Source organism: Phocoena phocoena, chromosome 8 (assembly GCF_963924675.1).
Source record: "Phocoena phocoena chromosome 8, mPhoPho1.1, whole genome shotgun sequence".
Classification (NCBI taxonomy): Eukaryota; Metazoa; Chordata; class Mammalia; order Artiodactyla; family Phocoenidae; genus Phocoena; species Phocoena phocoena.
In genome coordinates, this window is record NC_089226.1 from 24,739,841 (window position 1) to 24,855,250 (window position 115,410).

Below are 115,410 nucleotides of genomic sequence, written 5' to 3' on the forward strand. Positions count from 1 at the left end.
TCAGGCTCTATGATTAAGAGGGAAGGTCAGTCAGGTGAGTAGGGTATAGGTGAAGCAGGGTCTGGTTGAGGGATGTACAGAGAGCAAGAGAACAGCCATCTTGGGTGGCCTAATCATACAATTAGCCTACCCTACAAGCTCTTCTTTCAATATGACTCATGCTCACTCCTCCAACCAGAGGTGGGGTCGGTGTTCCCTCCCCTTGAATCTGGGGAGGGAATACTGACTGCCCTGACCATGGAGTATCACAGAAGTGAGGTATGTGACCTCCCAGGCTAGGCCTAGCCAGAAATATGGATTAAAAAAAGCTCTCTGATGATTTCCAGTCCCAGCCTTCAACCTTCCAGCTGAGACCCCAGACATCATGGAGCAGAGACCAGCCATCCCTTCCTGTGCCCTGTCTGAATTCATGATCCACAGAAACGAGAGAAAATAAGTGGCTATTGTTGTTTTAAGCCACTATGTTTTGGGGTCATTTTTACATAGCAATAGATAAATACAGCACCCCTAACTTTACTTTCCCAATCACCCTAGGTTGGTCCCTTAGAGTGGTGTGTAGTCCCTTCACCTACCAGCTCCTCTATAATCAATAGGTCACCAAGTCCTGCCTACTTCCTTTGAATGTCACACTCAAGCCTTCTCTCTTGCTGACCCTACTGTAGGCCAAGCACAAACTTTTTGTACCTACTGCTTTAATGGCTATGAAATCATTACAATGTGTACCAGTGCTGAAATTTTGTGTGTGTGTGTGTGTTTGTGCATGTGTGTGAAATGTACAAGATATATCACATCTTTATCTGAAAAAGTTGAATTTTAAAGAAATAACTGAGAAAATTAAGCAGCTAGTCTGGCCTAATAAACAGAGGCCAAGGCTAATAAATACACTAGGTGAACAAACAGCAAAAGATGACTGGTTATAATAATAGCTCCTTACATAGTTCTTAGTATGGGGCATTTCTTTCACTGTTTAATTCTTTAATCCTCACAAAAACCCAATGAATTAGGGAGCTTTGTTACTCATTTTACAGATGAGGAAACTTAGATTCCATAAATTGTCCAAGGTCACAGAGCAAGTAATTAGTGACAGAGCTACAATTTGACCCAGGCTGTCTGGTTGCCAGAACTAGGCTCTTAACCTCTACACTAGTTTTGCCTTATGAGAGACTTGCCTTAGAAGCACAGGGGTCAGCTGTGGACAATTCTGCTGTCAAAAGCACTATCAGGAAATATTGCCACTATGTTGGACAGGATGACTTCTAGAGAAGTTCAAAGAGACTTAGGGGCAGTTGGGAGAGAAGGAGAACAAATTTACTCCTGAGCTACAGCAGATAGCTTCCCTTCAAACTAAAATTCAGAAAAATAAGGCAGCCAAAATGTAGTTAATAATTTCATTTAAGAATCTAGGAATTTGGAAAGTCAAGTTTTTTTTTTAAAGAAAATAGGGAAATTCACTGCAACAAGAATAATTGTAGCACTTGAGTGGCTTACACTTAGACTCCTAAATAAATAAAATCTAATTCTGATCTTTATTTACATTTATCCAAAAAATTTAATTAGGAATCCATTCAAAGCATAGAATTGGGAGTTAGGGCAAAGAGGTAATTGTTGACGGTATTAAATAGATGAAATTACCCAAAGAGTCTACAGAGAAAGAAACTTGGGGAACACCTGCATTTAGGTGGAGGAAGAGGACTCACCAAAGTAGATGGAGCAAGAATTATAAAAAGAAAGGTAGCAGAGAATCAGATTATGCTGTGAGCTGTGTCACGCTGCACCCTCCACCTCCACTTCTTTATACATCTGTGATAATCCCCATTCACACCCCGGATGTGAAGCCACAACCACCTTGAGGGGAAGCAGAACCAAAGCAAACAGACAACAGGACACTAAACTTTTTATTACAGAATTCTAAAGTCACAGTTCAGGTAGAAGACAACAAGTATTTGAAATCCATTTTTCCTACCCCTATCCAATACTAGTTAAGTAGAACTCAGGGGAGAAAGGCTAGAGCTGGAGAGGAAGCCAGAGGATCAGCCTCTGAGGAGTGTCCCTGATCTCTGTGTCCTGCTGCAGCCCAGCCACAGGGGAATGTGACGTTAGAATCATCCCCTCTACACACACACACACACACACACACACACACAGAATAAATTCAGTGGTATGACGGAGAGTGGATCTCACTCAGTTCCCTGATTCAAACCAGCTTGTCTGAAAAGGGAGCCCACATGAGCACTCGAGGTTAAATGGAAGATTGCTTAGGGTGCTTGGATATGAGGAGCCTAAGGTAGCCTCACAGAAAGTCCCCATGACCCAAAGAGTCCCCCCATACAGCTAAATGGGTGATTTTCCTGTTATAGCTGTGAAGAGTACAGAAGTTAGCTGAACTGGAGCTGGTGATCCTCAAGAGGCTCCACTGTTGGGAAAGAGGGCCTCACCATACAAGTCATACAGGCGTTACCATGCTGGATATGAGGCAGACCAGGACGATATCATACCCAAGATAGAAGGGGTGAAGGGAACAATCCTGAAAGTGACAAACCTTTAACTTAAAATTTATGGAAAGATAACTGAATTTGACTGAGTTTAGGTGAAAATGACTAGATTAAAATTTCTTCCATGAGATAGAAATAAAGTGTTTGAATAAAAAAAAAATTAAGTCCAGTTTAGAGAGAATTTAAAGCTTTTTTTTTTTTTGCATATCTGAATTTGTAGCTTCAAGTTATCATTCCTATCACATTAGATAACACAGTGTCTGGACATAGAGTCGTTAATAAAGACTACCTCTTTCGAAATGTACCTAATCTTGGATTCTAAGTTAACTACATTTGTTAGAGATCTAGCCAATAAGTGTAAGTGGAGTCTTATGTTTTGGAAAGTATACTATCAGTATTGATAAAATAAACTTTTTGGCCTCTTCCTCTTTATAAATGTCCATAACTATAGTCATAAGCCCCAGAGTGCTTTTCTAAAAGTATAAGTTAGTTTTAGGAACATTAGAATAATATTTTCATAGCAGAGAACAAAGTGGAAAATAAACAATTTTCTTAAGAGTTTAGAAAAAATGCATGTATTCGATTCACAATACAAGGATATTTGTTATTCACTTCTAATTAAATTCTTCTGTAACAAGTAACTTCTATCATAGTTAGTCTGTTGGAATAACTCGTTGTACTAGCTTGACTAGTGTCCCCCACAAATACTGCCTGTGAATGACTTTATTTGTAAATAGGGTTTTTGCAGATGTAATCAAGTTAAGATGAGGTCATACTGAATTAGGGTGGGCCCTAAACTAAATACAATGACTGGTGTCCTTATAACAAGAAAGGACACACACAGTGAGAGGGCCATGTGGAGGAGGCAGAGACTGGAGTGATGCACCTACAAAAAATGAACCACCAAGGAATTCCAACAACCACCAGAAGCTAGGAGAGAAGCATGGAATAGATTCTCCCTTAGACCCTACAGAAGGTACCAACCCTGCCAACACCTGGATTTCAGACTTCTAGCCTCCAGAACTGTGAGAAAATAAATTTGTTTGTGGTATTTTGTTATGGCAGCCATAGGAAACTAATATACTCATCCTGAGTCAAATTACATGTCACTTCCTTATGTTTCCTAATTATATACCCCACAAAACATCTCCTTTCTTGAAATCCTGGGAAGGACAGTGTCAAGAGCTTCTTTAGCAGATATCTAGAAATGTTTGTACCCCATTGTTGAAATAATTTTCCAAGCCCAGGGTGAAGCTCCTCCTGCCTAGGGTGCCATGTCAGCAAACTGAAACTTATATAATTTTCATGTCCCTGTAAATGCTTCACTTGACCAGAAATAGAGTATATCAAACCAGCCAACCCCCAACTGCCAAGAATTTGTAATAACTTCTTTGTTCTAAGTAAGGTCAGATATGCAAACTCAGACAATTAACTAAGCCAAATACTCTTTCCTTATTCCTTGATTGACCTGCTAGTCTTATAAGGAAATCCATGACCTCCAAGCCAATCATGCTGTTTCCACTTCGCCACTTCTAAAGCTCTATAAAACTCGCTCTTGCCCCAAATCCCTCAGGAAGAGTACTCCGCTGCTTGTGAGGCACTGTACTCCCCCAAATCCATGGGGAGTATAAGTTTTCCCTTGAATAAAGGATATCAAACTCATTATTAAATTGTCCTATTTTTGTCATTTGACAACAGGTATTCAACAAGAAAATGATTACATTTTCATTGTAATGAAAGATGGCGCAACAGAAGAGAGTTCCTAAAAATAACTTTCATATGATTTATCTTGGGGTTTAGAACAAAAAGATACAAAAGAAGATATTTTAGGAAGTTCTTAGTAAGTGTAAGACAGAAGTCCTACTTGTCCCAAGAATGACTTTTGGGCTTGTTACATGTTCCTCCACCTTTAGGAGGTCTGCTCAACAGTGGCTCCCAAGCCTTTCAATTCAATTTTACAAGTAGTGGGGCCCCTAACTCAGCAAGGAACTGCACTAAAAAATGTGGGAAATTTTTTAAATGATGAAAGTCCTTTTCCTGCTTTTATGTTTTAGATTTGGAGTGGCTCCTCAGCCACAGGCTAAAAGGAATGACCCAATTTACATCTGCTGCTGTCTTAGGCCTCAGACATTGAGGTATGAGCTCAATTAAGAGAAAAATTAGAGCTAGGACAGTGGTCCAGAAATGCCACAGATTTAAAGCAAACATAATCTTACTGACCACTACTTATCACTCAGTACACTTAGTCTACTTCCAAACGTAGGCTAAGAAGCAACCCAACAGCTAGTCCCTACCTACTTCACCTAGTATAAGCATACTATGAAATGTTCTTATTCATTCAGTGAACACAGAAGTAAAGGCGAACAAAGGTCAGATTCTAGAGACAATACATAACTAGAATCAATAATGTGGTGTGGGGAGGGGGTCAATAGACAGTCAAATGAAGGTTGCTAACCTGGAAGATGGAGATAGTTATTAAGTGGAGCAAGTCTGTGATGGATGATGAGATGTTCAAGAAATACCTGGAAATACATGTTGATCTTGCAAGCAGTTGCAGACAGTCTGGAGCATCAACATGCAGACGGTGGTTGAAGCCACAGAGGTAGATAAAATTACCCAGGAAGAGTATGTAGCTCAGCAAGAGTAGAAATGGAGATGAAATTCTGGGATGTGCAGGCAGAGGAAGAGCCAGAGAATGAGACTGAGAAAACTGAGAGATAAATGTGGGACCAGGAAAGAATGGCATCTTTGAAGTCAAGAGACGAACAAAATTCAATAACCAGGAGTGTTCAAGGTGCAAATGCTGTAAGGAGGTCAAGTTAGAGGAAGATTGAAAATGAGCTTCTGATTAAGCAATAGGAGGTCACTGATGACCTTGGCAAGAGGACCAGTGGGGACATAAGCCAATGAGTACTAAGTAGAAGAAATAGAGACAGATTGTAGACTATTCTTTCAAGATGTTTAGCAGAAGATGGAGGAAGGAGGAAAACAAGGGTCATAACTTGACCAAGGTAGGGGAAGGCATTTTTTTTAAGGATGGCGGATACTTCAATGTTTGTAAGACAGTGGTTCTCAAACTTTAGTGCATCAGCATCACCTGGAAGGCTTATTAAAATTCAGATCGCTGAGACACTGCCCCCCGACAAAGACTTTCTGAATCAGTAGGTCTGGGGTGGAGCTCAAAAACTTGCATTTCCAACAAGTTCTTGATAATGATAATGCTGCTGGTCTGTGGACCAAAACTTTGAGAACCCCTGTTGGAGGCTAAGGAGGAAATAACTAATAAAAAGATGTTTGGAAGATACAGGAAATGTAGGTATTCTGGAGCAAAACACAGAAGCAGAAAGAATTCAGGAAAAGATAAAAAAACAGTTGGCCTCGAGTAAGAAGTGAGGCGTAGGCAGATGAAAATGGACACTGTTAAAGTTTAGAGGTAGAGAAAGCAAGTTATGAAAGTGCATGCCTGAAAGCCTTATTTTATTTTCTCTGCTTATATTCCCAAAGTAAGGTCATCTGCTGAGAATGGAAGAGGTAAGGTAGAGTAGGGGGCAAGAAAATTACACACTTAGCAGCCATAGGAAAAGGGCCTTGTAAAGGTAGTCCCAAGCCCCACCCTTTCTTAGAGGTATAATTGTGGTCTCTTAACAGGAGTGTTAATTTTCAAACCTGGCTTGCTGTAAAGTTGGCTCTTTCCTCTCTGCCTTCCTGGTTCCCACTGCTACCCTTCAACCATCAGCCAATGTCAAAGAAACATCTAAATAGTATCAGTCTGCTTCAGCAACCACAATAATAAAATACTGCATTTATCATTAATGAAAATAGCAAACCCCAATAACACCCAGGGAAGTCTCCTGTCATTCTTTAGATAAAAACAGACAAAAACTAGTATAGATCTAAGTTTGAATCAGCACTTGTGACATTAAGCTGTTACCAATTCAGAGAGCAGGCTGCTACTTACTCTCTTTACTCACTGTGGGATCTCATTATCAAAGATTTTTAATCTTGAGTGTTAGAATACTTAAAATTTATAAACAGAATTGTCCGTATCTTTATATGCATGTCTTTTTCTTTAATCAGACGCTCATAAAAGTCTGTAACTCCTCAACCGTCTAAGACCCGTTCCAGACTGTCCATTGGTTAAAATAGAAGTTTAGTGACATGGCAAAGTCCGTATTTGATTTTACAGTCTAGAATAGGCAATTAGAAAATAAACTCTTCCCATTTAAAACAAAGTATTAAACTCTACTCTGTTCTCAGGCACACACACCTCATTCATTCAATCCACACATGAATGCCTTCTGTGTGCCAGACACGTTTCTTTTTGCATTCAGTTTTAGCAGGACTGGATTCAACCTTGGATATTTAGGGGATTCTCTTTGAGAAAAATAATATAAATCACAAATACAAAACTCTTAGGGCCCCTCCCAGCGCCTTGGGAGACATGGGCAAGTAAGGGGCCCAGAAGCTTCTGCCTGTTTCTATGCCTAACCTGTTTCTACGTTCTGGGGAATCTTAAACTGAGGCCACGCTTTTCTCTGCCTTCATTTCCAAGTCAATTTCCCCCCACCTCCAAATCCCAGAAAGTCCAAGGTTGATTTTAGGGTCATTATGAAGTGCTAAAGACTGAATGTCTGTCTCTCTCCAAAAATCCTATGTTGAAACCTAATCCCCAATGTGATGTTATTGGTAGGTGGGGCATTTACTTTGGGAGGTAATTAGGTCATGAGAGTGGAGCCCTTGTGAATGGGATTAGTGCCTTTATAAAGGAGACCCAGAGCTCTCTAAACCCTCTTTCTGCCATGTGAGTACACAGTGAGAAGTCAGCAGCAACCTGAAAGAGGTTCCTCACCAGAACCAACCATGCTGGCATTCTGATCTCAGACTTTGGGCCTGCAGAACTATGAGAAATAAATTTCTGTTGGTTTATAAGTCATGCAGTCTATGGTACTTTGTTACAACCACCAAGACTACGACACAGTCCATCTTCGTAACCTTATTACAACTATCTCTAGCTTTGAAATTTAAATATTCACAAACTTCCAAAAATATACAAAACATGAAATAATTTGTGATATATTTTTTACTTTTGTCTGATATAAAATTTAAATTTTGGTTATGACATGACCTGTCTAAACGGATGAATGAATGCATTAATTACTTTCAGGTTTGAAAATTTTGACCTCTTCCAGGCATGATAGCCCTATGCCATCATCAATGGAAAAGCTACATTCCTGTTAGCTTTCATTTTGAACTAGATTTTGAAATTTAAAAGAAATAAGTGGGTTACTTTTCATATTTCTGATTCCTAAGGCTGGCTAAGATTTACTATTTCACAATTAAATATATAAATATACCTATTATAAAAATTTTAACTAAACTCTCAGAAACTATTTTACAGTAGAACATCAACATTTTCTTGATAGGTGAAAGCTTTTATATTACATTTTTATTTTGCAAGAAAATAAATTATACAACTTAAAAAATAAAATCCAAAAATTAAGCAGTTCATCAAAATATTTCAGCCTACTGCATACAGAAACTGCTACCATTTAAAATTGTACAGCATTATCATCTCAGTATGTAGTGGCACACATTCAAAATTGTATATACGAGGATAGATTACAACTTAGGAACTCAAATTTGTTCAACACTCCAGACAACATATATAGTGTAGATGACAGGAAAGCTCTCATTGTAATGTTTATTTCACAAACATGACATTGGAAGAGTTTATAAGATAGCATCCCAGTCATTTACATGAAAATAGAAAAAACAAGCTTGAGTTTAAGATAGCAAATCTTTCTGGAAAACTAGCAAAACTTTCACCCAAATTGAATTTTTAAAATTTGCCCTTTGAGCAGGGCCAATGACATCCTACTGCAAATAATACAAAATACTTTTAAACTACTCCGGTCATAGTTTGTACTAAATTTAATAAAAGGTAAAAATAAGAAAGCTAACATTTCATTTTTGGAAATTTTAACATTTATGCACAAAATAAGAGAAAGAGAAATAAAGTTTGCCAGAATGCAGGGACCCCTCCAATAAATGTAAAAATTGGAAGACTTCAGAATTTATTTCAAGATACTCATTAAATCATTAGAACAGTAATACTCTAAATATTTAACTCATTGCAAGCATTAAAATTGTTCTGTATTTTCACTTTGTAAGTTTTGTTTCATATCTACTTACTCTGGCAATGAGATGGCAATAAAGGTTAACATTTTCAAGATGGCTCCACCTTTATATTAGAAGATGAATGTTCAAATCTTAACCTCTGAAGTGTCCTATTGCCATACTGCTCATGAAAAAAATATATGCATATATATGTATATATTTTTCCCCTTAACTATGTCAGAGTTCATCCCTGCTCAGATAGCACTAATTTTAAGTGCACATTAGAGAAAAGGGACTTAGTAATAAAGGATACTAACTGTGATTCTGTATCTTTAGCAAATTGCTGGTAGTTTTTTTTCCAGATCCTTTTTTTTTTTTAAATTAGCAAATCTGTTGTCAAAATATACTTAAAGAAAATTCAACAATGGCATAGGCACCTTGTCAACTAAATGGTTTTCATAAACACCAAAAAGTAGTCAGATACACTTTTGTATACATAATGAACAAAATGATGAAAACTGTAAGTCTACAGTATTTGTTGCTGTTCTATTCCCCAAAATACAATTAGGACATAATTAGCAATTTAAAAATTTATAAAATTATTAGAAAACTTTGCTATGGATTTAGAGTTACCCACTTTTGCATTAAATTTGCCTTTGTAAATCAAAACATCATGGCTCTCATTCTTAAATGACTAAAAAAAGATTAGAAATTCCAAAAAAAGTTCTGAGAACTATTCTGGTTTAAAACAACAACAAATCTTAAACTTTAAGAAATGGCCTGTAATTTTCCTTTCCATTGCTTCCTCCTTTGGCGCCCCTTTATCAGATAAGCAAATATGCCAATACCAAACTATTTATTAACATAAGGGCCACAATTATTACCAAATTATCAGTTTTTAAAAATTTTGAATTTATCCATTGTTAACAGTCATCTAATTAGAGAAAACAGTGAGTGCTAATTTAGTTTAATCTTCACAATATGCTTGGTCTAATAACTGACATATGCTACCTTAGAGCTCAAATGTAAGATTTTAAATTAGAAACAAAATTTCAATTTCTTATGAGTTTCAGAATAGGCCTTTGACTATAGCCAGCAAAACCTTAAAAATGTTTTAAATTTGCTGTCCTTCCTTTCAGCAGGCAGCTCACAAAGTCTCTTGGGATTGGGGACAGATTCCATGAAATGCTCTTGAAAGCACTCTGTAATAATACTGTACGCCTTTCAACACTCTGGCACTCCATTTCCTACTATCATCAAAATAATTTAAAATATTACTTAATATCAAATAAAATATAAAATAATTTGCAAGAAAATTTGAAATGTGCACCACAATGAATAAAATCCATGTTGAGCCATTCTTTCCCAAAGGGGAGTAAGTTTTTCTCTTTTAAGTTGTTCATGTCCTCAAGTCCTAAAATCTCCATTACTCTGGGTATTCAGTTGCCAGCAACTAGTAAGTTGCTACTTTGGATTGACTAAAAGGAACAAGGTAAGTGTTGCCTTCTGAACATTTTTTAAATGCTTATTTTTAAAATATATAAATATATATGTACATATATTTGGCAAGTTTACTGCTCATATTAAGATTGCAACAATTTTGCTTATGCTTTTCAGGTCTATGTTGTGGTTTTTCTCTTCCTCCTAGGTGACTGATACCTAATTATTACTTTTTAAAACAGAATGTCTTCCTTTCCAGAAACCTGAGGTTATAAATCCCTAATCATGAGACTTTAAAATTTCAAAATATTTCTATGCTACAGATTAAGTGGTCAGTTATATAACTGTATTATATTAAAGCAGGAGATTTCTGTCTTGTTTTTAATAAATTTGAATATGGCATAATAAATATTAAGTATATAAATACTAAGTGTCTTAGTAAACACTTAATATGCTTATTTTGCTGTTGTGACTCTGCAATCGACCAACCTATCTCCATACATTTTTTTTAAACAATTAAAATAATAATTAATATGAGCTTCACTTTTTCAAAACAAGCTCTCTTAGCCATGTAAGATTTAAAAAACTCTTCATCATTTAACAATAAACAACTAAGACAGTAGTCTCCTGCTTAAAGAAAGCCAACATTTTTTAGTTGGAAAAATTTAATACCATTTTTAAGTCACCACTAAAATCCAGCTGCGATACTGAAGCGGTGTTTGAACATATAATTTGATACTATTATAAACTTATCTTTTCACCTATACCTGCCCTGTCCCAATGTTGTGTAGACCAGCTCACTCTTTTGATCAAAAGAAACCAAGAGTGCTATTTCTAGTTTTAATTGCATTTTTTAAAACAAAACGTAACAGCATTTTTCAGCACACAAACATCTGAAGATCCTTCCTTGTGCAAGTACATTTTTGTAAGAGAGGAAAAAAAGAAAAAAAAAAAAGAAAAAAGAAAAGCAACAAGAACCCCACTTTCACCCTTCCCAACTGTATTTCTTCCGGTGGGTATAAATCAGATTTTTAAAAGTTCATCATGGGCTCTTCATGAATGCAAGTTTCTCCACAAAACGGCATGCTGTTAAAACAGAGTGTGCAACATGAAGGGAATGCCACCATGCTAACTAATGTGATTGGCAAAATATAGTTGTTTTGTTAGGTAAGGCAGAGATTTTAATATTTATGTAATCGAAGTCCAAATAAACCTTCCTCTAGCACAAACTGCAAGAACTTTCTGCCCAAGCACTCCAAAATTTTGGTTCTTAATACTGTCCATGATATTCAAAATTATGCCATATATATGAAAGTGTTGATATCAGATTCATCTCTTCTGATGTATTTGTGCTCTATTAGCCATTCTATTTGCTCTTTTATCATTTTCTTTTGTGGCAAGAACATGTTTTTCAAAATTTCTACTAATTCAGTCTGCAGCTGAGCATTACTAATTTTCTTTCTCATCTTCATTATTTGTATGATAGCTTCCTAAAAGAAAAAATAAAATATTAAATTATTTTAAGTAAAACAAAACAAAAAATGACTTTTAATGTATTTTATCTTCTATCCAATACCTATCCAAATGATTAGCAATCACTAGATTAATCTTGAGACCAGTTATCTTTTTTTCACTCTGAAAAATAAAATCTGCATATTATGGAGATTTTAAAAAATGAGGAAAAACAAAATTACCCATAACTTCTCTGATGAAAAGAAAATCACACCTAAGGTTTTGGTGTATTTCCTTTCATTCCTTCATATCCACACTATGTACATTTAAAAAGTTTATTTTACCTGTGAACACAATATGTATATAACCTGATATTGTGTTAAGAATCAACTATCAACTAAGATACAACAAACCCCTTACACATACTTTTTCCCTTGTATTCACAGTTACTTCTTTGTATAGCAGTAGAGGCCAGTTGCTGTCTGTTTCAAAAATTAATAATTACTATTCTTTATAAATTTATCAGATTAATAAACTGTACTTGTTATAAGTATCTTCAGTTTGTACTGACTCAATTAAATGGTTTAACTTTCTGTAGGAGTAAGCACTTTTCATCTAAATCAATTTTATCAATAGCTTCCTTAATGATTTCTTTAATTATTATTATTCTTTTAATAAGGAAAATTAGAAAATTACTACATATTTTCTCTTTTGCCTTTTCCAGTACAAGGTGTCTGCTTAGTCAACAAAAGGTATTCATCTGCCTTAGTGGAGGTTAGAATTCATTATAAAAGAAATGTGAAAACAAAAAAAGGAATCAATATTTGCTTTTTAACATTGAAAATGGAGTTTGGCTACAAGGCAATAGGCTTGGGAGTCAGGCACTACTCAGTGTGAGAAAAGTATACCTTCAACTTCCCCTGTACAGATATGAGGATTCCTACACTGCCACTAGGAGGTCAGGTGAATTACTCCCAATGTCAGTATGTCCAGATCCAGGCTCTTGATCACAGGGGTTTATGTCAAGGGTCCAGAGAGAAAGAAGGAAGATGGAAAAAGTCTGTCCCCCTACAGGCACTTGTACATTACAGAAACCAGTAAGTAGGAGAGGAACAACTGTAAATATTCCAATTTCTCCTATTCTAGCTTGGGTAGAGGTGAAGATGGCTGTCTTAGAGATATTAAGAGAAAAACAGAGGGGTTCTGGCCCTGGTCCCATTTAATAGGTTGGAGGTCACTTGAAAAGTGGCATGATATGATGGAAGTAATTTGCACTCCTGAATTTCTCTCAGTTCCCATATGATTAGAGTTTAGAGCCAATGGACCTGCCACAGGGCCTTCAGTGTCAGGAGAGGGTGATCCTGTAACAGCAGATGATAACAGTGTGCCATGTAGGCCAAGGGCCACAAAGAAGATGTAGCAGAGGCTCAGAGGGCTCAAGAGCTCAGTAAGAGCAGAGGACAGGCAGCCAGAACAGGAAAGAGGCCACGTGGTCCTTACCAACTGGAAAAAGAATAAACCATAGTTCATCTGCTACAGACATCAGCAATAGATAGCAATAGAAAGTCAAATTCCCATAGGTGACAGATAAAGCACTCTAGAGCTGACAAGACCAAAAACCTAGAACACTGTTACAACTGTACAGATAGGACAATCCCTTCACTGTCACTATGAAGTCAAGTGAATTTCTCTCAACCTCAATACATGCAGATGCCATCTGTGAAAACAGCAAAGAACAAGGATGGGTGGAGTAGAATCAGGGAGAAATAAGTCTGAGCATTACCTAAAGGGATAGCTTGGATTAGCAGATTGAGCATTATTATGAATCAGTTTTAGACAAAACAAAAAAACTTCATTTTCTTTGCACATCTTATAGTATGACTATACCTGCCCATTCCACTTCACATCTCAACTCTAATCCATCTGTATTTATCCTGGTGTAGCCATAAACTAAGACTATATCATGCTTTTTCCTCCCAGAAGTAAAATTTTCCAAAATCTCTTATTGAATAATACATTCTCTTTTCATGGGCCACGGAAATGATTTCCTTTATTGCAAAGTTCATCTACACTTAAATAGGAGGTTTAATTCTGAGCTATTTTCTTCTATTAATCTGTATGTTATGCCATTTTATTTTTGTAGATATTTTAATAAGTTTTAATATTTGGCAAGGCAAGTTCCACTACCATTAACACCTTATTTTTTTAAGGTTCTCAATTACTCTCATCTATTTGTTCTTTCTGATAAAACTGAGAATCAATTTTTAAAATTGCAAAAATATTCCTAGTTGAATTTTTATATGAAATTCAGTAGACTTGTTACTAGTATGGGAAGTTATTCAGCCTTATCATTAAAAAATATGGTATTTCAGACTTCCCTGGTGGCACAGTGGTTAAGAATCCATCTGCCAATGCAGGGGACACAGGTTCGATCCCTGGTCCAGGAAGATCCCACATGCCACAGGGCAACTAAGACTGTGCACCACAACTACTGAGCCTGCGCTCTAGAGCCTGTGAGCCACAACTACTGAGCCCATGTGCCACAACTACTGAAGCCCGTGCGCTCTAGGACCCATGTGCCGCAACTACTGAGCCCGTGTGCTGCAGCTACTGAAGCCTGTGTGCCTAAAGCCTGTGCTCCACAACAAGAGAAGCCACCACAATGAGAAGCCCGCGCCCTGCAACAAAGAGTAGCTCCTGCTCTCCGCAACTAGAGAAAGCCCGCACGCAGCAATGAAGACCCAAAGCAGCCAAAAAAAAAACAACAACAACAAATGGTATTTCATGTTAAAAAGAAGCCAGATACAAAGAGTACACTGTCTGATTCCATGTATATGAAGACCAAGAACAGGCAAAACAAAGCAATGGTGACAGGAATCAGGTGGGTTGAAGGTGGAGATTGGCTGAATGGAGACATGGAGAAATTACTGGAGTGATAGAAATGTTCTGTATTTTAATTGAGGTGATGGTCACACAGGTATACACATTTAGCAAAACACACTGAAAACTATGAAATATGTATTCTATTATATGTAAGTTATACCTCAATTAAAAAATTTAGTAAGAAAGAAAGGAACATGATCTTTCTATTTATTCAAATCTCCTTTTGAATCTCTCAGGTGAAGGCCCCTCTCTTCATACAGGTCCAACACACTGCTTTTTAAAGAAATGCCTGTGAATTCTATGGTTTCTTCTTTTATTTTCTTAAATTTATTTATTTGTTTATTGCTAAATAGAAAAGCATTTGATTTTTATTTATCTTTTCTCTGTTCCTTTATCATATTATATGATCTACAAGAAGTGAAAAATTTTAATCTTTTCTTCTTTTTTGTTTCATGCTTGACTGCATTGGCCAATAGTTTCAAACAATATTAAATGAAAACAGTAAAAGTGGAACTACTTGGTTTTAATAAGACTATTTCTAAAGTTAAAACAGTCATACATTAGTTTGCAATAGGTATTCTTTATCATGTTCAGAAGGTATAATCCTAGTTTTAAAATACGTTTTTTAAAGTGTCCCTAATTTCCCATTACAATGGAATTAGAAGTGTTAAAATTAAATTTTAAATACTCAATCCTAGAATCGTACTTGTTGCTGATATACATTTATTCTCTTTGACATGCAGTCAGAGAAGCATAACCTAAAACCAAGGTTTCTGCCCAACCAACAGAACCTACCAGAGACCACCAAGTCATATAGACATCTCTTTGCGCAACTAAGAGAATGTTACTAATACAATTTTTATATTTCAGTAAATTGAAAATTAGCTCTTCTGCACGAAAAGTGTGAGTACCTACATTCCTTTAATTTTAAAAAAAGATTTGAAATTAAAAAAACAACATTTTTCAAAATTTAGACATTGTGTCTTAATATTACAAACCTGGGTTCTCAGTATTCTTAGTTGAACTATTCCTTCATTCTCTTCTTCTCTCATCCTTTCTGTAGTGAGCTGCAAGCGTCCAATCAAGTTGATTTTACCCCTTTTCTGAACTTTTGCATTTTTTCTATAAAAACATTAAATCAAATATTTTACAGTGAAAGGCTTTTTAAACATCATATTATAGCAACAATGTCTAAGAGAAAATATTTAGAAATAGTCTAAAAATTAATATCCAACACTGTTTAAGGGACAAATAACCACCATGTAGCTTTATTAAAATGAACCCTATGATTTCCCTCAAACATGATAAAAGCTCTGGTAATAAGTGTGACTATGCTCCCTGTAATAACAAAGTTAATATAATTTATATGCCATGAAAGTGATTAGATAATTGAAGATATGTAGGTTGTAATTCAACATTATCTTCTAATTGGATCTAAAGGAGACAGTACTCCGTGTGGATAAAGCTGCTTTAGAGTGCAAAAGGATGTTTACTTTAAAGATGAAAAGCAATATAGTATGTCAGACACCAAAATGTATCCATGAAAAATATGTAAAGAAATAATAAACATCTCTAGTTCATTAATATGTTTAATAAACAACTAAATGGCATAAATCTAAAGTGATGACAGCATACAGATGTTTTAAATATCATGTAAGGAAAATTATTTTGCTAAAAATAAAATATTAAAATTCAAACAAGGTATTTTTATTTTAGATCAATCAACATAAACCTTACATTAAACTGAACTCCTGGTTCACTGAGAAGAGGGTACCTTCTGTAAAGTCTTTGGGTGAGTTGACTTGAGGTTCATACAATAAAACTTGCCGTTTGAGCTTTGGGAAAGCTACTAAAGACTATGAAGAATAAAGAGAAAACAATTAGCTTCTATAAACACTATAGAATACCAAGATCAATTTTACAACACGACCAATATAGGTGATAAAAAATTATGAGCACAAATTCATAATTCAAAATTTTATTTGGTACTTCCATGAATATAACAATGTAAATGCATAATGAGGAAAGAGAATGAGGAGAAAAGAGTTGGTTATGAGGAAGCAATAAATGCTCTCTTTACAATAAGACAATGAAAAAAACACAACAACAACAAACTAGAGGGATTGGTCATATATGACCACAGCAAACATCATTGCCGGTTATAAACCAGCTGTTTCTCTCTAGGTAATAATTTATTTTGGAACTTTTAACAGGCATATGGAGTAGGGGGTAAAATGTAGTTTTGAAGAGAAGGCTAATAAGTACATTTTACAGGGCCTCAAAAGGACCAAAGTCTTCTTATTCTTAGAATTTTGGTTATCATAAAAAACTTTGAACGCATTTTCAATATGAAATCTTTAGTCATGCTCTTCACAGGCAAAATTTAAACACGAACTCAATCTCTTTCTTTCTCTCTCTCTTGCCATTCTCTTAGTAACTTGCTTATTTTCAATTTTTTTTCCATAAATACCTCACTAGTGTATTTTTCTTGCTTAAAAGTCATTTGAGTGTTATGAATTCATAAATTTATTATAACACAAGCCAACACATGTTTCCTGCTATGTGAGAGGATGCAATGTTAAAAACAAAAAACATAAAAACAAACCAACCCATAAAGTTCTTCTAAGCTCAGCATCAGGGAGTTCAGTTGCAAGTTTTAGATTTTCAAAGCTGATTTTCTCTCTGGGTCTTTGGTTCCATGCAAACAATACAGCCAGCTGAAATGTTGTTACCTCCAAATCATATTGACCTACTTCATTCTTAAATGTTATCTATAATAGATAAAATAGTTAAAAAAATAAGACTCTCTTCATGATGATTACCATCTACCTACTATAATATCTCTTATATGAGATTATATACAAAAAGACTGCGAGCTGTCTTTCAATATCCATTCTTCCTTTCTTACATGGTAATAAAAATTTTAGCAGACTTTAATGACTGTCCAGAATAAAGGCTCACCTCCCAGCTTTCCTGAGCAAAAATGTGGCCATGTAACTAAGTTCTGGCCAATGAGATTTGAGTGGAAATAATGGGAGAAACTTCTAGAAGTTGCCGTTCAAGGAAGCTATACCCTCACATCTTTCCCTTCCCGTTGGGCTGGAAGACAGACATCGTGAGAGGATCATACTGGATTCTGCAGGCAAGGGAATACCTTAAGGATGGTGCTGTAACCAGAAGTCTATGTCCCTAACAACTTCATGGAACAGATCTACTATACCTCCTCAAACTTTCACTTGTGAGAGAAGGAAAGATCTATCTTGTTTAAACAAATCTTATTTGGAGTCCTGCTACTTTCAGCCAAACCAATATCTGAACTAACACACCATCTACTTACAATTCCATTTGACATGAGATGATGCCAATGTAATTTTCTACCACTATGGTTTTTTTTGTAGAATTCTTCTACTTCGGGTATCAAATCCTCCAGTTCAGTAGGAAGTGAGACAAAGACTTTTTCAGAGCTTCTTGACCAGGCACCAGCATTCAGAATTTTTATATTAACTGAATCAGCTATAGGAAAGTATATCAGAAAATATAAAGCAAATAATCTTGACAATGGGTAAAATACATACACAGAGGATAAGCTTTGGTGAAAAATAAGACTCTAAAGATTTTGTTAAAAGTGTCTTTCTGTTTCAAAATAAGAGTTAGTAAATCTAAATTCTGCTTTGTAGGATATTTTCAAGGAATGTGGACTTTTTAACATCTTTGTCTCTATTACTGCTTAGTTTTATTTTTAATTTACTAGAAAACAAAGATATTCTTTTGTAAAATGTTTTTTAAAATGTATGTAATTATAAAATAATACCTGGTAAAGCCAATTTATTATTTTTGTGCATTTCCTTAAAAGCTTGGTTCAAATCTTCAGATACTTTAATGTCCTGAAACATTCTAGCAAGCTTGTTTACATAATCTGCTGGCATACCAACTTCCTATGAAAACGAAAGACAGAAGTAATAAATAATAAATAATCTGATATACTATTAGGAAAAATTTTAACGGAAAACTAAGTTTTAGATGATTTAATACAAAATTCTTCTTCTCTCTTATATTTATAGAATGTTTATAATCTAATACCTATTAAATTTGATTCTTAGAACCTAAACAGAATATACAGGCAATCCTGGCTTTCTGTGCATGATTCCAATATGCATGAATTTCAATTACCACAGTACAGTTAAAAGAACACCAGTACCCCAACAACACTGTTCAAATTTCAATTACCATTATATATTAAACGTGAGTTATGCATAAAGCACAAATTTCACTTCTAGCTCCTCAATCTACAAATCACTAACAAAGCACATCACATCATTGACCAATCACAATATTTCTTTCAAAATCTGTTAGTCATCTGTTTATTCAGTTCACCCACAGACAGCAAAGCATGTAGCTTTGTTGCATCCATGTCTTCCACTGATAAATCCACATGACATTTTATAAAAACGGATAACTGAAAGAGGTATTGGTCAAGAAAGATGATAAAAGTACACCAAAAAAAAAAAAGAAGAAGAAGAAGAAAAGGAAAGGAAAGAAAAGGAAGGGAGGGAGGGAGGCAGGAAGGAAGGGAATAATGTTGGAAATGAAAATAAAATAGAACATAAATGGAGTTTCTGAAGAAAGAGCTAACTGTGGTTGTAATGTTTGTTGATAATGCCAATGCTGAAGAGTCTAAACATGCAGGTACAAGGAACTTAATGAAGGCAAATTATCAACATAAATGAGAAAAGTGGTAGTGACAAAAAAATTAAGAAGAGGAAGTGATGCCAGCAAAAACTTTGACGACTTTGAAAGACCAAAAGACAAAAGTTTGGAAGCTGATCCAAACTTACAGAGCATGAGAACTCTTCAAAGTATACAAAAGGTGCTCACTAAGTAACTTGTAAGTTACATGACAAGAAGGCAAGTACTAGTCAAACTACTCTTCATTTTAGTAACAGTGTTGAGATATAAATCACGTACCTCAAAATTTGCCCTTTTAAAGTGTACAATTAAACAGGTTTCAGTATATTTACAGAGTTATGCAACCATCACCACTATCTAACTTTAGAACATTTTCATCAGCCCCAAAAGAAACTCCATACTTACTAGCAGTCACTCCCCATGTTCCCCCACTCCTCCATTCCTGAAAACCATTAATTTATTTTTTGTCTCTACAGATTTGGCTACTGTGGACACTTTGTATTAGGGAATCATATAGTATGTGGTCTAACCGGCTTCTTTGCTTATTAGCATAATATTTTCAAAGTACATCTATATGGTTGCATATATCAGCACTTCATTTATTTTTATTACCAAAAACATTCCATTATATGAATAAACCATATTTTATCTATCAGCTGACTGACCTGGGTTATTTTCACTATTAGGCTATTATGAATAATGCTGCTGTGAACATTCATGTACAATTTTTTGTGTGCTCATTATGTTTTCACTTCTCTTGAGTGGAATTACCTAGGAGTAGAACTGCTGGGTCAACTTTATGTTTAACTTTTTGAGGAACCGTCAGTTTTCCAAAGTGGCTGCACCATTTTATATTCCTACCAGCAATGCATGAGGGTTCCAATTTCTCCTCTTCCTCACCAACATGTTATTGTCTGAATTTTCAGCTATCCCAGTGGTTTTACTTTGCATTTCCCTAATAACTAATGATGTTGAGCATCTTTGCATACACTTATTGGACATTTATATATCTTTTGTGAAGAAATGTCTATTCGAATTCTTTGCCCTTTTTTTTTTTCGGGTACACGGGCCTCTCACTGCTGTGGCCTCTCCCGTTGCGGAGCACAGGCTCCGGACGCGCAGGCTCAGCGGCCATGGCTCACAGGCCCAGTCGCTCTGCGGCATGTGGGATTTTCCCGGACCGGGGCATGAATCCGTGTCCCCTGCATCGGCAGGCGGACTCTCAACCACTGCGCCACCAGGGAAGCCCCTCTTTGCCCATTTTTAACTGAGTTGTCTTTACTGTTGAGTTGTAAGAGTTCTTTATATATTCTAGATACAATATCAGACATGTGAATTGCAATAGCAGTTTTTTCAAAGAAATACACTTTAAATCTGAAAGTTTGTTTTAAATTACAGTGTACTAAATACATATTAATTTTACTAATTTTTTCTTTCTCCTATATACTTAGATAATAAGAGGTTTTTAATATTTTGACAAAAATTTCGAAGTCACAAAGCAGTAATTTTTCCCAGTGATTGTTAATATTAAGATCACCTGAACAATAATTTTTACTATCCCACACTACCAGGCAAAACAGGGCTATCTGCAAATCTTTAATTTGAAATACACATATAAATGAAAAAAAATATATAAAATACATATAATTATACACATTATAATAGATGTTTTATTATCATATATTTTTTTTTTTTTTTTGTGGTACGCGGGCCTCTCACTGTTGTGGCCTCTCCCATTGCGGAGCACAGGCTCTGGACGCGCAGGCTCCACAGCATGTGGGATCTTCCCCAACTGGGGCACGAACCCGTGTCCCCTGCATCGGCAGGCGGACTCTCAACCACTGCGCCACCAGGGAAGCCCTATTATCATATATTAATGTAATATTATATATAACACCATATGTATAAATGAAAGACATTCATTTATGCTATACTGATATAACTCAAATTCCATTAAAATGGACAGAAAGGAACAGATGTAAAATATTTTAACATAGGAATTTAGCCATAATTAGCATTGATTAACCTAAATAAGCCATCAACTTTTACCTATTTGTTCTTTTTCCTTAATAGATGTATTTATTTACAAACATCTCTATGGTTAAATATTTAGTACTAAAAACATCTTAAAAATGAAACGATTTGTCCGTTAGTTAAGGTCAGTTCAAATGAGAGCAGAGATACAAAAGAGTGAAACAACAGAAGCAAAGCAAGAGCAAAGGTGCTTCACCAGAAGTCTTAAGAAAATATACTTTATTTTATATAATTGATGCTATATTCTTCTAAAACATTCCATATTTCTTCAATATTAACAATATCAACAAAATGCATTACTTAAGCACACATATGAACCATGTGCTATTTTAAGAAAACCAAATATTTTTTAAAATTTTACTTACTCTTAGCCACTCTACCATATTCTCTTCAATTTCACTATCAGCAGAGATGTCTAATATAAGACGTCGTGTCAAATGAGCTTTGTGATATCTCATAAAAACATCTTTGTTTTGTACATATTTAAGTACCAAGAGCTGTACAGAAAAAAAAGTTACTTTCAATTTACATACATTCTTAGCCATCCCTCTCATTTAGACCTTTCTACATCCCCAATTGTCAAAATTCAGAAATTTATATAATCAAATACAGAGAGAGGTTTAGTAAATTGCCCATCTCTGAAAAATAACCAGTCCTGAAATACTACAGTACTTTAATACTTTAAAAGTTAGCAAATTTGAGACTGTAACCAAATAACCTTTTAGTTCTTAGAAACATTAAGTTTTGAGATTTAATATAAAATGTGATAAGACTTTACATGAAAATCAATGGTTCTTCCCCATTTTTTTCTTCTACATTTCTTCTTCACTTTATTCTAACACTAATCTTCTCTCTAACCACCCCCCACTCCACCCCCCTGCTTTGCTGGCTGCGCCATGCAGCTTATGGGATCTTAGTTCCCTGACCAGCGATTGAACCTGGGCCCAGCAGTGAAAGCAGTCTTAACTACTGGACTGCCATGGAACTCCCCCCTCTATCCCTCTTTGTCTATACTTTCTCTATATCTTTACTTACTAATTTTTTCCTCTTTGATATGATGTCCTTGGCTTATATCATATTACAATAACAAGCAGAGACAAATAAATATGAAAGCAACTAACTTTTTATCTACACTCATTTATCCCTGGCTATCTATTTTGGGCTCTCACAAAAAGGAAGAAGTGAAAAACTCCTGGTCTCTCAAATATCGTTCCAAATACCACCAGCTAGCTCCATTTTCCCTTTTTTTGTCCTTTAATACAAGCTAGAATTTAACTGACTTTTAAAAATAATCAAGAAAGGGGAAGAATTAAATACTATTTCCCTTTCTGGCAGCTACAGAATAAAAATTTTCAGTAAGAAAAATAACTGCTCTATAGAGATCTTGCACTGGTAAAATTTCATAATATTAGTTGCTTAGAGATATACATTAAAAAAAAAACTGAGGCTATCACAGAAAGCCTTATAAGCAAAACACAAATTCAAAGATAATTTAAAAATTTCAAGTTAAAAAAATTTTATGTACCACTTCTTTAAGCTTTGCTTCAATCTCTTCAGAGGTTAGTTTTTTGCTTAATGGCGTTTTTCTTAGCAACATGTCACAGTAATTGGCAAGCAGCTCAGGGCATTTTGATTCAGGCTGAGTTTTTAATCCCACCCTAAAAAACAAATTAAAAGCAGTTGATGAAAATGACTGAATCTGCAAATATTTTTTCTAAAGCCAATTTTTCACAGATTTCTTATGTTGTATAGATCCAGTGGGACTAGGGTAAGCAAGTCTACATCTAGGGTGCATAGTTTAAGGAGGCACTCACTCTTAGGTTCCCATAAGTGCACTTGGAGAACACTGAGAGTGAGACCTCCTTGTATTTTGTAACCTATGTGCCACCTTGCCTCACTCTAGTGGCAGCTTTGCCAATGATCTTTAAAAGATTTTATTAAGATGCTTCTAAAATAGTTTTGAAAAACTGTGTAAATCCTTGCATATTTATAAGTTAACATTTAAAACTTTTTTTTTTAAAGCACTCAGTGTTTATTTGCAAGATGTCACACAGGTAGCATTCTCCCCTGTTTTTCACGATCTGATTCAGAACATCAATCAATTTATGTTAAAACTGTTACTTCACTCTTTGAGACATATCCAATGTAACCTAAATTTCACAGTGATATGATATATATTATCCTTCATTAAAAACAACTGTAAACAAACTTTCCTTAAACAATGAACTTACATCTCTATTTCACTTTCCTAACAAAACTTTAAAACGAGTGTATCGTACTTTATGTTTGAAAGTCTTTCATTTATTCTTTATCACACTTCTCTAAACTATATATGTAAATAAATTTAAATTCAACATTTTAACACTTCTTATGTATAAAATTCAACTGTTATCAGAAATGAGTTGTCCAAATTATTATAAGTACACGACTTAACAAAACAACATAATTATATTGTGTGTGTATAAAACATATGCATATGCAAAATTTTGTCTATGAAGTGGATGAAACTTTTTTCCCCTCCCAATTATGAATGCAGGAAATCATCAATTTTACTTCTACTTTTTGTATTTATAAATTTATGGCTTTTACCTAAAAAATCTTATTCATATTTATAGATAGGACTAGAAGAAGTTTTTCTTATAATGTTACTCAATTCATTGAGCACCTCCTGAGTTATTTGCTAAAAAAACATATACTGATCTAACAAAAAAAGTTATTTTTTAATAATGGATCAAATTAGCCATCAATTGTGTTGAAAGCAAATAATTAGAAACCATTTTGCAAAAGGATATAACATCTAGTCATTAGAAATTCATTTTCTGTACAACAATACCAATATTTCAAAATATTCCTTTCTTAAACGACTTGGAGGCATTTTACAATTCAAGGCACATACCATAGTAAGAATGAAGAGAGATAGGCCTTTCTTTACAAAATAGGGAAGAGTAATTCTGGAAAGGAGAAGTGAAAGGAGAAACTGCAATACTTCCACCAGAGGGTTCAATTTCAGAAAAAAGTAGATGTGGAAATTGAGGATTTAGAAAGTGATTTCCTTAAAAGTATCTACACTGGCATACTCTTGGGAATTCTTTCTGTATCCCTCGAGGTAGATATAGCAAGTCTAAAGACCACTAACTTACTTCATAAGAATCTATCCATCTCCTCCAACCTATTCACATTGCCAATACCTAGCTTCTATATGAACTGCTGTAATAACTGCAGTGGTCTATCTCCCTTCCTCCAATTCAACAGGTTGAGAAGACAGTTTTCAGTCTTTTATTGTTGTTTCTTTGGTATTGTGTCATTCCCCCGATCTCTTTTTGTTTTGTTTTTTTCCAGTTTTTAGCTGTTTTACTATGATGTACCTAGGAATGGTTTAATTTGTAGCTATCACGCTTGAGATTCAAAGAGTTGCTTGAATACAGAAGTTGGCATCTTTTGGCAATTTGGAAAAATTTTGGTCAATAGCTCATGCCTCATTTTCCTTTCTCTATAATTCCAATTACATATCGCTATAGATATTTTACCTTTTCTCAGGTAACAATTTCCACCTATTTGTCTATTAATATGTATTACTTACTCATTATTATTCATGATCTATTTAAGATTACTGAGATATAATTCACATACCATACAATTTATCCATCTGAAGTGTGTAATTCAATGTTTCTTTAAAGTATATTCACAAGGTTGTACAACTATCATCAAAATAAAATTTTAAACATTTTCATTACCCCAAAAACAAACCCCATACTCATTAGTAGTCAAATCTCATTTTCCAGCTATCCCTCCCTCCCAGTCCCTAGTTATAACTAATCGACTTTCTGTCTCTATGGATTTCCTTATTCTGGACATCTCATATAAATGGAAGCATACAATATGTGACCTTTTGTGACTGGTATCTCTTACTTAGCATAATGTTTTTATGATTCATCCAGATCATAGCACATATCCATTCATTCCTTCAAAAAAATTATCTTTTTATCATGGTCAAAAGATTTAGCATATTAGCCATTTTAAGTGTACAATTCAGTGGCCTTAAGTACATTCACAATGGTCTGCAAATATCATCACTATCTATGTCCAGAACTTATTCATTATCCTAAACAGAAACCCTGTACTCATTAAACAATAACCTTCCATTCCCTCCTATCCCCAGTTCCTGGTAACGTCTATTCTACTTTGCTGTATCAATAAATTTGCGTATCCTAGATACTTCATATAAGTGTAATCATAAAAAAGTTGTCCTTTTGTGTCTGGCTTATTTCACAGCTCAAGGTTTCACTCAAGTTGTAGCATGTATCAGAATTTCTTTCCTTTTATGACTAAATAAAATTCCATCGCATAGATATACCGCATTTTGCTTATTCATCATCAGATAATGGACATTTGGGTTGTTTCCATTTTTTGGCTATTAAGAATAATGCTGCTATGAACATTTATGTACAAGTTTTTGAGTAGATATATGTTTTCATTTCTTTTGGGTATATACCCAGGAGTGGAGCTGATGGGTCACATGTTAACTTTATGTTAAACTTCTTGAGGAACTACAAAAGTGTTACCACAGTAGCTGTGTACCAACTATAATGATCCCAATCTCTCTCCGCATCTTTACCAACACTTGTTAATGTCTTTTTAATTTTAGCCATCCGAGTGGGCGTGAGTGATATATCACTGTGGTTAAGTTATTAATCTTAATTATTTTAAAGTCCTTATCTACTAACTCCAATAGTGGGATCACCTGAGAGTCTGCTTCTGAAATTATTTTTCTCTTAGTTGATCATAAATTTCTCTGCCATCACAGGACTAGTAATGTACTGAATACTACGCACTGCATATAAAAAAATCATGAAGGGGGAGAGGGATAAATTAGGAGTTTAGGATTAACATATACACATTATTATATATAAAACAGATAACCAACAAGGATCTACTGCATAGCACAGGGAACTATACTCAATATTTTGTAATAACCTACAGGAAAAAAGAATCTTAAAAAAATATAAATGTATAACTTAATCACTTTGCTGTACACCTGTAATTAACACAACATTGTAAATTAACTGTACTTCAATTAAAAAAAAAAAAAAAGAATCACAGAGGCACCAGACTAGTTTATCTTCCATTAAGAATGTGTGTTCACCCTTTGTTCTGCTATGGCAGAGGCTGATCACTTTAATCCAATCAAACTACTTTGGCTCAAGGATGGGTTGTAGTTTTGGTAAGAATCAGTCTACCTCTGGTTACCCACTGAATCTAAGGAATGTCCCTCCTGGGCTTTCACTTGAGAGCCTAGTTGAGTTTTGTCATTCCAGTCCTGTGTGACCACCAAAAGCTCTACTGTCCCCCAGCAGTACTGCTCAGCCTGAGTGAAACCTAGATTCTCAGTTACTTTTTTTCAGGGAAACACAGCTACAAAGCATCAGCTAACTTCTGAAGATTCTCTCTCATTTCTATGACTTTCATTATTTTGTTCTAGTTGCTTCTGTAGCTCTTTGATAATATTAAAGTGACTATTTCCTAAATTTACCTGATTTCCCTGATTGTTCTCAGTGGAAGCACTGGCTCACCATGAACTACTATATTCCTCCTCAGGAGTGACTCTCCCAAATAACCTGGATGATACTAGCAGCTTTATTCTTCTAGAACATTACCTCTACCACCTCCAAGAGCCACAACACTCATGTTCTGCTGCCTGAATCATCTAATAATACTCATTTTATTCCACAGAAATTTTCTACTTAATCTGGAGCTAAAGACAGGACCTGGTCACCTTAGAATAAAAAAAATAAAGAGAAAGTAATCCCCACTTCTGGGAATTTAGACTGTAGAAACATATAAAATGGCAAATGTACAATATTATTCACTGGAGCACTATTATTAGTAATAGCAAAGTATCAGAAAATACTTAGTGTAGAAATAAAGGATCAATTAAATAAACTATGCTATATGTACCAGACATAACACCATGCTGCTATTAAGAATAACAAAGTTATGAAAAAAACTACAGCTAACATACTAATCAGGAATAAGACAAAGATGTCAACATTCACCACTGCTGTTCATCACTGTGCTAGAAGTTCTACCTAGAGCTAGAAGTTCTAGTTAGAGCAATTAGGCAAGAAAAATAAAGACATCCAAATTGGAAAGAAAGAAGTAAAAGTATCTCTATTCACAGATGTCATGACCTTCTATATATAAAGTATTAAAGAATCCACAGAAAAGCTACTAGAGCCAATGACTAAATTTATTAGCAAAGTTGCAGGGTACAAGATCAACACACAAGAATCAGTTGTGTTTTCATACGCCAGCAATGAACAATCCAAAAGGAAATTATATAAACAATTTCATTTATAATAACATCCAAAAGAAAAACATACCTAGAAATAAACTTAACCAAGGACATGAAAGCCCAAGCAGAGTAAAAGAGCCATCCTTGCAGGGCTGCAACTTTGCATGAGGTGTCAGAGCCACTAGAAAGGCCTAGCATCCAGGCATCAAAGACCAAACAGTTAAGGGGTGTGTTGACATGAAGGAGTGGCCATGTATGGAGTATGAGAGAAGAGACCAAATAGGTAAGGAGGGTGTCCATGCAAGGAGAAGGTACAACGGGAGGCATTAAGGCTCCAGTTGGATGAGGAAGGCATTCATATAGGGGGTGGTCCAGTCTGGGGAGTCAGAGCCTCAGCAGGGTGAGGAATGCATCCACAAAGAAACAAGGCCAGGTATTGTAGTTGTAAATGCATATGTGTACCTTTAGCTTGTCCACTGAGAGGCTCTAAGAGCAGTGACACCACAATAGCAATGAATACACCTAGCAACAGATTTTGTCCACTAAATACCAACGTCCACTAAAAGCAACTAGAGCTCTGTGAAAAAATGGCTAACCCTGAGGCTAAGGCAAGGGAAAGTACAAAATGAATCTGGAAATCTTCACATCCCAAAAAGAAAGAAGAATTTACTTTAAAAGGACCCAGAAACCAGCTCCCATTAGTGAAATCTAGGATAATCTAAAAATCAAAACAAAGAATAAAAGTAAATTATGGGAGCTCCCTGGTGGTCTAGTGGTTAGGATTTGGTGCTTTCACTGCTGTGGCCTGGGTTCAATCCCTGGTCAGGGAACTGAGATCCTGTAATCCATGCAGCACAGCAACCCACCACCCCCACCAAAAAAAAAAGTAAATTATAACCCATTGAATAAAAATAGTAAACTATGAGTTCATACTGAGATGATAAATCAATGTACGAATTGAAAATTTAATGAGCAATGATGGGATCTTTACAGTTTTAAAGTACCTGTCAAAAAATACTTAATTACAAAAAGAAAAAGAATGAGTGGATAAGTCTGGCATACACCAACTTAATTAGGTAATCAAACTAAACTAAATCAGTACTGAGATAAATCAAAATCATGCACCCTCCCTCAGATAAGATGCAATGACAGAAGTCCCTGGTGGTCCAGGGGTTGACTCCATGCTTTCACTGCTGAGGGCCCAGGTTCAATCCCTGGTCGGAGAACTAGGATCCAGCAAGCCATGTGGCGTGGCCAAAAAAAAGATTCAATGAGAATAATAAACTTTCACTTCTGCCAAAGATGCAAACCTGAATCTAATCATAAAAAACATCAGATTAACTCACACTAAGGGACATCCTACAAAATAATTGGACTGTAATCTTCAAAATGTCAAGATAATGACAGTCAAAAGAGAGACAGTTCCACACCAAAGAAAAAGGAATTATAAGAACTAAATGCAACACATGATTCTGCGATGGATCCTTCTGCTATAAAAAATACAACATGGTCAATAAATTTAAAGGGATCTGAGGAGTAGATGGTTATTATGCATCAAAGACAATTTTCTGACTTTGATAGTTGTATTGTGATTATATTTGTAGAAAATATACACTAGTGTACTTGGAATAATGAGCAACTTACTCTCAAATGGTTCCAGAAAAAAAAGTTTTAATGTATTTCCAAAGAGAAAAGGATAATAAACTTACAACTATATGTACGTTATTTCGACAACTGAGAAGAAAAGATTCCTTGTAAAGCACCACTTCACCAAAACTACAACCAGATTAAATTTAAAATTTTGAAAAGCCTGTTATCTATTAAAGAAATCGAACTTGTGATCAGTACCTGCCCAAAGAGAAAACTCCCGACTCAAATGGTTTTACTAATGAATTCTACCAAACATTTAAGGAAGAAGTAATGTCAATTAAACTAATTCTTTTAAAACATACAAAAGGAGGGAATAACTCTCAATACTTTTTGAGGCCAGCATAATCCTGAAACCAGAAAAGGACAAATATCAAAAAAATGAAAATTGTACAAGGCACAAAGGCCAGAAAGAAAATGGTAAATCCACAAATATAGACAAAAAATATTTAACAAAACACTGGCAAATTAATCCAGGAATATATAAAAAGAATAATACAGCACGACCAAGTAGAATTTATCCCAAGAATTCAACCTTGGTTAAATGTTTTCTTAAAAAAAACAATGTATCCTGAAGAAGAAAAATGGAACTGAAGGAATCAGGCTCCCTGACTTCAGACTATATTACAAAGCTACAGTCATCAAAACAGTCTGGTACTGGCACGAAAACAGAAATATAAATCCACGGAGCAGGATAAAGCCCAGAAATAAACCCATGCACCTATGGTCAATTAATCTATGACAAAGGAGGCAAGAATATACAATGGAGGAAAGACAGTCTCTTCAATAAATGGTGCTGGGAAAACTGGACAGCTACATGTAAAAAAATGAAATTAGAACACTCTCTAACACCATACACAAAAATAAACTCCAAATGGATTAAAGACCTAAATGTAAGACTGGACACTATAAAACTCTTAGAGGAAAACACAGGCAGAACACTGTTTGACATAAATTGCAGCAATATCTTTTTTGGATCTACCTTCTAGAGTAATGAAAATAAAAACAAAAATAAACAAATGGGACCTAATTAAACTTTAAAACTTTTACATAGCAAAGGAAACCATAAACAAAATGAAAAGACAATCCACAGAATGGGAGAAAATATTTGCAAATGAAGTGACTTGACAAGGGATTAATCTCTAAAATATACAAACAGCTCATGAAGCTCAATATCAAAAAAAAACAAACAACCCAATCAAAAAATGGGCAGAAGATTTAAACAGATATTTCTCCAAAAAAGACATACAGATGGCCAAAAAACACATGAAAAAATGCTCAACATCGCTAATTATTAGAGAAATGCAAATCAAAAATACAATGTCACCAGTCAGAATGGCCATCATTAAAAAGTCTACAAACAATAAATACTGGAGAGGGTGTGAAGAAAAGGGAACCCTCTTGCACTGTTAGTGGGAATGTAAATTGATACAACCACTATGGAGAACAGTATGGAGGTTCCTTGAAAAACTAAAAATAGAGCTACCACATGACCCAGCAATCCCACTCTTGGGCATATGTCCAGAGAAAACCATAATTTGAAAAGACACATGCACCCCAATGTTCATTGCAGCACTATTTACAATAGCCAGGACATGGAAGAAACCTAAATGTCCATCAAAAGAGGAATGGATAAAGAAGATGTGGTACATATATACAATGGAATATTACTCAACCATAAAAAAGAATGAAATAATGCCATTTGCAGCAACATGGATGGACCTAGAAATTATCATGTTAAGTGAAGTAAGTCAGACAAATATTATATGATATCACTTATATGTGAAATCTAAAAAAAATTAATCAAACTTATTTATAAAACAAAGAGACTCACAGACTTCAAAAATAAACTTATGGTTATGAAAGGGGAAATGTGTGTGTGTGGGGGTATAAATCAGGTGTTTAGGAATAACATATACACACTACCATATATATATAATGTGTATATACATATATATATACACATATATATATAATGTGTATATACATATATATATATATATATATATATATACACACATATATATAAATAATCAACAGGACACACTGTATAGCACAGGGAACTCTACTCAATATTCTGTAATAACCTAAATGGGAAAAAAGTCTGAAGAAGAATGGATATATGTATATGTATAACTTAATCACTTTGCTGTACACCTGAAACTAACACAACATTGTAAATCAACTATACTCCAATATAAAATAAAAATTAAAAAGCAGAACTGAGGTTTCCCTCAGGTTTCTTTCTGAGAAGAAATTCTGCCCAAGATGTCTAATAATTCCTGCCCAAGAATTTCCAGCCTGCTAGCCTGCCCTACGAACTTTGGATTTGCCAGCCCCCACAATTACATAAGCCAATTCCTTTAAATAAATCTCTCTTCTATCTCCCCACACCCCTCCCCCAAATCAATGTATTTCACCACATCAAAAGAATAAGGAAGAAAAACCTTCTGGTCATTTTAACACATAAAAAGCATTTAATAAGTCAACACCAATTCATTATCAAACTTTCAGCAAATTAGGAATAAAAAAAACTCAATTAAAGGCATCTATGAAAAACCCTCACCTAACTTTGTACTTAATGACAAAATATTAAGACTTTTCCCCTAAGCTTGCCAAAAAAGGCAAGGATGCCCACTCTCACTACTTCTGTTCAATACTGTACTTATGATCCTAGCCAGTGCATCAATCCAGAAAAAGAAATAACTGGTATAAAGATGAGAAAGGAAGAAATAAAGCTGCCTTATTCAAAGATTACATGATTTTTTACATAGAAAATCTCAAGAAATCTAAAAAAGAACTACTAGAACTAATAACTTTAATAAGGTAACAGGAGGTAAGATCTATATACAAAAATCAACCATATTTTTATATACTAGCAAAATACCAGAATATCAAAAGCACTCAAGGAAAAAAAAGAACAAAGTTATACCAGCTGACTTAAAGACTTACTGCAGAACTATATTAATCATGGCTGTTTGTAATGGCCAAAGGATACCCATTTAATTCAATGGAATAGAACAGAAAGTCCAGAAAAACATATTTTTAAGTCACTTGATTTTTCACATAAGACACTAAAGCAACCCAGTAGGGAATGGGAAGTATTTCCAACAAATGGTGATGAAACCACTTGCTATCCATACAGAAAAGAAAAAAATGAAAGTTAATCCCTAACTTACACTATATGCAAATATCAATTTAAGGTGGCTCTTAAATGTAAATATGAAAGCTAAAACTTATAAAGCTTCTAGAAGAAAACAGAAGGTTATCTTCTTGTCCTAGTGTCAGAGGTAGACAAAGGTTTCCTAGACAAAACATAGAAAGCAAAATCCACAAAAGAAAAGCATATATCTTACAAAGGACCTACATACAGAATATATAAGAACTCACAGCTCACTAATAAAAAGGAACAACCCAATAGAAAAAAAAACAGAAAATAAGAGTACCAAAAATACCAAAAAAGTGTTCAATATCAATAGACATGAGGGAAATGGGAATCAAAACTATACTGAGATAATACTACATACATCCAGAATGACTAAAATTAAAATGACAACACTAAACACTGGCAAGAACACGGATTAAGTGGTATTCTTATACTTTGCTGGTGGGAGTGTAAAACAGTACAACCACTTTGGAAAGCAAACCACTGTGATACAAAAAACATGGATAAATCTTAAAAACACTATGCTGAGTTGAAAAAAGCTGCACACAAAAAGTACATATTGTATGAATTCCATTTATATGTAGTCCTAGATCAGGCAAAACTAACCTATGTTGAAATAATCAGAACAATAGTTGCCTTCTGGAAGGAGGTGGAACTGATTGGGAATGGACATAAGGTAATTCTCAAGGATGATGAAGATATTGTGTATCTTAATAGGGATATAGGCATTTGTCAAATCTGACAAAATTATACACCTAAGATTTGATTTATGGATATGACTGTAGGTAAATTTTATCTCAAAACAAACACAAAATTCAATTAATGACTGCATGCTAAAGTGTTTAGGGAGCAAAGTTTACTGATGCTTGCAACTTCTTTTGAAATGCATTTAAAAGTTGACTGATGGATGTATAGGGAGATACATATAAATAAATATACATATATATAAATATACATATAAAGATACATATACATATAAATAAAGCAACAGAGTGACTTTACTCTTCAGTTTGAATATTTTCATTAAAAAATGCTGGGAGTAGTGGAGAATAAGTAAGACCTTTATGTATTCACATGAAGAGATCTCCAAGATGTAGTGTTATATGTTTCATATTTATAAAGAGAACACAATAAATGCCCTTCTAAACAATGCCAATAAAACTGTATGACCCAGGTAGGTGTCTTCCACTGTGATGGCACTCAAATAACTTACACGGTTCAAAAAAATACAAAATGAAAATGATTTTTAAAAAAAAACAACAAAGCCCTGAACAATTACTTTTCCTTCTTGAGAAATGCTATTTTTGAATATTTTAGCATTGTGTATAAAATTTATTTAAGATTAAGAAAGAAGTTTTTCCAATTAACCTTTAGCACTACTTAGTACAACTCTGAAGATACTATAACTAGCTCAGATTAATTAATATTTCATTAACTTTTCATTTTCAGATTTTCTGTAATAGTAGCACAAATAAATCTATCTTACTTGAGATTGAGATCTTACCAATGAGAGATCAACTAAAAAAAAAACATAAAAATTTACATTAAAATTGATTTCCCTTAAAATCATTATGGTGAATAGAGTCATATTCTATGCTTTTGTAGGTTATAAAATAACTTTGGTGAAAAACGAGGAGGGAAAATCAAGAAGAGATTCAAAAAGATTAAGAACAAAACGTTTTTTACTTAAAAAAATAAGGTCAACATTCTTTGGTCATAGAGGAGATAATATAAATTTTAAAATCAAGACAGAATTTTTAATAATCAAAGGTGGCAAAAATCATAAAAGTTAAAAAAATGAAAAACAAACCTGACAGGATTAGGGAAACAGGGCACTTTGCATATCCAATAACATATAATACACTCCAAAAAATTTAAGAATTTTAATGTAAGAATTTTAAACATATGATTTAAAAGACTTACCCTTTCTGCTTCAAAGGTAATTCAAGTTTAAATATGGTAGCATCATTAACAACTGCTTTATATGCCTACAAATAATATAAAATAAGATACGAACATTATTTTTAATACTTAAAATAGATAATTATAATTCTAAAAATACATAAAATACAAATTAGTTTTTATTTTTAATGATGTATCTGGCCAAGTCAATGATTTCAACATGCTCTTTCTCATGTTATGATTATCATTATTCTCAAGTGAGGTATTAATGCTGCCTGACAACCATAACATTTTCTCTTGTCCACACATTCTCCTAGAAAACATTTTCATACCACCTCCTTTCTCTTCAAACCTCCAGTATTTCCTCTCCCATACATACTCTCAGCTGATGATGTGGCTTCCTAATTCACAGAGAAAACCAAAGTAATCAGAATTCCCTCCTTTTTCTCCTGTATCATCAATTTTTCCCCCCTCCATTATTTCTACAGCCTCAATATGCATACATATTATTCTTTAAATCTTAAAAACTCTCTCTTGGCTTTGTCCACCTTCAGCTACTGCCCCATATTTCTCTCTCTCTAAGCTAAACTCCTAGAAGAATTATCTAACTCACTGTCGCTAATTTCTCTACTACCATTCTTATCTGAAACTGTTCTAAACAGGCTTTCACACTACTACTCCAACTAATCATTCTTGTCAACCTCCATGTTGCTGAAGACAACGGTTAATCCCCATCTTATCTGACCTATCAGCAGCATTTTAAAACAGCAGATCCTGCCCTCCTCCTGGAAAGTGCTTTTTCCACTTGTTTTCTAGCACAGCACTCTCCTGGTCATTCCACTCATTCGCCTCTCTCCTCAGGAAAGATGGCTGGTTCCTTATCGTTATGATAACTAACTTTAAAATGCCCCAGACCAGTCCTTGGATCTCTTCTCTTTGCTATCTTCACTCTTACTTTGGAGATCATAGCCACTGTCAGTGCTTTAAAAACCATCTATATGCTGAAGCTCCCAGATTTATTTTTGCAGGCCCGTCCCCTCCCTTAAGCTCCAGATTTGATGTTGCCATATGGATGTTTAATAAGCATTTCAAAGTTAACTTGTCCAGAACTGAGTTCCTAATCTCTCTTCAACCATCTCCCCAAAACCTGCTTCTCACAAAGTCTTCATCTTCCCTCATCTCAGCAAGCATATACTTCTAAGTGATCAGAACAAAAATCTGTCATCCTTGACTGATATCTTTCTATCACATTCCACATCTGATTCCATTAGCAAGTCCTGTATAGCCTATTTTTACAATATAATCAAAATCCAACCACTTTTGACTACCTTCACCTACTATCGTTCTGGGCAGAGCTTCCATCATTACTTAACTGAATTACTTAAATCGATTCTTAACCCATTTCCTTGCTTCCTCTCTGGCCCCCTTCAGTCTATTCTTTCTGCAGCAGGCAGGTGATCCTGATAAAAAAGTAAGTCAGATCCTGTCATTTGGTTCAAGATATTTCTATGACTTTCTATCCTACTCAGAGTACAAATGAAACTCCTTACCATGGCTCAGTCTTACGTGATCTGGCCTCCTGTTATCTCTACTTATCTCTGATTTCCTACTATTCTCCCCCTCACTCAATCCACTATGGCCACAATGATCTCTTTCTTCTCTGGTTCTGGAACATGACAGGTATAATCCTGCCTTAGAGCCTTTGCATTTGCTCTCCCCTCAGGCTACAGTATTATTCCCTCAGAGAGCCACATGACATATTCCTTAATCAACTTCAATCTTGATTTGAATGTCACCTCATATAAAGCCCTTTGCAGGCCACTCAATTTAATATTTCAAATGATCTCATTACCTCCATACTCCCTTAACCCGTTTCCTACTTTATCTACCTAGGTACCTACCTATCTACCTTTCTTTCTACCCAAATATTTATCTAAAGGTAGACAGTAATTTTTTAAAAATGCTACTGGAGAAAGTTGATTGTGTTTTTAGAGTCTAGAAAATAATTTCACTTGGGAAGTAAGGAAAGGTAGTTGAAGAGGGGGAAAAACTAATGGTAATTCTAGTGATAGGTTTATGATATTTAAAAAGATACGGGGCTTCCCTGGTGGTGCAGTGGTTAAGAATCCACCTGCCAATGCAGGGAACACGGGTTCGAGCCCTGCTCTGGGAAGATCTCACATGCCGCGGAGCAACTAAGCCCGTGCACCACAACTACTGAGCCTGTGCCCTATAGCCCGTGAGCCACAACTACTGAGCCCTCGCGCCACAACTACTGAAGCCCACACGCCTAGAGCCCATGCTCCGCAACAAGAGAAGCCACCTCAAGGAGAAGCCGGTGCACCACAATGAAGAGTAGCCCCCGCTCACTGCAACTAGAGAAAGCCCACGTGCAGCAATGAAGACCCAACGCAGCCAAAATTAAATAAATAAATAATATAATAAAATAATATAATAAAAAAATAAATATTTTAAAATAATAAAAATTAAAAGATAATGACTCTAAGGATAATACTGTTTCATTACCATTATCCTAGACTATAATGGGAAAGAAGATATGGAAAGCAAGAATAAATGTGATACAACTCTCACAAGAGCCCTATGAAAGGAAACAGGACAGAGAAATCAATTCTGCTTGGGATAGGATGTGGGGGGAGGCAGAGTATCAAGGAAATTCCAGAAGTATACTTTGAGCTGAGTCTTAAAGGAAGGATGAATAAGAATTCAATAATCAATAATATTCAAAAACAGGAAGACATTCTTGAAAAATTAAGAAAGCAACTTTCTAGCTAAATTCTGGTTCACAAGCATACCCAATGCTTACAAAAGCATATAAGAAACCAAATATAATATGGTTGCCCTCCACTGATGAAAAATCAGAGTTGCTAGGTTTTTTAGTTTGTAATTTAATAGCATCATGATGCAAGTTTCTTATTAAAATTAAATTATGACAAGTGTTAACATACAGGAATATATACCTTGTCTCTTGCAGTAAGAAATCGTGGATCATCTTGAAAAGCTTCTTTGACAAGTCTACTAAATCTATTAAACAGTGTAAGTAACTGCTCAACATATTTCTCAGAGTCCTAAAAATAAAGTGCTGTATATTAAGTTGAGTTTAAAACAAAAATACAAAAAATGAGAAAATATAAACATAATTTTCATAACACTATAGCTTTAAAATTTGGTAACTTTTCTGAAATATTTTTTTCTTATTAAGAAAGGTGTTCCAGCGTTACTGTTTTGCCATCAATTTAAAATACCCGATTTTAAATACCTTATCCTGCATTTACAAAATAACTTTGATATATGTCTATCATTGTCATTGAGGAGAACTTACAGTAGTAATAGTTTCAGCAGCTGCTACCATATCTGCCAGGCCTGCACTGATGATATGTTCCTCCAAGTCTTTCAACATTGGCTCTATCCCATTAGGAACTTTGTCCATTAATGAAAACATCAAATGTAATTCTGAAACGATAGAACACACCCATGTAATCATTTCATCCATCAGAACAGACTTTCTCTTTGATTTGTATCATGGATCTAGAATGCCTATGATAATAAGAGTGTGGGGAAATATTAGCTGGAAGTTGATAGCTTTAATAGTATTCTGTGGGTGCAATTAGTTTAGGACTTGTTATCGTTAAGTACTATAACTTCCTGATCTACCATATCAGTCTGACAAAAATTATTTTTAAAAGAAACTCTAATTAAAGTGATCACACACTGCAAAACCCAACTCCTCTTAAAAGGTGAGTCATTTAACCTTCAATGCAATGGAATATATTTATTCTAAGAAATACAAAAGTTTACACAGAAAATTAGTTACATTTCATAAAGTAGATGCAATGTTAAATACACAATACACAGTCACATCACTAAGGGGTAAAATACTGTCCTCAGATTGTTCAGAGTAACAAGGTAATATAAAACTGTATTCATAAAGAATTTTTCAGTTTGCAAAAAGCACTTTCTCCTATTATCCCATTTAATTGACCTTCACAATAATCTTACCTCACAGAATGGTTACCACTAAATAAATCCTTCTGAAGTGAGTCCACCTTGGATCAGACATAACTCTACTTAGTTTGGCATACAGAACTTCAAATATTTCATTTATGCCAAATGAGAAACTTGCTTTTACTCCAAAATACTTCTGAAGAGTGTAAGACTTAAGTGAACTGAAAAACGTACTTGAAAGACAACTAGAGATTAAATAGGACCTTGCAATTTTATGCAATGAAATCTAGAGAGTAATACATCAAAATGTTAAAAGTGGTTGTCTCTGAGTGGTAAGTATATGGGTAATTTTTACTGTATGCTTTTTAGTATTAATGTACTTGTTACCTCCCAAAACAGAACTTTATCATATTTAAGTAATAAAAAAATAACATTTAAGTAATAAAAAATACACTTCAGAAATCTTGTAAGATATTTTGGGGGAGAGGGATGAAGATTACCAACATAGAGTGTTTTATTACTTTTTAAAAATATTTGCCACAAGGTTCCACACAAAAGTCAAAATACCTAGTTCTATCCTATACCATACGTTTACCATTTAAATTAGCCTTTAAAAGTAGTGTCCTACTTTTGGGAACAAATTGAAATTCGCATGTGAGCGCACACAAATATACTGATACCTAAGGGGGAGAAATGCTTAAAATATAAGTTTATAAAGGAGATTTTCTTTACAGTGTTTCTAACTATGCTAAATATTTTTATCATTTTCTTTACGCAGTTTGCCATAACAAAAACATCTATGTATAAAAGAATGATCTAACAGCAATTTACTAAAAGTGATGTGCTTCAAAGATATCCTCTTAAAAGAGTATGAGAACTTTATGTGATGTTTTACCTACTTTCAGTTTCATTTCTCTTGATCATGCCTTGGCACTCTGCTAAGATAGTCTCTTTAAAGGATGTCACCAGGGCATTTACACAGCATTCCATGAGCTGAAATACATCAAAAATTGGTCAAGGCTATTATAAGCAACAATAAGGACCAGATCTATTCCACTCCATTTTGCTTCATAGTCCCACAAAACCACAATGTTCAACAACAGCAAAAAACTAAGAATACTGAAAGTAGATTTTACTTACCTTTACTAGAGGATTGTTGAAGATGGATACTCTATTTTAGTTTACCAAAGCATACTTCCCCCTAAGGAAAAGGCTATAGAACTTAGGTTCTCTTTAGAAATTTTAATGAAAGTCCCCAACAAGGGGAGGAAAAAAACTTTTTAATCTACAAAACAAACTGAAAAACTAAACTTTAATGAACTCTCATCTGGAGAGAACCTGTGTTGGAATTAGATTCTAAAATGCTAGAAGTATGAACATCCATTCAACACATAGTAGGTTTCATTGCTGTGAGCACCAAAGAAGTGTTAGGATACAAAGGATAAGCTATAACCTCTGCTTTGGAGAAGATCACTGTCTTATTGAGGGTGGGGAGGGAAGCAAACTTTAATAAATACAACTCAGTTAAGTGGCAAAACACACACACACACAAACAGAAACAAACAAAGGAACTACTATTTTTTTCTGGGTAGTTAAAAAGGTCTCATCCACAAGATGAAATCTAAATTGGATATTGAAAAGTACAAATCTTAAAATGGATTGGGTAGTCTAAGAAAAAAAAGCTGAATATGAAGAGAGTGGGAGAGAAAGGTAGACTGGAGCCAGATTATGAATGAAAATCTATGGTTTGGGATTTTACTCTATAGGTAGGGAAGGTTTTAAACAGAAGATAAATGTAATGAGCTTCTATTCCCCCACCAAGTCATTTTTAAAAGGTCAGTCTAATAATGTCAGCAAGGTAGGTGGTACTGAGTGGTGGTGGGGAGACTGGCAAACATGGCTGTTGAAAGATTGCAAGTAAGATGGTCAGGGTCTAATGTTCTGGCTGGCTCCACTCCATCACTGCTCCTTCGTGTCATATATTTACTCTTCTTGCAGGTATCAAAATGAACAGGTTGTGATTACTAATACAAGGTACACTAAGGCTGATACCTCTCTTCTGAAAAACAGATCATCTGTCTGTATTAAGGAAGGGAATTGTGTGTGCCTTAAAAGTTCTTTGCTAAAAATTCCTCTTGGAATTGACATAATGTTGTTATATTACTGAAGTTAAATTTATGTAATGGAGATTCATTATATCATTGTTTCCACTTTTTAAAATGTTAAAAAAATTTCCATAATAAAAGGAATTTTTTCAGATCCCTCCCTCTATGAGAATTACACTAATGACTTTAAAGTCCATGTATGTAAATTTCTGTCCTAAGAACAACAACATACATATGAAATGGTTGAGAAATTTCTGCCAAGGTGGGAAGCTCTGCCCCAATTACTGAGTAATCTCATTCTATACCAGCCCTGGAATATGCACAATGGAACAGGCCCACCTTTGACAGAGAATAGGTAAATCTAACTATATACAACTAATGAAGAAGAAACAAAGTGCAATCAGATTAAGCTCTGTTTTCTAAAATAAGCTCTATTTTCTGTTTTCTAAAATAATCTCTGTTTTCTGTTTCACTGAAAATTTACACTTGAACATAATCTAGTTCAGGAGTAGTCCAAATTTTGCAGACTCCAAAAATCATGTGTCATGTGTTTCACACTGTTGTGAAACAGCTTGTTTTTTTTTTAATATAGAACAGAACAAAAAAAAAAATCAGAGTGCATCACATATAAAAACAACGAATATTATTTCATAACATTGTTTCAGATATGAGCAAATAAACAAAGCATATACTAAGTCACAATAAAAAATGTATTTCTTATTGTGGGTTACAATGAGGATTTAAAGGAGAGACTAGGGAGGCTAGGTGTCCAGTGGTTAGGACTCGGACTCTCACTGCCATGGGTCTCGGTTCAATCCCTGGTCAGAGAACCAAGATCCTGCAAGCCACGTGGTGCGATCAAAAAAATAACATAACATAACATAACATAAATGAGAGGCTAAATTGACAAGATAGTTGAAGTAAACTGAGCAGAATTTGGTAACTGCTTAGATGAAAGGAGTTAGGGATATAAAGGTTACTGAAACACTTTCTAGCTTGAAAGGTTAAACAAGTTATTATAATAACAAACATCTTTTAATGAGCACCTACTCTGTAAATGCTTTACATACATTATCTGATTAACCCATATGTCATTTAACTCATGAAAACCTTATGAAGCAGATATTTAACATATGAGGAAACAAGCTTACAGAGGCTAAGTAACTTACAAATGTTACACAATTAGTTCATAAGGTCTTGAGCTGTAATATGAGGCCAGGTATGTGACTCCAAGCCTACAACTTTTGATACTACATTAAGAGAGCAAGTATATATTTAGTAATGGCTATGTGCTCAGAAATGAGTTAAGTGTTGTAAGGAATAGAGAAGATAAAACATGGTTTATACACTCAATGCTCTTACAATCCAGTTTGGGATATGTAACTATAGTGTATCTAAAATGTGTGCATACTTCATACATAACAGAGGTATATGAAAAGTTCAATTTCACCAATAAAGCAAAGAGATGGAAATAAACACATTATTACTACACTATAAATAAACTTCACAAGGACAGAGACTGTGTTCCATCCAGCTATATATTCATGGACTCAACACATTTGGTGCTTGATAAATAACACAACAATGTAGCCTATAATTTGCTACTAAATCAAGTTGTAGAAACAATTGGTACAGTGGGAATTCAAATAACAGGAAATGGATGAAGGCTAGAGTATTTGGGGAGACTCGCAAGATGGGCTTTAAGAATTCTGAAGGATTTGAATAGGCAGAAAAGAAATGTAAAACATTACTTAAAAAGAATGAATCCAAGAAAAAAACGAATAGAATGAGGTATATGAATAAGAAAATATTCCTTATTGGGTAGAATGACTCTTACTGGACAGTATTAAGTTAGAAAAATAAGTTATGGCCAAATTATGAAGGGCCTTGAAAATCAGAGATAGGAAATCAAGATACTATGGTTTTTTGAATAAAGAAGTAAAATAATGAAAGAGTAGCCTCAACTCACAAAAGAAGAAATACAAATGGTCCATAATAAGAATAAAGTAGTGGAAAATCCAATGTTCTTAATGATAGGAACTAGCAGATGGATATTCCCTTGAATTAAACAATTAATGTCAATCCTAAAAAAATAAAGATACCCAGCCTCATTAGCATTTTTTTTTTTTTTTTGGGCTGCACCATGCAGCATGTGGGATCTTAGTTCCCCAACCAGTGATCGAACCCGCGCCCTGTGCATTGGAAGCGCAGAGTCTTAACCACTGGACTGCCAGGGAAGTCCCCTAGTAATTTTTAAATGCACATTAAAAAATATTTTAAAATCTATGATACTGGGAAATTGGCAAAATTAATAGACTGAAAAAACCCAGATCAGCAAAGATAAACAGGTATATTGTTAATGGGAATCAGAATTACAACATTTCTGAAAATCAGTTTGGTCTTATATAGCAATCTGTAAAAGGTGCATACCCTTTGCTTCAGCAATCTCATTTCCAGGAAACTCCATTCTAATAGAATGCCACATGTAAGAAAGATGTATACATAAAGATTTTAAAAATATATCAGGATATAAGATATAAACATGTAAATACATTCCAGGAAGTACTATTTATTAAAAAAAACCATAATAATAACAAATAATAATGAAAATTCCCATCATTAGAGAAGTAGTTAGGTATATTATAGTACATATATATGATGAAATATATACAGGCAATAAAAGTAATGTTATAATATAGAAGTGTTTAGAGTAAAAATGTACATCATAACATCTTTAAATGCTAGAGGAAAGGAAGAAAGAGAGAAAAGAAAGAAAAGATGGAATTCCCTGGCAGTCCAGTGGTTAGGACTTGACATTTTCACTGCCAGGGCCCAGGTTCAATCCCTAATCAGGGAACTAAGATCCTGCAAGCTGCACAGCCCGGCCAAAAAAAAAAATTTTTTTTTAATTTAAAAAAAATAAAGAAAAGAAGGAAAGGGAAGGGAAGGAAATGAAAGGATAGGAGAGGAGGAAAGGGGAAAAAGGAAAGAAAAGAAAAAAGGATCAACCAAGCAAGTATGACAAAATGATGATCATTGTTGCTGGCTAGGTTTGGAGGGTGGGGTTCATTATAATATTTTCTCTACTTCTGAAAATATTTGAAAAGTTTCATAACAAATATTTTTTAAAAAAATAAAGAGAAGGGCTTCCCTGTTGGCACAGTGGTTGAGAGTCCGCCTGCCGATGCAGGGGACACGGGTTCGTGCCCAGGTCTGGGAAGATCCCACATGCCGCGGAGTGGCTGGGCCCGTGAGCCATGGCCGCTGAGCCTGTGTGTCCGGAGCCTGTGCTCCGCAACGGGAGAGGCCACAACAGTGAGAGGCCCGCATACCGCAAAAAATAAATAAATAAATAAATAAAAATAAAGAGAAGAATCATGGTATAGATCCCTGTGTATTGAAAATCCTTTAGAAAACTATTTTATGTAGGCAAAAACAAGAAAGGGAGGTTGCTTGATAGAGTTCTCTCCTTATCTCCAAAGAGTCTTGTCTTAACAAGAGGGTCAGTTTCTTGAGGGCAGGGACCATTTTATTCCTCTTTTGTATTTTTCTCCCCATCATTTACCAAAGTTCTACATACAGAGTCAACCCTGAGTATATACTTGTTATTTGAAAAATACGTCTTGAATGGAAAGGATAGTGATAAACCATCTCTCTCACCTTGTATTCCCTTTCTGTCTCCTTTTGCTAGCTTCCGTGAAGAAAAAAACTTTTTGCCATATGTCATCAACTCCTGTATTTTGCCTTCTAAATCCATAGCAATCTCCCCAGAGGTCTGCAAGGTGAAACACTTTAACTATCAATGTGCTTGATGTTTTACCTTCCTTTATAGCAAAACTCTTCAAAGATGATGCCTGCCATAAAACACAGCAGGCACTCAGTATTTGTTGAATGAATGAATGCATAGCTCTGTGAAGATGAGAAAGGTGGGATACGTAGGCTAACTGATGTACTAGAGTCTTTTTTTAGTGATATTCAATTTGCACAATGCTACTTCACTGAAGTTTAATAAAAACAATAGGAACAGTTCTGATTTTTGTTAGTTATGTAATTCCCTATAAGTTATAATTTGCTTTTGCCTTAGCCATAAAATAGAGGAGTTGAATTAAAAATCATCCTAGATTACTCCACCTTAAGATTCTACTTTATCATTATCAGGTCTCTAACCATATAAGGATATGGTTATGTATTCAAGAATTCATTTATTCCATGTGTGGTAGGCTATTCTCAAAATTAACTTCTCTTTTTTTTTAAAGGTTTTTTTAAACCTTTATAACCAGTGTTTCTTGCTTCACTTCTCAACTAGTTATACAAGTAACTCTCTACATAGACCAATGGAGTCAGACTCACCCTGACTTTTTAAATACCACCCTTAATATACTTAAATACTGAAGGTTAACAAGTACTTTACTTACTTTAATGTTAACAACTTATGACTTGTGACCTTGTTGCTAATTCCATTTTTTATCAATATTTTGCACAGGTAGCAAAATAGTGTCTATCTGTCTGAGAATCAGTAAGCAACATCTGTAAACCACAGCCCTAAACAATAAAAACTACCATGCCAGGCACAGCACTTAATGTTTTGATATAGTAGTTCATTAAACACAAGTGGGTATTACCCCACTTTACAGTTAGGAAAACAAGGATTACAAAGGTTGAAGAAATTGACAAAGGGCACACAGCTGGTAAAATGACAATGGAATTCAAATCCTCATCTTCCAACATGTATGTCCCTAACCAGTGTAATACACTGCTTCCCTATCAGAGCTCTGGTCAATGAGAAGAAATGAAGACCTGCCATCACCATTTCACTCTCTATTCCATTATTCCACTGTATAAACAATCCATTTTATTCTAGTGTTACTTTGAAGATAGGAACCCGTTCTACCTTCTTATCCCCACTAGCACAAGGCCTGACATAGTTTAGGTGCACAATAAATGACTGCCTTCAGGTAAAACCAAGCTATACAGGACTATCACCTAAAATACTAATAGCCACAGAAAAAAATTTTTAAGTAATTTTTAAAAATATTTTTTCTCATTCTTACTGTTACGTGTCACTTTTCTGTCAATAATGCCTCTTCAAGCAGCACAGCTCTGAAGCCTCTTACCTGGTTTTACTAATATACGGTGCTCATTTGCTAGAGGCCCATCCAGTGATAATCAAGCTCATTAGAATTGTGTTGGGGCTAAGCTGGATCTGGGTGGGGCTAAGTTGTTCTCCTATAAGCAAAGGTTGAAGACTGGGCCTGTCAGACACCTAATGCAATGCAGCTGCTCAGAACTCTTGGCCTAACTTACTGTTTAAGTTCTCCACTGAACTGCAGGTAGCTAAAGTTGCTAAAAGGGTTATCTTCTGGATGAGTCAAGTATTACTATATCATACCTACTACAAACACATTGACAACTCAAGCATGCTTGCACATGTGTACAAAGACACACACACAAAGCATTTGATCCAAGTTTGGGCACTCAACCCAAGCTAGGCCAATTAGAGCTAGGCTAATTAACACTGGTGGAACAAGACTCCTCTCAGGTCACAAACTGGAGGGACAAACTGGCAGCATTCATGGTCCTGACTTCAATTTAACACAGGTTCATTGGTGACACAGATACCATGAGCAGTATCACTATAGATGATATAAATTTCCAACAGTGAAAAAAATTTAAGATTCCAAACAAAAAATATATTTTCATTGCTCAATTTACACAACAACATACCTAGAAAATGAAGTGTATTACTAATATCATGCAAAAATGCTCTGGTTTAAAAGTAAAATGAAATTAAATTCTAGACTCAGATATCTAAGTGTAAACAAGATTTTCATTTACATGAGTGGCTACGGGAGCACTGAATATTATTTTTGGGATATGGGCTAATTCTTATTTATGTGGGACAGTCTGAGCACTGTGAGACATGTAGCATTCCTGGACTCCATTCACTAAAAATCAATCATTGTGACAACCAAAAAAAAAAAAAGCCTCCACAAATTTCAAAAACACTCTCTGGAGATAGATACTATCTTCATTGAAAATCTCTGGCCTAGAGATTTCAGTTCAAAATATCAATATATTAGCCTATCCAAACAGCATAACTCACTTTTCTTCGATTCATCTCTATTAGAATCTGCTGTACTGACAACAAGCAAATCCAAATGAAAGTTGAATTAGGATAAATCTATAAAAGGATCCTAAAAATATTGTTATTACATGCTAAACCAAACATTTAAACATTTTATGTATAAAAAACAGAAATATCTTGAGAGTAACTTTTATTGGCTATATAGTATATGTCAAAATCCCTTTGGGGTATAAATTTTTATCCATTAAAAATGGGACTTTGGGACTTCCCTGGAGGTCCAGTTGTTAAGACTCCACACTTCCATTGCAGGGGGCACGGGTTCAATCCCTGGTTGGGGAACTAGGATCCCACATGCTGCACAGTGTGGCCAAAAAAAAAAGGCAGGGGGACTTTCTGTTCTATCCTAAAATGAAAGAATGCTATTATGTTAGGAACTCTGTTAATGTGATTTCCTGAATTAGTTCAACGGAGGAAAATGCCACATGATCATCTCCATTAATGCTTCCCAAATAATAAGGGCATTCTTCACAATATTCTTTATTTTTTTACATTTTATTTTGATTTTAGCCTTACATAAAAGTTGTAAAAATAGCAGAGAGTACCTATACATCCATCACCCTATTTCCCATAATGGTAACTTTTTACATAACTACAGCACAACTATCAAAACCAGGAAAATAATATTAGTACAATATTAATTAACTACAGACCTTATTAGAAATTCACCAGTCTTTCCTATTCCAGGATGCTATCTACAAACCCAGATTACATTTTGTTGTTAGTTTTACTAGTCTCCTCCAATCTGTGACAATTTCTTGGTCCGTGTGTGTGTGCTATGATCTGGACACATTTAATTTTTATTGGCATATAGTTGCTTTACAATGTTCTGTTAGTTTCTACTATACAGCAAAATGAACCAGCTATACATATACATATATTCCCTCTTTTTTTTGGATTTCCTTCCCATTTAGGTCACCACAGTGCATTAAATAGAGTTCCCTGTGCTATACAATATGTTCTCATTAGTTATTTATTTTATACACAGTATCAATAGGGTATATGTCAAACCCAATCTCCCAGTTCCTCCCATCTTCCTCTTTCCCTCTTGGTATCCATACATTTGTTCTCTACCTCTGTGCCTCTATTTCTGCTTTGCAAACAGATTTCATCTACACCATTTTTCTCGATTCCACATATGTACGTTAATATACGATATTTGTTTTTCTGACTTCACCTCTGTATGACAGTCTCTAGGTCCATTCACATCTCTACAAATGACCCAATTTCATTCCTTTTTACAGCTGAGTAATATTCCATTGTATACACGTACCATATCTTCTTTACCCGTTCCTCTGTTGATGGACATTTAGGTTTGCTTCCATGTCCTGGCTATTGTAAATAGTGCTGCTGAGAACATAGGGGTGCATGTGTCTTTTTGAATTATGGTTTTCCCTGTGTATATGCCCAGTAGCAGGATTGCTGGGTCATATGTTAGTTTTATTTTTAGTTTTTTAAGGAAACTCCATACTGTTTTCCATTTACATGGCTGTATCAATTTACATTCCTACCAACAGTGCATGAGGGGTCCCTTTTCTCCACACGCTCTCCAGCATTTGTTTGTAGGTTTTTTGATGATGGCCATTCTGACCCGTATGAAGTGATACCTCATTGTAGCTTTGATTTGCATTTCCTCTACTAATTCATGATGTTGAGCATCTTTCCACATGCCATCTGTATGTTTTTTGGAGAAATTTCTATTTAGGTCTTCCACCCATTTTTTGATTAGGTCGTTTTTTTCTATATTGAGATTCATGAGCTGCTTGTATATTTTGGAGATTAATCCTTTGTAAGCTGCTTTGTTTGCAAATATTTTCTCCCATTCTGAGGGTTGTCTCTTTGTCTTGTTTATGGTTTCCTTTGTTGTGCAAAAGCTTTTAATTAGGTCCCATTTGTTTATTTTTGTTTTTATTTCCATTACTCTAGGAGGTGGGTCAAAAAAGATCTCACTTCAATTTATGTCAGAGTGTTCTGCCTATGTTTTCCTTTTTAAGAGTTTTATAGTGTCTGGCTTTACATTTAGGTCTTTAATCAATTTTGAGTTTATTTTTGTGTGTGGTGTTAGGGAATGTTCTAATTTCATTCCTTTACATGTCCAGTTTTCCCAGCACCACTTATTGAAGAGGCTGTCTTTTCTCCATTGTATTATATATTTTTGCCTCCTTTGTCATAGATTAGGTGACCATAGGTACGTGGGTTTATATCTGGGCTTTATATCCTGCTCCACGGATCTATATTTCTGTTTTTGGGCCAGTAACATACTGTCTTGATCACTGTAGCTTTGTAGTATAGTCTGAAGTCAGGGAGCCTGATTCCTCCAGCTCCGTTTTTCTTTCTCAAGACTGCTTTGGCTATTCAGGGTCTTTTGTGTTTCCACACAAATTGTAAAATTTTTTGTTCTAGTTCTGTGAAAAATGCCATTGGTAATTTGATAGGGATTGCACTGAATCTGTAGATTGCTTTGGGTAGTATAATCATTTTCACAGTATTAATTCTTCCAATCCAAGAACTTGGTGTATCTCGCCATCTGTTTGTGTCATTTTGGTTTCTTTCATCAGTACCCTACAGTTTTCTGCATACAGGTCTTTTGCCTCCTTAGGTAGGATCTTGACACTTTTAAAGAATAGTAGCCAGTTATTTTGTACACTGCCCCAAAAGTAGGGATTGTCTAAAATTTTCTCATTAGAATAAGAGTACTAATTTTTGACAAGAATACAACAGAAATGATTTTGTACTCTTTTTAGTGTATCATATGAAGGGGTACATAATATCAATATGTCCTATTACAGGTTATGTTAACCTTGATCACTTGATTAAGATAAGTGTTTTTTGGGTTTCTCCATCGTAGTAACTATTTTTCCCTTACCAAATATCTTGAGGAAGATACTCTGAAACTGTCAATTCTACCTCAAACCTTTGGCCACTGATTTTAGTATCCATTAGTGGAGCTTGTCTGCAACAACTATTAGTGTGATCGTACCTAATAGTGATCGTCAATTTCCCTCCACATTTTTAGAGAATTCTTCTCTAAAACTCTGAACATTTTTCATGTATGATGGCCAGTATTAAGTACATATCTGCATCTTTTTTCCAACATTTTTCTACCAGATATTTATCATTTTTTGTTCCCCAATTTTTAAAAGTTCTTTATATAGTAGAACTTTATATAGTAGGGATATTGGGCTTTTGTCTGTGACATATATTTCAAATACTTTTTCCCAGGTTGTGAGCTGATTTTTAACTTTGCTGATTGTGCTTTTTGCAATTACATACTTTTTAATTTTTAAAATTATTTTAATTTATTTTTATTGAGGTATAATTGCCATATAACATTAGTTTAAGGTGTGCAACATAATAGATAATTGTATACACTGTGAATTAAGTCACCACAATTAAGTCCAGTTAACATACATACATAACTACATAGTTAAAAATTTTATTTTCTTATGAGAACTTTAAGATTGCAAATTTTTTAGTGTATAGTCACATTTGTCAGTCTTTTCTTTTACTGACTCTGAACTCTGAGTCATAAAAAAAACCCTCTCTCTACGCCAAAGTTAAAGAGGTATTCTTCTAGTACTTGTATGATTCCATTTTTAACACATAGATCCCTGATCTATTTGGGGTTTATTTTTCTGAATGGTGTAAAATACAGATCTAAAGATCTTTTTCCAAGTATCTGCTGAGTCATCCCATCACCATTTTTTAAAAAGTCCATCTTTACCGCCACTGATTTGACATGCAACCTTTGTCATATATAATTCTGCACTTTCTATTCCATTCCACAAGTCCACTATCTATTCATGGGTCAATATCACACTATTTTTTTAAATTTATGTATTTTTATTGAAATCAATTCATAGTTGATTTAAAATATTGTACTACTTTCAGATAGGTGAACAGTTAGTTAGGTATACAGCATAGTGATTCAGTACTTTTGCAGACTATACTCCATTATAGTTATTATAAGGTAATAGATAAAATTTCCTGCATTATACAGTATATCCTTGCTTTTTTTTTTTTTTTTTTTTGCGGTACACAGGCCTCTCACAGTTGTGGCCTCTCCCATTGCGGAGCACAGGCTCTGGACGTGCAGGCTCAGCGGCCATGGCTCACAGGCTCAGCCGCTCCACGGCACGTGGGATCTTCCCGGACCGGGGCACGAACCCACATCCCCTGCATCTGCAGGCGGACTCTCAACCACTGCGCCGCCAGGGAAGCCCGCTTATCTATTTTATATACAGTAGTTTGTATCTGTTAATCCCATACCCCTAATTTATCTCTCCCCTCTTCCCTTGCCCCTTTGGTAACCACAAGTTTGCTTTCTATATCTGTGACTCTGTTTCTGTTTTGCATATTTGTATCATTTAGATTCCATATGTGATGCCATACTGTGCACGTCTTTCTCTGTCTGATTTATTTCATTAAGCATAATGATCTCTAGGTCCATCCATGTTGCTGCAAATGGCAATATTTCATTCTTTTTTATGGCTAATATTCCATTGTGTGTGTGTTTGTGTGTGTGTGTACACATACACCCCACATCTTAATCCAATCATCTGTTGATGGGTACCTGGGTGGCTTCCATGTCTTGGCTATTACAAATAGCACTGCTATGAACACTGGGGTGCATGTAACCTTTCGAATTAAGAGTTTTCGTCTTTTCTGGATACATAACCAGGAGTGGGATTGCTGGATAGTATAGTAACTCTATTTTCAGTTTTTTAAGGAACCTCCATACTGTTCTCCATAGTGGCTGCACTAACTTGCATTCCCAACAACAGTGTACATGAGTACCCTTTTCTCCACATCCTCTCCAACAGTTGTTATTTGTGAACTTTTTGATGATAGCCATTCTGATAGGTGTGAGGTGGTACATCAGTGTAATTTTGATTTGCATTTCTCTAATAATTAGCAATGTTGAACACCTTTTCATATGCCTTTTAGCCATCTCTATGCCTTCTTTGGAGAAATATCTATTCAGGTCTTCTGCTCATTTTTTGACTGGGTTGTTTCTTTTTCTGATATTGAGTTTTATGAACTGTTCCTACATTTTGGATATTAACAAATCCTTGTTCATCCCTGTCGGCTGCATCATTTGTAAATATTTTCTCCCAGATTGCTTTCATTTTCTTGATAGTTTCCTTTGCTGTGCAAAAGCTTTTAAGTTTAATTAGGCCCCATTTGTTTATTTTTGCTTTCATTTCTTCTGCCTTGGGAGACTCATCCAAGAAAATATTGTTACGATTTATGACAAAGTGTCCTGAATATATTCTCTTCTAGGAGTTTTATGGTTTCAGGTCTTACATTTATGTTTTTAAATTACTTTGAACTTATTTTTGTATGTGTGTGAGGGAATGTTCTAATCTTATTGTTTTACACATAGCTATATAGTTTCCCCAGACACCACTTGTTGAAGACAGTGTCGGATTGCTTTGGCAATTCGGGGTCTTTTTTGGTTCCATGTAAATTTTAGGATTATTTGTACTAGTTCTGTGAAAAATGTCACGGGTATTTTGAATAGGGATTGCAGTAAATCGGTAGATTGCTTTGGGTAGTATGGCCATTTTCAAAATATTAATTCTTCCAATCCAAGCAAGCATGGGATATCATTCCACTTCTTCAAATCATCTTCAATTTCCTTCATCAATGGTTTATAGTTCTCAGAGTATATGCCTTTAATCTCCTTGGTTAAGTTTATTCCTAGGTATTTACATTTTTTGATGTAATTTTAAATGAGATTGGTTTTTAAATTCTCTGATATTTCATTATTAGTGTATAGAAATTCAACAGAAATAGAAATACATTAATCTTGTATTCTGCAACCTTGCTGAATTCATTTCTTAGTTCTAACAGTTCTGGGGCGGAGACATTATGGTTCTCTATACAGAGTATCATGTCATCTGCAAACAGTGACAACTTTACCTCTTCCCTTTAAATTTGGATATCTTTTCTTTTTCTTGTCTTACTGCTGTGGCTAGGACTTCCAACTAGGTTAAATAGAAGCAGTTAGAATGGGCATCCTTATCTTGTTCCTGAATTTAGTGGGTAACCTTGCAGCTTTTCACCATGGAGTACTATGCTGACTGAGGGTTTGCTGTAAATGGCCTTTGTTATGTTCCCTCTATACCCACTTTGATAAGAGTTTTTACTATGAACAGATGTTGAATTTTTTCAAATGTTTTTTCTGCATCTACTGAGATGATACTGTGATTTTTATCTTTCCTTTCTTTAATGTGGTGTATCACACTGATTTGCATATGCCGAATCATCCTTGTGACATGGAAATGAATCCAATTTGATCATGGTGTATGATCCTTTATACATATCGTTGTATTCGATTTGCTAATATTTTGTTGAGGATTTTTGCATTTGTATTCATGAAAGATATTGGTCTCTAATTTTCTATTCTTGTAGTGTCTTTGTTTGCTATTGGTATTAGGCCTCATAGAATCAATCTGAGAGTGTTCCCTCCTCTTCAATTGATTTATTTTTTTATCTCTGTGGTATCAGTTGTTCTTTCTCCTTTTTCACTCCTTATTTTGTTTATTCGGATCCTATTGGTTTCTTCTTTGTGAGCCTGGATGAAGATTTATCAATTTTGTTTATCTTTTCAAAAAAACAGCTCTTGGTTTTAATAATCTTTTCTTTTGGTTTTTTTAATCTTTATTTTTTTTCTCTATGATCTTTACTATTTCTTTCCTTCTCCTGACTTTAGGCTTTGTTTGCTCTTCTTTTTCTATTTCTTTTAGGTGTTAGGTTACGTTCTTTGAGATTTTTTCTTGTTTCTTGAAGAAGGCCTGAAGTTGCTATGAATGTCCCTCTTAGAACTGCTTTGCTGCATCAGATAGATTTTGGAAAGCAGTGTTTCCATTTTCATTTGTCCAGATGTATTTTCTGATTTCCTCTTTGAGTTTCATCATTGACTCACTGGATTTTTAGCAGCATGTTGTTTAGTCTCCACATGTTTGTTATTTTCCCACTTTTCTTTCTATGGTTGATTTCTAGTTTCACACTGTAGTGATTAGAAAAAACTCTTGATATAATTTCTATCCTCTTAAATTTGTTAAGTCTTGTTTTGTGACCTAGTATGTGACCTATCCTGGCAAGTGTTCCATGTGCACTTGAAAAGAATGTTTATTCTGCCCTTTTTTTTTTGATGGAATGTCCTGTTGACAACAATTAAATCCAACTCATCTATTCTGTCATTCAGGATCTTTGCTGCCTTATTGTTTGGATGACGTGTCCACTGATGTCAGTGGGGTTCTACTATTACTGTATTAACTGTCAATTTCTCCCTTTATATGTTAGTATTTACTTTATACTTAGGTGTTCCTGGATTGGGTGCACATATGTTAACAAGTATAATATCCTCTTCTTGTATCAATTCCTTTATCATTATACACTGCCCTTCTTTGTGATTCATCACGACCTTTGTTTTAATTTTTTCTGAAATGAGTATTGCTACCCCTGCTTTCTTATCGTTTCTGTTTGCATGAAATAACTTATACTATACCTACTTTCAGTCTGTGTGCCCTTCATCCTAAAGGGAGTCTCTTGAAGCCAGCATACTGAAGGGTCTTGTTTTGTAATCCAATTAGCCTATGTTTTTTTTTTTTTTTAATTTATTTATGGCTGTGTTGGGTCTTAGTTGCCGCACACGGGCTTTCTCTAGTTGCAGTGAGCAGGGACTACTCTTCGTTGCAGTGTGCAGGCTTCTCATTGCAGTGGCTTCTCTCGTTGCAGAGCATGGGCTCTAGGCATACAGGTTTCAGTAGTTGTGGCAGGTGGGCTCAATTGTTGTGGCTCACAGGCTCAGTAGATGTGGCACATGGGCTTAGTTGCTCCATAGCATGTGGGATCCTACTGGACCAGAGCTCAAATCCTTGTCCCCTGCACCAGCAGGCTGATTATTAACCACTACGCCACCAGGGAAATCCCATCCCTCCCTATGTCTTTTGATCAGTGCATTTAGTCCACTGACATATAAAGTAATTATTGGTATGTGTTTACTTAGGCCCTTTTATTACCTGTTTTCCAGTTGTTTTTGTAGTTCTTCTCTGTTCATTTCATCTTCTTTTTGTTTCTTCTATTGTTATACCACACCACTTAATTACAGAGAATTTATATAGTATGTTTTATGTCTGGTAGGGCTAGTTCTCTTTAAAGTTTTTATTTTCCAGTGTTTTCCTGGCCATTCTTACATGTTTATTTTTCCACATGAACTTTTTTTCAACTTGTCTAATTTCAATAAATAGTTTTGGTATTTTTATTGGAATTACAGGAAATATATAAATTAATTTAGAGAAGAACTGATATCTGTACCATTTCAAGTCACAGAATTTAAGAATAAGAGATATCTCTCCATTTTTTCAAGTCTACATCTGTCTCTTTGGAGTGTCTAAAACTTTTCCTCTTACAGGTTTCACACATTTCTTACTAGATTTTTCCCAAGTATTTAATTTTCTTTGTTGCTACTATAAGTAAGGTTTGCCCTAACCTTATATCTTCTGTTTATTATTTGTGTATATGAAGACTGATATTTGTATGTTAATTTTATATCCTGCCACTTTCCTGAATTACTTTACTGTTTGAGTTTTATCATCAACTGTGGAGTTTTCCAGAGAAGTACTATCATATCATCTCTAAAATGAGACAGTTTTCCTTTTGGCTTACCCATTCTATGCCTCTAAATGATTTCTGTAGTTTAACTGCATGGACTAATACTTCTAATGTGCTGTTCAATACAAGTAGAAATAGTGGGTGTCCTTGCCTTGTTTATGATCTTCATGGAAATGCCTCTAATGATTCTCCATAAAATAAGATGGCTTTAGGGCTAAGGTAGATAATTCCTGATAATATTCTTAATAAAAAAAAATAAGTACTTTCTTAGCATCATAAAATGCATACATCATGCCAGAAAGAAGCATCATGCTTAATGGTGCTTTAGAAGCACCATTTAGAAGCACTCCTATCAAACATTGAAAGAAGACAAGGATCCCCAATATTATTAACATTTTCCTAAAATAAACCATTAACAGATTTAATCAACTGAAGGAAATAAGAGATATTAATGTTACAGAGATATAATCAGATGTTTAGAATACCCAAAAGAACAAAATAAAACTCTTATAAACAAGGAAGGAATTCAGTAAGCTGCTAAGCACTAGATGAACATTACTTGAAATGTATATTTGGCCTTTATTAGGCCTGGCCTCACAACTGGGTACTACTTAGGTGAGACTTGCTCTATTATACAGAACACTGGTCCAGGAATTTGTTTTCCTAGGATATTGAAAAGTAATCAGGTTTAGAAGATTAAGATCAAGACTTACAACATTCAAAAAAGGTAAGTGATAAATCATAATAATTTCCTAATTTTCAGAGAAAACACAAATGTCAAAAATGTACATACTTTAATATTAAATTCTGGTGTGCAACATTGTGTAGCCCCATATGAGCTGATAGGTAATTGTCTTCCACTAGTAATAGCCTAATAGGTAAGGAGAGATGAAAACTATTATCAATAAAGCATTAAGATATAGCATAGCATGTTCTAATGGCTGATAATTCCTGTAAGACAGAATTTAGGGCAGTAAGTCTGCTCCGAATAATTTTCAATTATGGAAGTGACTTTTCTTAGTAACTATTCAAATAATACTGTTCATACTTTATGCATATTAAATTAGAACCCCGGACTTGGTGATTTTTTGGTTTACTGTTCCTTCCATTACAACATACTTCACTTTAACACACCATTTCTCTTTGGAAACAGAAACTGTAAATTAACAAATATATAACAAATATTATGTATATAGTATAATGGCCTTAGCTCAGTAAGGTATATAATACAGTAGTGTATCTGCATTAAGCCTTAAATTCCCAATGTTACAATTAATTCTATAGTTTTCATGCTTAATGTCTTCTCTGCACCAAATTTTCCTGTACAGACTATATAGTGGTCACTGATTAATATTAATCTATGTTCTTAAGAGATAGGAAAGTGATAACCTTTGGGAAAAAAAGATGGTAATAATACTGTGGAGGGAGCATGATGGAATGTTTCTTACTTGCTGATAATTCTTTTTCTGGTAATTTCACAGGTATGTTCACTTTGTGATAACTCACACTTGAGATTTTTGTAACTTTTCTGTATATATGTTATACTTCAATCAAAATAGTTGATTTAAGAAAAATAAGCAGAAAATCAAAACAAACCATACAAACAGACCTCTTACTTCCCCAATAAGGCACAATTTCTTTGCAAGCACATTATATTGCACTTAGGGTCTTTGTTGAAACAAAACAAAAACTTATCTTTAAACTCTACAATCATTCAGCTTGGTAAGATGTTCACACTTGGTATCCATGGAAGCACAAATTCACATCTTCTATTTCAAATTTTTCCCAAAATGTGTGTGTGTATTTTAAAGTAGAAAGGGAGACTTAACTGTTTTTTACAAGTTTTCATGTGTATTTGTTTATCTCTACCTTTCTCATTCTCTTTTTCTTGCTCTCTCTTATTCACTGTATTAGTTGGACCTCTATAGTTGAACTTATTTAAGTTTACTATAAATATGATACAACTAAGATATTTAAAATAGAGTATAAGAATAGAAGAACAACTCTATCTTACAAACTTACAACATCCCCATCCAGGAGGTATAGGCCCACCAATCAATTGAAAATATTCAAATCCCTCTAACTAAACTCATCTTTTTTCCCTCACAACGAAGATTTATTCTTATACCTGATCTTCCCGCAGCAGTACAATTCTCCCAAGCCAAAACCTTAGAAACACTGTTAACTCAGTTCTCTCCAACATCAGCCCCATTCATATTACAATGTTCCACCTCTGGGAAGTCTGTCTCTACCCTCTTTCTTTCCATTCCCATTGCTATAACCCTACCTGGCACTCCTAATACCTTGCTTGAATTATCGCAAAAGCCTCCCACTTCCTATTCCAAGCTATTCTCCACTCCAATTTTAAAAAATTTATTTATTTGGCTGTGCTGGTCTTAGCTGCAGCACACAGGATCTTCAGTTGTGGCATGAGTGACCTAGTTCCCTGACCAGGGATCGAACCCAGGCCCCATGCACTGCAAGCACAGAGTCTTAGCCACTGGACCACCAGGGAAGTCCCCCCCACTCCAATTAATCTTTCATACTGACACTAGATTAATTTTTCTGACGGATTAAGTTTGAGCATAGCATTATTTGTTTAAAAAATATTCAATGGCCTCCCTACCTTCTGAATGAAGTTCAAGCCTGGCTTTAAATCTCTATAGAGAACTTCTATAAGCAACCACTAAATCTGCCCCCATCTCTGGCCAATATCAGTTATATGAAAGAGGATATATACTGTATACAATAAAAAGCAAAACAAACAAAAAAGGGAAAAACAATCCAACTCAGTCCAATTTCTGAACAAATAAACATGACTATCACTCAAGATGGAAGAAGCCAAAGAAAAATCAGAAGAAAGAAAAAAAGAAATCCCATCCATAGTTGAAACATGTCTGGTTGTAAGCAAACTGGAATGTTACTTCTTTGAATGCGAATCTAAATCTAGTTTGTAGGCTCCAAAGACTAAAAGGAACTGGAAGAAATATTATTGCTATATTTGAGCAATTTCTAAGACTATCCAAACTTGATTCTTAAATTCCTTAACAAAGCACACTAAGGTCATCATCCATGTAAAAGAAAACACCAGAATAGACACTGTAGCATGGCTACTACCTCTGATCATTTCTTTCTTTTAATGAGGAACTTACAACATAAAATAAATAAAAACTATTTAAAAGACTGATGTTCTCTTATCAAGTAATTAATATTTTATCTCATGACAAGAAAAGTTTGAAAACACCCTCACATAAAAAGAAGAAATATCCCCTAGTAGTAACGGTTTGGTGCTCATTCATTCAGTATTCGCAGCCACTATTTTACAGAATGTAATTACCATCAATACTGAGAATCAACTGTATCTCTCAGGAGCATACTTTACTTGATACCTGAAAATCCCTAATATGGTTAACTTTAGGTAGGCACAAAACATAATAGAAGGAGATTGATTAAAAATTAAGTACATTAAATTTAGAAAAGTCTAGAGCAGGGATGGCAAACAGATTTTATCTTGCACATTAGCTCTGAAGAACAATGAGTTCTGAGTAACGTGCCTTCTGAAGTTGTACACTAGGAACGAGTACTAAAATAAATTAGTAATATTGGTCACAGAAGTGAGAAAGGATAAATAATGTTACTTGCTTCATGTATATACCACCCCTGGGCTACTGTACTTCAAATAATCTCAAAGAATAAACAATTACAAAATTACTTACTGCTTCAACAGAGTTACATTCTCGCCTTGTTTCTAAATAACGTAGGGCTCGTTTTTCTTCTTCTTTTAATTTAGCATCTGCCTGTCCAGAAGCAAAATAGCAATCATTTTAAGAAAATCAAGAAAATAGCTCAAATTACCACATATACTAAGTTCTCACTTACATATTTCATATAATTCTGTACACCATTTTGTTGTAAATACGAAGGTGCCTGTGTTCTATAAAATCTCTCTGTTGAATCCAAGTATGCCTTCTCAAAATTGTCCCTATAAATTTGAAGCTTATCCTCTGGATTAGAACAAAGGTTAACTGAAAAACAGAAAATAAAATTTTACTCTAATTATGATTCAAATCAGTATTTTGAGTACAATAAATGAAATAACAAATATTGAGGAGTCATGTTCAAGGAACTGTGACAATGCTCAAGAGAACATAAAGCCATGAAAGACAAAATCCTTCTTTATAAGAAACTTAAAAAGATAATAGTACAGAGTAGTAAAGTGACAAATAGTATAGATAACATGAACTATTTTATTTTTGAATAGGAAAGAGACTGACTTCAAACTGGATGATCAAGAAACCATTCACAGAAAAGATGGGATTTGAATTGAGTCTTTAGGAACAAAGTAGGATTTACACTGATTAGTAAAGGAAGTAAATATTCAGAAGTAGAACAACACAAGATCAAATTGAGGTATAACAACGAGGTTGTCTGCGTGGATTATAAGGTTAATAGAAGGTAAGGTAGAATAGTAAGTTAGGAATGGTTATGGAGAACCTCAAATCTCTGGCTAAGTAACCTGAATTTAGCATGGCCTACCACTAAATGGGTAAGAAAAACACCAATAAAATTATACTTAAAAATTAATCTTGTGAAAGTATAAGGGCTAAATGATAGCAATAACATCACTATAAGAAGACTGTTTGAAAAGTCTAGAAGTAGAATTCAAAGAAGTCTTAACTGGTGGCAGTTGAAATAAAAAGAAATAAATTTCAGGGACATGGCTAATGAAAATCTAGACTTGATACCTAAAGAAACACAATGGCAATGGAGAAAGCAAGTCAAAGATAAATAAAGGTTCATTTATATAAAACTTTCTTATCGGCAACTATTTTGCATCAGGCATTCTATGTTCAGTAAAGATATAGTGTCAAGAACACAGTTAAATACACTGAAGTATTACGACAGAGAAGCACAGGTACTATGAAGCACCTAACCTACTCTGGGAATTAGGAAAGGCCTCCACGAGGAAACAGAGAATGAGGATGAGTTAGCAAATAAAAGAGGAAGAAAAGTATTCTGGTCAGAGGAAACAGCACATTTGATTGAATGAAAAATGAGAGTATCACTATCAGACACTGAAAAGTTTAGAAACTCCAGAATGTACACATGGAATAAACTGATGTCCTAAAAATATAAGTGTAAAACCAGTTACCTTTCATAAGCTAGAGACTCGAATCTACATTTCTCTAATATAGGTTGCTAAAGATTTACTAGCCAAGAAATGAGTGAAATGGAGAAAATAAATATTAACCACACGAATATAAACTTTTGTAGCTTTCATTAAAACAGAATATCTTTTATGTACTCTTAATTTCATGTGACACTAAAAGTAGATGTGACTATATTCTAATAAACATAACTTTGAGACTACTATTCTATAATTGTCTTAATTTCCATGAAAAGGCAATTTGATCATAAAGGTTCAGAACATACCATAGGATTCTCTTACTCCAATGACAAGCTGAGAATCAAAAGCTTCTCCTAATCTTTCAGCATGTACCAGCTTCATTGCACTATCTTGAAGTCTGTTTTTTATATTTGAAAAGATTGACTCATTCCATGTATCAAGCATGAGCTAGGAAAAAAAGAAGAAAATATGCCATCATTTCAATTATTAATATACCAAGTACCATAAATACACACAAAAAATTTTAAGTACAAATGCTAAAAAAGGAAATAAAATTCTTAGACCTACATTCACTTGAATACTACAGGAAAGCAACATATTTATTTATTTATTTTTATTTTTGGCTGCTTTGGGCCTTCGTTGCCACGCGCAGGCTTTCTCTAGTTGTGGTGAGCGGGTGTTACTCTTCATTGTGGTGTGTGGGTTTCTCATTGCGGTGGCTTCTCTTGTTGCGGAGCACAGGCTGGGCACACTGGGCTTCAGTAGTTGCAGCATGTGGGCTCAGTAGTTGCGGCACTCAGGCCCTAGAGCACAAGGGCTTCAGTAGTTGCGGTGCATGGGCTCAGCAGTTGCGGCACGTGAGTTCTAGGGTGTGCGGGCTTCAGTAGTTGTGGGACACAGACTCAGTAGTTATGGCTTGTGGGCTCTAGAGTGCAGTCTCAGTAGTCGTGGTGCAAGGGCTTAGCTGCTCTGTGGCAGGTGGGATTTTCCCGGACCAGGGATCAACCAATGTCCCCTGCGCTGGCAGGTGGATTTGTAAGCACCGCGCCACCAATGAAGTCCCAGGAAAGCAGTATATTTAAATTTGGTAACTATCACGTGGTAAATACTGACAAAAGAACAAGTGTTTCAGAATCAAACACAACTGGATTTGAATTCCAGCTGTTACTTATTTGCCTGCTTTCTCTTCTGTAAAATAGTGAAAATAACAGTACAAATTTCAAGTGGTTGTTGTAAAATTTAATATGGTAATACATGGAAAATGTCACTTTCCCTACAGTTCCAAGGCTGTATTTCAGAGATACTGATATGTGTTTGGGATGGTCATATGAATGTTTGTACAAATATATGATAAATGTGAAAAGGACCAAATGAAAATGTTTGATAATGAATCTCAAAAAGAAAAGAATATACAAATCCACACTATGGATGTTGTTTAAATGATGAAAATGGCATATACGTATTCATGAGTATGCTGTCAGCATTAGTACAAATTTTAAGGCTGGGAAGGGGCAACAAGGTCCAAGACACTATTGAAATGCCTGAGCTGATTGCTAGAACCATCACAGCAAGCAGTGAGTTGTTCAAAGTTCAAATGGCATTTTTTACTTTTCAAATCTGTGGTTCCATTTGATTCTCACAAGTAGAAATATATGTGTGTGTATATGTGTGTGTGTGTGTGTGTGTGTGTGTGTGTGTGTATTTATGAATATGAAAAATGAGGACAGCAAGCTTAGGTCATTATTGACTGAAGAATTGAAAGGGAAACCTGGGACTCTTCAATTTCAGAGCTGAGTTCTTTCCATTAATTCATGAGTTGTTACTGGGCACAGAGCTTTTAACTAGAAACTAGGCAAAATATGAAAATAAACATGGTACATTCTGAGTTTATAATAACTAGAATTAAGTAAAAAAATGATAAAGATGACAGCAGTTTAGCCACAATTAAACACAAAGATACCAGAAGGTAACCTAATAAGGAAAGACTTTTTGAACAGAAAAAAAGTAACTGAATTTATAGAAAGGTAAAAGTACAGAGAAAGAATAATGAAATAAAATTATGAAGATAAAACTAGGAAAAGGAGAAAGTGAAAAGGAAAAGCAAATGAGGTAATGTTTGAAGACACAGATTTACAGCTTAAGACCACATAAAAGATGAAGAGAACTGAAGCTAAAAAAAGACGAAAGAAAACTAATATTATTCAATAAAACCTGGCAAAAGCTGAAAAGGAATTTATATGTGAAGTAGAAAAACTCATTTCAGTGTAAATTTCTTTCAAAAGTCTTCAACTCACCCTATTTCTGAAGAACATTAGGGAACAATGGGAAAACTAACTTACCTTTCGAACAATACTGTCTTCTACATTTGATTTTTTATTGCTGCCCTGTTTACCCATTAAAGTAATCTCTAGTTGACAGAAAGGCTTCGGTAAAATATCACACTGTGTGAAGAATTTTCGCCATTCAACAATATAAGCTTTTAGCAAAGCTGTATCATCTTGATGGCTCAGTACTCGCTGAAAACAAAGAATCATACCAATTTTAAATAAATACAGGTGCTTTAAAGAATAATGGAACATATTCATGCCATAAATTTAAAATATTTTATTTACTGTATAACCTATATTATACCCAAAAGAAAACATATATATATATATCAAAGAGAAATTAAAACTTGTTCACATAGCCTTACTGTAATGAACATTTCACAATATATCAAATCATGTTGTACACCTGAAACCAATAAAATGTTATATGTCGATTATACTTCAATTAAAAAACCCCCTATATCCTTTAGCTATTACCTTCCTTACCTTCCTCCCTTCCTAGTTCCCCCCCTCCCCGCCCAGCCCTAAGCAACCACTAATCTGTTTTCTGTGTCTATGTATTTGCCTATTCTGGACTTTCATATGAATGAGATTATATAATATGTAGACTTTTATGACTGACTCCTTTTATATGGCATAGTTTTTCAGGGCTTGTCCAAGTTGTAGTATATGTCAGTACTTTATTCTGTTTTACTGCTAAATACTATTCCATTTTATGGACATACCACACTTTTTTTATCTGTTTGTCCACTGATAAACATTTGGGTCATTTCCACCTTTGGCTATAATGAATAATGCTGCTATAAACATCTGTGTACAAAAACAAAACAAACAAAAAAAACCCACAAAAAACTTGTGCACACTCACCAAGAAGGGGACACAAATAACTAAAATCAAAGATGAAAGAGGAGACGTTACAACTGATACCACAGATATACAAAGGATCATGAGAGACTACTACAAACAATTAAACACCAACAAATCTGACAACCTATAAGAAATGGATAAATTCCTGGAAACATATAATCAAAAAAGCTCAATGGTGAGGGAAAAAAAATCTGATAGATTACTGGTAAGTTATAAAGACTGAATTCATAATCAAAAAATTCCCAACAAATGAAAGTCCAGGATCAGATGGCTTCACTGGTGAATCTTACCAAACATTTAAACCAGAACTAATACCAATCCTTCTTAAGCTCTTCCAAAACACAGGGAACACTTCCAAACTCATTTTATAAGGTTAGTATTACCCTGATACCAAAATCAGACAAAGATGCCACAAAAAAAGAAAATTACAAGCCAGAATCCCTAATGAATGCAGATGCAAAAATTCTGAAAAAAAATACTAGCAAGCCAAATTCTACAGCACATTAAAAGGATCATACACCACGATCAAGTGGGATTTACTCCAGGGATGCAAGGATGGGTCAACATTCACTAATTAATCAGTGTGATACACCACATTAACAGAATGACTAAAACTCATACGATCATCTCAATAGATGCAGAAAAAGGATTTGACAAAATGCAGTATCTATTTATGATTAAGAACTCTCAAAAACGTAGGTATAGAGGGAATGCACCCCAATGTAATAATGGCCATATATGACAAGCTCACAGCTAACATGATATTCAATGGTGAAAAGCTGAAATCTTTTCTTCTAAGATCTGGAATAAGACAAGGATGCCTACTCTCACCACTCCTTTTCAAAGCAGTACTTGAAATCTTGTCCAGAGCAATTAGGCAAGAAAAAGAAATAAAATGCACCCAAATTGGAAAGAAAGGAATAAAACTGTCACTATTTGCAGATGACATGATATTATATACAGAAAAACACTAAAGACCCCACCAAAAAATAACAAATGAATTAAGTGAAGTTGCAGGATAGAAAAATCAACATACAAAAATCTGTTGAGTTTCTATACACTAATAACAAACTACCAAAAAGAGAAATTAGGGGGAAAGAATCCTGTTTAAAATCACATCAAAAAGAATAAAATACCTAAGAATAAATTTAACTATAGAGGTGAAAGACCTACACTGAAACACTGATGAAAGAAACTGAATAAGACACAAATAAATGAAAAGATATTCTGTGCTCACAGACTGTTACAATGCTATTGTTAAAATGTCCACACTGAGACTTCCCTGGTGGTCCAGTGAGTAAGACTCCACACTCCCAATGCAGGGGGCCCAGGTACGATCCCTGGTCAGGGAATTAGATCCCACATGTATGCCACAACTAAGAGTTTGCATGCCGCAACTAAGAAGTCCACACGTCACAATGAAGATCCCGCATGCCAAAACTAAGATGCAGGGCAGCCAAAATAAATATAAATAAATAAATAAATAAATAAATAAAATGTCCACACTACTCAAAGTAGTACAGATTCGGTGCAATCCCTATCAAAATTCCAATGACATTTTTCACAGAAATAGAGCCAAGAATCCTAAAATTTGTATGGAACCATAAAAGACCCCATATAGCCAAAGCAGTCTTGAGAAATAAGAACAAAGCTGGAGGCATCATGCTTTCTGATTTCAAATTACATTACAAAGCTAGTAATCAAAACAGTATGGTATTGGCATAAAAACAGACCACACAGATCAACAGAACAAAACAGAAAGCTCAGAAATAAGCCCACGCATAGTTGGTCAATTAGTTTATGACAGAGGAGTCAAAATATATGTGGGGAAAGAACAGTCTCTTCAATAATTGGTGTTAGGAAAACTGGACAGCCACATGCAAAAGAATGAAACTAGACAACTATCTTACAAAAATTAACTCAAAATGAGTTAAAGACTTGAACATAAGACCTGAAACCATAAAACTTCTAAAAGAAAACATAGGTAGCAAATTCCTTGACACCAGTCTTGGTGATGATCTTTTGGATTTGACACCAAAAGCAAAGGTACAAAAGCAAAAATAAACAAATGGGACTACATCAAACTAAAAAGCTTCTGTATATCAAACGAAACCATTAACAAAACAAAAGGCAATCTATGGGAGAAAATATTTGCAAATCATATATCTGATGTGGGGTTAATATGCAAAGTATATATAAAGAACTCACACAACTCAATAGCAAAAAAAAAAAAAAAAATTCTGATTAAAAATGAACAGAGGGACTTCCCTGGTGGCACAGTGGTTAAGAATCCACCTGCCAATGCAGGGGACATGGGTTTGATCCTTGGTCTGGGAAGAACCTACATGCCATGGAGCAACTAAGCCCCTGTGCCACAACGACTGAGCCTGCACTCTAGAGCCCGTAAGCCACAACTGAGCCGATGCTCCACAACAAGAGAAGCCACTGCAATGAGAAGCCCGAGCACCACAGCGAAAAGTAGCCCCTGCTCACCACATCTAGAGAAAGCCTGCGTTCAGCAACGAAGACACAATGCAGCCAAAATAAATAAATTAATAAACTAATTTTAAAAAAATGAGCAGAGGATCTGAATAGACAGTTTCCCAAAGACACAGAGATGGCCAACAGGTACATGAAAAGATGCTCAACATCACTAATCACTAGAAAAATGCAAGTCAAAACCACAATAAGATATCACCCCATCCCTGTTAGAATGGTTATTATCAAAAAGACAACAAATAAGTGTTGTTGAGGATGTGGAGAAAGGAAACCCTTGTACATTGTTGGTGGGAATGTAAATTGGTGCAGCCACTAGGGAAAACAGCATGGGATTCCTCAAAAAATTAAAAATAGAATTATCATATTTTCCAGCAATTCCACTTCTTGGTATCTATCCAAAGAAAACAAAAACACTAATTCAAAATGATATATGTACCCCCATGTTCACTTCAGCATTATCTACAACAGCCAAGACATGGAAACAATCTAAATGTCCAACAATGGATGAACTGATAAAGAAAATGTGGTATATAGACACAAGAGAATATCATTTAGCCATACAAGAGAATGAAATCTTGCCATCTGTGACAACATGGATACCTTGAGAGCATTACGCTTAATGAAATAAGTCAGACAAAGACAAATAAATACCTTATGATCTCACTTACATGTGGAATCAAAAAACAAACCCCCAAAAACCCAAAAAACCCAACAAAAAAACCCCCCAAGCTCACAGATACAGAGAACAGATTGGTGATTGCCAGGCAGAGGGATGGGGAGGAGAGGGATCAAAATGGGTGAAGGGGGTCAAAAGGTACAAACTTCCAGTTATAAAAAAAAATTAGGGGGACTTCCCTGGTGGCACAGTGGTTAAGAATCCATCCGCCAAAGCAGGAGACACAGGTTCGAGCCCTGGTCCAGGAAGATCCCACATGCCGCGGAGTAACTAAGCCCATGCGCCACAACTACTGAGCCTGTGCTCTAGAGCCCACAAGCCACAACTACTGAGCCTGCATGCCACAATTACTGAAGCCCGCGTGCCTAGAGTCTGTGCTCTATAACAAGAGAAGCTACCGCAATGAGAAGCCCATGCACCACAACAAAGAGTAGCCCCTGCTCTCCGCAACTAGAGAAAAGCCCACGTGCAGCAATGAAGACCCAATGCAGCCAAAAATAAATAAATTTTAAAAATTAAAAAGTCACAGAGGTGTAATGTACAGCATGGTGACTACAGTTAATACTATCGTAGTATGGGCTTCCCTGATGGCACAGCGGTTGAGAGTCCACCTGCCGATGCGGGGGAAGCGGTTTCGTGCCCCAGTCAGGGAGGATCCCACATGCCGCGGAGCGGCTGGGCCCGTGAGCCGTGGCCACTGGGCCTGCGTGTCCGGAGCCTGTGCATCGCAACGGGAGAGGCCACAGCGGTGAGAGGCCCGCGTATCGAAAAAAAAAAAAAATTGTAGTATACATTTGAAAGTTGCTAAGAAGAGTAAATCTTAGAAGTTCTCATCACAAGAAAAAAATTTGTAACTACATATGGTGACGGATGTGAAAGTAGACTTACTGTGGTGATCATTTTGCAATATATACAAATATTGAATCATTATGTCGTGCACCTGAAACTAGTATCATGTTATGTGTCAATTATACCTAAAACAACACTTGTGCACAAATGTTCACAGCAGCATTATTCAAAACAGACAAAAAATAGTGAGAACCCAATGTCTATCAATGACAAACAGGTAAACAAAATACAGCACAGTCATACAACAGAATATTATTCTGCCATAAGAAGGAATGAAATAGTGCTAAATGCTACAATATAGATGAACCTTGAAAACATTATCCCAAGTGAAAGAAGTCAGTCATAAAAGGCCACAAATTGTAGGATTCCATTTATAGGAAATGTCCAGAATAAACAAATCCATAGGGACAGAAAGTAGACTAGTGTTTGCCAAAGTGTGTGTGTGTGGGGCGGGGGGGTCATGCGGAAGTAACTGCTAATGGGTACAGAGTTTCTATATGGGCTGATGAAAATGTTCTAAAATTAGTGGGTGATGGTTGTACAACTTTATGAATATACTAAAACACACACAATTATACACTTATTAAAAGCATGAATTTTGGTATGTAAATTATATCTCAATTTTTTTCTTTTTTTTTAAAGATCCTAGTCTATTTCTCCACCACTGGACTTTAGCTGGTCCTGTGACTAACTGGAACCAACAAAATGCTGTAGATGTGACATTGTGAGACTTCTGAGCCAAGACCTGAAGAGATTTGCAAGATTACACTATCACACCTCAAAGACTGTTTCCTTGAGAACAAGAAACCATGTGAGGGGGAAAAAGCCCCAGAGGGAAGCCAGGATAGTACCAAACACCAGGAATATGAGAAAAGCTCTCTTAGACCATCCAGTCCCTGAAGAGCCTTACTGCTGCCATATTAATAAGCTCAGGCAAAATCAGGTAAGCCTAGCCCAAATTGCTAAGCCACAGAATTATGTATTGGGTTGGCCAAAAAGCTTGTTCAGGTTTTTCCATATGTCGTTACAGGAAACCCGAACGAACTTTTTGGCCAACCCAATACAAATAGAAGGGTTACGTTAATCTTAAAAACAAAACAAACAAAACAAGAAAAAATTCAATATCCTAATAACTTTCCAAGCATTGCATATTTATTTTTATTTCTTTTCATCATTTTCAATAATGCTATAATAAACATTTTAATGCTTACTGTCCTATTTGGGAGATTTGGTCCTTCCTAACAGGATAAACTCAATTAGTCTAGTAACTGACTAGTAAACTCACAAAGCTAGATCTTCTTAAAAGTTTTTAAATGTTTTAAAATTATACACCCATGTCTGGTACTGCCAGTCCTGCAATTTAACTGCTCTGAATTAGTGGCACTAAATCCCAACCTCGAGTTCTTGCTAAGGTCTACATTCCAAACCTTCCTGGATCGTTCCAAACATCATTCCAAACCCTGAACATACTTTGTTTTCTAGTGTGAAGTATATTTCTAAGATGATTCTTTGTGAGCCCATTTCCAGAAACTAAGAAATAATGCTCTATCAATTTGAAATAAACATAATTTATCTTCACCAAAAGTCATAAACAGATAAGCTGATATGCTTTCCAATGCAAGCAGAAACTGTTTTCCTAAATCAGTTCTAGAAAAATGTATGTTTTGATTAAACTGTGACATTGAAACATTTAATTTTTCTAAGCAAACCTGATGATTTATTTTCATTAAAAGATAATTTCCTAAAAAAAAAATTTCCTTATAAAACTCTAATTTTTAAACAATCATTGATCAAGACAGCAGAATTAATGGTGTCATCAATAAAACATTTCATTTTGTAAGTAACATCCAATGTGACATCATTCTTATTTTCTCATGGTAGTGGCTACTAACAGAATTAAATATATACCAATCATATATTCAATTTCAGTATCTTCCTTTAAGTTATATATTCATTTTTAATTTCCAACTGCTAATACTTATTAATATTCAACAAGATTTCTAACAGACTTTTACTAATGTTGTACAAGACAATGATGTAAAATTTCAAATAAAGAATAACAAATTCTAGCTCTCTAGTTTTCAAACTTCATTTTATAGAAAGGAAAATAATCTCATGTCTTTAGGCCCTTCTCCAAAGTGGTAAAGGATGCATTAGTGATGCCAGAGTTGATCTGAAATAATACTTTACCTCTGCATTAGTTTTTCCCAAAAAACAAAGGTGTTAATAAAGACAAAAACAAACTAGCTCTTGCGTAACTGACCTAATACCTAAATGAGCTGTATCTTCATTTCAATAATATTAAACACTTATACATATCATCAACTCAAGAGTGCTGAATTTCAGCTCAGCAGCAGCAATGCAAAGGACAGTCCAAGAATTACAGTCGGAGAAGTATTTAGAATTGAAGAAAACTGCTGTCAGCTTGAAAAGAGTAAGTATTAATTGTGAGGAAAAAAATGATTTATGTGAACTGATGTGTGGCCAAAAAATAATGGTGGTGGGGATTTCTAAAGAATGTATTAAAAATGAAATTCTTTTTATAGCATATTTTAATTGAGGATAATATATTCTTTTGAAAGAAATGTCAGTGAGGGAGGGGGGTAAAAACAACAAATGACAATCATTTCATTAAAAAATTTATTTAGCCAAGTGTGTCAAAAGTTAATGTGAAAAAAAAAATTAATGTGATATTTTAAAATTACTTCAGGAAGCCCTACATTCAAAACCAGAAAATATGATATTCTCTGAGTAAAGTCTTAAATAATATATAGATGCAAAACTTACTGCCTGTGCTTGCTTAATAAACTCAAGAATATCTTCTTTTAAAGCCTGATGAATTTTTGCTGGGCCTTTATCATCCCAGAGACAGACTGCATGTACATCCCTGTAAAAATAAAGCAGGTAAACAAACATTAACACTGGAAAAAGAACAAAGAACTCTGTTCTGTTTCAATACAGTTTCCATGGACCATGGACACCCTTCCATGGACCATTCAAGGGTGCTTGAATCCATTCACATGAACCAAGCATTCTTTGTAAGCCACTTCATATATAAACATTTGCTTCTATTTTCTTTGTCATTGCTTTCCTTAAATCTTTGCCACTTACTGATTAAATTTTTAAATTATAAAAGGATCTCCCAATCAGACTCCCAAAGTTAAATACTATCAATATTTTCTTGTGCAAAGACAAGTATAAATCCTTTAATATATAACACAATATATATAAACTATCCTTTTTTAGAAAATTTGTAATTTAAATACCATTACAGCAAAATTCCTAGTTTCCCCCATACATTCATCACATTTACACATCAATTACCACTGTGCCTCCTTTAAAATAAACAGAAACAAAAGTTCTTTAAACTATAAATCTGACATATTTTACCCAAAGATCATTCATTATAGAAATATATTTAATATTAATACATGTTCACAGAGATAATTTTTTAATTACTATATTGTAGAGCAGGGAAACATAACAAAAGGATAGAGTCTTATACTGGGGATTCTTTTATTCAAAAAATGTTCCCCAGTACTTTATAGAGCCCCCACCATAAAAAATGTCAAAAAAACCGAAAAATATCTCTAGAATTGTAACATTATAACAATGGCCAAATAGTCTGTTTTACATTCAGATTCTTAGGGACATAATTATAATCTAAAGTTCTGTCTGCATATTAATTTGAACTTGCTTTCATCATTTGTTAAATTCGGCTTAATAGTGGTATCTGGCCCAGAGCAGATGTAGTAAGCACACAAATATCTGTTAAATAACAAGATAATAGGTAACAGCTAACTGCTTACTATATGCCAAATACTATTCTAAGCTGTTTTAACTCACTTAACCTTCACAGCAACCCTGAAGTAGTACTATTTTATTGTCATTTTACAGATGTGGAAGCTGAGGCAAAGAAAGGTTAAGTAACATTCCCAAGATTACCCAGCTAGTATATGGCAATTACACGGGCAATTGGGCTCTAGAGCCCACATCAAACCATTTCCCTTAATTTACTCTTGCACCCCTCTAATCCATCCAACAGTAGCTAAAGTGATCATCATAACACTCAAATTACATCTTACTGCCTCTATATTTCAAGTCCTCCAACCGTTTCCCATTGCTCTTTGAATAAAGTACAAAATGGGGCTTCCCTGGTGGCGCAGTGGTTGGGAGTCTGCCTGCCGATGCAGGGGATACCAGTTCGTGCCCCGGTCCGGGAGGATCCCACGTGCCGCGGAGCGGCTGGGCCCGTGAACCATGGCCGCTGGGCCTGCGCGTCCGGAGCCTGTGCTCCGCAACGGGAGAGGCCACAACAGTGAGAGGCCCGCATATCGCAAAAAAATAAATAAATAAATAAAGTACAAAATGGTTAATTGACCCCTGTAATACCTCTGCAATCTCACCTCATGGCTAAAGAAATCTAGAGTCTAAAAGAAGAAACTGATACAAAAATAGATTGATTATATTTCAATGTTTATGACTACTAAGCCTATAAACATAAGATGGTTTAGGAACCCAAGGAGAAGGAAAGGATGGAAGTGACTGGTAAAAAGAAAAAGGGAAGACTCCCTGGAAGAGTTGATTCCTAAGCTTATCTCAATGAACAAGTAGGATTTTGCCAGGCAAAAGAGGGTGGGGGAAGGATATTTTATGAAGTCACAATGTGAGTAAAGAACTATAGATCACTAGGGTGTATGCAGTGAACTATTAACAAATCAATGTGGCTTGGCTGTCAAGTGTGAAGTGGGGAGTGATAAGCAAGAAACTGGGCAAACTAACCCTTTTATAATTCAATCACAGTCCTATTGTATCCATCAGCTAAATGTCTCTCCAATTTGGACATTTCCATCCATCACCACTACCACAGTCAAAATTACCATCATCTCTTACTTAATTTACTATAACACAAACTAGCATGTATTGACTGCTTACGATGTACCAAGCACTTCACACATATTGACCCATGCAGTGGTTTAGGTTTTCCAAAAAAGAGATGGGATCAGAAATGCAAGAGAGATTGATTGAGGGTAATGCCTGTGAGGGACAATGGGAAGTGAGCTACAGGAAGCTGGGCAAAACATAAGCTCACAATGCTGGTCTGATCCCTGTAGGGAAGAGTAGGAAGGATGAAGGTTGGGTAGCAAGAGTCTTAGACTACACAGCAGTTCGAAGAAAGTTTGGTAAAGCTATTTAAGAGTTTTAGAGCAAAAGTCACCCATCAAAGGAGTTCCATACCTCCCCAAAATAGGATTACCTTAGTATCCCTGCCTACTCATACCCACTGCAGGTACATGTCAGAAGGGCTCAAACGTGACTTGAGTCTCATAAGGCAAGAGGGAATGGTGTTGAGTTGGGTACCCAGGAAAGAGTCCAACTTGTGATCAATACATCTTCTCCAGCTCCCTTTCCTCAACCTCCAGGTGCTCCTATATGTTGTTACATCATGGAAGAATATCTTCAATACATTCTTATTTGAAACACAATACTTCTCACCACCACACAATAGAACATGTCAAGTCTCCTGGTCAATTTTCATACACATTTTGAGGAATGTATTATAATACACTTGAGGACTGTATGATGATAATACCCTTAAAGACCTCTATGTTCCTCTCCCTAATCCTACTCTCTCATCCATCCCCAGAAGTAACTAAGCCTGAATCTGTCATTTTATTTTCAAGTTTTACAACATACTATGAGGGTTTCTGAACGTTATAGAAATTATATCAAATAATTTTTTCAAATAATTTTTTTACTCAACACGTTTCTACTATTTACTCATATAGTTGGATGTACTTCTCGTTGATGCACTTTATCTTTTTTTTTTTTTTTTAAGATTTATTTATTTTGGGCTGTGTGGGCTCTTCGTTGCTGTGCACGGGCCTTCTCTAGTTGCGGTGAGTGGGGGCTACTCTTTGTTGCAGTGCGCGGGCTTCTCATTGCGGTGGCTTCTCTTTGTTGCTGAGCACGGGGTCTAGGTGCGTGGGCTTCAGTAGTTGTGGTTCACGGGCTCTAGAGCACAGGCTCAGTAGTTATGGCACACGGTCTCAGTTGTTCCGCGGCATGTGGGATCTTCCCAGACCAGGGCTCGAACCCGTGTCCCTTGCATTGGCAGGCGGATTCTTAACCACTGCGCCACCAGGGAAGCCCATAACTAAGTGTTTTTAAAAAGAGACATGCTGTTAAGAGAAATTCTTTTTATTTATTTTTTAATATTTATTTATGTATTTATTTATTTGGCTGCACCAGGTCTTAGTTGCAGCATACTGGATCGTCGTTGCCATGTGCAGGATATTCGATGTGGCATGCGGGATCTAGTTCCCTGACCAGGGTTCAAACCCACTGCACAGGAGCATGGAATCTTAACCACTGGACCACCAGGGAAGTCCCAGGGAATTCTTTTTATTTTATTTATTTATTTTTAAAATATTTTGTTTATTTGTTTATTTATTTATTTATTTTGGCTGCATTGGATCTTCGTTGCTGCACACAGGCTTCTCATTGCAGTGGCTTCTCCTGTTGTGGAACACAGGCTCTAGGCACACAGCTTCAGTAGTTGTGGCACACAGGCTCTAGAGTGCATGCTCAGTAGTTGTGGCACACAGGTGGCACACAGGCTCAGTTGCTCCGCAGCACGTGGGATCTTCCCGGACCAGGGCTCAAATCCGTGTACCCTGCATTGGCAGGCAGATTCTTAACAACTGCGCCAGCAGGGAAGTCCCCCAGGGAATTCTTTTTAAATACTTAACTATATTAGAAAAATCAAGGGGTTGAGGAGTGGGAGAATGATGAAGTAAAAACTTTTTAAAGGTTTCAAGAGGACAGACAGAAGGGATGAGAGAAGAAGAGGTAAGAAATATTCCAAAGTATTTCAACTTCCTCAAGTTAAACAGGGAGTAAAAGAGAAATAGTGTGACGCTGGTGCAAAAAATAGGTATTCTGGGGACTTCCCTGGTGGTCCAGTGGTAAAGAATCTGCCTTCCAGCACAGGAGACGCAGGTTCAATCCCTGGTCGGGAAACTTAGATCCCACAAGCCGTATGGCACAGCCAAAAAAAATACAATTAATGGCTATGATTTATTAGGTAGAGATTCTTGCAACTCACAAAAATATAATTTTTTCCTAAGAGCACATGCATACATACAAAATTTTAAGAAGATAATTTTATAGGCTATTTCTCTGATTATAATCCATAAATAAATAATTTAAAATTTCACTATCTAGAAATTTAAGCTCCTAGATAATGCATGGATTAAAGGAAAACGAAAAACAAAAAGAAAAATTACTAACAAGAAAGAAATAAAGGGACTTCCCTAGTGGCACAGTGGTTAAGAATCCTCCTGCCAATGCAGGGGACACGAGTTCGAGCCCTGGTCCGGGAAGATCCCACATGCCATGGAGTAACTAAGCCCGTGCACCACAACTACTGAGCCTGTGCTCTAAAGAGCAAGAGCCATAACTACTGAGCCCGCGTGATACAACTACTGAAGCCTGCGCACCCTAGAGCCCATGTGCCACAACTATGGAAGCCTGCACGCTGTGGGGCCCACGTGCTGCAACTACTGAGTCTGCATGCCTAGAGCTATGCTCCACAACAAGAGATGCCACTGTAACAAGAGACATCATGCCAATGAGAAGCCCACGCACCACAACGAAGAGTAGCCCATGCTCGCCACAACTAGAGATAACCCATGCACAGCAACAAAGACCCAACGCAGCCAAAAACTAAAGTAAAATTTTTTTAAAAATAGAATCTGTAAGAAAGAAAAAAAAAGAAAACCCTGAATACCACAGAAACTATGGTGACAATAAAAGCAATATTAAGGAAAAAATGTGTAGCTTGAAAGCTTTCATTGTAAAGAAAAATATTAAAAAGAATTTTAAAATTAAGAATTCAATAAAAGAACTAAGAAATCAAAGGACAAAATAAATCGAAGAAACCAGGAAGAAAACACTAATAAGGAAGCAAATTATAAACATAATAATAAACAAAAATGGAACAAATATTACTCTTTCCAAATAACAAATTTTTACCTTTTTTCTTTTCTCTATTCACAATTATTTTGTATTTCATTAATTTTGTCTTTCCTTTTTTGTCTTTCCTTTTACTTTCTTCAGGTTTACTTAGACCATGCACTTTTAGCTTTTTTTGTCTAATATACGCATCAAAGGCTATGAACTCCTTAGCATTTAAGCACTGCACAGTTGGAGCCAATACGTTTTGATGTATCATATCAAAGTAATTTTTATAGCTTGATTATGTGAAAAGACCTATAAAGTGGATCAACTCCTTAATATGGATATTAAAGAAAATATGTAGGATTAAGGATTTAAAAAATGAGATATGACCACATATAAAATATAAGCATACTACTTACAATTCTATGGCAACAAATTTCTAAACCTAGAGGAAATTAAAATGAAGTGTGCAGATACTTTGTCTTATTCATTTTATTTTTATTTCTTTTACTGTTTTACATCAGTTTTAATGGGAATAAGAGAGAGTAAAAACAGTATTATTTATTAGTGGTTTACACGCCTGCCAGGATGGCAAAAGTGATTGTAACCTGCATAAATAATACACTCAAGAACATTTCCACACTCCTTTGTGGTTAGAGCAATGCAGTTTATAAAACAAAAATGTGACTATTCCCATTGAAGTAGGCATCAAAAATTCGTTTTGAGAAAGAAGATGAAAGGAGCATTCTCTAACTACTGGATGCCAGGAAGCAGAGTTTTTCAGAATCAAAAACAAAGAGAGCCCTAATTAAGAGAAAGGCCCCACCCCTCAGGGGTCACAGAGTTGGTTCTTTTGCTTTAAACTAATTCATCATTTTCACGTATCAAAGGATTTTTCTTTACCCAAAATTAAAACTAAAAGAGACATCACAACACTTTTCAGAAATGCAAACATCCTGAGATAGATCAATACCAGGATCTACTCAAGGATTTGCTATTTAGGTATAGTTAGTAGAATTCATATTTAAAGTCACTTCATAAAAATAACTGTCCCAATCTTCCAAGTTCCATTTTCTCCTATCATGATCACCAAAGCAATCTCTATTGTTAAGATTCTTCTTCATTGCCTGAATGTAGAAACTGCTTAGTAAAATTCTCCTGCTTGTTTTCAAGTTAAACAGCTTTATTTCTTAAGCACTTCGAATTGTTTTATATTTTCTCCAATTGATCTATTTCTTTGGAAAATCTAGCAATTTCCTCTTCTAGATGTCTTTGTGTAGTATCAACTTGTTGGCACAGGCGAGCAAAAGTGGTCGCCATTTCCTGTTGTACTTGATGGCTGCAGTTGGCACTTGTGAAGTTAACAATCGTTTGCAGTTTTTCAGTTTCATAATTCAGAAATTGCTGTTTAAAGGCTCTCTCCTTGGCACGGGTGGTCCAAGTCAGCCTTTCATAAAGATACAAAGCTCCATACATACTTAATGAAACAGATATGAGTTTCCAGCCTACAGTTTTCCAAGTCACTCCTCCAACAATGCCCATAGAAGTTCTAGACGTAAGAGAAGCTAATGCTGTTATTAAGGTAACCATGAGTTCTTCCTGTGACGCTGGATTGGTAGGAGCAGTGGGAGTAGAAGCTAAAGATCTGGGAAGCTGAAAGATAGGCTCTGATAATCCTAGAAGCACCTGCTGAGCATTTGTAGGGCCCAAGAAACAATGGACAAGGGAAGACCAGCCCAAGGAAAAATGAAATACAATATCCTCTTGAAAATCTGACCATAACTTGTGGCAATTTAGGTCACAGCTGAGTTCAAATTTCTTGCAAGGAATCAGTGTATGTAGTTTATTCTGCATACCAGCTGGAAGTAATGGCTTCAGATTTCCAATAATTTCTTGCTGGGATTGAAGCATTGAAGCATTGACTTCTTTGGTGCACTGATCAGCCAAATTTCTTCCCATTCCATCTTCTATGTGCTTATTTAACTCATTTTTATATACTTTCAATACACTTGGAGTAGGATGAAACTCAGAACAAAATTCATCAACAAAAACAGAGTCAACAAATTTCATCTGTCATTGCACATGAAACCTTATTTGAAACCTCCTCTGAAACCTCCCTGATTATTTTCTTAACATCCAATGTTAAAAGGTTCATCTGGTTTCGGAGAAACTCCAGTCTACCAATTTGGTCTTCCCTCTCTTCTACTGAATAAACCCTTTTCTCTGCTGCTGCCACGTTTATTGAATCCATTATGTTTTTCACAGTTTCTAGTATCTGTTTAGCTCTGATAGTGTGCTGTTCAAACTTTGTTTTCACTGCTGACTGCAAGATACACTCCTCAAAGATTTGTTCAAAATTCTGAAACTCCTGTAATTTTGCCTGAAATCCTTCTGCAAGTGCCCCACCACCTTCTGGCATCCCCTGGGCTTTGTGCTTTCTAGCACTACGAACTTGCTCTGCAGAAACAAAAAAGTTACGATTCCATGATTCTAAAGGATCCACAACTTTGAGCTCTTCCACCAAGAAATGTAGGCATCTTTCCATGAGCTGTCTGCATACACCTTCCATATATTCTGGCTCTGATGCAGAGGCATCCCAACGATTATTCAGAATAAAAATATTAGGCTTGGAAAGTCGTTCATTTACCTTGTGAAAAAACTGTTTTTAAGTGTTCATTAGAGTTGATTTGGAGTTTACAACCAAAATGAAGACATCAGCATCTAAGCAAAACTTACCAATCCAGCTATCCAGCTCTGTAGTGACATCTGTACCTGGACTATCCACTAAAACCAGGTCATCTCTCAAGAGGGCACATTTTGCCTTTGGCCAAAACACATGTACAAGACAGCCAGCTTTCAAGTCTTTGTTCATATGAAGGGCATGGGCCAGCTGATTAACTGTCTTCACATTCTTTTTTTCATGTGACCCTTCTGTCATGAGACAGGCTTTATCTCCATCCGTCTCTTCAACACTCAGGAAGCAATTGGTTGTATGTCCAATTCCACTAGGGAGGACTTTATCCCACAACATGGCAATGATAATAGAGCTCTTCCCACTGCTTGTCCTGCCAAAAAATGCCACTTTCGGGGCTTCCCTGGTGGCGCAGTGGTTGAGAGTCTGCCTGCTGATGCAGGGGACACGGGTTTGTGCCCCGGTCCAGGAGGATCCCACATGCCGCGGAGCGGCTAGGCCCATGGGCCATGGCCACTGAGCTTGCGCGTCCAGAGCCTGTGCTCCACAACGGGAGAGGCTACAACAGTGAGAAGCCAGCGTACCGCAAAAAAAAAAAAAAAAAGCCACTTTCATGTCTCCTCACCAATGATGGAAAGCTTATTTTTATACCTTTGTATTTCTATCAGATCATCCTCAGTAGCTACTCGGTCAAGTTCTGGATTCTTGTACGTTGCTTCAACAAAATGTGATCCTTCTGTAACAAACTCCAGTAACTGGTCAAAGACTGCTGTAATTGCCTTCTTAGCCAGCACGAAGTGCTTCAGTGGAGAAGCAGTTTCTGCCATTATGCCTGTCCCGGCTCCGACTTGTCACCCAGCAACTGCAACTCAGCCACAGCCCTCAAGCTGCCTCATTCTCCCAAGAAAGGCTGGGAGACTGGGCTCTTATTCCCAATTTAAATGGAATGCTTCCAACATACTATTACTGGGATATTGCTGCTAGATTACTTACAGGTGATCTTTATCAGTTTAAAGAATAATATTTTCATTTTTCTGTTTTATTTTGGAAAGATAATCTCTGTTTTTTCTTCATCTACTGAGATGATCGATTTCTGATAAGATTTTGTCTTGTTCTATTTGTTTTCTGAGTTCAATTTTCATTTCATTATTTCCTCCACTTTTGCTGATTTCTCTCCTTAGCTTTTGAATTTTCAGTTCAAGTTTGTTTTATAACCCCACATGGTTGTGTGAGGAGTACTGAACTCAGTTCATAGTTGGTTTCTGTGGGACAATTTTTATAAGCTAAAATGTTTCAATTTGTACATTTTAATGGTTTTGGATAGATGGTGTCTGCTTTTTTCTATTCATATTCATTTCATGGTCAGGATTCCCAGTTCAAGAGTACCTCCTTCAGTTTAGTTCAGTAAAGTTCAATTTCTTTAATGGTCAGTGTTGGTAATAGTGGAGGAAAGGGTATCTGTTTCATTTCTGCAGGATCCTTAAATCTTCTAAATACTTACTTGTCTGAAAACATGTTCATCTCGCCTTAAACATGATTGAAAACTTGACTAGGTACAGCATACTAAGTTCAAAATAATTTCCCTTTAAATATTTAAAGAAAACTGCGTCAGCCTCCTGCATTCAATTTGGCCAATGAAAAGAGTGTGGCCAGTCTGTTTCGCTTGAAAAGTAACTTTCCCTCCAACAATTAGATTTTCTTTATCCTTGGAATTCTGAAATTAAGGACATGGGTAGGCATGGTTTTTAGCACTTTCAGTATGAAGATCTGGAGGGTTGGGGGGAGAGATACAAGATTTCAGCCCTGGGAAATTTTCTTCTTATCCTTTGGGGCTATATTCTCTCCTCTACTTTCTGTCCTCTCCTTCTGGAACCCCTTTTAAGTATAAGTTAGCCCAATTCTAAAGCTGTCCTAAATATGTCTTCATTTTTATTTAATTTTCCATATTTTGCTCTACATTCAGGGAGGACTCTTTGGTTTTATTTTTTGTATTACTAATTCAATCTTTTTTTATTTAGCTCTTTTATTTCAAAGGTCCTTATTTTGACTATTTCATTTTCAAAGTAGTCTCTTTCATTTTGTTCCTCTCTAATGATATAACTGGAATGCTTTTTGAGCTATCTTCTAAACCTTGCATCATCTATTTCCTCTGAAGGTACAGTCTCTAGGATGGCCCCTAATGATCCCCGTCTCCTGGATGGCATTCATACCCATGTATAGTTCCCTCCTACGGTGTACAAAGCATTTGTCTGTGTGATCAACAGCATACAGAAGAAATGAAGGTCTATATATAAGATAGATAACTAATAAGAACCTGCTGTATAGTACAGGGAACTCTACTCAATACTCTAAAATGGTCTATATGGGAAAAGAATCTTAAAAAAAATGGATATATGTATAACTGATTCACTTTGCTGTACACCTGAAACTAATACAACATTGTAAATCAACTATACTCCAATTAAAAAAAAAAAAGAAATAATGGTTTGTAACTTCCAAAATTATAAAACACCATGACTTCTGTCTTGGGAACACTCTCTCTTGCTCTGGGGAAAGCAAGCTGCCACACAGTAAACAGCTTTATGGCGAGTTCTACACAGTGAGGAACTGAGCAGCTAGTGAAGAACTGAGGCCTGCCAACAATCACATGAGTAAGCTTTGAAGATCATTCACTCCTAGTTGAATATAGGCCTAGTTCTTTTGCCTAGAGCTTGACTGCAACTTCTTAAGAGATACTGAGCTAGAAAGACCCAATTAAGCTGCAACCAGATTCTGGACCTTCAGAAACTGTAAGATAATAAATGTTTGTTGTTTTAAGCTAGTAATCTTCAGGGTAATTTGTTGTGTGGCAATAGATAACTAGAAATACAACAAAGAAAGTACGGGACTACTGTAATCATTCAGGCAAGAGAGTGGGGGGAAAAGACAGATGGGATGGAAAGAAATTCAAGAGGTACTTAAAAGTCTATGAAATCTAGTAATCAAGCGGATATGAAGGAGTAAAAAAACAGGAGGTTGATGGTAGCTTCCAGATTTTTGGTTTGAGACTATAAATAACAGATTTTCATCACTCTAAATATGGAGTACTTATGGAACTTAAGTATGCAGGAAACAATAGGTCACATGGGTATGGAAGTTTGGAGAATAATCTGGATTGCTTAAATAGATGAGAGCTCAGGTAAAAGAATAAGAAAAAAACAGAACTCTGAAGGAAACCAACACTTAACGGGCACAAAAGGGATAGATCAGCTTAGATGACTGAGATAAGGTAGACAAGAGATAGGAGAAAAAACAGGAGAAAGTGGTATCCTAAAAACCAGCTTAAGAACAAGAAAAACATTAAAAAAATTATTTGTAGTAAAGATGAATTTTCTTAAAAATAAAGTCTCACAAGTTGAAAATAATTTATTTTTAAATTTTAGCCTCAATTTCACAAACCAGAGTCAAACCAAACAACATGTATCTAAAGCAGCAGTTCTCAACTGAGGGAGGTACTGCCTCAGACATTTGGAAGTGAGAGCTTTTTTTCTTTCAGTAATGAGGGGTAGGGAGAGGAGTACACAGAAAGTATCCACTACTAGAGTTTATGAGGGTAAAGGCCAGAGGTGATAAACATGCCACAGTATGCAGAACAATCTTATAACCACCTAAAACACCAACAGTACCCCCGCTGGAAAATAATGATACAGGTTATGAGAAAAGGGCAACAAATAGTAAATGTAGTTTAATACCATAACATTACTTTAGTACCTTAGATTTAGAAAGATATAACTAACCTAAAGGTTATTAATTAATATGGCTAAATAGGCTAAAGTTTGGAAAGATTTTAATTAATGTAGGTCTTATAATTTTGGTGTGGCATGATAAGACATAAGGAATCCTTTAACTTAAAAGGATTACATATTGAGCAGCCTTGGGTAACTCCAAGGAGATCAAGGATTTTTAAAAACGATGTGCTGAGGCCACTAACTGTAGAAAGTACTATTTCTGCTTAGAAGTATACTTTAAGCAGGAAACACCATCACACTATGCTCCTTTTTCCAATCAGGAATGCACAGAGAATAAGCATTACTCTACATGATAAACCATATTATTAACACAAACTGGCAAAAACAAAACAAAAAAACCCACCACATTCAATACGTTGTTCATAAAATACATTTAATCAAATAATTTAAGAAATATATACATATACATGAATGCTATGAAATGTTTAAAAGGTCTCAGCTGCTTCTTATTGAATTCTAATTTCTCAAAAGGCAGAATTATGGATATAAGTTAATATTATGCAACAAGTTCTATGTTATTTAGGATTAGACTATTTTCTTCCGTGATAAAGAGAAAAAATGAGCACAGCAGCCTAATGTGTATAGATTATTCAGTCATACATCTTCAACTCATTGATATAGTATTTTACTAGTGCACACACACACACAGAAATTATACTAAGTCTGAAACTACTATCCTTAGGAAGACATGGTTGCAAGGCTGGCCCTTGGCTGACATATAGGAACTTGGGTTTTGTTGAGAGTTCTCACCATTTCCTGATAAGAATGGCTCACTGTGCCTAAACTGTTATGTAAAAAATCTGATTTATGTTCAACACTTGCTTTTTGTCTAGGATGTGGAATTTTGGTTCATGTCAGGCAGAAGCTGCCTTTGTGACCAGCTCTCTCAGTAAAAACCCTGGGTACTGAGTCTTTAAGAAGCTTCCCTGGGGACTTCCCTGGTGGGGCAGTGAATAAGACTCCACGCTCCCAAGGCAGGGGGCCCAGGTTCGATCCCTGATCAGGGAGCTAGATCCCACATGCATGCCGCAACTAAGAGTTGCATGCCAAAACTAAGGAGCCAGCGTGCCACAACCAAGGAGCCTGCCTGCCACAACTAAGGAGGCTGCGAGCTGCAACTAAGACCGGGTGTAACCAAATAAATAAATATTAACAACAACAAAAAAAGAAGCTTCCCTGGTAGACAGCATTTCACATGTGTTGTCCCAATTAGTTGTTGGAGGAATTAAGTGGATATGTTCCACTGGGAGAAGATGCTTGGAAACTTGTACCTGGTTTCCCCTGGACTTTACCACATGCACCTTTGTTGCATTTTGCTTTGTATCCTTCACTGTAATAAATAATAGTCATGAATACAACTATATGCTGAGTCCTATGAGTCTTCCTAACAATCACTGAACCTGGGGGTGGTCTTAAGACCACTGACATGGTTGGTGTCAGACGTGGGATTCATTAAACATGGTGAAAGCACTGTTTGAGAAAAGGAAGGATTAAGTGGTAGTATGATGAACCTCTGCTACTTGCATGGCTATGAAATCAACCGTGGTATGAATCAGCAGCTGAGTTGCTATCTGCTGTGAGAAAGGTAAAAGTTACCTATGAAATTTGAAAATGACAGATCTAACCCCAAGAGAGTTGGCTCATTAAATCTTCTAGCTGTTTTGGCCATGCTGACCCAAGTGAGGAGAGAAAATGCCCAGTACGGATGAAGACTTTGGTTTTTGTTCTTGCCTCCAAATAAGAGGAGAAAAGGCCCAAAAGTTCTCAAACATAAGCTTTCGGGTGGACCAAAAATGTTAAATGTTTCTGCTGGTCTCTCCTCCAAGCAGGAGGAATTAATAGTTACATTAGGTCGCAGGGCTGGAGAAAGTTTTAGATAACCAAGGGAGAAGAAACTATTCCAGCTGTTTCTTCAGCCTAACTACTGCTGCTTCAGCAACCTCTCCATGCCTCCTACGTTCCGGTCAGGATCTCCCAGCAACTGTAATGTTAATATTGTAAATGCTAAATTTATTGCTAGGAGTTTGAATAAATCTGTAATAAGAAAAAAGAGGCAGGGAAAGTTTTAAAGATGGCTTTGTATTCTTTGGCTATTGTACCTGGATGTATGATAAATAAAGATATAAAATATTATATGCTTGTACTTTCATAAATGCTAGAGGGATCACATCAATCAGGAAAAGTTGCAAAATAGAAAGTTAGTGACAGACTTCCCTGGTGGCGCAGTGGTTAAGAATCCACCTGCCAATGCAGGGGACACGGGTTTCAGCCCTGATTCGGGAAGATCCCACATGCTGCAGAGCAACTAAGCCCATGCGCCACAACTACTGAGCCTGCGCTCTAGAGCCTGAGAGCCACAACTACTGAGGCCTGCACGCCTAGAGCCCAAGCTCCGCAACAAGAGAAGCCACTACAAGGAGAAGCCTGCACACCACAATGAAGAGTAGCCCCCGCTCGCCTCAATGAAGACCCAACGCAGCCAAAAATAAAATGTAAATAAATAAATTTTTTTAAAAAGTTACTGAGACACAATTTCCTTGCTTTTTACTGCTGGTGAAAGGATTAGAATTTGAACTGTTTGAGTATTGGAAACAGAATAAATAAATCTCCATAATGGATACTATTATTTCTACTTATTACCATCTCAGAGAAAAGGGAGACAACATGAAAACGTAAGAAATTTCCAAATAGATATACACTTCTGGAGTTTTAAAAAGCAGTTTTTAGTTGCTACTGAGCTCTTGTGAAATCAGATGTCTGACCCTGAAAGGCTGATGATTTTCCAGCATGATGTGCATATTACTGAGTGGATTAATCTAAACTCTCTAAGACTGACAAAATAAAAGGGGATTAGAAAAGTCTTGTCACTTGGACTTAGAACACGACTGGTCTGCAGCATCTTGGCTTTGCCACTGCTCGAGAAAAGTCACTGGCTTTTTTGGAATCCTGAATTCACAAATCCTAATTGCTTGGATCTAACTCTAAGCTGAAACCTGATATCGTCTGACATTGGGCTATTTAAACCCCAACACAAGCTGTGCTGAACTAAAGCAGGCATATGCTCAGTGAACAGGACATTGACTTGTGGACTGTTGAAGATTTAAGACACCCTCTGTGAAGCCATAAACTGAAAACGTCATGGATTCTGGCTGGAAGATCTAAATCACTTGCAGATGCCCACAGAAAAGGACTCATTCTCTGACGGGGCCATCTGAAATCAAGCTGCTGATAGCCTCTGTATCAGATATACAGACCTAAAGTGCATTCCTAACTTGTGGTTACTGCTAAAAGCTGCAAGTTGGGAGAAAGCATACTTGCTCCTTACAGACTGGATTCATGATCCCCTCTCAGGGATATTTCACTGCTATGGACTTGTGACCAGCTTTCCGGATTAGTTGCAGTTTTCAACAATGAATTAATAACCTGATTTTTCTTCCCTCACCTTAGCATCACCCTTCCTTGCACACACCTTAGTAAGGCAACTTCATTATTAAACACAGCTATCTCCAGTAAGGAACTGATCTTTTCCAGGCTGCTCACTAGGTAAATGGTCAGGACAAAAGGGGTGGGGGTGTGATGTAAACTTATTATGAAAATTTTTGAAAATTTGGGATTTCATCCAGACCAATTCCTAAACATATGTCTTTCTAGTTAAGTTGTATAAAAATGTTTTTCTGTAAAAATGTTTTTGTTCCTCCTCCAGGTCTGGGTGATTGGGAAAAAAATGAAAAGCTTTCATTACTGAATGAGACACACTGATTTTATAAGGGAGAAAAAATAAAACTCAGCACCTGGTGAGGCACCAGGGAGAAGGACATGAATGATTTTTGTTTTTCATAAGTATCCTTGAAAGCTTTCCCAGCTCCTGGTGTTGGCTTTCCATGCTGTTGTGAGTGCTTTGAATTCAAACTGAATGCTGAACTTCAATCACACCTAGCAGTACTCTGAGATGGCTGCGAGCAGCCCCAATTCCTACACCTTCCACAAAGAACACCTCTAAATGTCATCCACACTATGAAGCAAATGAAATGGTGTCGTGGATAAACAAACTGTTCGGAACTAATTGCCTTCAGGTAGTCTGTCTGAAAACAAGGCATGAACTGAATTAAATGAACTAGATTGAGAACTCTAAAGTGAAAGGCCTTCAGGTAGTCCGTCTGAAAACAAGGCCTGAACTGAATTAAATGAACTAGACTGAGAACTCTAAAGTGAAAGGCCCCATGGGAGGACACATTGAGGGCCCTGTTAACCCATACTATCTAATTTATGCCTTGCTTGGAGTACCCTAAAAAAGTGCAAACTCTTTGTTTCCAGGGGTACCATGTGGGTCCTCTGAAATTATACCTCTTTTTGTATGTACCCTATCATGACACTGCTTCAACCCTGGAAAATTTTCAGGTCGAATTCAACTGTATGGCCATAGTTGTGCTTTGCCTGAATTGATGCCTCAGGCCATGTAAAAGGTCCATACAGAAACTGAAGGAGAAAGCCACCTGCTTTTCTAAGATAAACCTCATGGTTGGCGGGATTTATTTTAACTAACTAAATTTAGGCCCTCTAAAATGCATAACTCAGATCAATACTACAAGTTGGTCTTACCTTGCTGCACATGGGGGTGGGGATGGGGGCAGGGGTGGTGTCCTACTGGTAATAGTTTTGCTGTAAAGATATTCTGGCCAAAGGCTAAGAGTTAACATAACAGATCTGAGACTGTATTCCTTAGAAAAGCCTGTTTGGCTGGGATCTGAGAACTTGAATGTTTGACAGTTTCCTACATTGATAAAAAATTTTCCTGAAATGATGAGAATGGCTCACTGTGCCTAACCTGTTTGTACAAACAATATGGTTTACACTGAACACCGCTCTTTCTGAGAGTCTAGAATTTTGGTACATGCCAGGCAGAGGCTGCCTATGTGAGCAGCCCCCAATAAAAACCCTGGGTACTGAGTCTCCAAAGAGCTTCTTGGTGACAGCATATCACATATGTTGTCAATCTTGTTGCTGGGGAAATTAAATGCGTCCTGTGTGACTCGACTGGGAGAATACTCTTGGAAGTTTGTGCCTGTTCCCCAGACTTGACCCCATATACCTCTCTCTTTGCTAATTTTGCTTTGTATCCCTTAGCTGTAATAAATCATAGCTGTGAGTATGACTTTATGTTCAGTCCTACGAGTCCTCCGAGCAAACCACTGAACCTAGGGGTGGTCTTGGGGACCCCCAACACAATCAGTAATAATTTCAAACAGGTAAACAGTCCAATCTGGAGCCAATATTCTATTTGAATATAGCCACCAAATTTTCCTTTATGTTATCAAAAAGGTAGAATGAATGGATTACTTACGAAAACAGATCAAACCACTGCTGTTTTGTAACAGATTCCTGGCGTAAAAGCTTCAAAACAATTGGACGCATGAAGTCCCATTTGTCTTCAAACTGAAGAGAACCTTTATTCTTTAAAAAAAAAAAAAAAAGTAATTTAAGTGCAGTTAAATAAGTGTCTGTTATTTTTATCTCATAAGAGACAACTAAAGAAATTCAAAAGAACCAGTTTTCCATAAAGGAATCCCTATAACTTAATCTGGTATCAAAGAATCACAGGAAGACAACCATAAAAGAAAAAAGACAGTTATGTGAAAGTGTGTAGCAAAGAATTTGGTCTTGTCCAAAGAGCCGGTCTGCCCTTTGCCCTTGGCTTCTAGTAGGTAATATCCTTGGGCCCTAAGAATGTTATATCTGATAAGAGAGTCTTTGTTAGCCTGGGGCCTTGGGTCATACTGGATAACCTAACAATGTGATTCAGGGAGGGGACTGGCAAACTCATATAGTCTTAGGGAGCAGGTCAATACAGAAATAGCAACAGTATGACTTAGGGTAAGGGGTTTGGGTCAATCAACCTGGAGATTGAGATTATCCACATGAGCAATGCCTACATGATGAAGCCTTAATAAAAATTCTGGACACCAAAGGTTGTGTGAGCTTCCCTGGCTGGCAGTACTTATGTGCCCTGTCATTTAATGAGGGAAGGAGAGAAATGTGACCTGACAACACCAGAGAGGACAAGGGAAGCTCTGTGTTTGACCCTCCTGGACACTGTTTCTTCCTTTAGCTGATCTTAATCTGCATCCTTTCCCTTAATAAACCATAACCATGGGCAAAGCAGTTTTCAGTTAAGATCTATGAATATTTCTAACAAATTATTGAACCTCAGGGTTTTGGGAACCTCCCAAATTTGCAGCTGATGTCAGAAGTGAGGGTGGTCTTGTGTGTAGAGACTGTGCCCTAAACTCCTCACAAAAGTATATCAAAAATCCATATAAACTCTGAAAGTTGAGGAAGAAAAAAAACCATAAAGATACTCATCTCATTTTATAATGCTAACAAAACCCTGATACCAAACTGGTGAGGAGAGAACAAGAAATGGTAACTGTAGACCAATCTAATTAGAACATATAGATGCAAAAGTCTTACAAAATATTAGTATATTAAACAATTAAATAATACCTCATAATCATGCATGTTTATTTCAATGATGTGAAAGTGATTCGATATTAAGGGGAAAAAATCAATTCATTACTAAAAAGAGAAGGGGGGGCACCCCACATGTGTTACTCATGAGTACTGTTCCTTTTCAAGTTAGGTGTGGCCATGTGACTTGCTTTGATCAATAAATTTCAACAAAAATCGTTAATTTTCTAATACAGCAGCACCAAACACCCCTATGAATCACATTATTGTTTTCAGCATACAATTGTTGAGAATGTTGTTCACTCGTATGAGATAAGATCCATGTACTGATGTAATGTTCGAACTCCTGAAATTATATTCCAGAAGCAGTTTCTAAACATATGGTCTAACAAGAACCTATGTCAGGATCACCTAGGATGGTGCTTACACATACCTTTATAAAACCTACCACACACTGGCTGGATCAGAATCTCTTGAGATGAGTCCTGAATTTATATGTTTAGCAAATTCACAATAAAACTACATAAAAATGTTACAGGGTCTATGACCCCAAAAAGGTTAAGAACCACTGACTAACATTAAACTCTTGTGAAAGCAAATGATACTTCTTACATCTACAAACACAGCTGATCCTAAAAGTTACTGTACTTTCTTGCCCCAGGTACCTACTTCTATCACAAAGTATTCTTATTATAGGGACCCATGGGAGATACTCAAAATTTAGTACTGGGATTAACTGTGCTTCTCCCTTGAAAAACTAGTTTGTTTTTACCTTATGAACTTAAGTGAATCATGTAGGTAACTTTGCTTTCCTTAGTGTTGGCTAAAGAGAAATTCAGTCAGATTTGAGATCCCATGGTATATATTTCGTGTACTAATCGTGGCTGGCTACACTTTTTCTGTTAATATCTTCCTATAACCATCATTTCTTCATTTACTCTTCCCTCTGAGAAAAGGGTGTACAAATAAACAAATATGGAAGAACCACAGAAAGGACATGCAAATCTTTTCTTGACTATGACATGGAGAAACATAATACCCTCTTAATAAGAGAATATTTTATAATGTTAAATAGGTCTACTTACATAAGCGATTCTGGCAACTTACAAAATTAAACTTAGTGTAAATCCTGCAATTAAAAATAAAAAAACGGGGCTTCCCTGGTGGCACAGTGGTTAAGAATCCGCCTGCCAATGCAAGGGACACAGGTTCAAGCCCTGGTCCAGGAAGATCCCACATGCCGCAGAGCAACTAAGCCCGTGCGCCACAACTACTGAGCCTGCGTTCTAAAGCCTGTGAGCCACGACTACTGAAGCAAGCCCACATGCCTAGACCCCGTCCTCCGCAGCAAGAGAGGTCACCACAGTGAGAAGCCCGCATGCCACAACGAAGAGTAGCCCCCACTTGCTGCAACTAGAGAAAGCCCTCGCGCAGCAACAAAGACCCAGCACAGCCAAAAATAAGTAAATAAATTTATTTTAAAAAAAATTAAAAATAGGGGCTTCCCTGGTGGCGCAGTGGTTGAGAGTCTGCCTGCTAATGCAGGGGACACGGGTTCATGCCCCGGTCCGGGAAGATCCCAAATGCCGCGGAGCGGCTAGGCCCATGAGCCATGGCCGCTGAGCCTACGCGTCCGGAGCCTGTGCTCTGCAACGGGAGAAGCCACACAGTGAGAGGCCCACGTACCGCAAAAGAAAAATAAATAAATAAATAAATAATCAATCAAAAAGGTACAGAAGACTAAACAGGTATGAGATAAATACTGGTTAGGCTCTGAAATCTATCAGCTATGGTAAAATGACAGGAAACACTGTCTCTTATTTGATGAAACATACAAGATTAACTACAGAAACATTTTCCTCTAATACTCAGTTAAAGGAGAAATTAAATAATTGAATTTTCCTATTAAGCTTTTATAATAGATTCCAGAAACGATGTTCAAGCAGTTCTTTGACCTATTCTCTGTTAAAATGAAAAGCATATAATTAAATCAAAACTAAGCAGCAGGACACCAAACCTACTATCTACAAAAGAAATTAATAGGCGAAGACACCTTCAAATTACGAACCCTGATTTATGAATTTTTCCAATGGCTAACTAAAGGCTGCCTCATCTTTACTGATGTGCTACAAGTCTCTTCTGCTTAAGTCTTTCATTACCACTCAGAATAGCTAATAAGTCTAAGATTATCTCACCCACTGGCTCTCTTTCACCAACAGGATTTCAACATTTGCCATATCCTTGTCCCTCTATCCTTCACTTTTTACAGCACAACTAATTCCCTCAGAGACACTCTTCTTCTCAAACACACAGATGGGCCATGGGGAAGCTGATGGGAGATTGACCATGGGGGATAACTGGGAGAAGAATATTCCAGGCAGAGGAAGCAGCCATTGCAAAGACCCTACGGTAGAAGCATGCCTGATGTATTCAAAGTAGGGCAAAATAAGGACAGAGGAGAGAGTGGATGAGGTCAGGGAAGCAACGTAGGGCCGGATCTTGTAGGGCCTTGCCATTGTAAAAAGTTTGGCTTCTACTATAAGTGAGATAGGGAACCATTAAAAAATTCTGAGCAAGAAGTGACACGATCTGACTTATATTTTTAAATCTTCCTGATTGCTATGCTGAGAATACATTAAAGGGGCAAGTGTTAAACCTGAGTGTAGGAGGCAAGGTTAGAAATAATAGTGACATGGACCAGGGTGGTAGTGAGTAGTAATTAGATTTTATATGTTTTAAAGGTAGTGCCAACAAGATTTCCTGACAGCAGGCATCTGGGATGAGAGAAAGGAATAAAGCCTGACTCTAAGGTTTTTGTCTAGTAAAGTTAATTTGTATATTAGAACAGCAAAACAGAGGCCACCCCATTGGCTCAGCCCACATCAAAAATCTAAACTTAAATCAGCCTGCACATATGGGAAACACCTCACTGTCAAGGAAACCTAACACCAATCACAATCCTCTAACTCAGTTTTAGCTAGCTAACCTTACCTAAAAAATAGGACCTGCTTACCTTATAAGGAAATCCCTGACCTCCTAGCCAATCATGCCTTATTTCTGTATTGCCTCTTCTAACATTCTATAAAACTCGCTCGGACTTCCCTGGCGGCGCAGTGGTTAAGAATCCGCTTGCCAATGCAGGGGACACGTGTCTGAGCCCTGGTCCGGGAAGATCCCACATGCCACGGAGCAATTAAGCCCATGTGCCACAACTACTGAGCCCGCGTGCCTAGAGCCTGTGCTCCGCAATAAAAGAAGCCACCGCAATGAGAAGCCCACGCACCGCAATGAAGAGTAGCCCCCTGGGCTTCCCTGGTGGCGCAGTGGTTGGGAGTCCGCCTGCCGATGCAGGGGACACGGGTTCGTGCCCCGGTCTGGGAGGATCCCACGTGCCCCAGAGCGGCTGGGCCCGTGAGCCATGGCCGCTGGGCCTGTGCATCCGGAGCCTGTGCTCCGCAACGGAAGAGGCCACAACAGTGAGAGGCCCGCGTACTGCAAAAAAAAAAAAAAGGGAGCACAGAAACAGTATGATAACTGATAGGGTGAGAGGGAATCAAAAAAAAATTTTTTTTATTGGAGTATAATTGCTTTACAATGTTGTGTTATTTTCTGCTGTACAGTGAAGTGAATCAGCTATATGTATACATATATCCCCTCCCTCTTGGACCTCCCTCCCCCCTATCCCACCCATCTAGATGGAATACAGTATGTTTGTATACTGATAAGTATGTTCCAAGATATAATACTGATGATGTAGGAGAAAAGAAGGAAATTGTTGGAGAATTTTAAATGCCCTGGACAGGCAAAAGGGAATGGAATCTAATGCACAGATGGAGGAACTGACTATATGCTAAGAGGAGAAGGCAAAGTACATGGTACGTGCAGATGTGGGTAGGAGGGTAGATGTGGCACCACACCACTGTGAGAAGTTCCTTTTTGATTGCTTCAGCTTCTCAGTGATATGGGAATAAGGAAAATGCCGTGGAAGATGGGGGAGGACGTGCCAAAATTTTGAGAGAAAAGATGTGAAACAGACATCTAGAAAAGTGGAAGAATAAATGACTATGGAAGTACAGTGTGACTGGGCTCAATTATAGTTTGTGGTCATGAATTTAAAGTGAAAATAGCATGTGTGTATCTTTTCCTCCTGCAACATTCAACTGCATAGATGGCACTAAAAGGTGAAGAGGTGGATCCAGGGTTGTGGTTTTCCCCAGTGAAACAAGAGAGGAGCAAAGGAGTCAAAAGTGTATTCCAGGAAGAGATTATAATGATTGAACAGAGAATTTATGCTGGGTAAGGGGAAGAGAAAGGACAACAGGATGATGAAAGACAGAGACCTCTGCTTCCAACCAGGATAGAATAACAGGTGCCAGATTTCTCCTCCTGCTTGAACAACTGGAAAACCAAAGGGGAGTACAGGACAGTGTTTCCTGAGAAAAGATAAACAAATGAGGTGAGCCCTACAAATGCCCAAGCATACTGCCTAGAGTTTCCAGGACTGAGCATAAGCAGAAGGACCCCAAACAGCCTGGTGGTTTCACTAAGTTTAGGAGACAAGAGTTCAGAGTTTGGGGAGGCCAAGGTGATGAAAATGCGTGGCACAGAGTATCAGAAAAAAGGGAATTGCACACACAGGGAGCTCTGGAGATATGTAGAGGACTCCACTCAAGCCTCTGACTATTAAATATTGACCTATACATGTGAGTGAGAAAACTATCAGAGACTGGGGAAATAATCATTTGAAAGGAGTAGACAAAACAATCACCAGAGTCCACACAGGGCTAGTAATAGTTCACATTCTGCCAGCCAGAGTGGAAACACTCCTTAATATGCTAGGCATCTGGCAGTCTTCAGAAAGGTATTGCATCTATAATGACACCAAAGTAGCCGTACCTTCGGTGCTGTTTGGACCGACTCTAACTTTAAAAGCAAGCTTCAGAAGGATCAAACTGATTCCAAGTAACTTAACTGTGTCACAGCCAAAATATTTAAATATTTAAAGGAAATTTTAAAAATCCAGCCCCTAAAACATAAAACACACGTCTGGCATCCAATCAAAAATTATCAAGCAGGCAAAGAAGCAGGAAAATATAAACTCACCATCAAGAGAAAAACCAAACAAAGGAAACTGACCCAGAAATGACGTGGATGATAGTTTTAGTAGACAATGATGTTAAACTAGCTATTATGAATACACTCCACACATTTAAGAAAATAGCAGAAAGCATGAACATCACAGAAACAAAAGTTGTTTAAAAACAAGTATCAGGGAGGGATAAATTAGGAGTTCGGGATTAACACATACACACTACTATAAATAAAACAGATAACCAACAAAGACCTACTTTATAGTACAGGTAACTATACTCCATATTTTGTAATAACCTATAAGGGAAAAGAATCTGGAAAAGAATATATATAACTGAATCACTGTGCTGTACACCTGAAACTAAAGCAACATTACAAATCAACTATATGTCAATAAATAAATAAATAAAATTAAAAATAAAAAGAATATCAGTGAGCTGTGAGACAACATCAAATGACCTCATCTACATATAACCGGAATCTTGGGATTCAGAGAATATTTGAAGAAATAAAGGCTAAAATGTTTCCTAATTTGATGAAAACTATAAACCCAGAGATTTCAGACATTAAACAATGAGGCAGAATCAATGAGTTGGAGACCATAGTGGAGCTGGATGATCAGAATAGAAGCACTAGAATGAGTTAGAAAAACAGGAGAGGGTAATCAGAGTAGGATGCTTGAAACTGGAATGATAAAAAATTTCTGATTATATTTTTGCTTAATTATTCCACTGCAAGACTTTCTACTATTTCTTTCATTACAAATATATGGCATTTGGCTAATTCGGGGTTACAGAAACCAATAAATTTTGTACATGTGATAAATGTGGTACAAAAGAGCATTTCCTTTTATCTTTAAATAGTCTCCTTTACATTTCCAAGGGTAGTTCAAACATTTGAGATCTGTGATAAAATGAGTTCAGCTATTTATACCCTCTATTATTTAACTTCAGTATAGATCACTCCATCACTTTTATCATTTTACCTTATAACATCTGATTGCCAATTATGTGTCAGGTTCTATTCTAAATATATACCCACAAATATTAATTTATTTAATCTTTACAGCTACCCTATGTGTTAGGAGACATTATTATCATTTTAGAGGTGAAAAAACTGTACACTGTAATTAGGTTAGGTTACTTCCCTAAGGTTACAAGCAGTAAGTGGCAGGGCAAGGGGTCAAATCCAAGCAGTTTAGTTCTGTTACAGACACATTCTTAAATACTCCCTGGACCTTTCCTGGAAGAGGAATGGTAGGACTTCTAACCTATGGGCCAGATCCAGCACTTGGCTTCACCTCATCAGGCTTATAAACTGAAGGAAAAAAAAAATCTATGATTATAAAAATTTAGTGGCAATTATCTAGAAGCCATAAGGTGGAAGCATCACTACATAAAAGACATATTTCTCTTTAAACATAGTGGGGGAGTGGGAGGACACATTTTTCCACTGAAATGAAAAATTTCACATTCCACTTCCCTTTAAAACTTTTAGGTTTCTTTTGACCCATAAATGAGTCAAAAAAAAAAAGCTTTTAGGATTCTTTTATAGAGGTAAAAAAACAATTTTTTTTAAATTCTGACAATGCTTGTACTTTTAAAAACCCAAACAACTAATTTTAAGGACAAAAAATAATTACTAATGAAAGAGTTTGAACTAATTTTGGGGGTGGGATTCTTAATCATTCATTACTACACTTATTCATTCAACAAACATCTGACTACCCGCTGTACATGAAGAATTATGCTAGTCACTGGGACACATAAATGAAAGGTCCTCAAGTAATTCACTTTCCAGTACAGTACTTCTTAAATTGTGGATAATGGACATGTGCTTGCTCTGCCTGTTGGATAATACAACATGGCTCTCAGATTTCTGACTTGAATGAATGGCTGGTGGAATCACTGACCATAGAAAAAAAATGCCAGGGGAATAATGCATTTGAGTTGGATGGTTTATAAGAGGTGATGCATTTTGGATGTATTGTCCAATAAAAGCAAATGTTGAAGTTGTAACTCTTGGGGTTCATTTCTTTTTCCCTGCGTTCTCCCTTCTTCTTTCTTTATTTTAAATAAGATAAAAGCTTACCTACTACTGAATTGCTTTTTACTTAATGTAAAACCCCGAGGGCTGAGGGGAAAAAAAAAGTGTAGGAACTTCCCTGGTGGTCCAGTGGTTAAGACTCTTAAGCTCCCCATGCAGGGGGCCTGGGCTTGATCCCTCGTCAGGGAACTAGATCCCACATGCATGCTGCAACTAAGAGTCCGCATGCCACAACTAAAAAGATCCCGCATGCCACAACGAAGATCCCACGAGACACAATTAATACCCAGCGAAGCCAAAATAAATAAATAAATATTAAAAAAAAAATCAGTGTAAAGTTTCTCACAATTAGGAGAGGATAAAAACGGTAAAGAAAAATGAAAAGAAAAACAGGTGAACAAAGGTTCAGCTCCCTTTCCCTGCTCTAATCAGTACAAAGAAATCAGGATCTCTTAATATAACATGTTGGTTGCCCAGACCCAAATAAAATACATTCAGCTTTACCTGAAAAATATTCCCTAGTAGAAGTATCAGTTCTAAAACAATTTTGACAGTAAAGTCCCACAATCTCTTATTTATAGCCCTGGTGGTTGTTTCAAAGATAAACAAATGTGCACTAGGAAGAAGGTAAATTACAGAAAAAAAATAATTTTTTGTAATATATTGGAGTGGAGGGAGGTGTTATAGGCCAGTAATGAAAGATGCTATATAGATCTTTCTAGAATATATCATTGATTTAAAAATCTGCACACCTCCCACTGAAATTCAAAACTGCTTTTTCAAGCAATGAATTCATCTACAACAATTCCATGTTACCTGATCCCAAGAAAGAGTAGATGTATAACTGCTTATGTGTAAATATAAAATTTGGTACTATGTTAAAAAATAGGAGTGCTTAAATAAACACATGAGAAACAGAAAACCCTACTGGCTTGCAAAATGTTTTAAAAGTAATAGAGGGCTTCCCTGGTGGCACAGTGGTTGAGGGTCCGCCTGCTGATGCAGGGGACACGGGTTCATGCCCCGGTCCGGGAGGATCCCACATGCCGCGGAGCGGCTGGGCCCGTGAGCCGTGGCCGCTGAGCCTGTGCATGCGGAGCCTGTGCTCCGCAACGGGAGAGGCCACAACAGTGAGAGGCCCGTGTACCACAAAAGACAAAAAACAAAAACCACATTTGCAATCCCCATTAAACAAAAGAACCACAAAACTACAGGATATATTTGAATACTGGCAATTCTCAATATGTTCCAGCCACACCACCCTTTTAAAGGTGTTACTCAAATATGCCAAGCTCACCACTGCACCTCAGACCTTTGCCTAGAAAGCAAATCATTTGGGTCTCAGTGTCACTGTCACCTCAGAGAAGCCTTCCCAAGCCAACCTAAGAAGAATGTCATTCCCTTTTCCTTTCTGCAGATCCAGAGCCACGGTCTTGAGCAGGTAGGACAGTTACTTTGATTGGCTATGAGAATGAAATTTTAATTCAGACTAAACAGTACTTTTTAAAATTTTTGGCTGCACCGCTCGGCTTGCAGGATCTTAGTTCCCCAGCCAGGGATCGAACCCGAGCCCCCCCCCGCAGTGGAAGTATGGAGTCCTAACCTCTGGACCTCCAGGAAATTCCCTAAACAGTACTTAAAAAAAAAAAACAGAAAACTATGGGATCTGGCTGAAATGTCATCAAATAGCAGGGAAGGAAAATTCAACAGAACATAATTGAAAGCTGTATTTAGGGGAAAAAATTATTTTCTGCTGTAAATAAGTAAGTAAAATAGTGGCACCATCTTCTGAGCACTCTTGATTATACTGTTTTCATCACAGACCTCATTACTATAAAAACTTCCCAATGTGTTAACTTATTTCTTTGGTGTTAGTATTTATGCATTAGCATATAAGCTCCAAACACTAGGGACCTTGTCTGTCTTATTCACTGCTGTCTCACTGACACTTAGAATAGGATTCAGCAGAGTGGATACTAATGTATCTGTGGAATGAACAAGCCCAGTTATACAGATCAAATACCCTTGATGTTACTTACCTCTATGTATTCCATGTATAATGACCAACGTTTTAACCTGAGCTGTAACTTGTTTACTTGTTTACAGAGCCTATAAGGCACCAATTCACTCTATTACTATACCAAGGCAAGAGCCATGACTTTCTGTGATACAACTTAGGTTCACTAGGACCCTAACAAAATACCTAATAAGAAACACCTGTCTGTCTCTCTTTTCCACCTTTCTTCTCTGTCCACCAGATGGATGCCTAGTGTCCTCTTGAAACCCTCTAGCAGTCTGAAATTCCTCTCTTCTAATCCATTGATAAATGACTGATCTCTAAAGTGTACCTTAAACTGTCACTTCCTGTTAGTAGCTTTAATTTACATATATCACCTCCAGATTATGGTAACTGCTCACTCATTTATATTTTCACAGAACATGAAAGATTTTCACATTTATATTTATCACAGTTTTATAGTAAGTGATGATTTAGTCCTCTATTCCCACTCCCACCTCTAGTGATGGCCAATCTACACACCCTCAAATTGGTTTTCTCCCTCGGCTGTGAAGGTCAAATGTAACCAGGTCTCTAGGACAGGCCAGTGGAGTGAAGGAAGGTGGCCCTAAGGATCACATTCCTCTTAGATGTCCATTCAAAAGGGCAATTTCCATCAACCCAATGAAAAGTTGGGTTCTAAATAAGGCTCTCATTTATGTTTAAACAGACATTAAAAAGAATTATCCAGTTGTGTATCTTAACCACATTCACTGACCCTATTCAAATCTTACTATCACATCCATATTCTTTGCCAAGCATGTTCTACCAAATTTTCCCCTAATCATCACCTACAAAAAGTCTACCCATTCTTCAAAATCCAGCTCTAATGTTTTCTCCATAAAACTTTCCTTGATCATCCCACCAGTAGTGATCTCCTATGTCTATGAGGGACCAATACAACACACAGCACTCCTTAAGTTCTTGCCTTTAAACAAATCATTAGTACTTTATCTCCTTTAGTATCTGTAGTAGTATAATTCCCAAAGAGCATGGACATTGTTCTGCATTATCTTTGCATCCCGGTGCCTCGCACATGTGTCTATAAAATTATTTAAATAAAAAATAAATTCTACACACACTTTGAACTACTCCTTTCTATTTCCATTTTCTTTCCTCTCAAAGGGTAAAAAAGTTTCCACTGAAAAAAGTAGTGTCCTCCATATTTCAGTTTTAAGTTTGGATTGCCTTGTGGGTTGGTTTTATACCTCTACTCCCCTCTCTCCCTCTCTCTAGATCTACTTAGAAGAGAATAAAGGCAGAAAATTCCTCCCTTTAACCAATCAACACTCATTTACTGAGCATCTACAATGCATGCACTAGACTTCTCTTTTCAATCAACTATCACTCATTTATGGAGCACCTACCACGAGTAATCACTGCACTAAATGGTTAAAGCATCAACAGATTATAAAGTCCCTAAACTAATACTGCTTACAATCTAGAAAGGGAGTTAGATATATATGTAAACATATCCTGTAACTAATACAGAAGGCAAAATGTTAAGTGCTACACTACTGAGCCTGCGCGTCTGGAGCTTGTGCTCTGCAACAAGAGAGGCCGCAACAGTGAGAGGCCCGCGCACCGCGATGAAGAGTGGCCCCCGCTTGCCACAGCTAGAGAAAGTCCTCGCACGGAAACAAAGACCCAACACAGCCATAAATAAGTAAATTAATTAAATTTTTAAAAATGTTAAGTGCTAGAAGAGATTGATGCAGTGCTATGCCTGTGCAGAGTAAGCAACAATTAAATTCCAAATGAGAACACTAATAAGAAAGGAGGGGGACTTCCCTGGTGGTTCAGCAGTTAAGATTCTGCGCTCCCAATGCAGGGTGCCCAGGTTCAATCTCTGCTCAGGGAACTAGATCCCGCATGCTGACACTAAAGATCTTGCACACGGCAACGGAGATTCTGCATGCCACAACTAAGACCCGGCACAGCCAAATAAATAAATACATATTTTAAAAATTAAAAAAAAAAAGACAAAGAAAGGAGGTATCTAGGCTGGGTCTTGATGACTAAATAGGATTTTGACAGGGTAATACTGAGGGGGGGATTCCTGACAGGAGAAACAGCAAAGAGGGACTTCCCTGGTGGTCCAGTAATAAAGAATCTGCCTTCCAATGCAGGGGACACAGGTTCGATACCTGGTCGGGGAACTAAGATCCCACATGCCACAGGGCGACTAAGCCCGCACACCACAACTGCTGAGCTCACACAAGAGAGTTTGAGTGTCACAACTACAGAGCCTACGTGCCCTGGAGCCCATGCACCACAACTAGAGAGAGAAAACTGACACACCGCAACTAGAGGAAAGCCCGCGTGCCCATAAATAAATATTTTTTTAAAAAAACAACGAAACAGCAAACATAAAAAGTCTTGAAGACTCTGGTATGCAGTAAATCAAGAAGTAACTAGCCATGTAGAGGGAGGGGTAAGGGTGTGTGTGTGTGTGTGAGAGAGAGAGAGAGAGAGAGAGAGAGAGAAAGAGAGAGAGAGAAAGAGGAGTGGGGAGAGGGAGGAGAGAGGTATTAGGGAGAAGACACAGCTAGAAAGATCTCAAAGAACTTGAACTATCAAAGGTATATGAGCGGGACTTCCCTGGTGGCGCAGTGGATAAGAATCCACTCCGAATGCAGGGGGCCCAGATTCGATCCCTGGTCAGGGAACTAGATCCCACATGCATGCCGCAACTAAGGAGCCCACGTGCTGCGACTAAAGAGCCAGCAAGCTGCAATTAAGGAGCCCTGGAGCCGCAACTAAGGAGCGAGCCTGCCTGCTGCAATTTAGACCCGGCGCAACCAAATAAATAAATAGTTTTTTAAAAAATGAACTGGAAAGTGATATGGTCAGCACTGTGTTTTGGTCTAGTCCTCAGATCAGAGTTAAGAGATAAAAATAGTGAAATCATGGGAGTTAAGACTGACCCAGAAAAAAAAAAGTACAAAGACAGAAAAAGGATGAAGATTAAATCCTGAGAAATAATTATACTGGGGAGGAGAGGTGAAAAACACATGAGATTTGAGAGATAGGAAACCAAGCAGAGAATGGCATAAAACCAAAAGGGAAGCATTAAGTAGCAAGCAAGCAACAACATCAGAATAGAGGATGAATGTATCCAGGGAGAATCTCCTTTGGCAATCAGGAGGTTGCTAGTGATCCTGAGACTGACAGTTTTAATATAATTGGGTGGGGGTATGGGGAGAGCCAAGTCATAATAAATTAAGGAAAAAGGTAAAGAATTATAAAAGAAGCAATTGGGGGCTGCTTTTCTAAGAACTATGACAGTGAATGGAAAGAGAAAAGGGCAGAGGTTTGAAGCCAAAGCAGAGTACAGGTTAAGTTTATATGAGGGGGATAGGTGAACTTTCTTATCCTCATAGAAGTGAGAATAAAGGAGACTGAAACAAAATAACAGGAGACATGCTGCTAAGTCCTGGGGGGAAAAAGAAGGCTGAACAAGAACAAGTGGAAGCAGGCAATGTAGCAGGTGCCTTGGAAAAGAGAATATAGGGGAAACTAGAAAAGGTTGTGGTATTATTGACCAAGAAAGTTAAGGGCATTTCAAACAGCTGGATAAAGTAATGTGCTAAGAATTAAACAGGGTTAGGTTTAACAAAATAAGATTTCAACAACAGCTATTTGGAATAGGGTAATCACTTGGAAATGAAGAAAATGTGCACTGAAGGCCTAGGTGGTAACGGCAAAAGTAAAGGAACAAGGAGAATTATATGTTAAAACAGCAAACTTAAAGTAGTAATATTGAAAGGTTTGGGGAGATATAAACCCCCAAGCAACTGATAACTGTTTATGTAAAATTGTACAACACAAATATTTGTATATCCAAAAGATTTCCAAAACCCAGCAATAGCCCACTTACGTTAGTAAATATAATTATTATTACAATCAAATTCCAATATGAAATAAGTAGGTGGTTTTTATCGCATTGTGTTCTGACTTTCAAGTTTCACAGCAAAGTTCTGAACCTTGTTATCTTTCATAAACTTATTAGCTATCCCTTCGAACTCTTCATCCACAAATTCAATAAACTTAACTCCAACCAGGTTACTGGTACACAGGAAGAGGACATATTTTTTCAGCAGGATACTAAAGGCCTCCCTTCAGGGTTGATGATTTATTACTCATCATTCTTCAGGTACAGCTGTTTACCTGATAATCAAATTCAAACTGTATTCTCATCTAGCCCACATCCCTCCATTTTGACCATAAGACATGATAATTCTGTCAAATATGCTCTGATGAAATCTAACCGCGCAATGTCTAAGGCATTTGTCTAATGAACTGACCTATTAATCCTGTCAAAAAAGGAAATGAGGCTAAGTTGGCCACTCCCCAGCCAGCTCTATCTCTATTCAAGGTACTACCAGACTTGAATTTATTTATTTATTTATTTATTTAAATTGAAGTACAGTTGATTTACAATGTGTTCATTTCTACTGTACAGCAAAGTGATTCACTTTTATATATATATACATACACACACACACACATACACACACACACACAGACACATACACACACACATTCTTTTTCATATTCTTTTCCATTATGGTTTATCACAGGATATTGAATAGTTTCCTGTGCTATATAGTAGCACCTTGCTGTTTATCCATTCTCTATATACTAGTTTGCATCTGCTAACCCCAAACTCCCACTCCATTCCTCTCACACACCCTCCTCCAGACTTGAATTTAAATGATCCTATGAATTCTGTTAGGATCTTACTGCATTTCTCCAAGAAGACAAACTTCTCCACTTTTTAATTAACTACTTCTAAATGTATAAACACAAGGCAATTCCCCTCCAGCCTCCCACCCCCGCAATGAGAGAAAAAAGAAAAACAAAAGGTTTTCTGGTCACCTTGAATACATAAACTTTTGGTGATACAGATAAAAGAATCAAATGTCTACTTATAATATCCATTTTATTATGTTAGTCGTACATATTTAAAATCACATACTATATATTTAGAAATTCTTTTTCCCCCTTTTTAACACTTCATTAAATAATTTTGCTGAAAATTTTCCCGTGTATCTTTGGCATCCCTTCATGTTCACTAAAGAGACTGAGTCTTTTACCAGTTTGTCAAAGCATTATCACTTTCCTTTCATTTATAAAAGTTATTTGAGTTACAGAACTGTTTGAATTACGATCTTTTTAACCTAAGTCCTAAGTGCCGATTTCTAGACATTCAGGCAGTTTTTTCATTCTATAGGTAGGTGTGTGCTATAGATGTCGATTCACAATCTCTACAAGGTAACCACTTACTAGTATTGACTGAAGTAGCTTCAGACTTATATCTCCTCCAAACAATCCTTTGTAAGGCTTTGTATGGAGTAGAATAAAGTGACTCACTCTTTTCTGAGAGAGAAATCTGGGAGGAAAAAAGACCTCACTTTATATCCAGGTAATCAACAAGTCAAAAATTCACAAAGAATAAGGAATTCAATTACTTCTTAAACACATTTCAATTAATAACATACACTACTGCTTATGTAAATACACGGATGCATTAACAGGAGTCTTTCTGAATTAACAAGTTAAAGTTTTCTTTCTGAATTAACACATTAGAGCTTTGCTATACTGTTATAAAAGAAGAGTAGAGAGTGGGTTACTCAATTCCCATGAATTTGTTTTCTTAAAGAAGCAGCAGAAATAGTAACTCTAGCAATTTATGTTTATTGGGTGCTAATGAAGTTCCAGTCACTGTTTTATGATTTTACATATATTAACTCAATCTTCACAATGCTCCTATGAAATAGGTGCTATTGATAATGCCACTGTATTGATGAAGAAGCTCAGGCACGGAGAGGTTTAGAAACTTGCCCAAAGTCATACAGCTTCTAAGTGGCAGAAATTCAGTCAAGTTCGAGGTCCCTCCCCCTTTTAAAAGATATATTGCCTCTTAAATTAGTAAAATTAGGTCTACATTTTAGGAGACAGTCCCATGTATTAAACAGTTAACAGTGTAGCTAACAGTGTAGTAGTCTAAAGAAGATATGAGTGAGGTTACAGTAAATTTTAATATATTTTCTGTTCTATTATTTTCTATTATCAATCCACACTGTCTGAAGGCCTAATGATGGGTTTGAGGGAGGAGTAGTTCATCCTTTGTATTTATGTTCCCTGAGCTAATCACTACCCCCATTTCAGTCAATACTTTTAAGGCAAAAGGTTCCTATTACAAAGACAGCATAGTAGAAACTAATGCCATGTCTTCCTTCTTCTCCTCCAAACTTTTTAACTGATGGTAGAGAATCTGCCTCTCTGGGCCTACATCTCCCTTGCTATCCCGAATACATAAAACTAAGTTTAACCATTTTCTTTGATAAGGCAACTATCCTAACCCATAAAACGATGGTAGTGCTTCCACAGTAATCATCTGGTTGTGTGCTGTAATGGGGTTGAGGAACAGTTTCCTAAGGAAAAAAAGGGTAAAATATGAACTTAAGAAAGGGAGGATAGGAGGGAAGGAGTAGCATGCAGATAAGGGAGGGAGTGGGGTAACAGGCACTGCTGTCTGACTTGTAGTTTCATGCAGGCAGAATGAGAACAGAAATTGAGGAGGTGGGGGTACAGTCATTAAAACCTGTTATGGAACATTTTCTTGGATTTTCCTTCTTTGCGCCTTAGGCTCTCGCTTCAGAAGAAACTGAGACGCCAAGAATACTAACTGCCCTATCCTTCAGGACCCGGCACCACCCTTCTTCTGCAGCCCCAGGCCAGAGCTGGTCCCTTGAAAGCACTGCTCCCCTCCAGCCCTCGGCAGGGCCTTTCACACACCAGTCAACCGGCAAGAGGGACAACCAGAGCCTCTCCACCCCAAGGCCGGAGACCCGCGTTCCGGTCCTCGGCGGCAGCCTCCCTGGCTTCCCTTCCGGTAGGCAACCCCTGAACACTCCCACATTTTGCCGCTGAACCTGGGCCGAGCCATTCCCTAAGAGCTGAACCCAGCGCCCCCAGGGTAAAAACCAAGCTGGACTGAGGGTCTTACCTTTAACAGATTAGACGTCGCCATGTTCCTTCAACTTAGACTCTCGCGAGACGGCGCGAGATTTCGTGGCGCTCCTTGCCAGGCCACAACTGCAGGCCGGAGTTTCCACCGGGGCTGACGGGGCCACCGGCCCGCAATGGAGATGTGGGGGGAGCCGGGGCGGCGTGCCAACAGCGGTGACCTCGTCCCAGGCACCTGGAGCTTCCTCACTTTTCCCCCCTACATGGTCACCGGAGCCTCCCCAGACGAAAGGGCTCATGCAAACGCTCAGGAAGATAGCAACGGCGAATAGTGAGAAGGTAACGGGAGCCGACCTGAATTGGAAGAGGAAGCATCGACTTCGCGAGCCCCCCCCCCCCACTCCTTCGGATTACCCTTTGTGGTTGCACCCGCAGAGGCCACCGGCAACGAACTTAGCCCGGCTTGGGCCCTGCAGCTCTGGTTCGGTGGCCGAGTCACGTGATGCGGCGGGCGGGGCCGCGCTAGGGAGCGAGCGTGGGAGCCTGAAAGCCTCGTGGGCCGGGAGGCTGCGGAGAGTGCGAAAGCACGCCCTCTGCTGGCGGGACTAGACGTATTCCCTCATCCCCCGCCTCGGGGGATTCCCGAATGAAATGCTTGTAATAGCTGTCTTCAAGAAGAAGGGGCACATAGAAGGCACCCACTAAATATTTGTTTGCATGAATGAATGAATGCATGCACGAAAGTGTTAACTATTAATATTTCTACTCAAGAGTGCCTGGCAGTGAAATAATCTATAAGAGGTTATTCAGGTAATGAATATAAATCTTGGATTAACTGAAGGCACATTATCCTAGAATATCCTAAGCCATAAACCCCTAAGCTTTATCCCTTCAGACCTCAAACCACTGGGAGAAGAAAGAGAATATACTCTATATATAGAACCTATATAGATATAAAATATATCTAGTATTATACACGTTTCCAAACTGTGTTCATTGACACATAATATGTTAGAAATAAAGAGAAGTACAGAGATAAATAAAAGCTATAGGGTAAAATAAAGCAGGCAAAGGTAATGACGTTTGCAGTGTTATTATTTTTTTTTTTTTGGCTGCATTGGGTCTTCGTTGCTGCACGCGGTCTTTCTCTAGTTGCGGCGAGCAGGGACTACTTTTCATTGCGGTGCGTGGATTTCTCATTGCAGTGGCTCCTCTTGTTGCAGAGCACGCGCTCTAGGCACGTGGGCTTCAGTAGTTGTAGCATGTGGGCTCAGTAGTTGTGGCCCAAGGGCTCTAGAGCACAGGCTCAGTAGTTGTGGCACATGGGCTTAGTTGCTCCAAGGCATGTGGGATCTTCCCGGACCAGGGATCAAACCATGTCTGTTGCAATGGCAGGCGGATTCTTAACCACCGCGCCACTAGGGAAGTCCCTAGTTTGCAGTTTTAAATAGAGGGATCCAAGTAGGTCTCACTGAGAAGATGGCATTTGAGCAAAAAGACTTGAAAGAGATAAGGGAGAAGACCAGGACATATGCAGAAGAGCATTCCAAATAGGGGGAAACACAGGTGGCAAGTTGCCCGGAGTGTCAGAGGAACAGTAAGAAGGTTGGTATGTTCAGAGCAGAGAGTAAGAAGAGCATAAGGGCTTATAGGGCCTCGTGGACCACAGTAAAGACAAGCTTTTATTCTGAGTGAGATGGGCAACCATTGCAGGCTTCTCATTGCAGGCTTGTGAAGAGAGAGTGGTATGATCAAACTCCCATTCCAACATGATCATTCTGACTACTGTGTAGTGAATAGAAGAAGGGTAATTTAGAAAACTTTTGTACTATCTCATTAAATCAACACAATCATGCCACTTAGTTACCCCACATTTTACAGTGATTATATTAGAGAGTAATCTAGGCATGATTAAACAATGACTACGTGGTAGAACAAGGATTCAGAGCCACTAGGCCTGTAATGTCCTGCCAGATTGTCAACATAGGGATGACTCTTAGAGGTCATCTTTGTTCTACAGATGGGAAAATGGAGGCTTCTCTCTGGTCAAGGTAACAGCTGGGTCAGAGAAAAGGCCTAGTCTGGAATAAACTTTATATAATTATGGTTCCCGTTTCCAGTGAAACTGGGTTGTCTTCAACCCTAGTCCAACTCTACTGCTTAATTTAAAGTGTAAGTTGATTGAATTATAACCAACTTTATGTACCATAAAAAAAAAGTTAGGTGACAAACTGTGATATAACAATTGAATTAATTCATAAATTAATGACCCTGCTTAAAGAATCCAATTAAGTATTTAATACTTGTTTGAGTACCTATTATGTACTAGGCACTGGAAATATAGGATTAAATGAGACAGACAAGACCTCTGCCCTCTTGAAGTTTATAGTCTAATAAGGGAGCTAGATATTAAGCATAGTTATACAAACCAAATGTTGCTTAATTGGAGTTGTGGTAAATACTGCAAGGGTAAAATACAATGTGCAGTTCAGAGCATATGGTTTGGAGGGGGCTACTATCCTATGACAGTACTATTCCTATGATCACGCTCTGAATTTATGACTACTTTTGAAAACAGTTTCAAATATCCCACTGTCTAACAAGACATTCCTTTCTCCCAACTCGCTTGTTCTGGAAACACCACGGCTACAAAAGTCTGATCTCAAATGAGTTCTTTCCATTTACCCCACCACTTCCTTGTTACCTATCATCCCCTCCTGTCTTCACTTTCTTCCTCATCCAGTTTAGACTCTATAAACCATCATTATTAAAATGTTTAAATATTTTAAATGCTTAAATATTTATTTAAAGATAGAGAACAGAAGCACATAATATAAAATTCAGAAGCTGCTAAAAGGAATACAGTTAAAAGTAAGCCTCCTTCCTCTTCCTGGGGTAATTTAATGTTCTGTGTTGTGGTAGGTATTTGGGTTATTCAAGTGTATGCATTTGTCAGAACTCAGCCAGTGTACCCTTAAGATTTTTGCATCTCATTCAAAAGAAAAAAGAGTAAACAAAATTTGAGTTTAGTTAATGATATACATGCTGAAGAATTTAGGGATAACTTATGTTTACTATTTGCTTTGAAATGTATCCAAAAAAGATGGATTTTAAAAAATATTTAATTATTTTATTTATTTGGCTGAGCCGGGTCTTAGTTGCAGCACGCAGGATCTTTAGTTGGGGCATGCAGGCTAGAGCTTCAGTTGTGGCACGCAGGATCTTTAGATGCGGCATGCAGGCTAGTTCCCTGACCAGGGATTGAACCTGAGCCCCCTGCATTGGGAGTGCGGAGTCTTAACGGCTGGACCACCTGGGAGGTCCTAATAAGATGGATTGATGGTTGCATAGAAAGGGGACAAAGCAAGTGTAGCAAAAATGTTAATGACAGAATCTGGGGGTGGGTTTACTAGTGTTCTCTATGTAAAATCTTTCAGCTTGTCTATATGTTTGAAATTTTTCATAATGAAGTGTTGTAGGAAATTTATTTTAATAGGCCCCCTTCCTCCACAGTCCCTCAGGCATCCATTCTCCCTTACTCAGAGACAACCACAATTATAATAAATTTCTTGTGAATTAAAACATTTAAAAAAAAAAAACAGGGCTTCCCTGGTGGCGCAGTGGTTGAGAGTCCGCCTGCTGATGCAGGGAACACGGGTTCGTGCCCCGGTCTGGGAAGATCCCACATGCCACGGAGCAGCTGGGCCCGTGAGCCATGGCTCCTGAGCCTGCGCGTCCGGAGCCTGTGCTCCACAACGGGAGAGGCCATAGCAGTGAGAGGCCCGCGTACCGGTAAAACAAACAAACCAAAAAACACTCTTTAACATCTTTTTTTTCCCCACTCAGCTGTATGATATAAATCTCTGAAAAATATGTTTGTGCTTAGTTTTTTCACACTTCATTATAGAACTCCAAACAAGACTAGCAGACCCTAAAGCACCTGTTGCTTCCAGGATGTTTGGGATTGTTACTTCCAAGATAGGCTCTTGAAGTCCATTTTTGACACAATAGCTACAAAGTCAAAGCTTTTCATTTGTAAGAAGCAAAAAACAAAGCTTTGTGCATATAAAGGTAGTATGTAAAGTTTAATCAATAAACAAAGAACTGGTGAAAAACTAGATGGGGCATCAAGGGTTTTCAAGATTTTGGAGTGGGAGAGGGAGGAAGATGGCTATTGGGGCTTCCTAGACCTTTGGGTACTACATGGAGAAAAAGAAGAGTTCACCTCGAAAGACTGTACCATTGCCTGGCACCAGGAAGACCCACAAATCCAGCCCTAAACCTAACCCTAAGCCTAACTGTAACTGGAATTGAACTGTATCCCTATATCAATTTCTATCCTTATTCCTCATCCAGAAGATCCTACTTTGCTGTAAAGGAGGATGCCACACCTTGCCAGTGATGACGGGTGTATTACTTGCCTTTCTTGGGAGACGGTATCTTAGAGGCAGCTGCCTTCTCCATATTGCATAAAAGTAATCACCTTAAGTCTGCTCAGCCCATGGGACTATATTTGGATGACTTCCTCTTCCATGGCCCCAAACACTCCTAAGCTCCACTTCCATCTCCAGAAAGTGGGACCCTGGACAAGATGAGTGACTGCGGGATGGGGAGATAAGGAAGTGAAATCCCCACTAGCAACTTAATGAAACTGAAGAGAACCATCCTAAGGTTTCCACCCATAGGACAAGGTCAGAATATACATGTTATGTAATCACTTTCTTGAAAATATCTACAACAACCTAGCCCCTTTTCCTCTGTTGTACATAAAATCACAACCTTCAATAAACCCTCTCAGTCTTCTTCATGCCTACACCCAAGTAGCTGAACATTGCTGGACAAAAGCCCAAAACCAGGTTGAGTGGTTTCTCTTTAAACTCAAACTCAGACCTCAAATGGGAACTTAACACTACTCAACAATCCTGTCCTATTTTTCTCTGTTGGGCTTGCTCTTCCACTGCATTCCCTTGTACACTTGTTTCATTTCATAACCTCTTACTCCCCTTTCTCCTCCATAGTGGATTACCTCCATCCATACTTCATTGCAAAAATAAATGGCATCTTTCCTTTCTTCTCCCATGAAATCTTCAGACTTCTGTCCTTCCATCTTTTAATCCCTTTCTCTTACCGTATTATTGGCCAGGCCCCTCCTCCAGCCCAGTACTTCTACTTATATTCTGGATCCCATCTCAAGAACTAGCCATCACCCACCTCTTTATATCATCAGTTTTTTTACCCTCTCTCCTATTTTATTCCCATCAGCATAAAAAACATGTTCAGAAGCATCTTTCATCTTAAAAGAAAAGAATCCTTCCTTTAACTTCCTCATCAGTTTTAATGGTCACTGCCCTGATTTTAATTCTCCACATCTTTCAGTGCACTTCTCCACTTTCCCTTTCCTGAAAGGCTCTCCTCTCTTGGCCTCCATGATACCAAACTCTCCTGTTTCCCACATCATGGTTATATCTCTCTCATATTGTGCCCTTCTCCTCTACTTAACGTTTATAGTTGTAGTTCCTTGGAGCTGTATCTTAGACCCTCTTTTCTCTATATACAATTTCTCCTTTAGTGATCATACCAAGTCCCATAGTGTTAAATATCACCTATAATGTTGAGAACTTTCAAATATATATTTCCAGCCTTGGACCTCTCTCCCAGATTCCTGACTCATATATCCAACTACCTGCTTGCCATCTCTACTTGGGATCTCACAAATATCTCAAGTATAACATACTGACAGTGTTGACTTTACGTGAGCCCTGTGCTCCTAGAAAACAGTGACAGGTAATTCCCCCTTACCAAACTTTGTTTTCCAGAAACAGCTTACTACAAAGAAAGACCCTTCTCCATATGACTTAGATTGTCCATTCTTTCTCATGACTCCCTGAAGAGTCACTCACAAGTGACTCTATCATTTACCTGTGATAAGGCCAGACACAGACCCTCCAAATTCACATTCTTGGTCTCATAAATGATTAGCTGAACTAATCTCTAGACATAGAGTTTCCCTGATTATAAAAACAACCCCAACAGTAAAACTGTTACAGAACCAAACTTGGGTCTGCTCACCTGCAGCAGTAAAACCAATCTACTGGCACTAGGTTGTGATGAAGAAATCACAGCATTTATTTCAGGGAACCAAGCAAGGAGTTAGGGACAGCTAGTGCTCAAAAAGACCGAACTCCTGGATGAGTTTCAGCAAAGCATTTTAAAGGCAAGGTGAGGGAGGGGTGTCCCAGGGTATGTGATCAGCTCAGGCACAATTCTCTGATTGGTTGATGGTAACAGGGTGGTGTCACAAGGGTTAATATTATCAATCGGTAGCTGGCAGTAGGCCTGGGGGCTACATGCTCATGTCATCAAGTAGTTAACTTTTTCCATTTGGTGAGGGTTTTAGCATCTGTAACACAACTCTGGAAATGTACATCAGATACTATTATCTAGACACTTCAGAGAAGAGCTAAAGCAGAGGATATGGGGTAGGAGTCTGTTCTGGGAAGGCCTCATAGGGTTCTGTTCAGTTACAAAATCACCCTGTAACAGGGAAGAGCCAATTTTGACTCCATGTTGGGTCTGTTTTTTGACTTTAACCTTTGCTTTTCGTTGCTTTTGTTATTATAATCATACATAATGGCCTGCCTCAGGGAACCCTGCCCCTCTGTTTGAATGTTAAACCAAAGTGCCTTTGTTCAGGGAAGTATCCTGACCCTGTCCACCTGTGGATGGCTGCAGAAAAGAAGAAATTAACATATCCCCTCCCCAATGTAGGCCATGCAAAGGAGATGTTTAGCAAGACAAATGGCCTTTTTACTTTACTTCCTCACCTCCTCCCCATCTCTGCTCTATAAAAGAAACTGGAATCCAGACCCTGATAAGATGGTTTTCTGGGGACCGTAGTCTGCCATCTTCTCCGTCTGCCGGCTTTCTGAATAAAGTCATGTTTCTTGCCTCAACACCTCGTCTCCTGATTTAATGGCCTGTCGTGCAGCGAGCAGAGCAAGCTTGGACTCAGTAACATTTTTACCTTCGACAATATGCAAAACATAACTTCTGATCTTCTCTCTCCTTTAACAGCCATTTCCATGCCTTTTGCTCATCCAAAAGAGTTTCTCTCTCACCTCCCCAAGGCGTCCTCATCTCAGTTTAAACAACCACCCTCCACCCAGTTGTTCAGGCCCAAAACCTTGGCATCATCATTCCTCCTTTTCCCTATCCCCTACAACCAATGCATCAGCAAATCCTCTTGATTCTGTTTCCAAAACATAATTTGAATCTGTCCATTTTCACTCTATAACCACTGCCATCACCTTATTACAAGCCAGGATAACTTCAACAGATCCCTAAATACGCTTCTCTAATTCATTCTCTATGTAGTAGATGTGGATCGGAGCAGATGGAAGAATTAGTGACCATCTGATATGTTGTAAGGCTACCAAATTATACTTAATTTGGGGTACTAAAAGATTATTCTTTCCGATAATTACTTTATTATTTTAAAATAAAATTCTATATATTCCTTGTGATAAAAATGTTTATCTCCATTATCCTGTCTCCTTTGTAAATCATATGAATCAGTTAGCACTTTGCTAATTTGCTTTTTTTTTTAAATCATTACTGAATCTCATTTTTATTCAGCAGAGAGAAGAAGTTCACAAATATCTTTTTGGGGTGTCTAAAGTACTGGACAATCCTTTTGATCAGTGAGGAGTTAGTTTTAAGTTTCAGAGAAAGGATAATTCACAACATTGTTGACAATTTTTTCCTTCCAGTTTTATTGAGATATAATTGACATACAGCATTGTATAAGTTTAAGGTGTATAGCATAATGATTTGACTTACATACACCATGAAATAATTATCACAGTAAGTTTAGTGAACATCCATCATCTCACATAGATACAAAATTAAAGAAATAGAAAAAAATGTTTTTCTTGTGATGAGAACTCAGGATTTACTCTCAACAACTTTCATATACAACATACAGCTGGGTTAATTATATTTATCATGTTGTACTTTACATCCCTAGAACTTATTCATCTATTAACTGGAAGTTTGTGCCTTTCGGCCACCTTCATCCAATTCCCACTACCCTAACACCTTGCCTCTGGTAAACACAAATCTGATATATTTTTCTTATTTATTTATTTATTTTTGGCTGCATTGGGTCTTCATTGCTGCATAGCTTGCAGTGAACGGGGGCTGCTCTTCGGTGTGGTACGCGGGTCTCTCACTGCAGTGGCTTCTCTTGTTGTGGAGCATGGGCTCTAGGCGTGCGGGCTTCAGTAGTTGTGGCATGTGGGCTCAGTAGTTGTGGCTCGTGGGCGCAGTAGTTGTGGCACACATCACCAGGGAAGTCCCTGGTATATTTTTATATGAGTTATGTTAGTCCCTATTACACAATTTGGTATTTCTATACATTTTTAAATGATCACCACAATAAGTTTATATGTCCCAATAAGAAGATATTACATAGTTATTTACTATATCCCCCACACTGTACATAGCAATAAGTGATTATTTTAAGTTGCTTCTTAAGTTCAGATGCATTTTAACAATATTGCATTTTTCACTCCCCACTCCACCCTGCCCACCATTTATTGCTTTTGACATCATATTTTACATCTTTTGGTTTTGTGTATCCCTTAACTACTTATTGTAGGTATAGATAATTTTACTACTTTGGTCTTTTGATCTTTCCACTAGCTTTATACATGGCTGATGTACTACCTTTACTATATATTTGCCTTTACCAATGAGACTTTTCCTTTTATAATTTTTATACTTTTTTTTTTTTTTGGCCACATCACACCGCATGTGGGATCTTAGTTCCCTGACCAGGGATTGAACCTGAGTCTCCTGCATTGGAAACGCAGAGTCCTAACCATTGGACTGCCAGGGAAGCCTCATCCTTTTGTAATTTTTGGCTGCATTGTGTCTTCATTGCTACACACGGGCTTTCTCTAGTTGTGGCAAGCAGGAGCTACTCTGTTGCGGTGTGCAGGCTTCTCACTGTGGTGGCTTCTCTTGTTGCAGAGCAAGGGCTCTGGGCACGTGGGCTTCAGTAGTTGTGGCACACGGGCTCAGTAGCTGTGGCTCATGGGCTCTAGAGTGCAGGCTCAGTAGTTGTGGCACATGGACTTACTTGCTCCACTGCATGTGAGATCTTTCTGGACCAGGGCTCAAACCTGTGTCCCCTGCATTTGTTGGTGGATTCTTAACCACTGCAACACCAGGGAAGTCCCCTTTCATAATTTTTATGTTTCTATTTGTAGCCTTTTCTTTTTTGCTGAGAGAACTCTAGCATTTCGTTTGAAGCTGGTTTGATGGTGCTGAACACTTTTAGCTTTTGCTTGTCTGTAAAACTTTTGATCTCTCTGTCAAATCTGAATGAAAGCATTGCCAGGTAGAGTATTCTTGGTTGTAGATTTTTCCCTTTCATCACTTTAAGTATATTGTGCCACTCCGTTATGGCCTGCAGAGTTTCTGCTGAAAAGAGAGCTGATAGCCTTATGGAAGATCTCTTGAAGGTAACTTGTTGCTTTTCCCTTGCTGCTTTTAATATTCTCTTTACCTTTAATTTTTGCCACTTTAATTACAATGTGTCTTGTGGTCCTCTTTTGGTTGATCCTGTTTGAAACTCTTTATGCTACCTGGACCTGGATATCTGTTTCCTTCCCCAGGTCAGGGAAGATTTTAGCTCTGAAATCTTCAAATATGCTCTCTGTCTCTGTTCTCTCTTTCTTTTCTCCTTCTAGGACCCCTATAATGTGAATGTAAGTACACTTGATGTTCTCTCAGAGGTCTTTTAAACTGTCCTCATTTCTTTTTTATTCTTTTGTCTGTTCAGCATCAGTGATTTCCACTACCTCTGTCTTCAGTTCACTGATCCGTTCCTCTGTGTTATTTAATCTACTGGCTGCTACAGCCAGCTATATGATTTTTTTTTGAATTTTATTTAATTTACTTTTTTATACAGCAGGTTCTTATTAGTTATCTCTTTTATACATATTAGTGTATATATGTCAATCCCAATCTCCCAGTTCATCCCACCACCACCACCCCCCTGCCACTTTCCCCCTTTAGTGTCATACGTTTGTTCTCTACATCTGTAACTCTATTTCCGCCCTGCAAACTGGTTCATCTGTACCATTTTTCTAGGTCCCACACATATGCATTAATATACGATATTTGTTTTTCTCTTTCTGACTTACTTCACTCTGTATGACAGTCTCTAGATGCATCCACGTCTCTACAAATGACCCAATTTCATTCCTTTATATGGCTGAGAAATATTCCATTGTATATATGTACCACATCTTTATCCATTCGTCTGTCAATGGGCATTTAGGTTGCTTCCATGACCTGGCTATTGTAAATAGTGCTGCAATGAACATTGGGGTGCATGTGTCTTTTTGAATTATGGTTTTCTCTGGGTATATGCCCAGTAGTGGGATTGCTGGGTCATATGGTAATTCTATTTTTAATTTTTTAAGGAACCTCCATACTGTTCTCCATAGTGGCTGTATCAATTTTCATTACCACCAACAGTGCAAGAGGGTTCCCTTTTCTCCACACCCTCTCCAGCATTTGTTGTTTGTAGATTTTCTGATGATGCCCATTCTAATCGGTGTGAGGTGATACCTCATTGTAGTTTTGATTTGCATTCTCTAATAATTAGTGATGTTGAGCAGCTTTTCATGTGCTTCTTAGCCATCTGTATGTCTTCACTTGTATGATTTTTAAAAATTGAACGAGGGCTTACCTGGTGGCACAGTGGTTAAGAATCCACCTACCAATGCAGGAGACATGGGTACAATCCCTGGTCTGGGAAGATCCCACATACTGGGGAGCAACTAAGCCCGTGCACCGCAACTACTGAGCCTGCACTCTACAGCCTGTGAGCCACAACTACTGAGCCGAGTGCCACAGCTACTGAAACCCATGTGCCTAGAGCCTGTGCTCTGCAACAAGAGAAGCCACTGCAATGAGAAGCCCACACACTGCAACGAAGAGTAGCCCCTGCTCACCGCAAGTAGAGAAAGCCCA

General features: G+C 36.9%; 1 protein-coding gene and 1 pseudogene across 1 annotated transcript; both read right to left on the reverse strand.

Moving 5' to 3' along the window:
- Positions 1 to 11,344: 11,344 nt before the first annotated feature.
- On the reverse strand, positions 11,345 to 104,930 carry CUL5 (cullin 5). Its single transcript, XM_065881746.1, has 19 exons — positions 104,405 to 104,930; positions 87,073 to 87,182; positions 70,077 to 70,176; positions 62,411 to 62,587; positions 60,377 to 60,518; positions 58,823 to 58,968; positions 58,660 to 58,740; positions 38,974 to 39,067; positions 37,452 to 37,582; positions 37,090 to 37,197; positions 34,133 to 34,197; positions 22,630 to 22,762; positions 21,470 to 21,601; positions 18,196 to 18,319; positions 17,722 to 17,897; positions 16,994 to 17,155; positions 16,122 to 16,240; positions 15,383 to 15,506; positions 11,345 to 11,539 (listed from the first exon to the last, which is right to left on the reverse strand). The coding sequence occupies exons 1-19, from the start codon at positions 104,426 to 104,428 to the stop codon at positions 11,345 to 11,347; spliced, it is 2,343 nt and encodes a 780-aa protein (XP_065737818.1). The 5' UTR covers positions 104,429 to 104,930.
- LOC136127145 (mitofusin-1-like) lies at positions 76,359 to 78,770 on the reverse strand (annotated as a pseudogene).
- Positions 104,931 to 115,410: the final 10,480 nt, after the last annotated feature.

Excerpts from the sequence above, each read along its gene's own strand:
- CUL5 (XM_065881746.1), bottom strand. The coding sequence starts at position 104,428 with ATGGCGACGTCTAATCTGTTAAAG. Across the intron at positions 39,068-58,659 it reads AATGTAACTCTGTTGAAGCA|CTCATGGAATGCTGTGTAAA; the intron begins GTAAGTAATTTT and ends GATGTATTTCAG. Across the intron at positions 17,898-18,195 it reads TAATAAATTGGCTTTACCAG|CTGATTCAGTTAATATAAAA; the intron begins GTATTATTTTAT and ends ACTTTCCTATAG.